We start from the raw sequence: 144,179 nt of genomic DNA on the forward strand, positions 1-144,179 counted from the left end.
AAAGAGAAGGGGGTGTAACGATGTGATGCCTCGGCGGGCGATGAGCTGCTGTTACCGGAGGGGACTGATGGAGTGTCCGTGTTTGCGCATTCCTTCTTCACGGCACCGCTGGGGGAAACCGAAGGAGAGGGCATCGAGAGCATATTTAAGGCGAGCTAGGAGAATGAGAAAATCAGTCATGGTTCGTGTATTGAACTTACTATGGCTCAACAGCTGATGCCTCGCGTATTGAACGAGCTTCAGCTGGCCTGGCAAAGATGCGCCGTTTGTGAGGCGGAACTATGCCTAGGTAGACGCCACCGTAGTGACGTGGAGTCTTGCCACAATCGTTATCGCAGTAGGCGGTAGTAGCGAGGAACGAGTGACTGCATTGAAGTGAAATGCCGTCTCCAGGCTACGTTGTTTTAACGTAGCGAGATTATTATTGTATATATTGATTATCGTATTATTTCGATGTTGCTATTATGATCGGATAACTATAATAAAGTTTAATATTGTTTTTCCTTTGCAGAAGATGGAATTATATTTTATTTTATTTGTTTTAAACTGTATATAATTACCTTTAATATATTTGCTTTATTTTTAAATTGTGTTTTACTGAGTCTGTCGTCCTTAAAAGAACTACCCGTTACAAGAAGGGTAAAACAGCTGCTTCGTTCACAGCTTAACAGTAAAAATTTGTTTAAGGCACTAAACACCTACGCTTGTTCCGCGCTTAGCTATTCATTTGGTATTGTTAAGTGGACAAAAACGGATATAGAAAATCTTCAGCGAAAAGTACGAACACACCTCACAAAGGCACATAAACACCACCCTAAAAGTGCAGTAGAACGAACGACATTACCCCGGTATTTAGGAGGAAGAGGACTTATGGATATAGGTGAGCAATTAGATAAACAAATTGCTAATTTAAGAACTTATTTTCAGATGCAGGCTGAGACATCTACTCTACATCGCGCTATCTGCGCAGTAGATGACACAACACCGATCAAACTGAGGGAAGCAGAACTGCGCATAAACCACCTTACTAAGGACGAAAAAGTGCGCGCCTGGATGGGTAAACCTTTGCACGGGCGACATCCCAATGAGGTCAGCCAAGATTATGTCGACAATATAGCGTCGAACTACTGGTTGACATCAGGAAAGATGTTCCCTGAAACGGAGGGTTCATTACTGGCCATTCAGGATCAGGTTATACCAACCAGAAACTACCTGAAATATATCATCAAAGACCCTCAGGTTCAAAACGACAGATGCCGATATGGATGTCAAGCCCAAGAAACCATCCAACATCTTACAGGGGGCTGCCAGGCATTTGCTGCAACTGAATACAAGGAACGGCATGACGCAGTGGGAAAAATCCTTCATCAAGAGATAGCTATCAAGCTGGGACTTCTCCAAACGGACCATCTCCCGTATTATCAATACGTCCCTGAGAGTATGCTTGAGGATGGCAAGTACAAGCTATACTGGGACCGCACTGTGCTCACAGACCAAACAGTGGCACATAATAGACCAGATCTCGTACTAGTTAATAAATTAACAAGACAAACAACACTAATTGATGTGGCGATACCTAACAACAATAATCTACGTAGTAAATTCACTGAAAAGATCGCCAAGTACAGAGATCTAGAAATTCAAATACGAAGGCAATGGAGAATGCAAAGTACCCAGACGATACCTATTGTTATATCTACTACTGGAGTCATTCCGAAGAACCTCCTCGAAAGCATAAAAAGGCTGGGTCTAAATGAACATCTTTACAAGACCATGCAGAAAGCTGTACTACTCGCAACGGCCAGATGTGTACGAAAATTTTTGGGAGACACACCTGCATACCAAGTCACCTAGGGCTCGATAACACGGAAAGAGTCCCACCAGAGCTCAATCCTTTTGATACCGTAGGTATCTGGGATGAGTCAAATTTCCCCTTAGAGGGAGTGTGAGCCGTATGGCTAAATCTGGATAATAATAATAATTCCAGAAGGCGATGGACATTGAATGAACAGTTTAGCAACAATTGAATTGTTAATTAAAAATTTACGGTCGCTCTAATAACGACAATAATTATGATGCATAAAAATAACTATGATTTTTTCATAAAATAACACTATACCTATCTAATGTACTTTACAGAATTGAAATTGGACTATTTAAGCGGCCTCAGGAATATTTTAAAATTATAAACAATTTTTTGGCTTATAAACAAATAGAATAACTCGGGAAATGTTAAACTAAATTAAATTATAAAAACGGTATTTGAAAAATAGTGGCAGGACGCTTCTTCAAAAAGAAAAAACGTTTAATTATGATGAGTAGTTCCTGAGATACAACCGGTCAAAGTTGATCGAAATTTACGGCAAAGATATAAATAATAGGATCATAATTTTCAAACCATCACCTTTTTATTTTTGTCTTCTTTCTCCACACCAATTTTCATATTCTTATAATACTCATAACATATATTATTATAATAAAAACTATCGATAATACGTGTGAAAATTGCCAAAAATAGCAAAATTCCTATCAAAAATTAGGTTGGAGAAAATGTAACCCTCAAAGTTCAAAATCGGTATACGTTAAAAAAATGCATTTTCTCGGCTTCTCATGGAGCAATTTCCTTCATTCTTTTTTTGTTCCCAAGTAATTCGAGTAGAGCCATCGAACTAACGCATTATTAAATGTCAAACTTGCTTTTTTTTGTTATAATAAATTAATTTATTTATTATAACACAAAATTTTAACTTGTTTAAATAAAAATTGTTTAAATAATTATACAGCTTTCAAATGGAAATATTTATGTTTTAACTTTAAAAGGTACACTTGTAGTAAGTTTATCTAAAAAAAAGCCTACAACTGGAAAAAATATGTAGTTTTCTGTTCTTATAAATAAATTAATCTATTATAACAAAACAAATACAAGTTTGACATTTAATAATGCGTTAGTTCGATGGCTCTACTCGAGTTATTAGGGAACAAAAAAAAAAGAATGAAGGAAATTGCTGCATGGGAAGCCGAGAAAATGCATTTTTTTAACGTATACCGATTTTGAACTTTGAGGGTTACATTTGCTCCAACCTAATTTTTGATTGGAATTTTGCTATTTTTGGCAATTTTCACACGTATTATCGATAGTTTTTATTATAATAATATATGTTATGAGTATTTTAAACATATGAAAATTGGTGTGGAGAAAGAGGACAAAAATAGAAAGGTGATGGTTTGAAAATTATGATCCTATTGTTTATATCTTTGCCGTCAATTCCGGTCAACTTTGATTGGTTATATCTCAGGAACCACTCGTTATAATTAAACTTTTTTTCTTTTAAAAGAAGCGTCGTGCCGCTTTCTTTCGAATACCGTTTTACACGTTTTTCACAATTTAATTTAGTTTAATATTTCCCGAGATATTCTATTTGTTTATAAGCCAAAAAATTGTTTATAATTTTAAAATATTCCTGAGGCCGCTTAAATAGTCCAATTTCAATTATGTAAAGTACATTAGATAGGTATAGTGTCTTTTTATGAAAAAATCATAGTTATTCTTATGCATCGTAATTATTGTCGTTATTATAGCGACCGTAAATTTTTAATTAACAATTCAATTGTTGCTAAACTGTTTATTCAATTTCCATCGGCTTCTGGAACTATAATCTATACGAAAAGATCTTTTACATTACCAAGTTATTTAAATATTGATTGACAATTACTTATCTAAAATTTTAGTTGAAAATTAAAGAGTTTGTTGGAAAACCCCGCTTTTTCCGGGGAAAGTTTTCATCGAACTGAATCGGGAAAAACACGTCTCTATGTAGAATTTAATTGCGGTCAATTTTTATTTGAGTGTTTTTGGTGTAAAGTTAAAATCTTTGGAGTTATAGAGCAAAAATTGAAAAAAACACGATTTTCGGGCGCCTTTTTGTTTATAAAAAAAGTAGCACACTATCTGCGGACTTTGCATACCTATATTATTAATACATACAATAATAAGATTCGATTCCAGCAATAAAATTGCTGGTAAATAACTTTTCCTTGTATTGTGTAGCCCAGAGTAAGATTGTACATAAATTAAAGACTACAATATTAATATTAGGTTTCGTCGGGTTTCGAGGCTTTGTATCGATTCTTTGAGCCTTATTTTCTTTTACAATGGGTAGGATGCTAACCTGGCCCATCAATCCTCCTCTTTTATCTGAGATTGGGACTGGCCGTGAGCCGAGCTACTTAATCCACCCAGTCTTCGAGCTCATAACCCACAGCCATTGTTCGAAAATACTCCGATGAATATCAGGGAAAAGTCTGCTGGATAGGGAGAGAAGCGAAAACATTAGAAGAGCATGCAATCTAGAAGACATAAATGGATGGGTGACAAAACGAAAACAGAAGTGGAACTAACACATTAGTAGAGTGGCAGAGGATAGGATAGTACGAATAGCACGAGATAAGTCACCAAATGGACGAAAAAGGCTAATATTGAAAAAAAGAGGTTTTAAAGCTTACATACAAGAAGGAAGAAAAACAGTGCAAACAAGTTGGCTAACAACTTTATTGATTTATGGAAGTGGGACAAATTCCTGTCGAATGGAGAAACGATGCATTAACTATTTTCAAAAACAAAGGTGATGTTCAACAATGTACAAACTACAAGACGATAAAACTATTCAGTTACACCATTACAACATGTAAGAGAGGAATTGATAGGGGAATATTTTTGAAGATACTGGTATATCCGCAAATCAGCTTGGATGCAATTTTCATTAAAAGACATATGATAAAAAAAGGAAGAAATAAAAAAATCGTTAATATTGTAATACACCACAAAGTGTGACGTAGAAATTATTATATAACTTTGGAATATAAGATAAGCAATTTCCCCAAAAAGTCTGACAAGGTCGAAAAAGGTAGATAATGTAATCTTATTCATAAAATAAATTTGCCAAAATTTTAGAAATGCTTTTTAAATTAAATTTTTTTGGAATATATATCATATTTGTGACATCATTATCATATTAGGGTCATCCATCTGGTCGTGAAAACGTAATCGATGATACAGGATGGCCAAAAAAATATGTTTTTAATTGCATTAATTGACACAAAAAAGTGTGTATGTAATTTATTTTTTCTACGAGCGTGCAAAAATGTCTACTTTCGCGCACGCATTTTAGTTTAGCAAGTTTCACGTTTCCGCACGCGTGTTACTTTTCCGCACGCGTGTTACTTTTCCGCACGCGGTTTTTACTTTTCCGCACGCGTGTTAATTTAGATATGTTAATACGGCCTTAAAGTAATTATAATACATGCAATAAACTAATATTTAGATATTATTTACTAATTTATTTCAAATATATCTCATTGTGTTCCTGTTTTAATGAAATTAACGCGACAATTCGATGAAATAATAGTTATTTTCCTAACAAGTGCAGAAAGTCATACTTTTCCGCACGCGATTACAGTTTGCCGAACGAAGCGAAGCGGAGTTCGGCAAGCAGTCGAGTGAAGAAAAGAGACTTTCTGCAAGAGTTAGGAACAATATTTTTTCTACGAGCATTTAAAAATGACCAAATTAATTGAATTAATATAAAAATACATACACATATTAAATATTTGACAAGGTTGTCAAAACCAAACTTTCTATATAATTGGTTAGCATGACGACGATCTAATAACACCGAATTAAATTCAATGCGGTGCCTAAATACCTGTTATGTACAGGTTTTAATATTTTAAAGGCATAGCAACGATGTCAAACAAAGCAATTATTGTCAAGAAGCACGTCACACACTTTAAAATTTATCTTTACTTACGAATTAAAAAATAATTCAGTGATTTAGATGGCATCAAGTGACGAAGAACTACCTCCATCTATCCTCGACGTTGTCAATTATCTTAATTTGTTACCGGAAAAATCAGCAAACAGGTACAAGAAAGAATACAATATTTTTATGAGTTGGTGTAAAGAAAAAAGTGTAAATAGCTTAAAAGAAGAAGTGTTTTTGGCTTATTTTATTAGTCTATCCAAAATCTACAAACCAAATACTTTGTGGTCCCGCTATTCCATGCTCAAGTCAGTATTAAAAATTGAAAAAAATGTCAATATAGGCGATTATTTTAAGTTAACAGCATATTTGAAGAAAAAAGCCTAGGATTCAGTTGTACGTTCAATATAAACATTGTAAATAATAAATAGATATTATTAAAATTACATATTTTGTATTTGATAATAATAAAATTGTTAAAAAGTTGATTTAATTCTTTGACAATGTTGTCAAAACCAAACTTTCAATATAGTTAGTTAGCATGACGACGATCTTGGTTTCCATGACGTGCGGAAAAGTAAAAACCGCGTGCGGAAAAGTAAACCGCGTGCGGAAAAGTAACACGCGTGCGGAAAAGTAAAACTTTCTAAACTAAAATGCGTGCGCGAAAGTAGACATTTTTGCACGCTCGTAGAAAAAATTATTTTGACATAATATTCGAAAGTCCAATCGGTAGACAATAACAGTCGTTTTGAATCATCGTCATGGAAACCAAGATCGTCGTCATGCTAACTAATTATATTGAAAATTTGGTTTTGACAACCTTGTCAAAGAATTAATTTGTGTATGTATTTTCATATTAATTAAATTAATTGATTAAGATTTGGTAATTTTTTAAAGACTCTTAGAAAAAATATTGTTCCTAACTCTTGCAGAAAGTCTCTTTTCCGCACTCGACTGCTTGCCGAACTCCCGCTTCGCGTCGTTCGGCAAACTGCAGTCGCGTGCGGAAAAGAATGACTTTCTGCACTTGTTAGGAAAATAACTATAATTCAAAATGCATTTTACTGCTGTCAGGTAACAGAAAAACATTTGACAACTAAACATTGCTTTTCGCTTAAATTAAATGTTTATACTGCTAAGAGGCAGACGGGTGGGAGTAAAACATTTGATTTAAGCGAAAATCAGTATTTATTTGTCAAATAAGCATTTTTTCTGATTTCTGGCAGCAGTAAAATTTATTTTGAGTTAAATAAATTACATACATAGGTACCTACTTCTTTTTGTTTCAATTAATGTAATTCAAACATAATTTTTTTGTCAGCTTGTAAAATTAATTACGTTAATTTTTGTATTACTGAATAGAAAATTGAATAACCTTTCAAATGAACTAGCACACGGCCCCTGTTTTCATTTTAAAAAATTACCGATTACCTACGTCATCACGCCAAGATGGATGACGCCACTAATAAAAACCGACCTGTTTAGGGATTTGTGTCTAAAATCGCCCGTTGCCTAAAAAATGATGAATTTATTCCATAATTTTGCCCCCACTATATAATATATTATCTATTTGGAGTTTTATGAATACACATTTATTTAAAAGAGATCATTTTCAACAGTTAAAACACTTTTCACACTGAAGACTGAAAAATATACCAACAGAAAAACCAGATGTCCTTAAAGTTTAAGTGTAACACTGTTGAATGCACTATTTTTTATCTTGTGATGGTTGTTTCGTATCCACCCAAATTAAAAAAACTGGAATCGTAAAAAAATAAACATACATAAATTTAAATAATTTTCGTCTTTTCTCATGGTTACTTTCAGACACAAAATTATTCTTCACAAAATGCTTTGGAGGTCGCCAATGTTATTAAAAATGGATTACGAAACGTCCGAAAATTAAGGTCGTCAATAATGTCCTAAAGAAGTACACTAATAATTATTAAAATATGTCGTTGTCATTCATTTAGCGTACGTACTAATGGGCTACAGACTAATGAAATAATTTCTTGCAAACCATTACAGGGTGTAGATATGTATTTTAGTTTAAAAGAGTTAAAATAACATATCCGCATAGATTGTGTAAAAAAGGACAAACGTTTGTCTTTAATTATTAAATTAAAAATTAAAATCAAGAAATTTAAAAAAATCTTGTCTTGACGTTTTCTTGACATGTTATATCTTGTCTTGACTCAAGAAATTTCAAGAACTTGAAATTTCTTGATTACCTGGTCCGGTGATTCCCCGGCGACCTGTTTATTGCGATTCGTGCTGACACGGCCTAATAAATCCCAGAATGACCTACAGAATCTGATACCACAGTCAAAAAATACTTAAATGAGCCTAGGTCAGAAGATGCTGAGAATCTACTTGCTTGGTAGAGAAGACACGAGAATGTCTACCCGTTATAATCGAAAATGGCCAAGGATTTTCTCAGAACGCCAGCAACATCTGTACCTGCGTAAAGGCTATTTTCAATAGCAGCTTTAACAATAACAAAGTCAAGAAATCGGCTAGACGTTAACTCCATAATGCTGGGACCACAGTAACGTCTGATACCGTTACTGTGGCCCCAGCATAAGAAGTATTATCTGCCTTAATTCATGGCTTATCAATTCCGATTTAAAAAATTATGTTACATTTACATGATTTACATTTTGTAAATCGTTTAAGCAAAAAAAGTGTTCAATACATTAAAATACGTTATTCTATGTTAAAATGTGTTATCTTTTTCACAAATTAATACCTAGTCAAGATATTTCAAGATTTCTTGATTTCTTGACAAGAAATCTTGGTATTGACAAAAATTTCTTGTCTTGTCTTGAAATCTAAAATTACTTCTTGTCTTGATCTTGTTTTGAAATCAAGTCAAGATCAAGACAAGATCTTGAAATTTTCAAGAACTTGGCGACCCCTATTTCTCTCATAGATCCTTCCAAACACCCACCGGTATTCCATCACATGCTACTGCCTTATCATTTTTCATCGTGTTTATAGTCTCGACAACCTCATCTCTCTTTTTGCTACCTTGTATGTATCTTTATTTTCCTCTCTTTTTGACCTCTCGTACCTCTTTCTAACCTCTTTCTTCTCCCTATCCTTCTGCAGCACTTCATCGTTCCATCAAGTTTCTTTGTCCCTAGGAGGCCCTTTATCGGTTCTTTTTCCTAACACTTCCTCTCCCACTCTTATCACAACTTTGCTGTTGGCTTCCCACCATTAATTTATTGTATTTGTTTCTCAAACTCTACCAGCACTCCACTCTTGATGAATTTTGTCAAATCGTTATCTTTTAGCTTCAATCACTTTACCCTTTGATGTCGTACTTGCTTTCCTTTTCACCTTTTTCTTTTCGCCTCACCTTTGTTTCCGTATCTACTAACACCTATCGGTGTTGACCTCTCGACCTTTACCATTTTACAGTTGGTAACCTCTTTTAGCTGGCGTCTTCTACACAACATAAAATCTATCCTTTTCCCTGCTACTACAAGTAACATACTGGTCTTCAGCATTCAATCACATTAAAATCTCATGCCACTGCAAAGTCAATCACACTACTTTCTTCATTATTTCTTATTATATCCCCCAATGTCGGTGAACTCTTTCTAATCCCACTATTTCTCGACCAATATATCCTTTCAAATCACCTTCGATAAAACATTTTTCTTCTACAGAAATCTCAACTATCTCGTAACAAGGGCACAAAATTCTGTCGTTTCCGGTACGGTATGTTGGTATTGCCTGCATTCATTTGGACGTTCATTATCCTATCAATTCTTCTGGTTACACTTACAAGATGTTTCTTCCTCTCGTTATTAAAAATAATACTTATTCCATTTCTGTTATTACTGTTCGCACTACTGTATATTAACTTACATCCATCTCCAAGATTTCTCGATTTATTATCTATCCAACGAGTTTCTTGTACACCAAATACACCAATTCGTCTACTTTGCTTTCATAGGAATTTTTTTCAAAATTTCATACTTAATAGCCCAGTCGGGATAGCATTTGACCTTGCATTAGGAGCTGCCCCAAATTTTATTTTTCTAGTCGTTAGGGAGGGTCAATAATAGTATAAATTTAAAATCTCGACTGAATTCCACCGTTGCGTTAGCCGCCATCTTGATTTTAAACGAGACCCGTTTTTGCTCAATATCTCCGCCATTTTCAATTTTTTGACAAAAAGTGTATAAACTGAAATTGTTGAAAATACGATTTTCTATAATTTCATTTATTAAGGGGGGGAAATGGGAAAATTCCCCCAAGAGGGTCCAAAATTTAAAAAAAAATTGTTGAAACATCACGATATATTAGCTGACATAAAACTTAAAATATCGACCGACAAATTCAACCAATAAAACCCGCTAGTTAATTAAATTAAGTGAACTTAATGCATATAATGTCTTTTTATGTAAAAATACCAAGTTTATTGTAAAAGGTATATATTAAAATACCCTAAATAAGGGTCACAATACAAAACGTTTTCGGATTAAGGAATCCATCATCAGTGTTTAAAAGCCCTAAAATTAAGTATAACCTAATTAAATGAGATAAAAGTTAAAATTGACAGAGGTTTTCAAGAACAAGAGGCCATACTTACAAAATTTGCATGCCTGAGCCACCAAAATGTATTGGGTAAAAACCCTTTAAAGGGTTAAAGGGTTTTTACCCAATACATTTTGGTGGCTCAGGCATGCAAATTTTGTAAGTATGGCCTCTTGTTCTTGAAAACCCCTGTCAATTTTAACTTTTATCTCATTTAATTAGGTTATACTTAATTTTAGGGCTTTTAAACACTGATGATGGATTCCTTAATCCGAAAACATTTTGTATTGTGACCCTTATTCAGGGTATTTTAATATATACCTTTTACAAGTAACTTGGTGTTTTTGTGATTTATGGTATACAGCCAGCTACAGGAAGTTTATTTTCCTCGTGGATTTTGTCTTTTTATGTCTTTTATATACTTAGTTTGCTTGACGTTTCATTGGAAGTTTTAAAAATTGTATAAAATATAATTCTCTTTATTTTTGTTTATGTACAATTATGTCGTAAAGTTAATAATAAATGAGACAATTCAATAATTATGCTTCCCCTCCACTTCCATTATTTTCCCCCTTAACTCGGAGAATACTGATCGTATAAAAAAAATTGTGCCAAATAAATTGTAGGAAATTGCATTTCCAATTTTTTTCTTTCCCACCATTTATGTCGAAAAGTTGAAAATGGCGGAGATATTAAGCAACAACAGTTCTCATTTAAAATCAATATGGCGTCTAATGCAACCGCGGAATTCAGTCGAGATTTTAAATTTACACTACTATTAATCTCTCCTAAAGGATATAATTATAAAATTTGGGGCAGCTCGGAAACAAAATTCAATTCAATAATTATGCTCCCCCCACAACTTTTTACTATTTTCCCATGTAACTCGGAAAATATCAACCGCATGAAAAAAAATGTTAAAATGAAATTGTAGGAAATTATATTTTGAATAATTTTAGTTGAAAATGGCGTAGATATTGAACAAAAACAATTGCTATAAAATCAATCCGGTCTTACGCTCGCGCCATTACCGCATACGTACTACCTTAAATATTAATTTTAGCAAAAAAATTAAAGAAATCAAAATTGTGTAGAATTTAATTCTCTTCATTTTTATATAGGTACATATTTGTTGTAAAACTAATAATAAACGAGATAATTCAATAATTCAATAATTATGCTCCAACTGTCACTATTTTCCCCTCATAACTCGGAAAATATCGACCGCACAAAAAAATTATAATAAATGAAATTATAGAAAATCGCCTTTTCAACAATTTCAGTTTCTACACTTTTTGTCAAATGGCGGAGATATTGAGCAAAAACCGTTCTCGTTTAAAATCAAGATGGCGGCTAACGCAACGGTGGAATTCAGTCGAGATTTTAAATTTATACTAATATTAACCCTCCCTAAAGATTAGAAAAATAAAATTTGGGGCAGCTCCTAATGCAAGGTTAGGCCTGTTATTCGTCTAACCCGACTGGACTATAATGATTATTGAAAGGAAAATAATAACCTTATGGTTGAAGTGCAGCATACAAAGAAGATTGTTAATTCCATGTCCACAAACAGTAAACGGATCAAAACGAAAAATTTGAAACGCTCAAGAAATAGAAAAGTTATCTTACCACAAAGATGAAAAGCTACATTAATTTAATTAGAGCTCTTTAAAATAATAAGTAAAGATAGCCAGCCAATATTTAGAATAAAAAAATTATCTTATTTGTTTTTTTTATTCCGTTTCCAAGGAGAATTCAGCAAAATACGCGATTGAAAATGCGAGAATTCAATTAAACTACAAGAATTTTGATCAATTCATTAATAAAAAATAATCTATGTTAATAGATGTAAATTGTATCGAATAAATATCAAATAAAATCAACAGTTAAACGTCTGTAGAATGTTGCGACTTTTTATGATAACATAAAAACAAAAGAATGTATTTTGAGTTAAACCCATTATAAAATATTACCAGAAAAATTTAAAACATATTAATTAAACATCAAAAAGAGAAATCTATATTCTAAACCAGAACATTCCACACCTAATTAACAAAACTGCTTTGACAAATAATATGTCGAGCCCAATCCTCTTAACCCGTTCGATTTGTCTTCTGTCTGAACTCCGAAAGTCGGAAAGGCATAAAGACTCAACACCAGAACAGTAATTGTTACTCCCTCATACATATCTCTCACAATCTTTACATACACCGGGGACTCCTTTCTTATTGAGTTCCCACCATATAATTTCTCGAGGAACTTTATCATATGCTTTCTCAAGATCAATAAATACCAACTGCTTATATTTAAAATTGCATCTGTTGATAATCTTCTTCTTCTTCTTCTTCGCACTAGGATTACTCCTGTTTGTCTGCCTCTTATTCTGTTTCAGTTGTTGTTGACTGTACATTGTCTTTACATCTTTTCGGCGGCCTTTCAACGGGTCTTCTACTATACGGCTTGTTGTTTTTACAGATGTTCGCTAATCTATCTGGTTCCATTCGGTTTACATGTTCGTTCCAGTTTTTCTTTTTCGGGTCTCCCTTTTTGAGTATCGGTAGCAGGAGACTTTCCTTCCATTCCGCTGGTACTACTCCGATATTTGTTATATCGATAAATAATTTTAGGAGCCATTTGAGTAGTGTTCCTCCTCCATATTTTAGCAGTTCATTATTTATCTTATCAGGACCAGGTGCTTTTCTATTTTTTAGTTTTTTTATTCGTTCTTGTAGCTCTTCTTCTGATATTAGTACTCTATCGTGGGTTTTATTAATGTTTATTTCTTTGTTCTCATCTTCTCCTTCTCCATATAATTTCGTGAAATGCTCAGTCTATTGTGTCTCCGTAATGCTATCTATTCGTACAAATTCATTCATTTCTGTTTTTTGTCTCCTTATCATCTTCCACACCTTCTTCTGGGATCCATAGAGGGCGTATTCCATATCTTTGGTAAATTTCCCCCAGTGTTCTTTTTTTATGTTATCTATTTCTTGGTTTACTCTATTCCTGATTGTCACGTAGTCGTCTCGTGCCTCCGGTGTCTTCACTCTTTTGTATGTTAGGAAAGCGTGTTTCTTTTGATTTGCTAGTGCTTTCACCCTTTCGTCGTACCATGGAGTTTTGTATTTCCGTTTATTTCTGTTGACTTTTCTTTTACCTAAAGCTTCTTCTGCTGCTTGTAGGATACTTTTTCTAATAATTTTTCAAGTTTCTTCTATATCCTTTTTAGTCTCTAGGTTATGGCTGTTTAGCTTTTCTGTTAGTCTGTTTCTATACAAGTTTTGTGTCCCTTCATCTTCTAAGCTTTCTATGTTTAACTTTTCTTCGACTTTTGTATTTCGCTTGCGTTGTGTGTTGATTTCTATGTTTATTTTCCCTGGTACCAGGCCATGGTCGGATCCCACATTGGCGGACGATAGAGTGCGCACATCTATTATATCCCTGGGTTGTATTTGTCTGTTTGTTATAATGTAGTCAATCATAGAGTTACGTCCTCTTGTATCTGACCAGGTGATCTTATGCTGTATTGCATGGTCAAAGTATGTGTTGTTAATTCGGAGGTTATTCAATAAACGAAGTTCTAGGAGTCTTTCTCCGTTGTCGTTGAGCGTTTCTTCGTTAAATCTTTGTGTAACTCCAGCCACAGGTATGTAGCCGAGTCTGGCGTTTAAGTCGCCGAGATAATCTACACTGCTTAAAGCCAAATTGATTATCGGATATTTTGGTTTCTTTCCTTATCCGTCATCAATTACTCGCTCCAATATTTTCATGGTGTTCCTAAGTAATTTAATGTCCCTCTAGTTTATACATTTTTGTTTATCTTCCTTGTTTTTGTAAACAGGTACTAATATACTGCTTCTTCATGCATCTGGCATTTGTTTAACTTCCATAATTCTATTAAATAAACTTGTTCCTGTCTCTCCTAATACTGTCCACATTTCTCCCTGATCCACTTCGTCGTTTGGTATTTTGGTGTCTCTCTGGTTGTCTGTCAAATTCTTCATTTAATAAACTGTCAAAGGACTTTTTCCTTTTTCCATCTCTTCTTTACATCCTGTTCGTGAATAATTGTTTTATTATTTTTCTCTCATATACATCTAATCTGATTACAATCGTCTACTTTCTTTGCTCTCGGTTTGGCTATTTAATATTATCTTTCTTTTGCCTTTCCTGGTATCAAGTTGATTTGTATACGTTTCTGCTTTAGCTTTTGCTACTATTACTTTCGCTTTCTATTTGGCGACCGTATAGCTTTGAAGGTCTGTCTCCGACCTATTGTCTTCCAAATTTTTAATGTAATTCTCTCTTCTCTTTTATTTTTTCTTATACCTACTTCATTTGGCAACCACCAAGTCCCTTTAAGTCTCGAAGAATGCTGAGAATATCATGGACAGCAAGGATCACGAACAAGGAAGTTCCAGGAAGAATGAAGAAGGAACCGGAGATTGTTTTTACCATCAAACGCATAAAATTGCAGTATCTGGGACACGCTATGAGAAATCAGCACCGTTTCTCCCTGCTGCAGTCCATATTGCAAGGTGAAGTCAAAGGTAAGCGGGGACCCGTTAGAAGGAGAATATCATGGCTGAGGAATTTGATAACATGGTTTAAGAAAACCTCAACGGAACTGTTTCGAGCCGCAGCAAGCAAGGTTATGATTGCCAATATGCTTTCCAACATCCGAAATGGATAGGAACCAGAAGAAGAAGAAGTCTCTTTTTTCTCAAACTTTCCTAACGTTTTTCCAAGTATTCCAATAGCAGTCTCTCTGATGATACTGGCCATATTTCTCCAAATTATATTAGGGCTTCCTTTCATGCTCCAACACATTTCTTCTACTATTCTTGCCCTGAATAGAGCTTCTTTCTCATTTTTTAACATTAAACCAGTTGATGGCATTTGAAATGTGTACATTTAGAAGAGTGTTAGAGTCACGAATATAGAAGTGTTAAGGGGAATAGGCAGAGAGAGAGAGAGGGAAATTGAAAACACAATAAAAGAAAGGAAATGACAATATCTCGGACATGTGATGAGAGGCAAAAGATATAACATCTTGAGACTCATCTTCTTCTTCTTAAGGTGCCTATTCGTTCCTGATGTTGGCCATCAGCATGGCTATCCTAACTTTGCTTGCTGCTATTCTGAATAGTCTGGTTGTCGATGTATTAAACCACTTTCTCAGGTTTTGAAGCCAAGATATTCTTCTTCTCCCTGGTCCTCTCTTTCCAAATACCTTGCCTTGAAGAATGAGTTGCAACAAGCCATATCTCTGTTCATTCCTCATAACATGGCCAAGATATTCTAGTTTGCGCTCTTTGATTGTGTTAATTTTCTCGCACTCCTTGCCTATTCTACGTAGAACCTCAACATTAGTCACACGATCCACCCACGAAATTCTCAAAATTCGCCTGTAACACCACATCTCGAATGCCTCGAGTTTTCTCAAAGAAGCCCCGGAAAGTGTCCAGGCCTCTACTCCGTATAATAAAGTAGAAAATACATAGCATATGATGATAGAGATTTTGGTAGCCAGAGGTAAATCTTGGCTTCTGAAAAGAGACTTTATCATTATGAACGCTGATCTCGCTTTTCCTATGCGTTGTTTTATTTCACTTGAGTGGTCCCAGTGGCTGCTCATGTTGGTACCAAGGTATGTGTAGCTGTCGACCCTGTCAATTAGTTGTTGGTTAACCAAAAGCTGCATATTTAATATTTCGCGCTTACTGACCACCATGTACTTTGTTTTTTTCGTATTGAGATCAAGTCCGTATTCTCTATTTATATCTGACATGCGCGACATTATTCTTTGCAAACCATCTAGACTGTTTGCAAAAACTACAGCGTCGTCGGCATATAATGTTGTTCAGACGCACTCCATTGACTAATACGCCTTCCTGTAGTTCTCCCAGCGCTTGCTCGAAGATACATTCAGAGTATATATTAAACAGCACCGGGGACAGGATATATCCTTGCCTCACTCCTTGAGACTCATAATTCAAGAAAAAATAGAGGGTAGGAAAAGCGTAGGAAAGAGACGCGTTTCCTGGTTGAAGAACCTGAGAGAATGGTTTGATTGCAGCTCAAGGCAACTGTTCAGAACAGCTGCCTCGAAGGCCAAATAGCCATGATGATTGCCAACGTTCGTCGCGGAGATGGTAGGTACTTAAAGAATAAATTGATGGCAACCAAATATTTAAAATAATCATTGAATTTGTTTGTTTTTTCTATTTTCCTAACGAGTTTTCGGCAAAACACCTGATTGAAAATGTGAGAATTCGATCAAAGTATAAGACTTTTTATCAATTCATTAATAAACAATCTATTTTAATAAATGTAAGTTGTATCGAATAAATATCAAATTATAATTTAAAGTTGAACGGTTTTTTATAACATAAAATCAGAAGAATGTACTGAGTTAAATCTATTAAAACCGTTAAATTATCAGAAAACTTTAAAACATATTAACTAAACATCAAAAAGAGAAATTTATATTCTAAATCAAAACATTCCACACCTAATAATTAGGTGTGTTAATTATTAACAAAACTGCTTTGACGAATAATCGGTCAAGCCGAATCCTCTTAACGCGTTCGATTCCTCTACTGACTGAACGCCGAAAGTCGGGAAGGCATCGAGACGCAACACCAGAAACCCATCTTAAGTTAATGTTTCCCATAGGCAGAGGGTACTTAAACTAATTTGGACTTGTCAGTGTGTAAGTTTCTGTAGTTTATGTTGGGACAGTTTTAGAAATAGTGCGTCGGAGTGAGTAGTAAATGCGCGCGAGATGAAGACCGGGGTGATTGTTGTTTTTGTGATTTTCTGTTCTTGTAACGCAGGTACGTTTATTTTTTTTATTCGGTGATATGTTAAATTAAGTGCATGTAGAATAATATTTATATCATACCATGTTTTCGTGTTCTATCTGTATGTTTGGCACATTATTTAAATTTCCTTTAACTCTTCACTCCAGTTAATCTTATTCCAATACATATTGTTCCTATGTAACACCCACTTATTATATTTCATTGAAGATTTAGTCCGTTCGCTGACGGTAAAATATTGCAAAACCTATCAATTTTAAAGAACCTTTTAGATTGACTTGAAATTTGGCATACACATAGTAGGTAACATGTCAAAGAAGAAAAGTGATATTGTGCCGATGTGCTTTTTCCATGGGGGCATGGGGGTGACTTTCACTCCTTCTAGGGGGTGAAAAAATATACGTTCAAAATAAGTCCGGAAATGGATAAACTGACTAATTCTAAGCAACTTCTGTTCTGTAGAATTTTTTCACCAAGTTAATTGCGATTCAACAAAAAAAAAACACGTTTTTAGACGGTTTTTGTAAATAACTCAAAAAGTAACTACTTTATTGAAAAAACATTCTTAGCAAAAATATATTACATACATAAAAAGCGAAAAAAATGAGTAAAAAAAGGGCTGTAACTAATGAAAAATAGGTCACCAAATTCTCGCCAAATTCCAAATAGAATATTTCAACGTAAAATATCAAAAAATAAATTACTTTTTGAGGAAAACTCATTACAACTTTTTTAAAGTGTTTAAAAAAGGTTTACCTTTGTTTTTTTAGTTTCTAGAATTAAACGTAAGGAAGTTACGCTCAAAATGAAATTGGCCCCTTTTTTGTAAACAAATCGTGAAAATCAACCCTTAATTTATCATCCCAAATGAAATTAACCGTTACAATTTCACAAGTTGCTCTACTCGTGTATACTGTCTCGTGCATTGTTTATTATTATGATCTGTAAGTTTTATGTGTTAAAAGTGCTTATAGTCCTTGGGCCCACATATAAAATTATTATTTATGACCACACCGTTGAAACTTTTTGTACTTGTTATTTGGGTGAAGTCGGACAAATTTGGAGCTTGGCGCATTATGGTAGTGGGGCGTTTGTCTGTCAAGCTGTCACGAAGTTTTCAATTTTACACAAGAAAAAAATTTATAACCACATTGGTCATTTTATTTCTATCAATGGTTTTTATCATATAAACATCGAAAACAATTTTGTCGGACAAAAATATTGGGCCATATGACGTGTCGGACACGCTAAATATGTCAAATTTATGAAAATAATAAATTTATTACCACATGGCTAATTTTAACAAAATCTACCATAAAACCTTTTTATAATAATGTGGTAACCTTGTCGGACAATTTTCACGGAGCATATGCGCAGTCGGATGCGCCGAAGATGTCAATTTCCTGGAATTTTTTTATTTAGTACCACAGATGTCATTTTTATTTTGTACTGATTTTTTACATGTGCAATGCATATTGAATCACTTGTCAGACAAAAAATAATGGGTCCCAAAATTTTAAAAAAGTTTTCCGAAATTTTCCCTCTTGTCGGAATTTTTTTTTTGAAAATTCGAGAAAGAAAACTACAGAACGATGTTTGTCATTGTTCAAGGAGTATGTACACAAACTTTCAGATAAAAATTTTTCCAAAATTTTCCCTCTTGTCGGAAAATTTCTTGGAAAATTTCACACCTGTAATTTTGAACCAATCAAAATACGTTATTTTGACAGATCACCATGGCAACGGAGGTATTTTATCGGAAATTTTTTGCTCGTGGGGTACCCAACAGCGAATTATAGTGGAAATTTTTTGACGTTTACAATAACAGAACATTTTTGACAGACTGGTTTTTATTTGTTTACATAATTTAGTTTTAATTCATTTTCTATCACTTGTAGTTACTCAAAACTTATGTAAAATTGAAGAATATACTATTTTCTATCTTGAAATGGTATTCCCATGCAAGTACAATGAGTAGAAATTACGAATTTGAAAGCCTAAATAATTGCTGACAAAGCTATGGCGCGCTATTAATCTGTTCATGCAGCTTTGGATTTTCAAATGCAAATTTGGTGTGGAATTTTCTTACCGAATACCACGCGAAGTCAAATTAATATCCGGAAATTTTTTTTTGATCATGAATATTTTTAGAAAATTTCCCTCGTCTGCGACTCGGGAAATTTTCAAAATATTCATGATCTCAAAAAAATTTCCGGAAATAATTTGACCTCTAGTGGTATTACTAGTGAAAATTTCGTGTACAAACCTACGTCACGCCCTTTTAAATGTTGTACTTAGTGTGTGTACCAATTTTCAGCTAAATCGATTCAAAAGTAACCGAGAAAAACTATTTTAAAAATTTTTTGGCAATGCCTCCTTTCAAGGACGTTGATAACCTAAAAGAATTAAGTTTTCTGTTCGTTTGCCCCAACATTTTTGTCAGACAATTACATTTTTTGTTTAGGAATATATGGTTGTGAAGAAAAATGGTTGTGAAGATAAGGGATGCACGAACCCAGCATAGTTTAAAAGTATAGTTTACTAATAAAAATTAAATGTTTTGTCCGACTGTCGATTTGCCCCAATATTTTTGTCGGGCACTTTGATTTTTTGATTTAGAATATAATTACTTTTAGCCTCCTATTTGTGTCGGAAGAATGGTTGTAAATAAAAACATTCCAGGAAATTGACATCTTCGGCGCATCCGACTGCGCATAAGCCCCGTGAAAATTGTCCGACAAGGTTATCACATTATTGTAAAAATGTTTTATTGTAAATAGATTCTGTTAAAATTAGCCATGTGGTAATAAATTTATTATTTTCATAAATTTGACATATTTAGTGTGTCCGACGCGTCATATGGCCCAATAGTTTTGTCTGACAAAATTGTTTTCGCTGTTTATATGATAAAAACCGTGGATTAAAATAAAATGACCAATGTGGTTATATATTTTTTTCTTGCATAAAATTGACAACTTCGTTAAAGCTTGACAGACAAGCGCCCCACTACCATAATGCGCCAAGCTCCAAATTTGTCCGACTCCACCCAAATAACAAGTACAAACAGTTTCGAGGGTGTGGTAATAAATAATAATTTTATATGTGAGCCCAAGGACTATTATTTTTGTTGAAAGGGCTTGAACTAGTCAATAATCACGAGTGTATACAAATTTTGAATAGCCATATCTTAACAAATTTTGGCCTTACAGAAAAACAAAAAGTTCAAAATATTCAGAAAAGTAAAACCTACATTTTTTACTGTTTGTGATTTTTGGTATCGCTAATAAATTTTAAGTTATTTAAAAAAAAAAGCATTTTTTTTCAAAATTCAAAATTAAATAAAAAGATATGAAAAAAAAATTTAAGAAACGCTTTTCTTTAGTTACGAGTGCCGAAATTTAAAATATTATAAAAAATCAACTAAAAAGCAAAAAATAAAAAAAATTGAAAAAATCTAACACATTCGTTAAAGAAAAGCGTGGCGCGTCTTCATAGAATAAACTGTGTTCGCCCCACGCTTTTCTTTAACGAATGTGTTAGATTTTTTAAATTTTTTTTTATTTTTTGCTTTTTAGTTGATTTTTTATAATATTTTTAAATTTAGGCATTCGTAACTAAAGAAAAGCGTTTCTTAAAAATTTTTCTTTTATATTTCTTTATTTTTTACTTTTTAGTCTTACACTTTTCAAACATTAAAATATATCGTCATGTTTATTAAAATATGTATAAAACATATGATGTAGGTACAAACATTAAAAACACTGGTCAACATGGAAAAATGAACAGACACTCTGATGGGTGTTCTTAACTAATTTTGGGTCGCTGAACTCGAATATGACCTCCGTTTTTTTCCATCACCCTCCATTTTTCCGCTCCCCCCTATTCTTGCCAAAATAGTGGTGAAATAGGTAAATTTCGTTTAATTTGCTCATTTCGCCGCGATAAATAGATTAAAATTACAGTAAAATAATGATTAAGATTATGCCCAACGATAAACATAATTGGGGATCCGAGGGGGCAAAAAAAGGGGAAGAAAGGGGTATTTTTCTGAAAAAACCGTAAAAAATCAGCATTTTTCAGTATTTTTTTTGGAAAAAAAGCGACATTACAGGCCTTTTGCCATTTTTTACACCTTCCCACTACCCCTTTGCACCTTTCTATCTCTCTTTTTCACCCCCCCCCCTTCTCTCTTTTACACTACTTGAATTCGCAAGCAAGCACCTGTCAGTTGCAGTGAGCGTGTTGTTCGAGACAGACTGTCTCGAAGTTTTTAAAAGTGAGGTGTTTGAGTTTAGCACACGTGTTTTTTTTCTGTGCTTCACGTACATTTCTTTGTAAAGTTTTTGGAGTTGCAATGCCGCGTTTTTGTAAGAATGATGTGAATTCTTTCTGTTATATTTGTGGAGAAGTAACTTTTAAGAATCAAAGGAGACCTTTAAATAAGATGGTTCGAAAAGCTTATGAGCATTATTTCGGTTGCAAAGTCGGGGATCAAGACAAGCCATGGGCCCCAAAATTATGTTGCAATAGTTGTTACACTAATTTAAGTTCGTGGTTACGTGGGAAATCACGTCCGATATCCTTCGCTGTACCAATGGTCTGGCGTGAGCCCACTTCTCATGCCGAGGACTGTTATTTTTGTATGACGAAAATATCTGGATTTTCGCGAAAATCGAAACGTACCATCACTTATCCGAATATCCCTTCGGCAATTAGACCCGTGGAACATAGTAATATGCTGCCTGTTCCCATACCACCCGTAAACTACACCCTAGATGATGAAGAATCAGCAACTGAACAGAATGCGTCACCACTGGAAGAGGAGACCTCACATGGGAGCCAAGATGGAGACTACATGCCTAACGGTTCGAACGAACCACAACTTTTTACTCAGGAGGAATTGAACGACTTAGTTCGCGATTTAGACCTGCCTAAAATAAAAGCTGAGCTTCTTGGTTCACGACTTCAGCAGAAAAATCTCCTACAGAAAGATGTCAATATTACGTTTTTCAGAAAAGGAAATTCCGCCTTCATTTCTTTTTTCTCGCGATGATGATGATAAAGATTTAATTAGCTGTAACAACATTGCAGGACTAATGACTGAGCTAAAAATACCATACGTATCTGAAAACTGGAGACTTTTCATTGATTCCTCAAAAACTAGTTTAAAAGCGGTTTTACTTAATAATGGAAATGATCTACCATCGGTCCCTGTTGCCTATGCAACCAGTATGAAGGAAACATATGACAATCTAAGAAAAATTTTGGAAAAAATTAGTTACGATCATCATCAATGGAATATTTGTGCTGACCTCAAAGTAGTGGCAATATTAACTGGATTGCAAGCTGGATACACTAAATTTTGTTGCTTTCTTTGTGAATGGGACAGCCGTGCTAAAGATCAACATTATGTGCGAAAAGACTGGCCCTTGCGCGTGAATGATATTCCCGGTTGTAAAAACATCGCTTTTGGTGCCTTAGTAGGCAAAAAAAAATCATTATACCTCCACTTCACATTAAGCTGGGCCTTTTTAAACAATTCGTTAAGGCTCTAAATAGGGATGGTAAAGGATTCTTATACCTGAAGCAAAAATTTCCGCATATAAGTGATGCCAAAATCAAAGAAGGCGTATTTGTGGGACCCCAGATTAAACAGTTATTTGATGACGATGCTTTCTCCAACAGTTTGTCAAGAAAAGAGAAAAGAGCCTGGGAATCTTTTGTTTTTGTTTGTCGCAATTTTCTTGGAAACAAAAGGTCAGATGACTATCAACAACGAATTGATGAGCTACTTAAATCTTACAAGGCTTTAGGTTGCAATATGTCATTGAAAGTCCATTTTCTCCACTCCCACCTGAGTTTTTTCCCGGAAAATTGTGGAGCCGTTTCGGACGAGCATGGTGAAAGATTTCATCAGCAGATTGCCCAAATGGAGAAGAGATACGCTGGAAAATGGAACCCTAGTATGTTGGCTGACTACTGTTGGACTCAAATTCGAGAAACACCGGAGGACGCTTACAAAAGGAGAAAAATTTCCAAGTAGATGCAGGTATGTTTTTTTTCAGACTTTTTGATTGCTTAGCCTTATGATTAATTTCAATACTTTTTCTCCCCCTCCACCTTGTCTAATCATATTTTTGTCATAATTCTCAGATACAATCAAAACCATATAAGAGTTTGTTTCAAATAAATAGGTAACTTCTTTTTTTTTGTACATCCATATTTATGTTTTTTTTTTCTTGTTGAAGAACGAGGGGGCTTTAAGGGGGGAGGGTGAAAAAGAGAGATATGATGATGCAAGGCGGTTCAAGGGGGGTATTGGGAAGGTGTAAAAAATGGCAAAAGGCCTGTAATGTCGCTTTTTTTCCAAAAAAAATACTGAAAAATGCTGATTTTTTACGTTTTTTTCAGAAAAATACCCCTTTCTTCCCCTTTTTTCGCCCCCTCGGATCCCCAATTATGTTTATCGTTGGGCATAATCTTAATCATTATTTTACTGTAATTTTAATCTATAAGTTGGCATTTATCGCGGCGAAATGAGCAAATTAAACGAAATTTACCTATTTCACCACTATTTTGGCAAGCATAGGGGGGAGCGGAAAAATGGAGGGTGATGAAAAAAAAACGGAGGTCATATTCGAGTTCAGCGACCCAAAATTAGTAAAGAACACCCATCAGAGTGTCTGTTCATTTTTTTTCAATTTTTTTTGTTGACCAGTGAAATTAGTCGGAATCGGCAAAAAATTTGAAACTTTATTGCATAACGTAAACAATTAACGAAGGAAGTGAAATTATGTATAGTTCATATAACTAGCTACAATCTGTAAAAGTTTCAAGTTTCTTCATTGTAAAAAACAAGAGATTTTAATAATTTTCTGTTAAAATCGTTTTTTTATTTAGACAATTAATAAACATAAACTATTTTTTTTTATTATTCGTGTATTGTTTCCGCGAATGCATATGTCTGCAAATTTTGAGTCATTTGCATTGAGCAAAAAGTAGTCAAATTAACGTCCAAAGATTTGACCCAAACGATTGAAATAAAGAAAAGTGTTTAATTAATACGCCAAAACGAATGCGTTAATGTTAATTGTAGCACAAAACCTCTCTACCGGTGGTTTTTCTAAGACTACGATAAAAACAGGAATTTTTTTAATTCGAGGTTTGGTTTAACGATGGCTTAGTGTGAAAACCTCGTATCTCATTGTACAGAAAATTTTACATGAGTGACTTTAAACTGAATTTCTGCATACTCTAACCCAAAATATATATGAAAAATGTATGTGTAATGATCTAAACATACTCAGAATCAAAAATATGTAAACATAGTTTTTTTGTTTTAAGTTATAGTACATATGCAGAAATTAAGTTTAAAGTTTTTTTTTTTTTTTTTTTAATGAATTTGATGGCCTTGGCCGAGCCAATTAGCCAGACATTTTGTTATTTTAAAAACAAACAAATTTGATTTTTCAATCAGAGGAATTTTTCTGTATTTCTAACTCTAAATACATAACAAACTAACATTATTATCTACAATTATTATCTACATAATACTCTGTTTTGGTTGTTCATTTTTTTTTGTAAATTTTTATTTTTTTTTTGTATTTTTTTTGCATTTTTTTTATATTTTTAATTTGTTTTTTTTTTATTAATTTTTTTTATTGTTATTTTTTATAAATTGTTTTTTTTTACTACGCTAAGACGTAAACCCGATTCATCCTCGCGGAGGTTTACATCTTCTTAGTTTTTTTTTGCTTTTTTTTATTTTTTCTGTTTTTTTTTTCTTTTTTTTTCTTTTTTTTTTTCTTTTCTTTTTCTCTTTTTTTTTGTTCTTTTTCTTTTTTCAATTATAATATACAATAATTACTTAAATCTACAGGATTTAAAACAAAATAACAACAAAACAAACATGTTTGTTTTGTTTTAACAAACATGCAGTGGCGGCTCGTGATTTTTACAATAGGGGAGGCTATACCTAACTGTAAAATATCTAGACAAATTTGCACTAGCAAAAAGATGCGCCAAAAAATGTAATTTAAGGCCCCATCTTTTGACCATTTTTTACTTACATTTCATAATATCATCCTAATTCATAATTTCATGATATCATCATTTTAAAAATAGTTAGTCTAATAGTAAAAGTTTAATATCAAAGTTTGTGTCGTTTATTTGTTAACAATTCCATCTATTTGTAAATAGATACCTATGCATATCAAAATAAATACAGATTTAAAGTTTTGCAGTCCATACATAATGAAGCTTCAAATTTTTTAAGATACTCAACTGAATTTTTTTAATTCTAAACGCGGCCTACTGCGAATTCAAAAACACGATAAATTACCGATATTTTGCTTTGAGTTAGAGATATCGGAAAAAGTTATTTGAGCAAGTTGTTCCAAATATTATTATAAACCCACATACCAAATTTCATAACAAAATTCGCACTTTTAGATTTTTCATTATTTTTAGTCAGGACCCTAAAATTCGTTGTCCCGAGACGCACCCAACCACCCAACGGAGCTGAGAAGCTACACTGCCTCCCTTGGTATATCTCCGGGCAGCGTGTGATGGCGCCGTAGATGCCACTGTTAGGAGACCGGGTCTCCTTAAACGCCTGCTGCGCTGCACGGAGCATTAGCAACGGAGAAACTGGGCTTCTCGACTCCGTTCGTGCATCTCGGGATAACCCAGGGTCCTGCCTACAATAATATGTAATAAAACTGAGACGCGATCATGCGTTCTAATGCTAATGCTCCGTACGTATGGATAATAATTAGTGAGAATATGGAATTTATACGTTGTATAATAGTGAGAGTAATTGTTGTTTTCGCGATTCATGATAAACAAAACAGTATAGAGTGTGTAAAAAATTTATGGGGAGGCTGAGCCTCCCTTGCCTCCTCTGACGAGCCGCCACTGCAAACATGCCTGCTTTGTTTTAACAAAATTTCTTAAATACAGGGTAAATTTTATTGCTACAATCTATATTTACAATTTTTGATATGTTCGTAAATTGTTCTTAATATATTAATATCTTCAGAAAATATCAAATTGTTCAGGTAGACGGGAAGTGGAATTTTTAATATATTAAGATTATCATAAAATTTGTTTATATTTACTGATTGATGTGAACATTCGAGGAGAATATGTAGTAGATTACCTTCTTTTCCACACTCACAGTTTAAAGTTTCTCCTGTAAAATTTTCTGTGAAATGAGATACGAGGTTTTCACACTAATCATATTGAAATTTGACACGAATAATAGGGGAGCAAAGTATGCTAAATTTGCAGTCACTCGAGCGTTAAGGGGAACTATTGGGTTGTGATTATTAGGTCCTAAAACCAAAAAAAGTTAGGTAAAATTTTCCATTTTAGTAGGAACTTTCCACTTTTTAATTTAATTTTTCATTTCCAACAATCGTTTTATCCAATTTATAGCGCCATCTATCCATAGCTTGAAAAAATGTCTCGAATAAAAGTTGCCTATTTTTACGTAAAGAATCCAAATCTGCAATAAAAATTTGGGGCTTCCATTTAAGATTTTAAAGTAACCTCCAACCCCACCTTCGTGGGAGATCAGGTTTGATACAATTCGATAGATTTTTCAAAAACATAATGAAATTGTGTTTTGCAGTTTTTCGATGTGATGTTTATTTTGCGAAATATCGCGGGTTTGAATTTAAAATTTTAAGACGAAGGACGAAGTAGTTTTCAATTCTAATAGTAAATTATTAATATTGAAAATATTAAAAATATTGCTAAAAGATTTTTAAATTGAAAACTTATTGGTATAAATGGTATATATGGCCTTCGCATTGCAACTGAATAAAAATGGTATACATTTTTATTTTATAGTCGTATTACTCCGTAGAGTAACTAGGTGCATTTTTCCGTTGGAACTTTACCAGCTGCAGACGGGGGATGTGAGTTGCATAGTGTAGAATTCCTTCCCTCTCGTCTTCACTGCAGCATCCATTTGACTTGCAAATTGTAGAAGTCTTGGAGGTGTCACCAGGAAAGTGTACCAATAAGTTTTCAATTTAAAAATCTTTTAGTAATATTTTTAATATTTTCAATATTAATAATTTACTATTAGGATTGAAAACTACTTCGTCTTTCAATGCCAGATGGCGCTAGCCACCTACTATCATCATTTCAGTTGCAATGGGTGGGAAAACCTCTCGATGCGAATCAGTTAAAATATGGAGAACAGTGCCTACGTTCTTTCCGATGAAGGCTCCAATAAGAGCCGAAAATCGCGATTCAAGGGACTGGACTGCACTCCGTATTCTAATTGAAAAGTTAGATTGTTTTGCCTTCGCATTGCAACTGAATAAAAATGGTATACATTTTTATTCTAAAATTTTAAATTTACCCCCCATGTTTGGTACCATTCAATCGATTTTTGAAAAATATTGAAGACGTATTTTTTAGTTTTTCGATCTGACGTTCGCGAAATATTCGCTTTTTTTGTGAAACTTTTTGATTCACGCATTTCCTTACGTCCCGCTCAAATCGTCACATTTTTGAAATATACCTACACTCTTTTGCATGTACTTAACTTACCTTATCTTAATCTGACAATTTCGAGTATTTTTAAGGATAGATTTTTTTTCGGGCCCCCCATAACGAACTTCCCTATGTTAAGAGCCAATATATGGCAGAGGTACATCTGCAGGGTACCAGGTTTTCCCCATATGATAATCTGACGCGCTCAATTAACTGCAAAAATCCCCGCTTGGGCTCCCCTACCAAAAGCGCCGATTTTTATATTAACAAATATGAGCGTTCAAAATTTGAAACTTCATTGTTTATCTATGAAGCATACCGTAAACAATTAACGTAAAAAGTGGAAATTATGTATAGTTCATATCATTAGCTACAAAAGGTAAAAGTTTCAAGTTTCTACATTGTAAAAAACAAGAGAATTTAAGCATTTTCCATTAAAATCGTTTTTTTTTGTTTAAACAATTAATAAACATAAATTTTTTTTTATTGTCTATTCGTGTATTATTCCCGCGAATACATATGTCTGCAAATTTTCATTCATTTGCATTGAAGAAAAGGCAGTCAAATTAACGTCTAAAGATTTGATGCAAACTATTGAACTAAATAAAAGCGTTTAATAAAAGCGTTTAAAAAATTGTATTAAAGCCAATAAAAATTGGCTTTAATAGACTTTTTTGGGAAAGTCCTTTGGACCGATGAAACTTACAGTTCATATAAATAATACATAAGTAGAGTAACTTGTGAAGCGGTAACGATTAATTTGATTTAACATGCTAATTAGGGTGTAATTTAACCCGAGTTTTTTTGACCAAAAAAGGGACCAACTTTATTGTTTTCATGTTTGAATACTCTTGTCTTAATAATTTTGCATGTATTTGAAGTATTTGAAGACGCCATTGAGTGAAATTTGTAGCTGACATTGTGTAGTTTCGAAAAATATACTTGCGGATACGAAAAGAAGTAGTTTCAAACGTCTCAGATGGTTTGTAATGTGTAAGTTTAAATTCGGCGTTTTTTAGGGATAATTCAAATGCCTCATATTTGTTACCCAAACTAAAAATCGAAAATTCATGTTCTAAGTTTTAAAGATTAGTGATGAATGAAAGTGATGAATTTGTACATAATGAAAGCTGCACTCTTTACATTTAACACATTTTCGTTTTTGTCGGTAGGACACTCTGATTTAAAAGATATGGAAGTTTTACCGTCAAGTTAATAAAAATTGGGCGGTTTAAATTTAATTTCGCGAAAATAAATTTAAAAAATTGATTTCGCCCACGTAATTCACATTCAAAATCGACAGTAGCTTCAAGCATTATTTCTGAGAGAATGGTTCATTTTACACAAAAAGTGCTAAAAATTTTTGTTCAAAATTAATCTTAGCTACATTTCTTGTTTAAAATTTTTTTTGACATACAGATTATTGGTAAATCGATGTTTTACGATTTCCTTACGAGGGTGGTTTTAGGGGGAAGCCTGGGGTATTAGTTGCAAACTTTTTTTACATAGTTTTTGGAGTCTGAAAACCGACATTTTCAGCGAAATTCAGCTCGTTCGTATGATTTTTAGAAGTTTAGTGACATATTGGTTTCTGACCACTGGAGTATCACATTGTTTTTCTACATATTTAGTTTGTGACAGGTTCAATACCTATTGGCTGTCATAATACTATAGTGTGAAATTCATGTTTTACTAAATTATTTCGAGATATTGCTATTCATTAACATAAATGGAGATATAGTATGTACATTATCAAAATATTACAATTAAGTCATTATCTCTGATTTTTACCGAATAAGTTGATGCAAATTTCTTAAAATAGAATAGATTGTAAATTTAATTCATTCTTTTTTCTGATCCATGACCTCATTAGTTTGTCTGTTTATTCCAGATAGTATGCCAATTGTTCGTTAATGACAATTATCATCAAATCTGTGCATTTTATTGGATTGTTTGTATAAATATCATTGTATATATCTACAAATAAAACCGCAAACTTGCCTTGCTTTTGAAAATAATTCTGTAATCTAAAATTTTGTGTATACGCCAACAAATGTCATCAAACCACACTGATAATATAGTTTTTGCTAACAGTGGATAATAATATGTATCTATAAATATATCACCAAATCAGCTATATATCACTATATCACTAAATCAGCACACGTAAACATCCAATTAACTATTGAAGATACTGTGGTTGAGAGTGTGGATAACTACAAATACTTAGGAACATGGATAACATCAAATGTAGACCAAACCAAAGAAATTAAGACACGTATTGAAATAGCACGTGCATCATTCATTAAACTTAAAAAGTTTCTTTGTTGTTGGGATATAATATATAAGGTTAGAACTACGCCTAAGGATGCTTCGATGTTGCGTGTTCTCTACTCTTCTTTATGGCTTGGAAGCGTGGACGTTAAAACAAGTCCATTTGAATAAGTTGGCCGCCTTTGAATTTTGGTGTTACAGAAGAATCTTACGAATATCATGGATTCAAAGAATGTCGAACGTGGAAGTAACTAGAAGGATAGGAAATCAACCGGAAATAATACTAACTATCAAAAGACGAAAACTTGAGTACTTGGGACATGTGATGAGAGGGCAAAAATACTCATTATTACAACTTATTATGCAAGGCAAAATCCGAGGAAAGCGAAATCTGGGAAGACAAAGGACATCCTGGCTTAAGAACTTACGGGAATGGTTCGAATGCAGTAGTGCAGAGCTATTTAGAGCGGCAGTCAACAGGGTCCACATTGCCAAGATGATTTCCAACCTTCGATAGAAGATGGAACTTAAAGAAGAAGAATAAATATATCTATTAATAGATAAAAAACAAGAAAAACTATAATAATTGTAAACTATGTATAATTCAGAACTACTGTAAAGTTGTAGTACTACTATTGTATTTACACTAATATTGAGCATAAATACAATATTTACACACAATGTACGCAGAATCCTGATCTTACAGTGCTCCGAAGTTGACGAAGTTGACCGTGTTATTGAATAATCTTAAGAATAAGAATGCGATAAAAACGAACCATTAGGCTTAGTTTTTTTGAAAAGTTGGAAGTTGGACAAATGCCAGACGAATGGAGAAGCAGTATATTAGTACCTGTCTACAAAAACAAGGGAGACATACAACAATGTACAAACTACAGGGCTATAAAAGTATAAAACTACTTAGTCACACCATGAAAATATGGGAGAGAGTAATTGATAGACGGATACGTGAAGAAACCGAAATATCCGAGAATCAATTTGGCTTTATGCAGCGCAGATCAACAACAGATGCAATTTTCATTGTAAGGCAACTGATGGAAAAATACAGGAATAAAGAGACCAACGCTCATATGGTATTCATTGATCTTGAGAAAGCATATGATAGAGTTCCTCGAGAGATTCTGTGGTGGGCACTCAATAAGAAAGGAGTCCCTGGCGAATATGTAAAGATTGTGAGAGATATGTATGAGGGAGTAACGACTAGTGTTAGGACAGGTGTGGGAGAGATTGATAAATTTCAGGTGAAAGTAGGATTGTACCAAGGCTCGGTGCTTAGTCCTTATTTATTCTCATTAGTTTTGGACCAGATAATAGCGAAACTACAGGAAAGCATTCCATGGTGCCTAATGTATGCTGATGATTTAGTGTTAATAGGAAATAGTGAAAGAGACTTAGAACAAAAACTGGAACAGTGGAGACAAGCTCTGGAGGAAAAAGGTTTAAAACTTAGTAGGACAAAAACAGAGCATTTGGAATGTTCATTAAAAGATGGAGTCACTACAAATAAAATGCTATCTTTGGATGGTGAAATGATTGTGAAAAGCAATAGTTTTAAGTACCTAGGATCGGTATTACAGAGTAATGGAGAAATAGATGGAGATGCATGCAGTAGAATTAGGGCTGGATGGATGAAGTGGAAAGAAGCGAGTGGTGTGTTGTGTGACAGAAAAATTCCAATGAAGTTGAAGGAAAAATTCTATAAAACAGCCATCAGACCGACTATGATGTACGGAACTGAATGTTGGGCAGTGAAAAAGAAAGAGGAACAACGAATGCATGTGGCGGAAATGAGAATGCTTAGATGGATGAGTGGAGTGACAAAGAAGGATAAAATTAGAAATGAGTATATTAGGGGAAGTCCAGGTGTGGCACCAATTGATGCTAAAATGAGAGAGCATAGGTTAAGATGGTTTGGTCATGTTCAACGTCGAGACGTTAATCGCCCAATACGAAGAATAGCTGAAGTGCAGATTCCTGGAAGGAGTAGGAGAGGAAGACCAAAGAAGACCTGGGGGGAGACGATAAGGCAGGACATGTTGGTAAAGGGGATTAACATTGATATGACCCAAGATAGAATTTTGTGGAGAAATGCAATTAGGGAAGCCGACCCCGCATAGGGATAAGGCAGAGAATGATGATGATAATATTCAAGTTTCTCAAGGCGACGCGACGTCATTGGAGAGCATTTGCTGTTTCCCCGTACTTTTATGCAGCATAACATTAGTAGCTTTCAAGATATGCAAATTTAAATTCAGCAAAATTTTACAGAAACATCAAGAGTTAGCTATCGGACCAGCCCTAATTCTCAGATAGAAAGTCGAGCCATATTTGCTTATTATCGTTCGAACCATTTTTCGTCTCTTTATATGGTGGAAATAAAAATTAATATTCTGAGCTAACATCATGGAAGACGAATTACCCACAATGACGCCAATTCTAACTCTCGTTTTTTCCACTATTTACCTCCGATACTGAATTAGAACCTGGACTGCAGCCTAGGGACCGTTCAAGTATTACGTAACGCAGGTGGGGGGGGGGGGGGGTCAAAAATCTTCAAATATTGCGTTACGCAATAGTTAAACGCCCATTACAGTGCATTACGTAGAGGGGGGGAGGGGGGGGGTCAAAAATCTTCAAAAATCTCGTTACGTAATACTTTAACGCTCCCCTAGACCATCAAATGAAATGAAAAAATAGAAGAAAAACAGCTTTTTAAATATCATATAATTATCCTTAATATTATCTTGCTTGGAAATTGTCTGTGGATTAGGTCTAATGGGGATACCATGTAAAAAAACGCGCCTCCAGACTCTATCTCATAGGTGGTCGGGAAAAGGGTCAAGAATAAATTAAGAATAACATAGGAATGTTAACAAAATGCTAAATTACCTATACGAATAAAAAAATAAATAATCGAAAACTAAGCCTAATGGTTCGTCTTTATCGTATTCTTACTAGTATTGAAGAACCCTTTTTTTTTTGAGGAGGTGGTAAATATTCTAAATACCGTACCTAGCCGTGTCCACTTAAGGATGGCTAAGCGTGTGTTGGATTCAGAGAGGAAGAGTTTACCCCCATGCATTTCCCCCTAAGAAGTCCTGCCTACGGGCACCCTCTGGCTAACTGCCTACCAACTAAAGTCCACCCCCTTCTCCCCCGGTGCACACGGTACAAATTCCTTGGCGGATGTAACTTCGAGTGCAGCGGGGCAGTCTGTCAAGCCTAATACGGCTCAGATAACTTTCCAAAAAGATAAAAGAAAAAAGAAAAGAAAATAATGTATACAACAGGCAAATAATTATCTATATGATGTCATGCTTAAAATATACACATATTTACACATACAGACATTCAAACATACATAGTACACACAAACACATATATACTTCGTCCGTAGTTTAGTCCCATCAATCCAGTACAAGTCTATCCACCTTGATCCTCTCTCGCTCTCTCAAGCGTCTCCTTTTTCTTCATCTTCTTCTTCTTCTTCCTTCTTGTATTTAGGCTTTAAAGCCTGTTTCTTCTTCAATATTATCCTCCTAAATTGTTTAGGTTATCGCACCACCTTTTTCTTGGTCTGCCAATACTTCTTCGTCCATTTGGTGACTTATCTCGTGCTATTCGTACTATCCTATCCTCTGCCATTCTACTAATGTGTTCGTTCCACTCCTGTTTCCGTTTTGTCACCCATCCATTTATGTCTTCTATATTGCATGATCTTCTTATGTTTTCGCTCCTCTCCCTATCCAACAGACTTTTCCCTGATATTCGTCGGAGTATTTTCATCTCTGTTGTTTCTAGTAGTCGTCTCGTTTTAGATGTGTCAGGCCTTGTCTCCGCCGTGTATGTTAATATAGGTCTAATTGCTGCTTTATAGATTCTTGCTTTTGTGTCTTGTCTTAAGTGTTTGTTCTTCCAGATTGTGTCATTAAGGGATCCCGCCGCTTTACTTGCTTTTAAGCTTTGTTGTCGTACTTCCTCTTCAACATCTCCGTAACTGGTTATATCAATTCCCAGATATCTAAACCTTGATGGGCCAGGTTAGCATCCTACCCATTATAAAAGAAAACAAGGCTCAAAGAACCGATATAAAGCCTCGGAACTCGACGGAACCTAAGATGACGAACCACGCTTTTTCTTCATAATTCCGGTTATCAGATCGACCACCAAATTAAAGTTATCTTTGCTTTGCAAAGATTTTTCCATAACGTTATCAATGGAGATTTCTCCTAACCTTGTTTCTACAATCAATCTCTCTCTTTCAAAGAGCCTGCAGACAAATATGCAGTGTTGAGCGTCGTCTCTGATGTTGCATTCTGAACATTGGTCATCTACTGTCTTCTTGATAACATACGTATACGATCTAAAGGAACCATGGCCGGTGAGGAACTGTGTAAAATAATAATTTAATCTTATATACTTACATGCAGACCAGGCCACCACATCTGGAATGAGCCTTTTGGTCCATTGAGCCTTTTCGATTTGTGCCTCCCATTCACCTTGCCATTCTTGGTACATCTGTCTTCTTACCTCAGACTTTATGTGGGGCAAGTGGCCGTAATCATTTGCATATAATAGCATTCTTTCTTTGGCTAGGAGGTGAATGGGGAGTATTGAAGAACCCGGCCAACTTTGGAGGGCTAGAAAACCCAGAAAAATTAATTAAATTAAACAGTAAAAATTATTCGTTATTATTCGAATATTATTTTTGAATCATCTGAATCTTTGAAGAATATTCTTTGGAATATGAAATTTGATATATTTTAATACCATGCTCAATTTAAATAAGATGGGCTTCTTCTTTTTGGATCCTTGATACATTTTATCTTTACTTCGGTTATTACAACTGTCATAATGTATATTATATTTTTGGTTCCGCATAGCTTTTCAAAAATAGAAATAGTACTTAATAAATACTAGCAAATAAGTTCTTCTCTTACTATAATTCACTCTCATAAAATGTGTGACACTTTTGTTAATGGACCATAAAATCAATGCACATGCGAAAGCCGGTAGATTTGACCGTTTCGGTAGAGATGTTTTGTTGTCAAAAATACGTTGTGTAGGCGTGTCGAGGAAACCTAGTTTTGAGAAAGATTTGTATATTTTTAGAAGACAAACGTTTATTTTACTGATACTTTTTGTTACATTCACAGACAGCAATAACACTTTAGAGTAACTATTAAATCTCTTATTAAATATTCTACTATTCTAACAATTTGAAAATAAATCTCTGACATATTTGTAATTTAGTATTTTTGGTGGGAAGAAGCCACAATTTTACTATAAATTATTTGATATTTTGATTTCCACTTCGGAAATCACATACCACAAGGTATTTTATAAATACAATTCTTTGTTCTTTCTTGTTCATTGTTCGTTTTAGTTTTAGATACAATTATACAATAGATCTCAATGTGTTTGTTGTTTTGAATGTTGTTGAAATTAATTTCCTATCGTTTTAAGTTTTCCGATAATCCTTTTATATATAGTACCTATAGTATATGGCTTAACACCCCATGTGGGGTTTCGTCGAATTCGCTTTCTGAATCTATTTTACGGGGTGGATCAATCCCCATAACTATTGTATTGGTTCACTATTCACCACTTCTTCCGGTCTATTGTCTTCTCTTTCTATTTTGTAATTCCTGTCCTGCTTAGGTCCTCCTCTAATTCAGTTAACCACTTCGATCTGGATCGACCACGTCTCCTTTTTCCTCCTGGTTGCCATAACATCATAGCTTGTGATACTGATTCTGGCCCTTGTCTCCATATATGGCCCCAGCCATTTGATTTTTTGTACTTTTATTTTCTTTACTCTACCTTCTCCATTTAATTCTTCTGAAATGCTTTCTCCTTCATTCGTTCTTCTTCTATAGGTTGAACAAGAGAGGGCTCAGGAAATCTTCCTGTCATCCCATTGCCAGATTCAATTTGGTCAGTTAATTCTTCTACTTTTACTTTTATTGTGTTGTTCTGATAGATACTTTGGATCGTTTTAATTATTCCTTTTTTTAATACTTTGCTCAGAGTATGTTGCTTTCGGAATACCTTCTGGCTGAGTATTTGGGACAGATACAGAATCCGCGACTGGAGTTGCCTCTCTGGCCGTTCCCATTGTCCTAGTGTTTTATGTCTCGCTATTCATATATTCCCACGAGTTGGGTCGAATAACTATCATGCACGGCAGTATGCCCTTAATGGACCAAGAGCTAGCAACGTCGGAAAAAAAATCATTTTAAGACGGCTGATTCTTTCATATATTGTTCCCTATGCTTCCTCGAACACCGTACCAGCCATATGGCTACTGATACAGGTTGCGTTCATTACTGCGCAACATACTTGTACAGGTAAACATATCAAATTTAAAATTATTGTAAGACGAAAAATTTTTTTGTCATTACTTTTTAAACATTATTAGAAATATGAACTGTAATTGTCAGACATTTCTGTGGTTTAAAAAGTTATGACAAAAAAATTTTTCGTCTTAAAATAATTTAAATTCATTATACAGGGTGATTGATGAGTGTGATAAAGCTCAGTAGATCCGCTATAGTAATAGATAGCAATAAAATTAATAATAAAAATTGTGGCCAACTTTCAGCTTCACATTACGAAATTAGTTAGATTGTTACATGGTGTTCGATAACATAGTGGCAGACCAAACTTATGTTTTTTTTAATGGAACACCCTATATTTTATTTTATATTCGAAATCGTCTTAACTTCCCCATCACAAAAATATAAAGGTTTGTTATGTTATATAGGGCTTTTACAAAGTTATAACCAATTTTTTATGAAAATCGTAACAAGTTCAGCTCACTGTATAAATAAAAAAAGAAATTCCCTGTAAAATTTTTAAGAATTGTTGATATTGCTAATTTTCCTTATCTCGAATACAGGGTGAGTCAAAACGCAAGTACATTCTTTTCTCAGAAATTTTTAATAGAACACCCTGTATTTTATATTACTATCGAAAAATATCATTACCGTACTTTAATTTTTCAGAGCAAGTTATTAATTAGGGTGTTCTATTTAAAATTACTGTGAAAATAATGTACTTGCGTTTTGACTCACCCTGTATTCGATATAAAGAAAATTAGCAATATCAACCAGTTTTATAAATTTTGACAATCAACAAAAAAATATGGCACCAATAAACCGTTGCTGTTGTGCTTATTTTTATTTATACAGGGAGCTGAACTTATTACGATTTTCATAGAACATTGGTTATAACTTTGTAAACACCCTGTATAACATAACAAACCTTTATATTTTTGTGATGGGGAAGTTAGAAGATTTCATGGGGATTTTGTGATGGGGAAGATTTCGAATATAAAATAAAATATGGGGTGTTCCATTTAAAAAAACAAAAGTTTGGTCTGCCACTATGTTATCGAACACCCTGTAACATTCTAACTAATTTTGTAATGTGAAGCCGCAAAGTTAGCTACAATTTTTGATATTACCTTTTATTGATATCTATTACTATAGCGGATCTACTAAGCTTTTTCACACTAATCAATCACCCTGATTTTGTGTTTACCTGTACAGGCGTGCTGCGCAGTAATGAACGCAACCTGTATCAGCAGCCAGATGGCCGGTACGGTGTTCAAGGAAGCATAGGGAACAATATATGAAAGAATCAGCCGTCTTAAAATGATTTCTCGAAAACATTGCTAGCTCTTAGACCACAACGTGCTATAATCCCGCAGAGTTAACCAGCTCTCTGGTAGAGATGTTGAAATAGTATGTATTCGTTACAAAGTACTGGTTACTTACAAATACCGAAAGTAACGATTACTATACAGAGAGGCAAATCGTTACTTTGATTACTTTGATTACTATGATTACTTCGTACTAATCGTATCAGAGCGAGTAACGACTATTTATCTACAACCAGCACACTTGATTACTTTCTACCAATCGTATCCCAGCCAGTAACGGACGGGACCGGTATTTTAGAGTGTTATCGAATATCGTTATCGGTATGAAGCGTTTTAAGGGTGTGAGGGTGAGAACTGAGAAATACGAGTCTCGACATGATTACCGGTAATCAAATACAAAAGTAACGAAAGTAATCATAGTAATCAAATCATTTTTATCCCTTTTAAACAGATCGGTGAAGGTCGTTGTTATATCGGAATACCTCTATACAAAATACCTACCTACTGAGAAATACGATTCTCGATATGATTACCGGTACTGAAATACAAAAGTAACAAAAGTAAATATAGTAATCAAAGTAACGAATACTGTAAATGATTACTTTATACAACAGTAACGATTTGTAACGAATACTCGAAAGTAACTACAGTCGAACCCGCTTATTAGAATACCTCTTAAAGGAATATCCCGGTTTAAGGAATAGAAATTTGAGGTACCGAAACATTTATAGTAGCAACCAATGATCGGCTATTAGAATATCCCGGTTATAGGAATGCTTTTACTTGGCAAAAAGCTATTCCAATAAGCGGGTTTGACTGTATAATCAACATCACTACTCTCTGGGGCATCGCTAGAGACCTACTTTTCCCCTTGGACCATGCATTTTACACCTTGAGGTTGGAGTGGCGGTATATTAGAATGATGCGTAACCGCCTGCCCCATGCATATCGATTTGTTCTCAGTAGTAGGTCTGGATCCCGCGTATGAAAAAAAAGTTGATTAATAGCAAGCTGAAAATTTGTTAATAGCTTAAGGGTGTCTAGTCGAATAAACTTTGATATGTGTGAACACTGGAACAGGGGTAGTTTTAATTGTGGAACAGGTTAAAAATTTGGAACGGTCACAGCACGAAAACGGCACATTTATTTTGTCCGACAGAACAGACTTAAACTCTTCGAACAGAGATTAAACTCTCATGCAAAAATCAGACTGCTATTTATCACCAAATGGGCGTTTTAATGAGTGGAACATGTAGGATATGTCAAATGACAGGAATTATGACAGGTAATAAATAGCAGTCTGATTTTTTCATGAGAGTTTAATCTCTGTTCGGAGAGTTTAAGTCTGTTCTGTCGGACAAAATAAATGTGCCGTTTTCGTGCTGTAACCGTTCCAAATTTTTAACCTGTTCCACAATTAAAACTACCCCTGTTTCAGTGTTCCCATATATCAAAGTTTATTCGACTAGACACCCTTAAGCTATTAACAAATTTTCAGCTTGCTATTAATCAACTTTTTTTTCATACGCGGGATCCAGACCTATAGTTTCTTCCACTGGTTTTTATATTCTCTGGAGGTTTTCTTCTTGGGCATAGGTTTGAGTGTCAGGACGTGTATGATGCGTAGGTGTGGGTGTCATATCACATATGATAGCTAGGAACTCTCACACAGGAACAGGTTAGGAACTTGAATGATAGCCGTCTTCTTTCAAATTATAATAATTATATTAGGACAGCCTTTTATGTTCCAACACATTTTCTACTATTTTTGTCCTAATAGACCTTCTTTCTCATCTTTTAATATCCACCTTTTGATATTTTGGTTTATTTTCTCTTTTTTGCTTCGATGCCCAGCACAAGCACTATGTTGTGTTATTGTTATGCTGTATTTGTGATTACTCTCACTGTAGCTAATCCCATATAAACACAATATTTAGAAATATTATGTATTTTCTACGTATAAATAATCAGAAATAATTAAATTTTGACAAAATGGCAATTTAGAAAATTCACTTCAAAATTAATTTATGCCTAATGATCTATTTAAATAAACAAAATATCGTCACCTAACAAGAATCTATTTTAAAATATCCAAATATAACATTCTCTATTTTCACTTAATAGGCTTTTAATGTGGTTTGAGCAGTTTATTTTACTGTCTTTATAATCTCATTTTAATTTCTCACGTTTACTAGGTTCTATTATTAGAAGGGCCGTCGAGCTTTCTTTTCTTTGATAGTGTTTTCCCAAAATAAGTGCACTGATTTAGTACCAATGATTTCATTTGCATTTCGTAACAAATGGCCACACGCAAGTTTAAACTTTATGGGTGTAAGATAAATAGCTGATTGAAGTTACATCATTTCGAATAAGTCGTAAAGAAGAGGAAAAAATCTAGATATCGATTTCATTGAAAGATGACTTTGTAAATATTCTAAAAACTTACATAAAAACAAGCAGGATAACATGCTATTAATTTGTTACGTACAAAAAATTGTAAGTACGTTATTTATGTTTAAAAAAGAAGAAATTATTGAATATACAAGGGATTACATAAGGATAAAGGCCTTTGATGAAGACGATATATTTATATTAATTGATTTTTCTATAACTGCTGTTGTCATAGCCTTATTAACTTAGGCGTGATCTACCTGCTTTCCTTCATTCTGCAGGTATCCATTCCAATATCTTCTGGGACCATCTGTCTTTTGATAGTCTCTTATCATCGCCAATCCAAGTTAATTGTCTTCTAATCTCTTGTATATTTCTGTCTATAATCATTTAATTTCTTATATGCTCATTTAGAATTCTCTCATATTTTTGATCCTCAAAAAACTCCACCTTATATAATCTGCCTCGGTTGCTAAGTGCTTGTTCTGTTAGCCATCTTCTTTAAGTTCGATCTTCTATTGAAGGTTGGAAATCATCATGGCTATGCAGACCCTGTTCTAAAATTCTTAAAGAATCTGTTACTGTATCTCTGGTTCTTGGTTATGGATTTCGACGTTTCTTTTTTTAATTTTTATGTACTTTTTGCGTACGTTACGAATATGCATTATTTAAATAAATTGTTAAATAAACCATCTAATTTGTTTAAATTTTTTTTTCAATTTTTAATTTTTTTAGTAATATTTGAGATGATTAATATACCTACACTTATCCAATAAACTTCGTAAATAATTTATTTATAATAGATTTTATGGAAAAAACACATTATCCTATTCAATTATGTGTAAAAATTGTATTGGTTTATGTATTGCTTTGGAATGACCTCAAATATTACTAAAAAATTAAACATTAAAAAAAGGTTTAAACAAGTTAGTTGATTTATCTAACAAATTATTTAAATAATGAATATTCGTAACGTACGCAAAAAGTACATACAAATTAAAAAAAGAAACGTCGAAATACATAAACAACAACCAGAGATACAGGATGCAGTTAAAAGCTCCTTCCACCTCCATGACCTCCGCGAATTTCAAAGCTGGCCGATTCTGATGATCACATGTTGAAGCTTTGTGGACAATTCCGTTGAAAGGCAATCTTTTTCTAATTTGGCACATTAAAATTTTGAAACAATTTTTTTCAAATGGCGCTAATTCGACCTCTTAATTGTTATAAACTTCGTTCCAAACTGTCCTAAGACAACTTTTTTTTAATTTGTGAAAAAAGGCAAGCTTTCCAAATGTGGAATAGTTATTTTCCTAACTAGTGCGGAAAGTGATACTTTCACGCACGAGACTGCCGTTGACCCGAACGACGCGATAGCGGAGTTCGGGCAAGCAGTCGAGTGCGGGGAAGACACTTTCCGCATGAGTTAGGAACAATATTTTTTCTAGGGCCGTACTTTTGGAAAAAAAAGCCACAAAAAATAGAGTTTTATCAATTTTTATTTAGAAGTGAAAATACACAAATTAATTCTTTGACAAGGTTGTCAAAACCAAACTTTCAATATAATGGGTTACCACGACGACGATATTGGTTTCCACGACGACGATTCAAAACCATTGTAATTGTCTACTGATCTGACTTTTAAATATTATGTCAAAATAATTTTATTTCATCGAATTATCAGTAGTAATTGCACAAGAGCTTTAAAATTCTATATTAATTTTAGAGATCCAGTGCAATTTGTTGCGATTATTTCATGAATAAAACTGTTAAAAACCAAAATTTTATTGTAATTTATTTATGTAAGTAAAAATTAGTACAATTAAACACACAGTTGTTATATAGTTATTTTCCTAACAAGTGCAGAAAGTCATTCTTTTCCGCACGCGACTGCAGTTTGCCGAACGATGCGAAGCGGGAGTGCGGAAAAGAGACTTTCTGCAAGAGTTAGGAACAATATTTTTTCTAAGAGTCTTTAAAAAATTACCAAATCTTAATCAATTAATTTAATTAATATGAAAATACATACACAAATTAATTCTTTGACAAGGTTGTCAAAACCAAACTTTCAATATACATAATTAGTTAGCATGACGACGATCTTGGTTTCCATGACGATGATTCAAAACGACTGTTATTGTCTACCGATTTGCCTTTCGAATATTATGTCAAAATAATTTTATTTCATCGAATTGTCGCGTTAATTTCATTAAAACAATAACACAATAAGATATATTTGAAATAAATTAGTAAATAATATCTAAATATTAGTTTATTGCATGTATTATAATTACTTTAAGGCCATATTAACATATCTAAATTAACACGCGTGCGGAAAAGTAAAAACCGCGTGCGGAAAAGTAAAAACCGCGTGCGGAAAAGTAACACGCGTGCGGAAAAGTAACACGCGTGCGGAAAAGTGAAACTTTCTAAACTAAAATGCGTGCGCGAAAGTAGACATTTTTGCACGCTCGTAGAAAAAATATTTTACGGTTGAAAGTCATCACTTTTATAATTTTTAAAACATTAATTGTCATTAATGTCACTGAATGTATTTTTTCATAGCAACGAAGGGCATCTGACGTAATATACTTGACGACGGGAAATTATCAAAAATTATCGGGTATAATATCACAAGAGAGTGAGAATAAATTGACAATAATGCGACAGTTTTTCTAAAATTTGTTGTCTGGCAATATACACAAGAGCCCGCAGGGCTCGAGTGGCTATTGCCCAATGACAACAAATTTGAGTAAAAATGAAGCATTATTTCCTTCAAAAATGAATAACCATTTTCAATTTCGTTGCAAAAGGAAAGCATAGCCGAACAATATTCTAGTCCAATCAGAGAGTGCATCAAGCACCTCTACCGGTTTCGAAACTTATTAGTCTCTCATCAGGAGGCACATATGCTGCACTCCCTGATCCAACCAAAACAAACCCCAGCGCACAGTCCCGGATTGCAACGAACGAAATGGCATAGATGCCCTAGCGGCAACTGCTAGCAAAAAGACTAAGTTTTCACTCTAGTGGCATATAAAACAACATAATGCTATTCTACATCCCACCAGAATGAAAACAATGGGAACCTTCTCTGGTTACACCTCCGAGGCTTCTACAATTTGCAAGCCATACGGATGCTGAGACTAAGGAAGATGAGGGAATTCTACAATTTACAATTCACGTCCCATCTGCTCAGCGCGGTAAAGTTCCAACGAGAATGGTTCCCTTTGTACTCTAATCAGAGTAAATGTAAATCAAAAATGATTAACCATTTTCAATTTCGTTGCAAAAGGAAAGCACAGCCGAACAATATTCTAGTCCAATCAGAGAGTGCATCAAGCACCTCTACTGGTTTCGAAACTTATTAGTCTCTCATCAGGAGGCACATATGCTGCTCTCCCTGATCCAACCAAAACAAACCCCAGCGCGCAGTCCCGGATTGCAACGAACGAAATGGCATAGATGCCCTAGCGGCAACTGCTAGCAAAAAGACTAAGTTTTCACTCTAGTGGCATATAAAACAACATAATGCTATTCTACATCCCACCAGAATGAAAACAATGGGAACCTTCTCTGGCTACATTTCCGAGGTTTCTACAAATTGTACTCTCCTACTTTCCATAGTTATTCTTTCCATATCTAAAATTAGATCTTCTATTTCACTGTTTCCGACATCCAGGCATTTACGCTTACACATTCTTATGCTAACGCCTGCGGCTTTGTATTCTTCTTTTGATTTTCTTATCATATAATTGATATCGTCTTGGTCTTCAACATTTGGGATTTGGTCATCTGTCCCATGTTTCTGTATAGATATATATATTAAAGAGAGTAGGGCAAAGACAACACACCTGTCTCAATCCTTTGGTTGTATTTAATGGGGCGGTGACCCAATTTCCTATTTTAATTCTAGACCAGTTATCTCTATAATAGATCTGCGTAGACCTTATCAAACAGTATTCATTTCTATCTTTTTCATTTCGACTCATAATACAAGCAATGGCATGTCTTCATAAACCCCTTCAAAATTCTAGAATAAATTCTTGTTAAATTTGGTACCTATTACCGCTATTAGACAGTCAAATACATCCATCAAGTTAGCAGAACAAAGTCAGCAGAACACAGTTATTCTTATACCATAATTAAGTGTAAATTAAATGCAAATTTAATGTTCCAAGAAAAAAGTTATTGCCCTTTTCTTTTAAAAGTTATCGCATATTCTGCTAACTTGATAATCAAGCTAGCAGAACAGTAGTTCAGAAATTTGATAAATCATTTATAATTGTTAGGAACATTAAATTTGCATTTAATTCAGATAATACTTTGGCATTCATTTATAAATAATTTATCAATTTTTGAAATACTGTTCTGATAGCTTGATTATCAAGTTAGCATAACATGCGATAACTTTTAAAGAAGAAGAGCAATAAATTTTTTGTTGAAACATTAAATTTGCATTTAATTCACAGAATACTTTGGCATTCATTTATAATTGATTTATCAATTTTTGAACTACTGTTCTGCTAGCTTGATTATCAAGTTAGCAGAATATGCGACAACTTTTAAAGAAGAAGAGCAATAAATTTTTTCTTGGAACATTAAATTTGCATTTAATTCAGAGAATTCTCTGGCATTCAATTATAAATGATTTATCAAATTTTTGAACTACTGTTCTGTTAGCTTGATTATCAAGTTAGCAGAACATGCGATAACTTTTAAAGAAGAAGAGCAATAGATTTTTTGTTGGAACATTAAATTTGCATTTATTTCAGATAATACTTTGGCATTCAATTATAAATGATTTATCAATTTTTGAATTACTGTTCTGCTAGCTTGATTATCAAGTGGCAATTTTATAGAATTTTCCCCTCAGCTTCATTGGAATTTTTCTGTCACACAACACACCACTCGCTTCTTTCCACTTCATCCATCCAGCCCTAATTCTACTGCATGTATCTCCATCTATTTCTCCATTACTCTGTAATACCGATCCCAGGTACTTAAAACTATTACTTTTTACAATCAGTTCACCATCCAAAGATACCATTTTATTTGTAGTAACTCCATCTTTAAATGAACATTCCAAATACTCTGTTTTTGTCCTACTAAGTTTTAAACCTTTTTCCTCCAGAGCTTGCTTCCACTGTTCCAGTTTTTGTTCTAAGTCTCTTTCACTATTTCCTACTAACACGACATCATCAGCATACATTAAGCACCATGGAATGTTACCCTGTAGTTTCGCTGTTATCTGGTCCAAAAGTAATGAGAATAAATACGGACTAAGCACAGAGCCTTGGTGCAATCCTACTTTCACATGCAATTTATCAGTCTCTCCCACACCTGTCCTAACATTAGTCGTTACTCCCTCATACATATCCCTCACAATCTTTACATATTCACTAGGGACTCCTTTCTTATTGAGTGCCCACCACAGAATCTCTCGAGGAACTCTATCATATGCTTTCTCAAGATCAATGAATACCATTGTTTGTTTCTTTACTCTTGTATTTTTCCATCAACTGCCTAATAATGAAAATTGCATCTGTTGTTGATCTGCCCTGCATAGAGCCAAATTGATTCTCGGATATTTCGGTTTCTTCACGTATCCGTATATCAATTACTCTTTCCCATATTTTCATGGTGTAGCTAAGCAGTTTTATAGCCCTATAGTTTGTACATTGTTGTATATCTCCCTTGTTTTTGTAAACAGGTACCAGTATACTCCTTCTCCATTCGTCTGGCATTTGTCGAACTTCCATAATTCTATTAAATAGACCTGCTAGCCACCTTGTTCCTGTCTCTCCCAATGCTCTCCATACTTCCCCAGGAATATCATCTGGTCCTACCGTTTTTCCTTTCTTTATTTTTTGAAGCGCTTGAGCCACTTCCTCGTTTGTTATTTTGGTGACCATTGCTGCTACTCTCTCCGTTGACTCTACAGGCTGTCTGTCAAATTCTTCATTTAATAAGCTGTCAAAGTACTTTCTCCATCTCTTTTTGACATCCCTTTCGTGAACTAGTATTTTATTATTTTCATCTCGGATACATCTAATCTGATTAAAATCTTTTGCTTCCTTTGCTCTCTGTTTGGCTATTTTATATATCTTCGTTTCGCCTTCCCTGGTATCAAGTTGATCGTATAGGTTTGAATACGCTTCTGCCTTGGCTTTTGCTACTGCTACTTTCGCTTCCGATAAAATAATCGATAAAAATAATCTATGGAGATGTAAACTCAAAAAGGGTAATTAATGTCATCTCCTATTTTGAACGCATTACAACGTACACATTAACAAACTTTACATATTATTGTTGACTCTCGATGTACGAATATTTCCTACAATGGACAAATTTAATGTGCTCCAAAAGCGTTATTTATCTCATTAGGTATCTCAAAACAGATGTTGAAATTCTCTTCTTTTTCGTTAAGCATGCCGGATGAAAAAATTATGTTTTACCAGATGCTGAAAAATTTTAAGAGCAAGACCATGCACGGGCGGGGAAAATAAAAGATACGCTCACAAGCGGCGAAATACTTTAGGTACGTTTTCTTAATGATTTATTCTTTTGACATTTTACAAAATAAATATATTTGTTGTCTTTAAATTTATAAAATATTTTTAGTGTAATTTACTATTTTTACTGAGAATAAGCCACATTTTATTTTAAAACTTTAAATGTTTATTTTGACGTTTTAAGTTTTTCAAAACAGTTTTCAAAGTGGAAATCGAAACCACAAAATAAACGTATTTTAAACTAAATTTGTAGCTTATTCCCACTAAAAAGAGTAAATTGTATTAAGAGGCCACCAGAAAATAACTTCAGAACAATATTTTTAGTGTATCAAAGATTTCGTCAAAAACATGTACATTTTATTTTCATGGAAGCCGTCTGTTATAAACCGGTTATACAGCAGCCAATTGGCTTTTTATACATCATCCGTTCACTTATGATACCCATTCAAGGATTCTGGAACCCTGTACCAGCTTATAAAATACAGGTCTAGTGTACCATTAATTTTTGGAGTCACTTGGTTGTCTCAAAAAAGTGTTTGGCACCTGCGATCTAATACCTCGCAGTCATGAAAGATATGGCACATTGTTTTAGGTTTACTGCTATAGAGCCTGCTGCTTAAGTCTCCATGAAACAGTCCCTTTGACTGACTTGGCGCATGTTCAGTAAGGAAGCCTGTTAGGAGTCTGAGATGGTTTCTGCTTGTTTTCTGTATTAATGTTTATTAGCACATTATGTTCGTTCAATATATCTTTTCCCATAATATGTTTGACCAAGTTTATTATCCCATTAAGAGTTATGTCGACTTCGGATCTAGGCTTTTTTCCGCTCTAGCTGTATTATAGCCGCCTTCTGGCAAGTGAATCAGCTATTTTATTGCCGTATATTCTCCGATGATTTGGAATCCATACGAGTGTGATAGATTTATGTTCCGCCAGTCTGTCGTTTTCCTCTCGACATTCCCGCACACTAGCCTATAGGCCACGTTAGAGCTTATGAGATAGCCAAGCAGTCCTATGGCTTCTTCCTATACAAGGTGTCCCAGACTAATTTAGCCAGGCTATATCTCTTAAACGAATAGAGATTTTCAAATGGGACACAAACTGATCTATTCCATTTGTAATAAACTGTAATATGGCGTAGAAAAAATCATCCCTTAAATATTCATCCCTTAGTTACAACCCCTAACTTTAATTTTTTTAATAGCACCCTGTATATTCTTTTATAGTTTTGGATGTGGTCTTCGATCGTCTATTCAACACATTTTTCAAAAATAATATAGGTCAGTAAATAATCAAGAAAATATCAGTTGATTTTTGTTAATTATGTGTCCCAGACTAATTTATCCAGGCTATAATTCTTAAACGAATAAAGATTTTCGAATGGGACAAAAACTGATCTATTCCATTTGTAATACACTTTAATATGGTGTAGAAAAAAAAATCATCCCCTACATATTCATCCCTTAGTTACAGGGTGCTATTAAAAAAAATAAAGTTAGGGGTTGTAACTAAGGGATGAATATTTAGGGATGATTTTTTTCTACGCAGTATTAAAGTGTATTACAAATGGAATAGATTAGTTTCTGTCCCATTCGAAAATCTTTATTCGTTTAAGAAATATAGCCTGGATAAATTAGTCTGGGACACATAATTATCAAAAATAAACTGATATTTTTCTTGATTACTTACTAACCGATTTTATTTTTAAAAAATGTGTTGAATAGACGATCGAAGACCACATTAAAAACTATAAAAAAATGTACAGGGTGCTATTAAAAAAATTAAAGTTAGGGGTTGTAACTAAGGGATGAATATTTAGGGGATCATTTTTTCTACGCCATATTATAGTGTATTACAAATGGATTAGATTATTTTTTGTCCCATTCGAAAATCTCTATTCGTTTAAGAGATATAGCCTGGCTAAATTAGTCTGGGACACCCTGTATATTGATCCGCGAGATTACAAAAATGTCTACCAGAATTACAGAGGTTTGTTCACCTAGTGAAATAGAGATTTCTACCACTACCGAATATTCCTGCGCCTAACCATTCTGCAGTTTTAAAGCATTCTGTGTATCAGATATAAACCAGCAGTCTTGTTTGAGTGTTTCCTCTGTCCCATACTTCTCGTGGGCCGATGTCTACTTGGAAATGTACTTTAGGCATATGTCTGGGTACCATATAGTGAGAAATCATCATCGAGAAATCCACCCAACATCACATCTTGGTTTTCCTGAACGTACTCCACCCTCTGTACGAGATTGTGCATTTTTAACCCTAGTCCTAGGCTAGGCTGCTAACATAATTTTTTGTACAGAAGTTTTTCTACATTTCCCTTTTGTAAAAGTATTGGATAAATCCCTCCGAACCCGGTGATTTATATGGCTAAAATGAGTTTATTGTCCATTTGATTTTGTCCTGATTCATCATTTGTTTCGCCATAAGCCAGTTTTCTCTAGAACCATAAGCTATGGTATCCAGTCCAGTTTGCTCCCATGTACTTAGTAGTATGTATTATTTGATACTCATGAAAGTGCAACCCCAAAAGAGTCTATTGATTTGACTCCTTTACCTTTTGGAGCGAGCGAATACTTATCTGAGAGTCTTTGAGACAACGTTCTGGATTGACATTAGCGATTTTTTAACTTATTCAAATAAATTTATAGTAGATATTTTGATAAAATGTATACGTCAATCACCGATTATAACCTTTTATTTGTCAAATATATTTTTAGTATACGAGTATACTAATGGATACCAATCTCCACTCTAATCCATGCATACAAGTAAAATAAAATATCAAGGTTAAATTTCTATTTTTTTGACGTTGTTTTGTTGTTCCGAGATAAACAATTTAAATAATTTTTCTATTTTCTCTTGTAGTGCCTATCCGTTTCAGATGTTGGCGACCATCATGGCATTCTGTACTTTGCACACTGCTGCTCTGAAAATATTTGTTGTTGTGTTGAACCACGTACGTAGAGTTTTCAGCCACTCGGTTCTTCGCCTTCCTGGTAGGCGTTTTCCTTCTACTTATCCCTGTAAAATTAGTTGCAGCAATCCATTCGCTGTTCCTGTGTGACCAAGTCTTAGCCTGCGAACCATTAATTTTCCTCTCCTACTTAAGTTAGGTAGTTGAAAAGTTTCTATGGTAGTTTGTATCTTGTATAGTTTCGAGGTTGATCTCTTGCATTGATTTTTAATTTGGGACCTGAAAAGTGGTTTTAGATCTAGTTGAACGGGTTTGATGTTTCGTTTGGTTGTATGTAATTGCTTGCTTTGTAGCAATATCAGCAGTCTCATTACCTAAAATGCCAACGTTTGAAGAAGTCCAAATTAATGTTACATTTGTTCCAGTGTTGCCAGAGACATTTTTGTAAATGCACTGGAATGACTGGAATAGTGACACAAAATGTACTATTTTGTACAAAAACTTAAAAAAACGTCGTTTAATGTTATTTGAAACAAATTTCTTATATCACAAAATTTTAGGTTTTTTACTTTAGGATACTTTAGTATCCAATTGGTACAATTGGTACAAATTGTATCAGACCTTTAGAATACAAATTGGTACAATTGTACCAACTCTGGCAACGCTGATTTGTTCCAGAAAAAAATGAGACGATTCGTTCCTTCGTATGGCGTGAACTAATGTATTTTCGGAATATATATTTTTAGTCGATCCGATGGAGGACATCGAATCGGTACATATTGCAGTGTTCTTGGCTTTAGTTTGGTTAGATATGCATTCTAGCGCTTGGAGGATGGCTTATATGTTTTCTGTATGGATGGAAGTAGATGGTAGAAGACAGAACTTCTGAAAAAAATTTTAAGGCACTTGGGGGAGTACCGACAGAAGTGAAAACTTCTTGCGATGCAAGTACCTTCGGGTACATACTCTATCCCTCCTCCAACCATTATAACTTCGGTCGAACCTATACGCAATTCAACCTATAGTATATAAATTACTAATATCTCGCCGTAGCGATAACGGTCGCGAGTTTAATACTTTTTCCCCATCCAAAAAGTAGTGTTACACCTATATTATATACGTGTTGCGTGCGTCCTATACTACGACGGTCGCGAATTAAATGCATTTTCCCCATCTAAAAAGTGCTTAACGTCGCTAAAAAGTTTTCACTTCAATAATACTATTTGCAGTTCTCTTCTTCTTCTTCTTCTTCTTCTTCTTCTTCTTTTTATATAGACATTACTCTGTCTGTTTTTCAATGTGCCTCCAGTAAGTTGTCATTCCATCGTTTTCGTGGTCTTCCCACTGATCGTCTTCCTATTGGGGAACCGTCTCTCGCCGTCCTTACTACTCTATTTGTGGTCATTCGGCTTATGTGGTCGTTCCATTCTACTCTTCTGCTTCTCACCCAGTTATTACAGTTATTAATGTTGTCCACCTTGCATCTCCTTCGTATATCTGCACTGCTACTATATAACTGCACTATTTGCAGTTGTTATAAAATATCCGACTCCTGTCTCAGTTTAAAATGTATATCTGTAGAGTGTATAGACTCTCGTTATATTAGTTTGTGTTGACGAGCACTAGGAAAAACTGCCCCAAAATTTGGCCGTTGGTTTCAAAAATTTCGTGCCAAAAATTTCAAAAAGGTTAATTTTTGGAATCATGGGAGGGGTGGATGACAGTATATGAGAATTTTTTCATTATATTTCTTGTCAAACGGCGGAAATTAACTTCCAGTTTTCTGATTGAATAAATTTTCGTTATTTCGTTTATTACGAGATAGCAAAACTCATGGTACAGCTATAAATAGAATTTAGATATTTAACATGGTTTAGTTTATTATTATATAAAATGTTTATTAATTGACCGGTTCATCTGGTTCTGATTTGTAAAATTATTTACATATTAATCCAAAATGTACAAATTATATCTAAAATCTAGCGACCTTGCTTTTGGCAGAGATGCCATTAATTAAATTTATATTCACTATAGGAGTTCTAGTAGTACGAGTTTCTTTATGAATGAATAAAGAGGCAAATTAATGACCATTAATACAAAGTTTCGTTCAATATGTAAAGCATAATGAACACTAATGTTATCCCTAATTTCAAAAAGATTTACCGAGCCAACATCAACAAAGACCTTGTCATAGGCGGAGGCTTGAAGAAATTAATATGAAAAAATTTACAAAGCAGTAAAAACTTCGCGTGTCTATATGTTTTATTAAGTAACTTTTTAAAAACGATTCAAATGGGGTAAAAATTCGAGAATGTTTTCGGTCTTATTAGAGCATCATCAGTGAAACTAGAAGTATTTCCACGTTAAAATGAATAAAAAGAGTATAATTTTTTACTATTAACAAAAAGCATGTGGTAAATACTTACATTCTACAAATGTTGAATGGGTTCTTACTTACATTCTATTTTGTAGTTGAAACTAGCCCACTTTCTTATTTATAAAACAGTCAAAATACTCAAAAATTTGTGACGGATAGCCCTGCTAGACAACATACTCAGTAAAACACAAGTTTATATAAAAAATATATTCTTGTAACCCAACAAAATAAAATAAAAATAGCAAATTAATATTCAATCCAAGACTTTTCGTCAAAAGAAACTGCTTTCTGGTTACATCCTGAATCTCCTGGTGAAATTACTGCATCGCGGTGATTTCCCTTAAAAGGCAAGTTTGTTGATTTTTGATTCAGAGTTGTGCCTGCATAGCTCCACCGATGAAGCATGAAATGCAGAAATATGGAGATGCTGGAGATGGTGGTACAACTCTGAGTCAAATAGAAACAAAAACTGCCTTTCCCCCTTGTTCTTCTTTACTCAGATTTTTGAGTACTCGAAACTGTCTTTCGGCATATTTCCTAGACGAAAAGAGAGTAGATACGTGACCGTTGTCCTTTCTGCTTTCTTCTATATTCGTCGTCTCCCTGCTTATACATTGTTAAAGCCAGAGATTCAGGATGTAACCAGAAAACAGTTTCTTTTGACGAAAAGTCTTAAATTTAAAATATTGTTTATTATTTTATTTCAATTATTTCTAATTGTTCTATTACAGTAAACCTTGTATCTGGGTCTTTTTGTCTTCCTCGTTTTACTAGAGATGCCGCTGTTTTGCGTCTCAAAGGTGGAATTACTGCATCGCGGTGATTTTCCTTAAATGGCAGGCTGGTTGATTTTTGATTCAGAGTTGTGCCTGCATAGCTCCACCGATGAAGCATGAGATGCAGAAATAGCTATCTGGAGATGGTGGTCCAACTCTGAGTCAAATAGAAACAAAAACTGCCTTTCCCCCTTAATATTTAATCCCCTATATGTTAGTACCCTATATGTTAGTGATTCGGTCGCTGACCAGCGAATAGAACACACGTGTTTAGCTCGTATCTTAACTCGATTCTCGGGCAGATATAGCAATAAAACAATTGTGTTATACAAAAGTGCAGTGTAACTATAAACCAATATATGTAGGTACATAAATAAACAACCTAATTAGTTAACTAATTATACAGTGAAAAAATCGGAAAAAAGTAATTCCAACGATAAGGAATTAAATTCTTGTGTAAAGTGATAAAAACTTGTGTGATATCGAATATAAACAAAGCAGGTTTTGCAGTAGGTGGAAACAAAACAATATTGTGAATGGTGTATTTCTACAGGAAAATAAAGCATATTAATAAACAGAATCAGCTGTAAGTAGAAAACTTTATTATAATATAATTAATTTTATTATAAACAGATAACCAGGGCCGGATTTTGATTTTGATTTTACCTAGGAATAAAAGTGCTGGAAAATTAGTAACGGCTAGCGCGGGTGCGGGTGGGAATTTGAACTGTGAGTAGAGTTCTCCACGAAACTTCACCCGTGACGCATTGACTAATAACTCTAGCACGAAAAATAACTAGGAATTAAGAACAATGAGTTCAGATAGCGAATTAGATGATGAAATGAAAAGGAGAAGGGAAGAGGAGGAACATCCCAGCAAAAAATCAAAAATAACAGCTAGAACATCACAAAAAACAGATGAAGATAACATAAGTGGAATGGAACAAATGATGAAAATGATGAGGGAATTAGCAATGGATATAAAAGACATAAAAAAAGAACAATATAGATCTGGAGACGAAATCACACAACTAAAGAATGAAATTAAAGAACTGAAAGATCAACAAAGCGGCTACAAAGATGAAATAAAAAAGCTGCGAGAAACAAACGAAAAAGCTATAAATCAAATAGGTCAATTAGAAAAAGAAATTAGTATAGCAAATGAAAAAATAGAGAAATTGGAAAGAGAAAGAAAGAGAAAAAATGTAATAATACAAGGAATAAAAATTGATACAAATGATCAGAAAGTTTTACGAGGGGCTATGGAGAATTTTATGGAAAAAGAGCTACAAGTTTCAGTAGATGTAAATGGAGCAAGGAAAATAGGAGAAAATACTGTCATAGTGGAACTCAACAGCGTGAAAAACAAAATAGAAGTAATGAAAAATAAAAGTAAATTAAAAACCAAAAAGGACGAAAGAATCTATATTAATGATGATATGTCAAAAGAAGAAAGAATTATTCAGAAAGAAATTAGAAGCAAGGCTATGGTAGAGAGGCATAATGGAAAAAATGTAAAAATAGGATACCAGAAGCTAATCATTAATGGTGAAATATGGACATGGAATAACAGCCAACAACAACTCATAAAAGAGAAAAATATACAACCAAAAAACTAGCAATACAACGAAAGCAGACTGAAATAACGGAGACGACATGGCAAAGTACAGGTACACGAAATAGACAAAATGTACAGATTATTAATGAAAAGCAGCCCATAAAAGAACATATATTAGTAGGAACATGGAATGTAAGAGGAACATACGAAGAAGGAAAACTGAAACACCTAGTAGATGAATGTAAAAAATATAAATTCGAAATAGTAGCACTACAAGAAACGAAACAACTAGGCCAAAACTCAATGGAAATAAATGACTATTTATTTTTCAATAGCGGAGGCGAAAATAGAATGTTAGGCACAGGATTTGTAGTAAACAAAAAGCTGAAAGATCTAATCGTTGACTTTAAACCAATTTCAGAGAGAATATGCATACTAAGAATAAGAGGAAAATACCAAAAAATAACATTTATAAACATACATGCACCGACTGAAGAGAAAAACATAGAGATAAAGGAAGACTTCTACAGTCAAATAGATACAGTATTCGAAAATATTCCCAAATACGATATAAAAATAGTACTAGGTGATGCTAATGCCAAAATAGGAAAAGAAGAAATATACACACCCACCATAGGAAAATATAGTCTGCATGAAACAACGAATGAAAATGGTCACCTCTTAATAGATTTTGCAAAAGAAAAAAACATGATCGTTATGAGCACGTACTTTCAACACAAAAGAATATATGAAGGAACATGGAGATCACCAGATGGAAAAACCATAAATCAAATAGATCATGTGCTCATCGAAAAAGACATGGAAAAATGTATAAAGAACATAAGAACATATAGAGGACCGGATGCAGACACAGATCACTTTATAGTCGGAATACAACTTAAACAGGTTATACCAGTTCTTAGAAATCAACAGAAAAAAAGGTACAAAGTAACTAAACCTACTAGACTACTGTCAGAAGAAGAACAAAGTAAATATGAAAGACTAGTCACTAGAGAACTGGAAAATATTGCAAAAAATGAAAACATCGAACAAAAATGGACGCAAATAAAAGTATGTATGACCAAAGCAGCGCAAGTCAGTAATAGAAATATAAAAGATGGATTCAAAGAATGGTTTGATGAAGAATGTAAAATAGAACTGGATGAAAGAAATAAGTTAAGACTCAAAATGATGCAAGTGAAAACACCAGAGATGGAGATACAATACAACGAACAAAGAAAACGAACTAAAAGAATCATAAGAGCAAAGAAAAGAAAGTACAACGAAGATAAATTGAAATGCATAGAAGAAAACTATAAAAATGGAGAAGTCAGGAACTTATATCAAGGAGTAAAAAATGAGAAAAAGGGGTTCCAAAGAAAACCTGTACACTACAAAAGCAAAAATGGAAGGAATTTAGTAAGCGACGAAGAAATACTGAGCAGATGGAGAGAATACTTCGAAGAGCTTCTAAATGAAATTCCCACAACAGAATATGCAGAAGAAGAAGAAGAAGGACCGAATGAAAATATTGATCAAGAAGAAATACAGGAAAGACCGCCTAATGAAAAAGAAATAAAAGAAATAATAGAAAAACTAAAGAAAAACAAGAGCCCAGGTAAGGATGAAATAACAGCTGAAATGTTTAAATATGGAGGACCAGTACTAATTAAGCATTTGGAAAAGCTGATAAAAGAAATTTGGGAACAAGAACACATACCAAAAGAATGGACTGAAGCCACACTGTGTCCAATTCACAAAAAAGGCGACAAAAGTTTATGCCATAATTACAGGGGAGTAGCCCTACTAAACGTTGCATATAAAATACTTGCAGTACATATAAAAGACAAGATAACACAAAAGATAGATAATGACATAGGAGAATATCAATGTGGATTCAGAAGAGGACGCAGCACGGTGGATCAAATTTTCCTGCTGCGTGAGATACAAGCGGAAAGCTACGAATACGGAAAATCTACAATGGCCCTATTCATTGACTTTAAACAAGCTTTTGACAGAGTTAAACGAAAAGAAATATACAAAGCACTATGTGAAATTGGAATTAGTAAAAAATTAATAAAGATGGTAAAAGTTACACTCAGAGAAACAGAGAACAGGGTTAAAATAAATGGAAAGGAAACAGATAAGTTTAGGGTCGGTGAAGGGGTACGACAAGGAGACCCACTGTCATCACTGTTGTTTAGTATCCTTCTTGAAATAGTCATCAGAGAAGCCGAAATTAACAGGACAGGACTTGTATACCAACGAAAACACCAATGCTTGGCATTCGCTGATGACATAGTAATGATAGCCAGAAGCAAACAAGAATTAAAAGAAATACTAAAAAGACTAGAGGCGATAGGAAGAAAGAAAGGGATATACATAAACGAAGAAAAGACTAAATATATGGAATGGACAGAACGAGAATACACACAAGGACAATACCTGACAATAAACACAGAGGCAAAAATATATAAATTCGAGGAAGTAGAGAGATTCCAATATCTAGGAGCGACATTCACTAGGAGACCAAATATAAAAGAAGAAATCCAAGCGAGAATTATGGCTGGCAATCGTTGTATCTTTGCTCTAAACAACTTATTGAGAAATAAGAACATATCTAGAGGGGCTAAGATAAGAATATACAAGACAGTGATAAGACCTATAGTCTTGTATGCCAGTGAAACATGGACGATGAACAAATCCGAGCAAGTCATGCTTAAAGTATGGGAAAGAAAAGTCCTAAGAAAAATATTTGGCGGAAAGATATGGAATGGAATGTGGATAAGAAGACCAAATGTGGAATTGGAGAGGATGTATGGTGAACCAAACATAGTAGGGATCGTAAAATCACAAAGACTGAGATGGTTGGGACATATCCAAAGGATGCCAAACACGAGACTTCCCAAAAAAATACTAACGGGAGGAATAGGAGGAAAGAAGAAGAAAGGTAGACCGAAAACCAGATGGAAGAAAGATGTTGAAAAAGACATAGAAGAACTGAAAATCACAAATTGGAAAAATAAAGCAGCAAATAGGAGAGATTGGAAAGGAATAGTAAACCAAGCCATGGGCCTTCTAGGCCTGGAGAGCTAAACTATATATATATATATATATATATATATGTTAGTACATCCGCACAAATCGACAAAGGACAGGGACAGGCATGTGGTATCAGGATGAAGATGTAGGCAACCGTTTAATTCACGATTCGGATAGTTACGAGTCGACAGCGATTCATCAATGCTGAATCGCTACATGATTTGGCTTTAATGCTTTAACTCAATACGTTAAAACACAAAAGTTGGCTTGTTTCAACTACAAAATAGAATGTATTTGCCACATGCTTTTGATAACAGTCAAAAGTTTTACCCTTTTTTATTCATTTTAACGTGGAAATACCTACTTCTAGGTTTTACTGATGATGGTTTTATAAAACCGAAAACGTTCTGGCATTTTTATTATCCATTTGGATGGTCTTTTTTATAAGTTTTTTAATAAAACATATACTTTATACACACGAAGTCTTTACTTATTTGTAAGTTTTTTAAAAGCTATAATACTACAGCAACTCCTGGGATTTTCCCCTTTAATTTTTAAATTATTCTGTTTTTGCAGGTACGTTACCGCATAAAAATTGTATTATGGAGTTACTATAGTATTCGTTGAAAAAGAGTACCCTCCATTAAGATAGGCAAAGTGCCCTCATTCCCAGAATTCTTTTTTTTACGTCCTATGTTATTAAAAAATAAGACTCAGCGCAATTTTAACTCGCCACTTTCTCCCCTACTCCAAAAAACGTCATTTATTTGTTTTTATCTTTTTAGGTGGGATGCAATCAGCTTTCTCCTTCTACTCCAAAAAAACGTCATTTATTTGGCTTTATTTTTTTAGGTGGGATACAATCAATTTAAAAATTTCACAAAATTCACACGCATAGTTGAATCTTTTGTAAAACATATTTATTTTTTATAGACCCATAGTTTGAGTGTACATAACCTCTAAATGCATTTTTATTTATTTTTATTTTTTTTCGAAAAAAGCGTATACATTTTTTTGAGATGGCTACCGGTTTATTTTTTTATTTTGTGTATTTTATTTATATTTCTAATTTTTTCATATTTTTCCGTTTGGTGCGCTCTGTTTCTTTAAAAACCCAAAGAACTGGTTTTTAGGGGTTTTGGGGGTTTTCCCCATTTTATAAAATTCAAAATAGATCAAATTAAGTTTTTTTATAGGTTATATAATTTGAAGTAGCTGAGTCCTTCAGTACATTAAAAAAAAACGTGGGATTTTTGTGTTTTTTTTTGAGTTTGAACGTATTTCGCACAATTTTTGAATGTCCTAAAGGACTCGGTTACTTCAAAATATATATAAGTTATAAAAAAAACCTTCATTTGAAATCTCTAAAATGGGGAAAATCGCTCAAAAAAAAGTTATACGTTTTTTTCTTCGAAAAGAAAAAAATTTAATGTTATGTAGGTACATACATTCAACCTACGGGTCTATAAAAAATATAAATCTTTTGTGACATCAACAATCATGAATGTGAATTTTTTAAAATTTTTAGATTGATTGCATCCCACTTAAAAAAAATAAAACGAAAAATGACGTTTTTTGGGTCAGGGGAGAGGTGGACGGATAAGATTTCGCTGTCTAATTTTTCAATCCCATAAAACACGTAAAAACATAAAAACAAAATGTTTTTCATTTTTTAAAAAATTTTATATGTATATTTTTTCCAGATCTAACAGATCAGTCAGTAGACCAGCCAGAAGGCGTCCCTGGACCAACGGTAATTACCCACATCAATACAACAAACCTCGATGGCCACTTATTGCTATCAACGATAAATATTTTGGACCCAAAAGCTGATTCGTCACTCAACAATAATATTTCAAGTCAGACTAGTGTGGCTGCCCAACCTAACGACTCAATAAATCGTCCTATAAAAGGCCCGATTGATAAAGAACTTAATAAAGGCAATAACACATTTAACCCAAGCACTAATGATATTAAAATAAACATCCTGAATAGTGGGTTGGAAACTCAAGAAACAGCAGGGAATCATGGTTCTGAGAAGGCTGTGGCAGAGAAAAACAAATCGGAAGTGCCGAGAGATAGTGTCATTTCTGAAAATAATGCAAAGTTAGGCCATGATTTGAAATTAGTTTCAGCAATAGAGAGCATCAGTTCCAGAACGAATGAAATTGGTCTGGAGAACGGTATGTACAAAATCTTTATTTTAATTTTTAGAATTTACTTTTCTAAAAAAATTATTCGGTAATTTGATTTTCAAATTTAATTGCTTTATGCTCTTAAAACTTCTTATTTTATTTATGTTAAATGTTAAGCAGGGTTTATTAATAAAAACGTTTCGTAAAAAAATGTAATTTTATTTGGAAACTATTTTTATTTTAGTTGTATGAAAAAAATTTGTTTTATAAAAAGTTCTGCATGATCTAAACCCTAATAGGTCTGGATCCCGCGTATGAAAAAAAATTGATTAATAGCAAGCTGAAAATTTGTTAATAGCTTAAGGGTGTCTAGTCGGACAAACTTTGATATATGGGAACACTGGAACAGGGGAAGTTTTAATTGTGGAACAGGTTAAAAATTTGGAACGGTCAGACCACGAAAACAGCACATGTATTTTATCCGACAGAACAGACTTAAACTCTCCGAACAGAGATTAAACTCTCATGCAAAAATCAGACTGCTATTTATCACCAAATGGGCGTTTTAATGAGTGGAACATGTAGAATATGTCAAATGACAGGAATTATGACAGGTGATAAATAGCAGTCTGATTTTTGCATGAGAGTTTAATCTCTGTTGGGAGAGTTTAAGTCTGTTCTGTCGGACAAAATAAATGTGCCGTTTTCGTGGTCTGACCGTTCCAAATTTTTAACCTGTTCCACAATTAAAACTGCCCCTGTTCCAGTGTTTCCCATATATAAAAGTTTATCCAACTAGACACCCTTAAGCTATTAACAAATTTTCAGCTTGCTATTAATCAACTTTTTTTTCATACGCGGTATCCAGACCTATAAAATAATATCATCAAATATTAAATTTTTTCAGTCATATACTAGCTTTGTTAAAAAATATGAACATAAAATTAATATCTTTTGACAATCCTCTCATATGACTAAAAAAAATTTAATATCTGATCATTGCATTTGCATTCTAGGTTTTAGATCATTTTGAAGTTTTTATAAAGAAAAACTTTTTTTCATAAAATTAAACAAAAAAGTTTTGTTTTGTGACTGCATCATTTTATTTTTAGTTTTAATTAAAAAAGTTATTCCTTATAAAAAATTTTGAATGATGCAAAACCTAGGATACAATCACCAAATATTAATATTTTCAGTTACAAGAAAAAAGAATTATGGATATTATTTTTACATAAAATTCATATTTTTTAGTAACAGCATACATGCCTAAAAAATTTAATACCTGATGGTTGTATTCTATGTTTTAGATCATTCAGAACTTTTTATAAAGAATAACTTATTTCATAAAACTAAAACTAAGAAATTTGGTGCAGACTTAATTGGACACTATAGGGAACTTTTTTTATTTTAAGTTTTATGAAAACAAGCTATTCTTTAAAAAAAGGATCTGAATTTACTGAATTATGTATTAGACCAGGGTTGATCTGTGAAAAAACACCTATTTTTGGATGTGAGACGTGGCATTCGGATTTTTTCAGATAAAGTTAGGTGACAACTACAATAATAATAATTGACTTATGCTCCTTCTCAAATATGCCCGGAACACTAATAAAAAAATTAAAATATTTAAAAATTTCGAAAAACATCGATTTTTTCTACTTTCTTTGCTTATAACTTTAAAACGAATAGTTTTCGAACAAAGTCGTAGAGAAATAAAATAAAGACAATTAAATTTTGTACGATACACAACTGGTTAAAAATGTCGTAAAGTATTACCCTTTCTGCAAAATAGCAATAAATACAAAGCAAGGGGACAAAATAAGCCTATTGTTACTCAATGTTTTTTAACCACTTTGGTGGCACTTAGAACCTTAGTAATTCGGTTAAAAAAATGCTTGTAACACACTTAAACCGTCTACCAAATTTTGTTAAAATCGACCTAATAAATAGATTTTGCAATCTAAATTTTTTTTAAAAAGTTAAAATTTTTTAAAAACTTTCTGAACAAAAAGTAGATCATTTAGAAGTTAACTAATTTTTTTACATAAAGAGGCGCTCTACCTATCTAATATACTTTACAGAATTAATTTCGGATTATTTAAGCGGCCTCAGCAATGTTTTAAAATTATAAACAATTTTATGGCTTATAAACAAATAGCTTTGTTGTTTAACAATAAAAAATTAATTTTTAGCAATGCAAATAATTAAAACCGATATGATTTGACTTAGACTTTCAAATGCTGTAAGCAGAATTGCTATTTTATTTTTTAATCAAAAGTTATTCGGGTTCAAAAATTGCAATTTTTCGAATTTTTGAAAGTTCAACCGCGTTTATCTCGAAAATTATGCATCCCATGAAAAAATTTGTAAAAACATTTTTTGCTTAAAATTACCCAAGAAATACAAAAAAACGGTTTATTTTGCGAAAAATCAATCGACATCCGGATCAACTGTTACCCAAAAAATTCGTGTTCTACGGGTCAAAATACATAAAAAACTTTGGGGTAAGTCCATATAAATAAAGGAGGCCGTTGTACACCCCCCTGGCGACAGCACATTGTTTAAAAGCCAAAAAATTGTTTACAACTTTAAAACATTGCTTAAATAATCTGATTTTAATTATGTAATGTGTATTAGATAGGTAGAGCGCCTGTTTATATATAAAAAAATCGGCGAATTTTTAAATGGTCTACTTTTTGCTCAGAAAGTTTTTAAAAAATTTGAACTTTTTAAAAAAAATTTATATTGCAAAATTTTTATGCAATATCTATTAGGTCAATTTTAATGAAATTTGGTGGACGGTTTAAGTAGGTATATTATAAGAATTTTGTATGCGAATTACGAAGGTTCTAAGTACAAACAAAGTGGTAGAAAAACATTGAACAAAAACAGGCTTATTTAGCCCCCTTATTTTGTATTTATTGCTATTTTGCAGAAAGGGTAATAATTTAAGACATTTTTACCCAGCCGTGTATCATACAAAATTTAATTATCTTAATTTTATTTCCCTACGACTTTGTTCCAAAATGAATCGTTTTAAAGTTATAAGCAAAGAAAGTAGAAAAATTTGGATGTTTTTCGGAATTTTTAAATATTTTAATTTTTTTATTAATGTTCCAGGCATATTTGAGAAGGAGCATAAGTCAATTACATATAATTATTGAAGTTGTCACCTAACTCTATCTGCAAAAATTCGAATGCCACCTCTCACATCTACCTCAAAACAGATCCGTCCTAGTCTATATCTAAAACCCATAAATGCAATCATCAAATATTACATTTTTTAGTCATATACGCGGTTTGTCAAATATATAAATATTATGTTCATATTTTTGACAAACCTAAAAAATCTTCAGTTAAACAACGTCAAACAAAGTTAAACAACCAATTTTAAAATTTTTACATTTATCATATTTACTATATTATTTGGGAATAAAGCCACAATATAAGTTTAAAATCAATTGATTAAACGTTTCGACTTCCACTTCGAAAATCGTTATCAAAATACAAAACATTTTAAGTAAATTACATTAGATGACACAAAAAAAAGCTTCAGAACAATAATTTATCATATTAATGTAAGTCTCTTACTTACGATATTTTTTTTTCAGCATCCAGAACTAAATTCTCGATAGCAACTTCAAGAGAGCCCACTACATTAGTTACTACGAATATTGGTACAGATTCGACAATACCGCCAAGTACCACTCATTTTACAACACCAGATAACACGTATGTAACTCCTTCGACTTATACAGAAAGAGAAACTATTTATTCACCCTACGGCACTCATGAACCAACTACAATAATACCTCATTCCATTAAGCTCGATGATAGGTTTGGAAGTAATACATCTTCCCATGATGCCGTTACAACCTCAACACACCATCATAGAAATGGAACTCATAAGTCTAGTACACATCGATACCACAGACCTACAGCCGTTAGTGGAGTGTCTACTGGACATACCTACCATAAGTTCAACAAATACACTATGCATCATTACGGAACCAGAGTCACTCATGCAACACCTTCTAGTACTTCTAATGGGCACCACAGATTTAGGCCTACACATAGACGCACCCATGTATATAATCGATTTTCAGATACCACTGAAACAGCAGATACTAGTCCAAATAGTACGAATATCTATAATAACAATGCAACGACAGTTACTTCAACTACTAGTAGATATCACAGATATAAACCAGTTCACAAAAATCAGCATAGTTATCATCGGTACTCCAAAACTACAACCACTGCTCCAGAAACACATACTACGCATAGGTATCAAAGATACAAACCAGTTCGTACAAATCATTACACTCACCGTCACTATTCACATTTCAAACCAAAGAGAGTTGCACATAATGAAACAAAAACAAATAGTACAGACACCGAAGATAATAATATTGAAACAACAACTATTTCTACTCATAGATACCATAGATACAAACCAATACATAAAACCGCTCACAATTACCACAGTTCTTATCACAGAAGAACTACACAAACTATATTGAATGGTAGTACTACAGAAGCTAGTAACAACGGCGATAATAACACTGAAACAACTACTATGTCTGTAATATCTTCTACTACACACAGGTATCATAGATTCCATCCAAAGACAAATATTTATAATCGTTATAATATACAGCGTTCACATAATCGACCTTCAGGTAGTTATTTTTATACTACCAGGCACCATTCACATAAGGAACAAGGAAACAATGGAAACTATTCTACAACGGAAATGTCAATAAACAAAAATATATATCAGAATTATAGATATCGCAACCACTTTTCCAATCGTTTTTTAAATCATCCAAGTTCCACAGAAAATTCCAACTCGACTTCTTCTAACACGACCACCCCCAATGCTACAAAGACTGAAGAACCTAATATAAATCCTGAAGCAGATAGTGAAACAGATGCTACAACAACTGAAATATCTAGCACGAACATGTACGACAGGTATAAGAGAATGCGCCATAGAATGAACACCATGCCTCATTCACCCATTTCCAAACATATACAACCCACTGAATCTGATACGTCTGAGAGTATCGGAAATGAAACAACGATAAGACCTACTTCAAGTACCAGTATATATCAACGATATCGCAATGTTCATAGACCCATGCAAATGAAACGTTTAATGCAAATTAATCATAAAGAGGCTATGGTAACTGCTGATAAAGACGAAAATAGTGAACATACGACACAGCCTGGAATAACAGCTGAAACCACTAGTGTGTATGACAGATATAGAAAATTCCATCAGAGGATTAACATCAGGCCTCATGTGGAGACTTCCAATGGTACAACCCAAACTCATTCGAACTCATATGAACCCAGTCAAACTGATAGTATTGCAAATGAAATTACAACCCAAGAACCTACGGCAAGTACCAGCGTATATGAAAGATTCCGTCACGCGTATAGACCTCTACGTATGAGACCATTAGTACAAGCCAAACATGAAGAAACAACTACCCTTGATACAACTGATACTCCTTCAAATTCATTTGAACCCAATCCACATAACAGATTTGGAAATGAAATTTCAACCCGAGAACCTACTGCAAGTACTAGTGTGTATGACAGATACCGTCACGCGCATATACCTATGCGTATGAGACCATTACTGCCAGCCAGGCATGATGAAACAACTACCCTTGATATAACAGATACAACTCAAACTCCTTTTAATTCATTTGAAACCAATCCAACTGACAGATTTGGAAATGAAATTTTAACTCAAGAACCTACTGCAAGTACTAGTGTGTATGAAAGATACCGTCATGCACATAGACCTATGCGTATGAGACCATTAGGGCAAGCCAGGCATGAAGAAACAACTACCCTTGATACAACTGATACAACTGATACTCCTTCAAATTCATTTGAACCCAATCCAACTGATAGATTTGGAAATGAAATTACAACCCAAGAACCTACTGCAAGTACCAGTGTGTATGAAAGACTCCGTCACGCTCATAGACCTATGCATATAAGACCATTAATGCAAGCCAGACATGAAGAAACAACTACCCTTGATACAACTCAACCTCCTTCAAATTCATTTGAACCCAATCCGACTGATAGATTTGGAAATGAAATTACATCCGAAGAACCGACTGCAAGTACAAGTGTGTACGAAAGATTCCGTCACGCTTATAGACCTATGCATATGAGACCATTAGTGCAGGCCAGACATGAAGAAACAACTACCCTTGATACCGCTGATACAACTCAACCTTCTTCAAATTCATTTGAACCCAATCCAACTGACAGATTTGGAAATGAAATTACATCCGAAGAACCGACTGCAAGTACAAGTGTGTACGAAAGATTCCGTCACACTTATAGACCGGTACATATGAGACCATTAATGCAAACCAGACATAAAGAAACACCTATCTCTGATAGTACTGATTCAACTGATAGCACAACAGATGTTACAATAACAACAGATACAACTGATGTAACCAGTATATATGACAGATATAGAAGATTTCGTAATGTTCATAAACCTGTACATATGAGACCGATAATAAGTACAGGGGTACCTAATACTTCTGAAACTAAAATGTATACATACGATCTGCAATATGATGAAGGTTCAACTGCAACAGATGCTACTACAGACATTCCTGAAACAAATAGGCCACGTATACATATGAGACCGCGTATTTCTGAAGTTAACCATAGAGAAATCAGTTCCCATTCACAGCATCCAACAAGAATGCTATATAATAGACATCTGTATGATAGGCGACCACTTAGCCAGCACAAAACAATTGTTACAGATAACATTAATACAGATACAGAAACTTCATTAGCTCCAGAACTTTCTGGCAATGAAGACACTGATTCAGAGGATTTCACTTTATCTCCAGTCGCTACAAATAGGTTTAATAATGTAAGAAATAGACGCAGATATCCAAACCAAAGAAGTTTTTTTGAAAATGAAGATGACGATTCAGTTACCTCTGTTCCAACACGAGAACTTATTGAAGATCATGAAACTCATTATCATCGACCGATTCGCATAAGACCCCGACATTTGGCAACTCATAGAAGACCTTTTTATGCAGAAGATAATTATGAAGAATCAGATTTAGATCCTGAAGAATCTGAATATAAAGTAAGAAGACGACCACACAATCGACATTTGCGTAGAAAACCACATTATTACACGGAATCAGAACCTACTGAATATTATGGAGCTTACGGTAAAAATATTCCTGAAGAAAGATATAGGAACAATGATGGGAACAATATAGCTCTAAAATTTCAGAATCAAAGAAGTCAAAATTTAGCTACAAAAACTGATACATACGAAGAGGATCCTGAATCATATTATCATGAGGGCCATGTAAAAGTTAAACATTCTATATCAGATAACAAATATTTCAATAGTTTGGAAAGGGGTGGCAGTGTTCGAACAAACCCTGTACGTGCTGATGTTTCTGCTAGTGAATCTATAATAAACAGAAAAGACCGGGACACTTTAGGGATAAAAACTTCAGACATTATTTTGAACGATGAAGAAAATAGCATTTCAAACACGGAGATCAGACAGAATGGATCGTTAAATGAAAACAATAGTGAAAATAAAAGGAATGACAGTGGTAAGCAATTTTTTTAATACTTTACACTGACATATTTTAGACGGTATTGTCATCATCATCCAGCCTTCTGCATCCAAAGTTAAACATAGGCCTCCTATAATTTCTTCCAGTTTTGTCGATCTTGGGCTTCCTGCAACCAATTCCCAGCAATCCTTTTGATGTCGTCAATCCATCGTGAAGGTAGTTTACCTCTACTTCTTCTGTCTGCTCTTGGTCTCCACACTGTAATTTTTTGCGTCCACCTCCCGTTCTTCATTCTGGCTACATGGCCCGCCCAATTCCACTTCAGCCATACTACTTGCTCTATGACATTTGTGATGCCTGTCCTTCTTCTGATTTCTTCGTTTCTGACCCTGTCTAGAGTCAGTCCAAGTAGTGACCGATCCATTCTTCTTTGGGCCACTCTAAGTTTGGTGCTGTGGCCTGGGTTAACGATAATGTTTCGGAGCCGTAAGTCATGACTATGTAGAGTTTAGAAATTAGGGGGAAGATAAAAGCTTGGAAAGTTTAGATACTGCTTCTCAAAAGGTATGAGGTTGAGAATACTTAAATACAAGGGGGTCTGGAGAAAACTAGGGGATATTTCTAAAAACTACTTTGCTACGGCGGCTCGTGTTTTGGTTGGAGAGCTGAGGTTGTGAGTTCGTTTAAGAAGAAGTAAGGGATTAGGAAATATTTACTACTATCACCAATTTAAACAAGGGTACTTACAGATATCCTGGGGTGTTAAATATAAATCCTGGCTATATTTTCTTAGGGCGCCTTACCAGGAGTTTTACTTTCTATGATCCAACATCTTAAAATTTGACTCTAAAAAGCTTTTAAAGTTTGTGGTTAAAATTTTGCCAATAGGTTAGCGGTAAATAAACAGGACAAAATACAATTATGGCATTTATTGAAAAATTATTCCTTTAGACGACAAAACTTTAAAATTACATAAAAGATTCTAATCACCTGTAAAAAAATACATCTACTTTTCTGAACATAGGTTATGGTGCACCAAAAGATAAACAATAAATTTATTGCATTGAGGATTTGATACCTGACTTAATTATGACATATATTATAGCATTTGCATTAAAACAAAAATTTATATTCATTCAGGGAACAATGTTTACATTAAAGAATTACTGACTACTCCTCGTAGTACTTAATTATTCGAAATAACAACTTAACTATGTCACCTGTCAAATATCATTCCATAAATCTTTTATTTTTAACTCTTTCAAAAGGTTTCACAATTATGTCTTTACAATAATATTTTTTAATGATGGAAGCAAAATTATTCTCTGTTCTGTTCAACAATTTACTTTGTCATTTTTGTATTTTAAGTTCCAAAAAGATTTATTTTTTATGTTGATGAAAGAAATTAACGTTAATAGTTTGAGAATTTTATAATTATTAAAAGTCACTATACCTTAAAATTCAAAACATTCACCATTGTGAAACTTGACAGCACGTACGTAGTTCATACGTCACTCGAAGGGGAAAGGATGTCGATGGAAAAGTACAGATTGCACCATACCATTATACCATGAAAATACCATAAAACAAAGGGAATTTGCTTATTTACCTCGGGAAATAGGTTTTCTAATCCAGGAGACAGGAGGCTTGGGTTTAATTCATCACCACGATATTCGTACCATGGTTCATACCATGCCGGCTTTCACAAATACGCAGTACCTTACAAAGCGTATATTTCACTTATACCATCAAAAAAGAACTGCTACACAAACAAACTGATGACTGATGGTACACCTACTTAACAACAACACAAAAGAACTTTGATAGATCCCATTTACTTGGAAATTCGTTTTGCGTCGCAAAAAAGCCGGTTACTGACTTTTCGATGTTTACTGATTCAATACCAAAGTAAGAAATGACGCTCCTTTCTTCGCCTCCTGACAAGATTCCCTGATCTTGTTATACGCAATTTCCGACTTCCGTTCTTCAGGGCCAATTAAGAGCTTCGATCTTTGTACCAAATTCAAACAAACCAATCAAATTGATTTTCAACATTTCTTCTAGAAAGTTCGAATAGAAAATCTACGCATCAGAATTTTGTACTTCTCAGCATTTCTTAAAATTGTTTAACATTATGCAATACTTTGTAACTTGTACACAGGGGTGGTTTTAGGAAATTCCATGTAATTTGAATTTAAGTAAAAAACTGAAAAAAAAAAATTTGGACTTCCTAGACAGGGGTTGTAAAAACTATACAAATCTAAAAGATCATATTTTCACTGGTTTTATAAACGCTACAACTAGAAGGACACGTCGGTCGAACGTCTTCGTACTACAATTAACGGTATTATACTACCATTACAATGGTAATTCCATTTTTGTTATTTTCTTTTTGACATTTCGATTTCCAATTCGGAAATGGTATTCAAAAACATCGTGAAACAATATTGGGATCTGTAATCTATAAATATTGTTTATAATTGATGGTAGGAAAGAATATAATGTTATATAGTGCCTTAACTAGCGTGTGATTCATATTGGCGGCTCGAAGTTCTACCCAAAGTTTCGTCAATGGCACAGTGTCATAGACTTTTGCAGGTCAATAAAAGTTAAGTAATTTTTTGCTATATTCTTTTCGATGATCTGCTTTAAGCAAAACACATTATCCATACAAGATGTGCTAGCTCTAAATCCACTTTATTTCCTCTTGATAACTGCTTTATTCTCTTTTTATAAGGTCTCTTAATATCACTTCATAAAAGCGAGTTATTAAGTGTACTAGTACTAACTATACTAGTTACTGAGATGTTTTTCTTAGAACCTTTTTTTGTGTTTTTAGGAGATATATGCCACTTTCTACAGGTTGGGAACAGGATATCCATTTACATACATATTTTCTTGTAACGAAATATTTTTTTCTGCTCTGTTATTTTTTGAATAAGATTACGGCCTTCTTTAGGGTATTTTTGGTCATGCCAGCTTCTTCTCCTTGTTTGTAGATGTATTCTTCGGGTGCCGCTTTATATTCTTCCCTTTTTCTATAGTAAGTTGTTATAGTGTTACATCCACTGTTTTCCTGTTATTGCCTGTATTGACATTTTCTCTTTTCTGTTTTTTGTGTTGTTGACTTTATGAATGTCCGCGCTTCTGTGTTTGTTCGTTCCCCTAGATAGATATATTCAGTGAAGTAGCTTTTGGCCTATTCCACTGCGACCTTTTCAGATTGATTGTGATCCCCTAGTCTTAGATTACATTCTCTAACCTGCTCCTTTGTTTAAAAGGACTAATAACGTCAATACTGAACTCTTCATGTAGCTCTTTTTCGATGGTTTTTTTCGCATAATGTAAAGAACCCTGCCAGGCTGTTACATTGACATTAAATGTTTTCTGCTGTTTCTTCATTTAGGTGACAGGAGCTGCATAGGTCATCATCTGCCAATCCCATCAGCTTCAAGTGGCTACTCAGCTTACAGTGCCCTGTTAGAAGACCTACTATGGCATTTACTTTTTTTCTGTCTTTGCTTATTAGGTCTGCCGTATATTTTGGCGAATGTTCTGTAATATTTCGCCTCACTTTGTCCCCCCTATGTAGGTATGGATTTCCTGATATTTTCTAGCTCACAATTTATTTTTCTCCGCTATAATCGTTCTTCTGACATCGTTTTTATTTTGGATATACAGGGTGTCCAGAACCAGAAACTCTACCGACAAACAAAGACAGAAGATTCTTCAGATAATTTTAAGACAATTTAACCCAATTCGCTTAGTCGGAAAATGCTTTCTAAGGGAGCTAGAGCTCTTTGAAGATGGCGTCTTGTAATGAGTTTTTCTTAATTACCTTCAGAACGCTTCTATTTAGAAAAACAAAAATCGGTACGCGTATTTATCTTCCAGAGGTAAATCTATTCCATCCATTACGAATTTCTAGTGCCGATCATAGGCGTCCGTTATTTTACCGCATAACTTTTTTGTCTTTAATTTTTAAGCATTTTTGATTTTAAATTATTAAATTGTGAGATATGCTAGTACTAAAAGGTACCCTCGCTTTAAGTCGATAGGATATACCGTTTTCTAGAAAAATCGATTTGAAAATTTTTCGTTTTTTGAATTGCAAAAAAAAAAATAAAAAAAAAACTATTTAGAAAGACGAAAACTGGTACATTTATTTATATTCCAGAGATAAATCGATTTCATTAATTGCGAATTTCTAGTACCGGTCATAGGCGTCCGTTTTGGGTAAGTCAACACTTATTTTATATCATAATTTTTTTGTCTTTAATTTTTAAGCATTTTGGACACTAGATTATTAAATTATAAGGTATTCGATTACTAAAAGTTACTCTTGCTTTAAGTTAGTAAAATACATCGTTTTTTTTTTGAAAATGCCAAAAATGCTTAAAAGTTAAAGACAAAAAAGTTATGCGATAAAATAACCATTGTGCTACCCAAAACGGACGCCTATAACCGGTACTAGAAATTGGCAATGGATGGAATCGATTTATTTCTGGAAAGTAAATATGCATACCAATTTTCGTTTTTCTAGATAAAAGCGTTCTGGAGGTATTTCAGAAAAACTAATTACATGACACCATCTTCAAAGAGCTCTAGCTCCCTTAAGAAGCATTTTCGGACTAGGTGAATTGGGTTAAATTGTCTCAAAATTATCTGAGAAATCCTGGACAACCTGTTTGTATTTCAGTCTGTCTTTATCTGATTTTGAACTATTTCAAATACATACAATGTCTCTTTTCTTCGACTTAGCTATTCTATATCGTCTGTCCATCATTAATTTTTGTTTTTTGCTTATATTTTTTAACTAGTGCTTCTTTCGCGGATTCATAATTATTTTTAATTTTATTACTATAAATTTCCACGAACGATTGATTTGGATCGTGTATCTAGTCTTTTCTTGTAAAGAAAGCGAACAATGTCTTGCATAAGACTATCTAAATTATAGTTTGTGTCTTTTCTTGTCCATCTGGATGAATCTGGTCATCAATAACGATCTAATATCTAATAGGTAACTTATTGTTCCTCTCATCTCTTACAACTGATAGACTAATCCATTCATATATAATTTAACAGTAAAAAAAATTGGAGTTTGATGTTGATGTTAAAAGTAAACTAAATGTTAGATTTAATACTAACTGTATCGGGATAGTATCAAGGGCAGACTTGTAGTAAAATTCTTGAGAATATACCCTCAAAAGTATAAACTACAAGTATAAATCTAAAGATATCTAAAGAATTTTCTGGTATAATCTGTGAATCGTCGAATTTTTCTAAGAATGTGATAAATTTGTGAAACTGCTCATGTTACAATACAAACAAAACATTCAGTTTTGACTCAAAATAGATGAACATATTGTGCTGATGAAAATGACTTTCTTGTTTTCTTTGTGTCGGATTTCAAACATGCCGTAAGGACCGCCAATACTTGAAATTTTTAAAATAACAAAGGGATGATTATCTTTCGATTTCTAAATTTAAAATTTTTCAAAAAACCATATTAATGATAAATATATTCGATAAAATATTTTCAATTTGATTTAGATTTTTCATTGTTGATTTGTTATTAGCAGAGAATATTATCTATTAGCATCATTATTCGTTTGATGTTTATCTACTTTTATTCCACTCATTTTCTCGTTTCCTTATTTTGACAACACACATTCTTTATTCTTCTTTCTGTATAACTGCCAAAAATTCAGTGCCTACATAATACAAAATTTTTCTTTTATTAGAGAGTTATCAAGTAAAATTCTATCCATCCGTTATTTTGACACGTAAACGCTATTTTTTTACGGTAAAAATTTTAACGTATATGTAATTTTAGAGTTATCAAGGGCTTCACGTTAAAAGTTCGTAGCTGTCAGTCAAATGTTGTATTTGACAGCAATATAAATATAATTAAATTTTTTTCTATTTTTGGTTTCTTTCACCCAAGATACATAATAATTTGTAATTTTGCCTGGTTTTGTACAATTTGGGTTTCAAAATTTTTCTAAAGAAATATGGAAGAGATCTTAGAACAGCAATAAGGTACTTGAGGCCATTTGACGAAGATTTAGAAAAAAAATTTGAAAATAAAATGTTTTCCACCAACTTTCCACTAACTCCAAATGTTAGCAGATGGTCAATCAACCAAGAAAACAAGGACAAAACACCTTATTAATGTACAGAAATAAAATTTCATAACAAAGAACAGATGACATAACCACACATAACAGAACTTAAATGTCCGAGTCTTGCCGAATTGGTGCGATTCGCTTCTAACGTTACCGTATTTCAATCCCGCTATTCGACGTACCGTAACGGAGCCCGTAAACGTTAAAATCATTTCCGTTATTCAATCTTCATACTGCGCATGCTCCATTTCTAAAATAACGTTACCGTATTCTCCTAGAAGTACTTGATAACTCTCTATTATCTAATTTATTTAACGGTAATACCATACGGGAAGTCTAGTTTGGTGAAGAAGTTACCAGAAAAAATGACAATAACAATTATTGATAAAAATTTATCTGAAGATGGGAATGGACCAACTCGTTTATATCGTCCATTCTTCTTCGAAATTCATTCAGATAGTGCTCACCAGCCACATCTTCTCCAGATCGACATCCAAACTCGACATCCAAAGGCCAAATAGGCCTTTTACTGGAGTTGGTTGACTTTTAAACAGAAGATCTGTAGGCCATTGCGAAGAACGGAAGATACTGGTTTTAGTCTCGTTGGTGAGTGGACACCATTTTTACCAAATACTTGCCAACTTTCTCTACCATTCCATTCGATTTCGGGTGACAGGCTGTGGTTCTTATTTTCTTCATGCCTAGTTTATCACAGAATGACGTACTTCGGCTATTTTGCTCTTTGGAATCACCAACTGTATTTTCTTCTCGGAACCATTAATAGTTTTCAGTACTCGTTTAAGCAAGCCATCTTCCATTATAAAGAAGTCCCACTGGGTCCAATACCTTATTAACTACTGAGCATTAGTTTAATGTTTTTTGCCAAGACGATCGAAGATTTTTTTTCCGTTTTAGAATTTTCTGTAAAACTGGATCTTCCTCTTGTTCTTTTATAATTTTAGAATGTGTCTCCTTGGCCAACGTTGTTCTTACCACTGCTGCTTTCTCGGTTTCTGTTTTGTTGCAGTGATTCCAGCCTGACGTTCAATCGTATTCTTGGAGTCGTAATCCATCTGGCTATCTGGCCCTCTAGATTCCCAGACTGCTGGTGAATTTCTGGATTTGTGTGGTATCCAGTGTACTTACATGAACTTAGTACGTGTCCCATTTCATCACAAATCCAGCACCTTATGGTCTTAATTTTCTCGTATGCAATGCCTTTCATTAGATTAACAAGCTGGTCGAATGTCTACACCTTCTTCCTCTTTTACAGTCCTAACTTTATTTTATCTGCCAGAGGCCTGCGTAGCTGATTCATATTCCAGGGCGGCAACGTGACGAGTTCGTCGCAGTGTTTTCTGTATTTCATGAATACATGAACAAATGCCGTCAATGCATGTTTAAGCAGCAAAATTCCCATCATGTCTTCAGGAGATGTTGGAGAAGCATATCGCACTAACCTGGCAATATTTACCTTATATTCTTGAAAATCGCCGTCTTGCTTTTGTCTTCGATTTTTAAAATGTGAATGGTAAATATGCATATCGCATATTTCTTTTAACTTCTACTCTACTCACTCTTTGTACCTCCTGGGAGTCCTGCTCCTTATTCGATTACACATTTAATGACCCTCTCAGCTCTGTTATTTTACTTGATAGGCAGATGTTTGTTTACTGTTCCTCCTAATGTAAGATGTAATCATTTCATCTGTCTTCCCCGTTTGCTTCTTTTATCTGAATACGTCCTTGTAATTGTTTCATCACCTATTGCAGAGGTCACCAATTATATTCTCTGAGGGTCCGTTTCGAAAGCATATGACACTTCCAGGGTCCGGATTAATGCTGCCTGTGTCTGATTGTTTTGATTCGGATTCTTTGCGGATTCTTAACAAGAAGACAAATCAGAAGGGTGCCGTGCGAAATTTTTGGGCAGAAATTGTTTAACAATTTTTTTTAAATTCAAAATATCACCTTTTTTGACACCGAAAATTTAGTTTCAGCATTTTTGGTTTAACAAAAAAATCTTCATTTTTCTCAAAGTTTATAGATTTTGAGTTTTAAGCGATTAAAATCTGAAAAATGCAAAAATAAGCAATTTAGAAACTTGAAAATTCATGTGTAAATTATTATTTTTGAGATTCTCAAGTGTGTAAATTGAAGTTTAAATTTCAACATTTAATTTTAATATTCTGATAAGTAACAGGCGCCCATTTCAATTTAGACCATTGTTTTAATTGTTTACTATTGTTACTTGTGCACTATATGGTGCATATCGCACTATATGGTGCGTATCGCACTATATTATTGGCGTATTTAATTAGCACATTGAAAATAATTAATTGAATAAATTAATAAATTATTTAAAAAAATATGTTAATAATATATAAAATTTTAATAAATGTCAAGTACTTGTTGGGAATTTCTCGCATAAGTAGGTATAATATGTATACGCACGATAAAGTGCGACGCGCGACGATTAACCATTAAAAACCAACGATCAATATTGAAATAAACCCCGATTACTCGTTAGAATCTTGAAATTGAATATATAAGCTTCAATTTAGGTACTTGTACACTAATAATATTAATTTACACATGAGTTTTCAAGCCTCGAAAATGCGTATGTGTATGTTCGCATAACTCGAAAATTATCAACTTTTGAGATAAATGACAAAAGACTTTTTGAGAAAAATGACATTTTTGTTCAAAATCATCCAAAAAAAACCTAAAAATACATTTTTCGGGGCAAAAACATCATTTCTAATTTGTTTAAAAAATTGTTTCCTTTGTAAAAAAAATGTACAACCTGTATGAAGTTTGAAATGAGTTTAGTGCAACTGATTTTCATTAGGGAGTTGAGATTTTCGTCTGTTAGCTGAGAGCTGTACCGATTCTTAATAAAGTTTATTCTTGAAAAAACGGCTTCGCACCCATAAGTTGAGCCTAACGTAGTACACAATTTCATGGCCAAATAATTTCAAAATTACAAAGCACTATATTCTGAATGTAATCGTGGTCCGCACAAAACTAGCCCACGGCTCGGATGCGGACCGCGGTCCGCTAATTGGTGACCCCTGCCCTATTGTAATAGTGATTACGTAAAGATATTGTTGATTAGTGTGATGTTTATCTATCTGAACGAAGCTTTAATACTTATTTTCATTTTTTGAGGCACTTTTTACTCATAGGATACACTCATAGAAGTAAACGCTCGGTACAGCTCGAGATTTTGAGTTGTGCTTCGGAGCTTTGCTATTTGTATGTTGACAGCTACTTTGGTAGAAGAATAACAATATAGCAGTTGCAGTGTCAAAAAGACTTGTATCTTCTGACATCAACGTATAATTAGATTGACTGATTTGTACTTATTTCCGTTATGCTGTTTCTGTAATGTTTCTATTTTGTGGTATTCTTTTCCTCCACCATTCGCTTATTGTTAGTTAAATTACAGAAAAATATATTTATTTGTTTACAATAACACACTTTTTTGTTATATTATGTTTTAAGTTAACCAACAGTTCTTTCTTCTTGCAGTATCAGTTGCTTTGGAGGACACATTATTTGCAGACGAAGCATCTGATGATTCACTATTTAACACAGGAGACCACGCAGGAAGCGACCTCTTTGGCGATGCTGTCGATCCGACGATACTCCCTTCCGAAACAGTTACTGTATCTTTACCAAAAAGTTTCTATTCCAGTAGTCTTGATGATGTGTCAGAAGAGGCAAACAATCAAACATCTTTAAAGAAAACAAACAACACAATTAACCAAGTTCCAAACAATTCAGAAAATGATGAAGAACTAATAAAGGAGCGTAATATATCAGGTTTAAGTGAAACTGAACTACACCAGATGCAAAGATATATTGATGAGCGAAAATCTATGACTGAAGATGAAACGGCAGAAGAAACTACTGAGCAGGAATTAGTAACAGTTGATCCAAAACACTGGTATACATTAGCTCCTCAGCAAGATACTTCTGATTCAAACGAAGTTGATAGGGAAATTAATCCAAAATCTGATAAACCAATAATAATTGAAGAATTGTTCCCAAATACAAGGAATGAAACACAAAGTTTTACTACAGAAACTATTATAACTGAGAGTACAATAGAAACAGTTACAGTACCGGAAATAACTGTAACTACTGAAGCTGCAACAACTGAAAATAAAGTAATGTATTTTACTATGCCATACGAAGATAATTCTAATTCTTCTGGATCAAATACAAAAAGCAAAACTACTGAAAACGGCTACTCGATTGAAGAACTTGGAATGGAAAATATTGCCATTAAATCTAGAATTGATGTCTCAACAGAATCATCTGTTATTCCTACCACTGATAATGTGGAACTAAGTACAGATGGTTCATTTTTCTTTACTGATAATAAAGCAGAACAAATGGATTTACTTTCACAAAAAAATAAAACAGCAAAACAAGAAAATATTACAATTGCAGAACTGAATACAACGAACATAGAACCTGTTAATAGTAGCAATAAAAGTCTAGAAAATGATTCAAATTTTGGTAAATCTCTTAAAGAAATGACAGCGCAATTGATTACAGAGTTAAAGATTTTTGAAGATAAGAACAAAACTGAGAAAAGTAAAAATGAAACTATTGTAACTGATATCGCCAAAACTACCAGCAATCATGATAATAACAAAATTGAACTTACATCTAATAGTACAATAAAATATTTCACCGAAGAACCCACGACTAACCGTATTGAAACTGTAACAAGTCTGGAAATGATGGATACCGAACACAAAGTAAATAAAAGTGACATTTTAGTTACACAAAAACAGAATAATTCATCGTCAAATTCATATATTGAAAACAAAAAAATTGAAACTGTAACAATTCTAGATAGGATAGGTAGCGCACACAAAGTAAATGAAAGTGACAGTTTAGTCAAGCAAAAACAAAATGATCCATGGTCAAAGTCATCTATGGAAAACAAAAAAGTTGAAACTGTAAGAATTTTGGAAGAAATGGATACTGAACACAAAATAAATAAAAGTGTCATTCTGGCTAACCAAAAACAAAATGATTCATCGTCAAATTCATCTATCGAAAACCAAAAAGATAGTACATTAATTAATTCATTAACAGAAACTTCTACAGAAGCAAATTTTGATGCAGAAACTACAACAGAAAGTGAAAGAAATAGCACTACATTCTCCTTAACAGAAAGTAGTATTTTAGTTTTACCTACAACCAACCAAACTGTTGTACAAGAAAGTGATCCTGTTATAGTCACCAATATTTTTGGACATAAGTCCAATTTTACTGCTCAATTACAAATGCAGGTAAGAATTTTATTTTATCAGAATTGTCTATCAAATAATCGGTTCAGTTTTGAATATTTTCATTTTTTGGTGATATTGAGAGCAAATTAGGACAAATAGAACAAATAATCCCCGGACAAATAATCTCGGACAAAAAATCCCCACAAATTATCCCTGGACAAAAAATCCCCAGACAAAAAATCCCCGGACAAAAAATTCCCACAAAAATCCCGGACAAATAATCCCCACAAATTTTTTTGGACAAAATATCCCCACAAAAAATCCCGGACAAAATATCCCAAGAAATATTGGCTCATATTTGAATATATCATCGATGCTGTCAGCAAAAAGAACATAAGCAACAAAAAGAAGCAAGAAGAATATCGTCAACGAATCTCAAATAACTAAGAATTTTTCCGTTGAGATTAATTTCCTTTTCACTCAGATTTGCGTTCTTGTCTTAAACATAATATGTTTAAGCATATTATGCTCCAATATTGTTATAAACTGTAAACAACTGTGGTTAAATTGTGTCTCCCTGTAGTACTCCCCGGTTTATTTTAAATGTGTTGGTAATGCACACAGATAATAGGCCATGTTTAGAACCTACTTATTCAAAGCAGAGTCAGCAAAAGATTTAAGCGAATAATTACAACATGATTCCCACAGCCTTAGCTCATTCCCCATATCTTCCATGATTTTTGAAAAAACTAACACTCTTTTGTCTTGTATTGTAAAATTTGAAATTTTCGGCATGGCATTGCAATTCGAAATTTTTAGTAAAATTTCGCGAAAACTTTTAGAGAACTATTCGGCAGCAAATATTTCTTGGGGATTTTTTGTCCGGCATTTTTTGTGGGGATATTTTAAAAAGTTATATTTAGATAGGAACTTTAATCAGGAACAATTTTTATGTAGACGTGTTTGTAACAAAAGTGCATAGAACTCACCCTAATGTAACCTGTGCCCAGGGACTAATTTAGCCATTTCTCAAAAACGCACCCCTTTAAATGGTAGCACTCCGCAGTTTTTTCATATATAGATATTCATTGACCATATGAAATAATAAAACCCCGTTAACGTTGTAGTTCCTTTCTATAGTACATAATCAATAGCCTATTCATATTTTAAAAATTTACTGTATTTAATTACTTTAGAAATTCAAAATAAACTGAATACAAAAAAGGGATTATATAAAAAGTATCAACTCAGATAGCGCAGGTAATGACAACTTGGCTTCGAACGGACCAATCACAGGGAAGCATCCTTGTAGGCCGCGCAGTAAACATCCATGTAAAACAAACTCATTTTATTTTCAAAAGCATCGATGTAAACCTCATGGATGGCATCGCGCTAAACCTCCACCGCGACTTACCTGCTCTGTTCTCTTCCATTCACTACAATGTGAATGTCTTACCCTTAGGGTAGGAACAGAACAAGTGGGTCGCGGTGGAGGTGGAGGTGGAGGTCGCGGTCGATGTCGATATCCATGTAAAACAAACACATTGTAGTGAATGGAAGAGAACAGAGCAGGTAAGTCGCGATGGAGGTTTAGCGCGATGCCATCCAGATGCTTTTGAAAATAAAATGAGTTTGTTTTACATGGATGTCTACTTCGCTTCCTGCAAGGATGCTTCCCTGTGATTGGTCCGTTCGAAGCCAAGTTGTTATTACCTGCGCTATCTGAGTTGATACTTTTTATATAATCCCTTTCTTGTATTCAGTTTATTTTTGAATTTCTAAAGTACTTAAATTCACTTAGGGCCGGTTGTTCGAACGCTAATCAACATTGATCACTATCAAATACTTAATTACTGTCACAACTGTCAATGTCAACTTTGGTTGGGTTGCCGAAAACATAATTATTGATGACAATTATGAAATTAGTGAATCAATTATGTTAATAATTGTTATGTTAATTGACTAACTAATCTCATAATTATAATTAACTATGTTTTCAGCAACCCAACCAAAGTTGACATTGACAGTTGTGACAGTAATTAAATATTTGATAGTGATAATGCGTTCGAACAATCGGCCCTAAATTTTTGAAAAATGAAGGAGGATCTGATTATTTACAGCTGACATTTCATCACTATCATCACTTGACTGCCACAACATCGCAAAAGCACAGTCTTTTTTTCATTCAAATTGCATTAAACTGCTTTACTTTATAGTGGTTCTAGCTCGACTGACAGCGCAGGTGACCTCCATGCTATGTGCTGTCGACATCGACCGCGACTTAACTAGTAGCATCCACCGCGACCTACACCTCCACCTCGACCCACTTGTTCTGTTCTTACCCTTACAGTATTGAATAAACTACCCTACTTGATGATATTAATGAGGAATCAAATTAACCGTTTCTACATCTGTGTTGTTATATTTTACAACTTAAGTAGCGGCCCTCGTAAACACTTAAATTACACCCATTTAAAAACACATATTTCTAATTTTAATTCGAACAACTGGATTAACATTACATACCCTCTGATTTATGTTTATTTTTATAGAATTCTTCCGACTACCTACCGTCAGACGTCAACGTTACAGAAGACGCAATAAATCAGGTGTTGAACTTCACTTGGTCTCCCCACGAAGACGTCGTCAATACCATATCGTTAAATCTAAGAAAAGTTTCCAAGCATTATGTTATAGACGGTCTACAGCTGTATCTCGTAAAGGGTAAGTTTCTATTTCATAAATCGTATTGTCTATAAATAATTAAGCATCCAGTGACAGCGTATTAGTAGGGGAGAAAAGTATGATAAATTTGCAGTCACTCGAGCGTTATGGGGACCTATTAGGTTGTGAAGATTAGGTCCTACAACCAAAAAAAGTTAAGTTAAGTTTTCCATAAAGTGAGGGACTTTCCATTTTTTACATTAATTTTCCATTTCCAACAATCGATTTTTACGATTATAGCGCCATCTATCCATAACTCGAAAAAATATCTCGTATAAAAGTTACTTAATTTTATGTAAGGAATCCAAACCTGCAGTGAAAAATGAAGGCTCCTATTTAAGATTTTAAAGTAACCCCCCACCCCACCTCCGTGGGGGCTCGTGTTTGGTGTCATTCGATAGATTTTTCAAAAATATTGAATACGTGTGTTTTTCAGTTTTTCGATCTGATGTTCATTTCGCGAAATATCGCGGGGTTCGTATTTAAAATTTTAAGTTTACTTCCACCCCTCTCCGTGGGGGTTGTGTTTGGTATCATTCGATAGATTATTGAAAAATATTGAACACGTATTTTTCATTTCGCGAAATATTTGCTTTTTTTGTGAAACTTTGTGACTCGCCCATTTTCTTACGCCCCGCTCAAATCGTCAGAATTTTTAAATATACACTGTTTTGCATGTACTTAACTTACCTTAAATCCGACGATTTCGAGTTTTTCTAAGGATAGATTTTTTTTGGACCCCCTTTAACGAACTAACTCCCCTGTATTAAGAGCCAATATATGATAAGGGTACATGGTTTCTCCCCATGTGATAATCTGACGCGCTCGAGTAACTGCAAAAATCCCCGCTTGGGTGGGCTCCCTTACCATAAATATTTAACATAAATTAGACATTACGGAACAAAAATAATAATGGTAATATTAGGCTATTGATTATGTTACGTCTATTACGCCAGATCATCCATTTCATAAGTCCATATTTGGAATAGTTTCATATTTTTTTGCTAATTTTTTGCTAATTTATTACCACAAAAACAAATTTTTTGCTCCACCCCTAACCGAGAAACAATGGTTGATATAGCGTAATATTACGTCACATCAACGATAGCCATATCTCGCGAACCTAAAGAGCTAGAAAATCGTACTACGCGGCATATTTTTTTGCTAATTTATTGCTGTCGATTTGCATATGCAACATACCCCAAAACCACCCCTGCTTCCCTTACAGCTAAACAACACCCAAAAAACAACGAAAAATCTTGAAAAATGATTTTTGTGATATAGTTGACGGTTGATATTTAATTGCTAATTTTTTGCTGTCATTAGCCGCAAAAAACAATTTTTTTGCTCCACCCCTAACTGAGAAACAATGGTTGATGTAGCTTAATATTACGTCACATCAACGATAGCCATATCTCGCGAACCTAAAGAGCTAGAAAATCGTACTACGCGGCATATTTTTTTGCTAATTTATTGCTGTCGATCTGCATATGCAACATACCCCAAAACCACCCCTGCTTCCCTTACAGCTAAACAACACCCCCAAAAAACAACGAAAAATCTTGAAAAATGATTTTTGTGATATAGTTGACGGTTGATATTTAATTGCTAATTTTTTGCTGTCATTAGCCGTAAAAAACAAATTTTTTGCTCCACCCCTAACTAAGAAACAATGGTTGATGTAGCTTAATATTATGTCACATCATCGATAGCCATATCTCGCGAACCTAAAGAGCTAGAAAATCGTACGACGCGGCATATTTTTTTGCTAATTTATTGCTGTCGATCTGAATATGCAACATACCCCAAAACGTATTTCCCAAATTATTTCCCATTTAGAATAGTTGATTATAATAATTAACTTACGTATAAAAATTATTTTAACAATATTTTGTACGTGTTATGTCAACTGAATACATATATTTATTTTGCTAACCTAAATATATACTTTTATATATACATTGATTTATTACAATTAAGTTTAAAACATCTGAATAGTTCTGCTTCCCTTCCTTTAACAAATATTTTTATATCAAACAAACACTAAACATATCAAAATATCTTGTACCAAAATATACAGTCACTGCGCACGCTAAATAATGACGTCACTGGCTATCTGAATAGTTCTGCTTCCCTTCCTTTAACAAATATTTTTCTATCAAACAAACACTAAACATATCAAAATATCTTGTACCAAAATATACAGTTACTGCGCACGCTAAATAATGACGTCACTGGCTTGATGAAGTTTAATTCGCGTGTATTTTTTTCATACCTAACTTTTTTTATTGGCGTACACGTTAGCGTGTACCTAGACACAGCGAAATATAACCATAATAATAACTAATGTAAAACTATGTGACGTCACGGGTCGTTTGAACTATTTTATACCGAAGAAGACTTTAAATATGTATTTCTAAGTTATTACGAGTTTTTGAAGCGTGAAATTTTGGAAATCTCATTTTTAAACAAAACTGAACATTATTATGTAATAAAAAAAAGTTGTGCAAGTTCCCTATTGTTCGAAAAAATTTTATAACAGATTTCGAAAGCTTGTTGCTTGGAAACAGACCGACGCTGTAGGCGGAGGTCTGTTGCCTGTAAGCAACAAACTTGAGAAAGTTGTTAAAAAATTTTTGAGCATTTATCAATGTTCGAGGGTTATTCGGATAGAAAATTTTTTGCTGGTTATGAAAAAAAAATTAAAATCGACGCCAATTCTTCCACCGTCCGATTTCCATCTAATTCATATTTTCTATCATTGCAAAAGTCCATAAACGCTTTCCATACAAATTTTTTACTGTAAACAGTATTCTTTGGTATATTTTTGATTCGATAATTTCATTAATATTCTCATCAGTATTACAACCAAACCGTGACATTTTGAAATATTGAATATTTGAAATGTCAAAATCGAAATGAAACGAAATGTAGGTATCCATAGCTACATGATTGAGTGAAAACAGCCCATGGGATCTGTTTTCAGTATAATGTTGGTTTTATTGGTTGTATTCAATCAGATGACCACAAATTAATTGATTTCATTGGATTTCTAATTGAGCAAAAAATTTTCGTTTAAACAATATTTTCGTCTCTGTTTTTTTATCTCGAAACCATTTGATCAATCGATATAAATTTTGCAAATCCAATATTATTTTCTATACAAAAATCTTTACGATAAAAAAATCTGGAAAAATTCATGGTAATTTATAGTCAATGGAGGCACCTTCATGAATTTTTTCAGATTTTTTGGTGCACTGCAACGTCCCCTAAAAAATAATCTCGAAAAATCGAAAATTGAAAGTTGTCATAAGAGTGAATAACATATTTTACGGAGTTTCACAGATAGAATCTCATTTTTTCGAGGTAACCTATCGATGTAGGGGTTAGGAAGACCAAATTTTTAAATTTGGGAAATAACGTTCATCCTAATACATATATTTTTAATTAAAGGTTTTAAATAACTATAAAATTTATTTTTTACATTTAACATACATAAGCAATCTTGGAACAATAGAGGTGGTATTTTTGACATTTTTTGATTTTGCTAATAAATCATCAACCATCATCCATCCAGAATTTCCCCGACGATATGCATATAGAATGTAATGTCCACAGCTTTGTAAAGGATCCGAACATTTAGTGCCCGGTAAACCCCGGTACGATATTGCTCCTACCAAATACAATTCTTCTCCCTCGCAATTTTTTAGCTGAAGTTTGCGGTGTAATTGATTAAGTTTAATCAATCTATTGGTTTCGAAATCATTATACATCGCAAAAAGGAATATGTCACCTGAAATAATTTTAATTATTGTAATTAAAAAACTGCTATCAATAAATTGACAATATGCTTCCTCTCGTGAGGTTACATTCGCATTTAATATTTTAATTTATTCGATTTTATTTTAATTCGATTTCTTTGTTCTTTAGGGTATTGCGAACCCGAAAATACTAGTGTACAAGGAAAATTCGAAAAGTTCTTTTTTTAAATCTAAAAATACAATCCGATTTTTTCAATTTCATTTTTCAAATTTGCCGGGCATTTTCGCCAGACCTCAATTTTTCAACCATGCAAAGTTATTTCACGTAATGCAGTACGAAAGTACAAGCGAAAAAGCATAATTTGAGCATATGGATGTCTTTAGGAGCTCCGAAAGCAAAGTTACAACCAATTTAAGAATATACTACGCAAAAATTGCAAAATAAGGTTAATTTGGTATAATTTTTATAATATTTCTGTTACTACTGTTATTTGATAAAAAATGACTCGGTAATAAAATTTTTGCGATAAACATTACGAATCTACATCCCATGACGTACATTTTGCTTTTTTAAGACAGTTTTTTGCTCATTCCAATCAAAAGTTATGATGGTTTTAAAAAAAATACTTTCATACTGCATTGCTTGAAAAAATATTTAATGGTTGAAAAATTGATTTCTGGCGAAAAATGCACGGAAATTTTGAAAAATGGTATTAAATAAAATCGGTTAAAAATTGTATTTTTCTCGATTTAGAAAAATAACTTTTCGAATTTCCCTTGTACACTATTGTTTTCGGGTACGCAATACCCTAAAGAACAAAGAAATCGAAGTTGCAGAAGCGTTCCCCTAATTTGAAAATTTATCGAAAACTGGAGCAAGATAAGGAGATATCTGAGAAGACTGGAGCATATATTATATATAAGGAGATATCAATTTACAAATTATTGGGTTAACAGCTGAAATGGAAGACTCAGTGTACTCTTTTCTACGATTCCAATATTTCGTTAACAGTCGTTAACATCATCAGGGACGCAGTTTGAGATTTTAGTCAACGATGTTATAAATGTGTAAAAAAGCGGCATTAACAAAAAGAATTGCAGTGAATGTTATTAAAAATTAAAAATATAACAAATAAAAAAAAATAAAAATAACTATAACTATATTTAATATAAATAACTATGCTAAAAACCACTAATTATTAAAATCTTTTAAATTCGTCGCACAGAAAGGTATTAGAGACAATTATGTCAATATACTGTCTCTAATATATTATATTGACAGTATATTGACATAATTGTCTCTAATACCTTTCTGTGCGACGAATTTAAAAGATTTTAATAATTAGTGGTTTTTAGCATAGTTATTTATATTATAGTTCCATTTTTATTTTTTTTTATTTGTTATATTTTTAATTTTTAATAACATTCACTGCAATTCTTTTTGTTAATGCCGCTTTTTTACACATTTATAACATCGTTGACTAAAATCTCAAACTGCGTCCCTGATGATGTTAACGACTGTTAACGAAATATTGGAATCGTAGAAAAGAGTACACTGAGTCTTCCATTTCAGCTGTTAACCCAATAATTTGTAAATTGATAATTACTAATCAGCTGTGATCATTTCTAGTTTATAAGGAGATATATATCTCATAATTACCTATTTCAATTATTCTATATTTTAGAGTAAGGTCGATGCCACAAATATCACACCACTCTTCAGGTTTTTTGTAGCATGTCTTGCATATTAAAGAAGCCTCTTTTTGACATTTTAGACAGCGACCATCGTCTATATTACAAATCGTTTCTATGAATGTTGTAGGATTGGCATTTACAAAAGCTGTGTCCTCAACTAGTACACCGACTTGGTTCCTGGTAGTCACACAATTACATTTAGAACATGTACCTTGTATTATTAAAGTGGGCCAGTTTTTAAACAATTCTTTAGCGTGTCCGGAAACTTCTTTACTGCAGTTCATTACATGCATTCCTCCATAGACAGATTCTTCTATTTTGAAATAATTACTCAAAACATTTGCACGTAGAGAATAAGTGTGACTTTTTAGCCCTCGATTGATCATATCTAAAACCATATCTAAAAATGGCGGCAAAGCAGTGGCGGATCCAGGGAGGGGTGATGGGGGCGATCACCCCCCCCTCTCAAACCAAGTGATATTATATTTAAAGATTATAAAAATATTCATCTACATATTTTTTTAGAAATTTAGCCAATTGGCACCCCCTCTTAACGATGCTGGATCCGCCACTGTCGCTAAAGCATAAAAAGTACGCCATTCTTATAAAAATAATAATATATAAGTATTTCTATAAAAATAAATGAATATTTTTATAATCTTTAAATATAATATCACTTGGTTTGAGAGGGGGAGGGGGTGATCCCCCTTATCACCCCCCTGGATCCGCCACTGCTTAGCGACCACTTAAGGGTGAATATTGTGCTATTAAGGTAGCATTAATGCAATAAAATGCGTGTAGGTGGCGAATATATGCAAAAATTGATTTTGGGCCACCACTGTGGCTTTGGGGCGCAAAGAATGTAAAATGTGCATAGGTCATAATTTGTAGGTTAAACTATGTTGTTTTATTTTACATAAGTACTTTATCAATAAAACGAACAGATGACGAAAAAAATAACAAAAACTGGAGCCCGCCAAAGCATATATGGAGTTTACGGCGCCACTGTGCCGTAACGGTTGCTTATACGAAAAAAATGAATAGGACCTAATTTTTAGAGTAAATATTGGTCTTTAACCTTGTATAAGTTTTGTTTAAAAAGAATGCATAGGTAATGAGAAAATCGTAAAAACATGCTCGCCAAGGGATAGGGGTAGTTTCTGCAGTATATTTTCAAGGATAGGGGTGGTTTCCGCAGAGATGTTGCAATAACCATATATATTTCTGAAAAGCACTATTGATGAAGCATATGCCCTTATGGATCAAAAAGCAAAAAACGAAAAAAAATTTTCAACACCCCATTTTATTTATTTTTTTTGTCTACAGGGGTTATACTAGGAAATCTTTTTTGGTATCAATGCATGGGTAATAATAACGTGCACAAAATGATATATGAAGCATATTAATAAAGGGCATTGTGTGTGAAGGATTCCAAGAAAATCACTTTATTTATTAATTCTTCTTTTTTTTTGGGGTGGTTCCGGGGAAAAAATGGGCATGCATTATACAAATTTATAAATAGCACTAGTACATGGGTAATCGCTGAAAGTCTTTTTACTCTAGCATAAACGGTTCAGATGGTATAAAAAGGGGTTTTTTAAAATGTAACACCCTGTAATTAAAAATAAGGCAATTACCCTTAAGTAAAACCTATACCAAAAAATCAGTAACTTATTTGTGAATAATTGTCGCAGGATTTCTTCGTAATATCCGTTACACTTAGGGAAAAATATATTTTTTTTAAAAACATCTTTTTTAAAAACTTGTCAACTTTGGGGCGCCACCCCCGCTAAACGGTGGATGATAGACATATGCTGTCGGAAATAAATCGTAGAAAATGTAGTCCATTTTATATTTCTATAAAAAATTTTTTTTGTAAAAGGTACAGGAAGGGCTACGTCCCGCAAAAACCACAAATTACCCCCTTTAAAGGGGTGAAAAGGGAAGTTCCGGGGCGAAATTTTTTCAGAAAAAGTTAGTCTTATAATAAGCACCCCTTTATATACCAGAAAAAAAAATAAAATCGGACTTGTGTCCATTTTGCAAGGTTCAACCTTTGTTTCCTACACTAATAATTCAAACATCAAAGGAAATTTATGTGATTGATTCAGTAACAGGAATTTTTGCAATTCATAATGTCGTTAAATTAAAGAATGTTGTGTCAATCGATTGCATATGAAATTTTTCCAAACTTTTTTTCAGAGTAAATAATCAATTATGACAGTTACTGTAAGATTTAAATGCGATCACAAAGAAAAATTAGTTTAAATATAAATTCCTGAATTATATCACGTTTTTTCACCCACAGCCTGGGGTATAAATGAAATAATAAATACTATACTTACCAAAAAATTTACCCGACGTTCCATCCATAGAAATGTGATGGGAATGGTAATTTAAGCCGCAATTAAGTTTCTTATTTTCCCATAAAATGTTATTGAAATATGGTTGATATTTACCGGATAATAAACGACAATATTTTCTTTTTTTATCAACACTTTCACGAGTACTGATAGCATATTCAACTACGTGCATCATATTATTGAACTCATCAACAGGAATAGTGCAACTCAAATCTATATGACGATTTTCATATATAGAATCGCACGATGAGTCAATAACATCAGATGCTCCATCAGATGCTCCATCAAAATAATTATTTGATTCCTCTAATACAGGTAATTGCTCATCAACACCGGAATATTTGCGTTTAACGTGGTCTTTAATATTGTGTGCATTAGCCGTCACCATTGTATACAGTGATGTTTTTGATAAAGCACCATCACCAAAACACTTATGGATCATATCCCACACTTCATCATTTTTTGATACAACTTTATTAACATTATTATTAATAAATATTTTATCAATGAAAGGTAAGACTTTTTCTAAAAATGTTTTTTCGGTGACTTTAGCTTAGCAGGTCTTCCTCGACCCATATTTAATATGCGTTCTTTACACTTCAAGTGCTACTAACGTACTGAAAATAATAACTCATTCGAAACATGTAATCATGTAATACATCAAAAGATAAATTGCAAATAAAATATATAAACACACACACACACAAAAATACCATATAAAAATGTATATAAAAAGGTATATAAAATACCATGAAACAATAGGTAGAGTCTTTTATTTTGTCAGTTGAAGCAGCCAAACCAAGTGGTTGGCGGTAAACATTTAAGGAATATATCGTATTACGAGACATGGGCGCATCATTTATTTGGACCCAGTTATGCAACAAGGAACCAACTGACATTAACATAGTTTTGAGAAAATCAAGAAAAACGTTTTATATGTTCGATGAAATTATTTGAATATAAAAATGATAAGAAACGACACAAAAGTAAACACATTTATTATAACTTATGTGTATTAATGCTATAGTCAAATTAACAACTAAAAAATTTACTCCTAAGGTAGAAAAAAATCACGTGGTTCTTTGTTGCTAAATATAAAATTAACAGTCTGCATCTGGTTCGAAATCTGAATTCCCGCTAAATCCGTCTATATGTTGCTAAATATAACATTAACAGTCTGCATCTGGTTCGAAATCTGGGTTTCCGCTACATCCGTCTATATCCTCAACTCTAGTACTATCTGCTATAAGATTTGTATAAAAATTGTGGTAACTTAAGGGTATTAAATGCAGATAACTTTGTATATCTTTAAGTTTTGCTTCTGAAAATGGCTTTCCCTTAGGCCACAATGGTTCTAAATATGTGGCAAACTGTGGCTATATGCTATAAGGATTTTCCTTACATAATTTAATTTCTTTGGTTTGTAACCAACTTATTGTTTGGTTGGTTTTATTTTTTTCTGTTGGTGATCCTTTTTTCTAATTTTGCGGTACTCAAAAAATCTTCCTGTGTACTTGGTCCCTGCTTTTCCTCGCTATTAATTGGCTGGACCTATAAAATAATTCTGCAATAAGGAACCAACTTACATATTATAAAAAAATCAAAGTGGGATTTAAAAATTATAAACAAAAAGAACTTTTTTTAAATTGACAACTAACATACTATTAGATAGAAGTAACTAAAAAATACGATATGTATTCTATACAATTTTAAAAATGTTGTTAAGGTTAGAAGTTAAAAAATATATAAAACAATACACATACCTCTCGCACCTTGCAAATAAAAGCTTCAGTGGAAGTTGACGACATCAACGTTACAATTCTCATAATTTTTTGCACTCTTGGCGATGGAAATTTATTTGGTTAGGTAACATTTTTACAAATTATTGATTGCCAATGATAATCCGAACCTACTGAAATTTGACTGAAATAAATCTACTACATGGAACCAACTGTCGCATGTTACAGATACATACCTGCAACAAGGAACCAAAGTGACTTGGTTCGAAATTGAAAGCCTGTATAACCGAATTTATTAATCTGCAATATGGTTCTATCGTCCACCAGATGGTGCTGAGGTGCCCTTATTATACGTTTCCCCCTTGAACATGGTGTATTTAAACTGCAGCTCTGAGAGTTATCCACCCAACCATACTTAACGACGTCATGTGTGTCAAACCAGGTCTCGTCTAGATATATTATTAATCTGTTAGACTGTCGATATTCTTTGATTTTGCGTAAATATTCCTGCCTAAGTTGGACTATTCGCTGCCACTCCATTATTACCATTCTGTCATTTATTTTCTTATATCTAAACCCACAGTCTATCAAAATGTTTCGCAATGTTGCTAAACATTTGTAAGAATAACTAGGATATTCTATTAGTGCATATTGGATCATATGTAATGTAGGCACCTTGTTTTCCTTGTAGAAATTATACACAGTCTTTCGAATATTTTTATCGACATCGTCTATTTTTCTGAATTTTTGATTCGTTCGTATTCGTTTTAAACCGTGATTTATAACGTTTCCTTCCCTTATACGATAAATTGTCGATGCTGATAGTTTGGTAAGTTCACTTATTTTATTTAGAATAGTTCTATCGGAGTTTTGATCATTTTCTTTTTTTAAGCACTCGTATATGTTGAAAACAACGTTGACACTGCACATGTAGGTCTTTGTTTTTAAACTCTAAACTGCTTTCAACACAACTCGATTCTGGGTTAATATTTTTCTCATTTTCAAATGGTCGCCAAGAGGCCATATTGCAGGCCATATTTATATTGTAAAATATGTACTAAACAAATATTGTTGATTGAATATCCGAAGTCAATCTGCGCAAATATTTAGCTGTAACAGCACTGGTATGACTCAAGACTTCTTAAACAGCGTTTCTTATCTCTACATGACATGTAATACACACCCATCGACAAATCGACAGTCCGAGCGATAACAAATTTCCAAGCAGCATGTAACTATTAAATGTAAATTAGCAAATGTAAATTATTGATGATTTTAAATAACATCAATATCCAATAAATATTTGATGGGATGTATGTACTACGTTAATTGTCTGTTTCTTCCATATCTCTTCTACGAAGTACGGGGGTGAAAACTTTAAAACACTTTTAGACTAATTATGGGATTGAATTACACATAAATAAACATTATGTACATTAGTACATGGATATACTTATACATCGTTAAGCATTGTAAACATAAAATAGCGGCGCGCAGTGCCGGTTTAACCTAACTTCGGGCCCTGGGCGCTGGAGGTTTAGGGGCCCCATTCATTTCTATTCGTTGTCAGTTTTTTAACAAGGAAACACATGCATTAACTATAAGGGTTTATTGTAAAACCCATAAAATATTTTTTTAAACAAGCAAGAAGAATAGCCAACGTAAAAAATAATCCCGGGCCGGCGTAGCTCAGGCGGTAGTATGCTTGACTTGGGTGCTGGTAGGCCGGGGTTCAAATCACAGCGTCAGCAAGAACAACTAGACATTTTTAAAATGTCTATAGGCCCCAGGTCGACTCAGCCTGAATAAAATGAGTACCTTGGGTAAAACCAGGGGTAATACCTAATAGGCGGTTGAAGCGTATCACTGGCCCTGTTACCCTCCTTGTAAGGCGCGTCAGCAGTATAAAACGGGAGACTATTATTATAAAAAATATTCCAAAAAATACATTTGAAAACATAAATCACAAACCGAAAGTTTCACAAAACAACACATGACAAACAAAAAACATATTCTAAAAAATACAAAAAGACAAAAGTTAGATCACTTTTTTTCTTGCAAACTGCCATAATATAATTTCTTCAGTTCTTCATTCTCTATATACAATAGTGATAATGCGTCTAGGTTTTCTTGACTCAAATTTGACCTTAAAAAAGACCGCTCGCCTGACGCATTAGAAATTAGTATCGTCAAATAAATTTGCAGTTAAAATATTGGGAAAAGTTGCCTTTACATCCTGGATGACATCAAATTTTTCATAAAATGTATGTTTATTTAAATTTTGGCATAACGTTACAAAATGGGTAATTTCATTATGCAAGTTTTCTTTGATTTCGTCAACATCTTTTTTATATTTCTCGCATAAAGTATTAATTGACGTCTTAACTTCTTCTTTATCTAGCGTAAAAGAACATCTAAAAGCTGATGTTACACCCTTGTAGCATTCAATTCTCTTTAAAAGATCTTGAGTAATATTGCCACATATTATAATATTAAATACTTCAATTCTGAATATCTCTTGCCCCTATAAAATGATTTGACTTTCACCTGCTTCTTCGAAAAATGTTTTTATTTTCTTTATTCTTTGAAGGTCAGTTGTATAGTAGATGTTTGAGATATCCTCGCCTTCGCAAAAGAAAGTTTTCGCTTCTTGTTCAATTTCACTAAACTTATTTCTTACGTCCAACAAAGCTCAAAAGATATGTCATTAATTCTATTACATTGACACTTTTAAGCCCACAGTTCTGAAATAACTAGTTGCTTCCAAGCTGGATTCACATGCAAAATTCACTACAATTCGAAACATCTTTCTGACAACTTTCTGTAGTTTTTGGAAAAGGGCCCCGCCACAAACATTGACACGGGGCCCCTGTGGGGCTAGGCTACGCCACTGTGTATAGGCGTGAAGAGATGTAACAATAGAACATAGGCGTTTGCAGTGTATTGGCGTATCTGCGTATGAGATTATTTTCGGAAAATATGTAGATTATTTAGCGACTTTACTTTTTTATAATTAAAAGGAACGGGCCAATTCGGGCCCCTCCGGGGCCCGGGCCCCTGGGCGCCCGCCCCATGCGCCCAGTGGATAAACCGGCACTGGCGGCGCGGCATTTGATGCAGTTATTAAAGAAACTTCTAAGAATCACTTTCAAGAAAAATAAATAATTATTTGATAGCTGATTCATTTTAGTCCGGGGGACAATGAAAGAGTTTTCATACACTTATAAAAAAAGTATAGCTATCCGATCTTAGAAAAAGCGTCCTTGAACGAAGAAAGGCTGTTTTCTACAGCAAAGAGTAAAATAAACTATAGCCAAGAACTTATTCTTCATAAGAATGTATTGAAAAAAAATTCTTGGTTGTAATTTATTTTACTCTTGGCTCTAGAAAACAGCCTTTCTTCGTTCAACAACGCTTTTTCTAAGATCGGTAACTACTTTTTTTATGAGTGTAGCCGGAGTGGTATCGAAGTGACTTATATTTAATAATAGTCAAAAATCGATCGATAAATCTAGGAGATATGGTTCGATATACATTGATATGGTAAAATGAAAAATTCATATTTTTGCACGTTTAACAAAATAAAAAGAGAAGAGGATCATTAAAATCCATCGAGCAGTTTTCGAGATATAACAGAAAATGTAATAAACAAAAAATGAAACACTTTTTTTTGACATACCGAAAAAATGCGATGGATAACTCAATTTTTATAATACGTGCATGTGCATAAGTATCATTAAAAAACATTTAAAATAAGCTATGGATCGATAGAACTTATCATAGAAAAAAATTTGTAATTGAACATCAACTGTCAACCACATCATGAGAATCATTTTTTAGGATTTTTCGTTGTTTTTTGGGGGTGTTGTTTAGCTGTAAGGGAAGCAGGGGTGGTTTTGGAGTATGTTGCATATGCAGATCAACAGCAAAAAATTAGCAATTAAATATCAACCGTCAACTATATCACAAAAATCATTTTTCAAGATTTTTCGTTGTTTTTTGGGGGTGTTGTTTAGCTGTAAGGGAAGCAGGGGTGGTTTTAGGGTATGTTGCATATGCAGATCGACAGCAATAGATTAGCAAAAAAATATGCCGCGTAGTACGATTTTCTAGCTCTTTAGGTTCGCGAGATATGGCTATCGTTGATGTGACGTAATATTAAGCTACATCAACCATTGTTTTTCAGTTAGGGGTGGAGCAAAAAAATTGTTTTTTGCGGCTAATGACAGCAAAAAATTAGCAATTAAATATCATCCGTCAACTTTATCACAAAAATCATTTTTCAAGATTTTTCGTTGTTTTTTGGGGTGTTGTTCAGCTGTAAGGGAAGCAGGGGTGGTTTTGGGGTATGTTGCATATGCAGATCGACAGCAATAAATTAGCAAAAAAATATGCCGCGTCGTACGATTTTCTAGCTCTTTAGGTTCGCGAGATATGGCTATCGATGGGGTGACATAATATTAAGCTACATCAACCATTGTTTGTCAGTTAGGGGTGGAGCATAAAAATTGTTTTTTACGGCTAATGACAGCAAAAAATTAGCAATTAAATCTCAACCGTCAACTATATCACAAAAATCATTTTTCAAGATTTTTCGTTGTTTTTTGGGGGTGTTGTTTAGCTGTAAGGGAAGCAGGGGTGGTTTTGGTGTATGTTGCATATTCAGATCGACAGCAATAAATTAGCAAAAAAATATGCCGCGTCGTACGATTTTCTAGCTCTTTAGGTTCGCGAGATATGGCTATCGATGATGTGACATAATATTAAGCTACATCAACCATTGTTTGTCAGTTAGGGGTGGAGCATAAAAATTGTTTTTTACGGCTAATGACAGCAAAAAATTAGCAATTAAATCTCAACCGTCAACTATATCACAAAAATCATTTTTCAAGATTTTTCGTTGTTTTTTGGGGGTGTTGTTTAGCTGTAAGGGAAGCAGGGGTGGTTTTGGTGTATGTTGCATATTCAGATCGACAGCAATAAATTAGCAAAAAAATATGCCGCGTCGTACGATTTTCTAGCTCTTTAGGTTCGCGAGATATGGCTATCGATGATGTGACATAATATTAAGCTACATCAACCATTGTTTGTCAGTTAGGGGTGGAGCAAAAAAATTGTTTTTTACGGCTAATGACAGTAAAAAATTAGCAATTAAATCTCAACCGTCAACTATATCACAAAAATCATTTTTCAAGATTTTTCGTTGTTTTTTGGGGGTGTTGTTTAGCTGTAAGGGAAGCAGGGGTGGTTTTGGGGTATGTTGCATATTCAGATAGCAATAAATTAGCAAAAAAATATGCCGTGTCGTACGATTTTCTAGCTATTTAGGTTCGCGAGATATGGCTATCGATGATGTGACATAATATTAAGCTACATCAACCATTGTTTCTCAGTTAGGGGTGGAGCAAAAAAATTGTTTTTTACGGCTAATGACAGCAAAAAATAAGCAATTAAATATCAATCGTCAACTATATCACAAAAATCATTTTTCAAGATTTTTCGTTGTTTTTTGGGGGTGTTGTTTAGCTGTAAGGGAAGCAGGGGTGGTTTTGGTGTATGTTGCATATTCAGATCGACAGCAATAAATTAGCAAAAAAATATGCCGCGTCGTACGATTTTCTAGCTCTTTAGGTTCGCGAGATATGGCTATCGATGATGTGACATAATATTAAGCTACATCAACCATTGTTTCTCAGTTAGGGGTGGAGCAAAAAAATTGTTTTTTACGGCTAATGACAGCAAAAAATAAGCAATTAAATATCAATCGTCAACTATATCACAAAAATCATTTTTCAAGATTTTTCGTTGTTTTTTGGGGGTGTTGTTTAGCTGTAAGGGAAGCAGGGGTGGTTTTGGGGTATGTTGCATATTCAGATAGCAATAAATTAGCAAAAAAATATGCCGTGTCGTACGATTTTCTAGCTATTTAGGTTCGCGAGATATGGCTATCGATGATGTGACATAATATTAAGCTACATCAACCATTGTTTCTCAGTTAGGGGTGGAGCAAAAAAATTGTTTTTTACGGCTAATGACAGCAAAAAATAAGCAATTAAATATCAATCGTTAACTATATCACAAAAATCATTTTTCAAGATTTTTCGTTGTTTTTTGGGGGTGTTGTTTAGCTGTAAGGGAAGCAGGGGTGGTTTTGGGGTATGTTGCATATTCAGATCGACAGCAATAAATTAGCAAAAAAATATGCCGCGTCGTACGATTTTCTAGCTCTTTAGGTTCGCGAGATATGGCTATCGTTGATGTGACGTAATATTACGCTACATCAACCATTGTTTCTCGGTTAGGGGTGGAGCAAAAAAATTGTTTTTTGCGGCTAATGACAGCAAAAAAATAGCAATTAAATATCAACCGTCAACTATATCACAAAAATCATTTTTCAAGATTTTTCGTTGTCTTTTGGGGGTGTTGTTTAGCTGTAAGGGAAGCAGGGGTGGTGTTGGGGTATGTTGCATATGCAGATCGACAGCAATAAATTAGCAAAAAAATATGCCGCGTAGTACGATTTTCTAGCTCTTTAGGTTCGCGAGATATGGCTATCGTTGATGTGACGTAATATTACGCTACATCAACCATTGTTTCTCGGTTAGGGGTGGAGCAAAAAATTTGTTTTTGTGGTAATAAATTAGCAAAAAATTAGCAAAAAAATATGAAACTATTCCAAATATGGACTTATGAAATGGATGATCTGGCGTAATAGACGTGATTATGTTCAAAATAAGAGAACTAAAAGGAACTACAACGTTAACGGGATTTTATTGTCTCGTATTGTCAATGGACCTCTAATTTTGAAAAAACCGCGGAGAGCTACCATTTAAATGGGTGCGTTTTGAGAAAGGGGTGAATTAGTCCCTAGGCACAGGGTGAATTAGGGTGAATTCTATGCACTTTTGGTACAAACACATCTACAGGAAAATTGTTCCAGGTTAAATTTACTATCTAAATAATACATTTTAAAGCAAAAATATTTTTTTTTACAAAAATATTTTTTTTTGTTTTTTGCCCCATAACTTTTTTCACAGGGATGTAGGTATAGGTATTGCTTCAGCGAAAAATAACTTCAATTCTTTCTCTTTAAAATTAAGTTTGGTAAAAATCTCTAGGATTTATAGTTTCCGAAATAGGATTTTTCAAATTTCGCCACTCACAGCATTTTTGGGCCATTTTCCCCAATATTTCGCGAACATTGTACTGTAACTTTTTTCTACGCATTTCTAGGTATATGCAATGGTACATTTAGTAGAAAGAGAAGTCAATTACCTTTAAAATGGTCTGTTTTATAAGACTATACGGCTCTTTTTAAGCAAGTTATGCTTTTTCAAGGTGTTATACTTTTAATGATTTTTGATATTTTTAATGACTATTTTTTAAATTTCTCATTATGACTTTTTTCTTGTACATTTAGGTATATATATTGTGGATTAAAAAAAGCTTATTTGATTTAAAGCTTTAAAATGGTGTATTGCAAAAAATTCTAGGACTATTTTTAAACAAGATATCCGTAGGATATCCAAGGGTATCCGTAATTTGAAAAAAATTATATATTTCTTTTATTTTTTTTTTCAATTAGAAGAATATAATTGCATATTATAACATGATTTTTAATTCCAAATAACTTTTCTTAATAACACATTTCGATATTGTGAAATATAAAGGTACTTTTCAGCTAAATTCATATTTTTTAACATACCTCGTACACTATTGATAAAATTTTATATCTGATGATTGCCTCTTGGGCTTTAGACTATACAGAGCATTTGACAAAGAATAATTTTTTTCATAAAATTAATAATAAAAAAGTTTTCCATATGGAACTTAGTGGGACCTATTGCATGTGTATATGTCTCATTTTGAAAAAGCATATATTGTTTAAAAATAGTCCTAGATTTTTTGCAATACACCAATTTAAAGTAAAGAAAATAAGCTTTCTTTTTTGTTATACAATGTATATATCTAATTATACAATAAAAAAAGTTATAATGAGAAATTTAAAAATAATCGTAAAATATATCAAAAATCATTAAAAGTATAAAATTTTCAAAAACCACATCTTGCTTAAAAATTGTCACACAGTCTTTTGCAATAGACCAGTTTAAAGACAATTGATCTTTTTTCCTATTAAATGTAACATTGCATATACCTAAACCTGCGTAGAAAAAAGTTACAGAACAATGTTTGAGAAGTAACAAGGAAAATGGGCCAAAATCTCTGTGAGTGGCGAACTTTGAAAAATCATATTTTGGAAACTGTAAATCATAGAGACTTCTACCAAACGTCTTTTTAAAGAAAAATGATGGAAGTTTTTTATTTTGTAAAGCAATGCCGATAACTATATCCCAGTGGAAAAAGTTATGGGGATAAAACAAAATTGCTATCTTTCGTGTTTTTTTTCTTGCTATTCTTTTGAATTAATTTTTGTAAAAAAAAATATTTTTGACTTTAAAATGTGATATTTCGATAGTACATTTAATCTGGAACAATTTTTCTGTAGACGTGTTTGAAGGGAGCGTTCAAGTATTACGTAACGCAATTTTTGAAGATTTTTGACCCCCCTCCCCCCATGTAACGCACCGTAACGTTTTTATCTCCCCCCCTCCCCCTACCTAAACGTTACGTAACGTTTACGAAAACTAGGTTGCGAAAAGTACCGGAATTATTATTTTAATCGCATTTGAGGTAATAATAAAACCTTACAATCATCATCCAGCCTCAAAAGTCTACTGCTGAACATAGGCCTCCTCCCCTCATTTCCAACCACGTCTATCCTGCGCCGCTCTCATCCAGTTTTTATATAACTTTCTTACGTCGTCTGTCCATCTTGTAGGCGGTCAACCGGCGCTTCTCTTATCTTCTCTTGGCCTCCATTCCAATAACCTTTTTGTCCATCGCCCATGTGTCATTCTCGCTATGTGTCCTGCCCATCTCCACTTCAAGTTAGCTATCCTTTTGATGGCGTCAGTCACCTTTGTTCTTCTCCTGATTTCTTCGTTTCTGATTTTGTCTCGCAGAGTTATTCCTAACATTGACCGCTCCATTCTTCTCTGCGTTACTCTTAGTTTGGTAGCCGAGGCTTTAGGTAAGGTAAGTGTATCTGATGTCGATCGGATAGCTCAGTGCGACTAGCGGCTGACCCGCACTTCACTTCGCTGTGAGGTACGAGAGTTCAAGCCCAAGCCAGGCCATCGGAAAAACAAAAAGGCTAACGCGTCAGTATAAAATTCTAAATATGAATCTGGCGCTTAGACTGGAATATGCGGGCATCTGATCGACCTATGAGGGAGCAGTACGGCAAGGGATAAGGGCTTGCGGCTCGGTGATACTCCCCCATAGATCCCTACCGAAGGGCGTTGACGCCTAAGAACGGTGTATATACATACAAGTGTATCTGATCCGTACGTCAAGACTGGGAGGACGCACTGATCAAATACCTTTCTCTTTAGGCATATGAGCAACTCACTCTTAAAAGTTTCTCTCAGTTTTCCAAATGCTGCCCACCCAAGAACGATTCTTCTTTTTAGTTCATGTGTCTGGTTATCCCTGCCAATCGTAATTTCATGTCCCATGACATGAAATATGTCCAAAACTTAGAATAATAATCTTTTATTACTAATTTTACATTTACATTTACATTTTCCCTGTTTGGCCCCATCCTTACATACATTTTAGGCTTCACCCTTTATTGTTCTTCTCATGCATTCTTCTACTTGATCTTCTTTAATAAAAACTTAAAATAAAATAACATATTTATTATTTCAATATTTTATTTTGCTTAGTAAAAATTTTTGTATAACAAATATTATACGATGTTGCCAGTAGTTTCGGAAAAATATTGAAAAAAATGTGTAAAACTTTCTGTTCTTCAACGTCCTGTATCGTGAAAACGCATGCCGTTACAAAAATTTTATACTAAGCAAACCCCAATTATTTTTCAGTTTTTCACATATCTTAAAGATCGTGTTACCTTTTTCTGAAACACTCTGTATATATAAGAAGGCACTTATGGAATAAAATTATTTCTGTCCATGTTTTAATCAATTTTAAAAAACGCTGAGACCCGTAGATTTTCATATATAAAAACATAAATTTAAATGTACAGGGTGATTCATGCAAGACTACCGTAGTCCATAAGCTTTATTTTTTAACACCCTGTATATTTTTATATGTTTAAAAGCTGCTTAACAATCTGAATTTATGGTCTTTATGAATAATACAGGGTGATCATTTAAAATTATAATGTATGGAAACCACTTATGGAATAAAATTGTTTTTGTCATGTGTCATTATTTTAGAAAATTATAAAAACGCTAGGATACGTCAACTTTTAAATTCAACTATGGACTATTTAAACATAAATTTGAATATACAGGGTGATTCACTCAAGTCTAGCATAGTCCATTATCTTTAATTTTAATTAAACACCATGTATATTTTTGTTTTTAGAAGCTGCTTAACAACCTCATCTCAAAAATGTGTATTATGTAGGGTCTATTATGAATAATGCAAGGTGAAATTTTGAAATTCACTTGAAATTTTGAAATCACACTTTAAATAAGGGTACTATTTTTTTAAATATCTATCAATTTTCTAAACTAAGTATCAATATAGTGGGTTTTGTATTTAATGCTTTTTATTTAAAGACATTTTTAAATAATTTGAAAATTTGCGTATTTAAAACATTAATGAATACCTACTGCAGAAAACGATTTCAGAAAACATACAAGATTTATGAACATGTAGTTTCCTTCTGCAACCTCTTAAATAACATCTGTATCTTTTAGGGCCGGTACTTTATGTCTCCGTTAACAGCCGGTTAGTTAACCGAGGTTTAATCGGGACAGAAATATATGCAAAACATAGACATAAACGCAATTATACTTATTATTATATTCATAAATAATTATAATAATAATTATAATTGCTTTTATTACAACGCAAGAGGCCCTATGGGGTACTTTTCTGTCCCGATTAAACCCCGGTTAGCTAACCGAGGTTTAACCGGGACATAAAGTACCGGCCCTTAATCTTTTGTTGTGGAGACAGGTCCATCTAATTGTTGGAAACAGATGTTACTGTGCTTCATCTGTGTTAAGGAGAATTCTCACGACGAGGTCGAGACGCGTGTTGAAGCGAGATTCAAGTGGGTCCTAATTTAAACGTTGGCAAAGAGAGATATAATATATATAATAGTGGAAAAGAAAGAGAACGCAGATACCCTACAAGATGGTAAAATTAGTAATATTTACACTTTGTGATAAATTGTCCCGAATATGTCCCGAAGAATACAGGAAACCAAAAAGTTGACCGCTCTCAGTGGTGGAGATAAAAATATTAGTTGATTTTTTTAATTCTCACAATGATAAAAATTAGAACAAAACGTAGTTTGACCATAAAATTACCACGCCACTGATCATACCCTCGGCTGACGAGACATCCACACTATCTGCAGGCTAATAAATTTTAGCATTTGGTGTTATTTTAAGGGTCATAAATACCAAATTTTGACAGAAATTTCTCTATCTCTTCTTACGTTTAATCTTTGTCACGTTGGGTTGAATTCCGTCTTCAGTTTTTATCTTTTTCTGTTACATTTTTTTATTTCACTCATAATGTCGCAACACGCTCTGTCAGTTTTCCTCTTTACAAATTTAAGATTTTTTCACTTGAATAGGTACTATTAATTATTGTCCTGTTGTCGGAACATGACCGGAGCGTGAGGGTGCAACATAATACAATTCAGGGGTCTATGTAAAACATAAAAGAAATTCCGTAGTTTTTTTTCATTTAAGTTAAAAAAGAATCCACAAGGAAAAAGTTTTCCTGTAGTTGGCTGTATGCCATGTAATACAAAAAATAGTAAATCCTTTATAAAAGGTATATATTTACCTTAAAATAGATACCTTTTATAAAGGATTTACTAATTTTTAAAAAAATAATGTTACGTAACGCGCTGTTCGAACCCCCTCCCCCCCATGTAACGCGCCGTAACGTTTTACAAGACCCCCCCTCCCCCCCAAACTGCGTTACGTAATACTTGAACGCTCCCAAACTGCATAGAACTCACCCTAATTCGCCCTGTGCCTAGGGACTAATTCAGCCCTTTCTCAAAAACGCACCCCTTTAAATGGTAGCACTCCGTGGGCTTTTCATATTTGGAGGTCCATTGACTATATGAAACAATAAAACCCCGTTAACGTTGTAGTTCCTTTCTAAAATACATAATCAATAGCCGATATGTATTTTGTATTAATTCTCCTTTTTTGCACTCTTTTAATTTTCTCCAAATAGTTTTGACCGTTGTACTTTTGATATTTTTGTACTGCACTGATTTAGACCCTTCAAAATTAAAATTTGTTGTCTTTTATTTTTAGACGGGAACGTGTCTGTTTGGGCCAAAAATGAAATTCAACCGCAGAAGGATAAAGTATCGAAACAGCTGTGTTTTGAGATTGAAAACGGCATCCGAGTTACGTTTTCCAACCTTGATTTTCTTACAGCAGAAGAAGAGACGGATATCCTAGCAGGTATGTATCAACTGCAAATTTTTGTAATGTTTAAGGTCGCGTCATATTATAATGCACGTCGCGTTTTCGGCACGTAGCGTTTCGTTTGCGAAAAATATAATTTAATGGTTTTTAAATTGAACCATTTATATTGTGCGTATAAAACACGTAACGTAGCGTATAAGACACGTTACGTTTGCGTTCGGTTCATTCGAAATCAATATTTTTCGGATGTTGACAGCTACGGGTCGTTTTCCCCTCGTTGTTTATTTAGGTATTTCTTTGAATTTGATACAAAGTATTTAGACCGGTCAGTATCGTCGCCCTCGCTAGCGAAATTATTCCTATTCGATTTTTTGCACAAATTTACTCAAAGAGAGGTTCTTATAACATATCCACAGGGTGCCAGACAGTGCCGTGGTCGAAAAATTGTTTAAACAATCTTTTTTAAACAAATTCACAAAAATATTTTTTCATTCGAGCAATATTTTTTTTAGATAATTTGGGTAATTCTGAGCAAAAAAGGTTTCTTGTCATTTTTCTCTAAAATTGCGAAAATGGCTATTTTCAAGGCTTAATAACTCGATTAAAAATTATTATTATCAATTTCAATAAGTGACCAAATCAAGTTTCAAACAACTTCTTCAAGGTCCTGAAGAGATTTTTGTCATTATTTTATTACAAAGCTGTTATTTTTAACTATTAACAATTACCGCTATAGTCCAACTGTATCGTCGCCCTCGTTAGCGAAATTAGATTTTTTTGCACAAACTTACTCAAAAAGAGGTCCTTATAACACATCAACAGGGTTCCGGGTGGTGCCGTGGTCTAAAAATTGTTTAAACAATTTTTGTTAAACAAATTCACAAAAATAATTTTTTATTAATAATTTAATTAAACCCAAATTAATAATAATTTGAGTTATTCTGGGCAAAAAAGGTCTCTTGTGATTTTTCTCTAAAATTGATTGTTGTCGAGTTATATGGCCATTTCCGCATTTTTGCAAGATACGTTTTTTGCTAAGAATAACCCAAATTATCTAAAAAAAAAATCGTTCGTAATGAAAAAATTATTTTTGTGAATTTGTTTAATAAGAATTGTTAAAACAATTTTTTGACAAGGGCACCGCCCGGCACCCTGTGGATGTGTTTGTTATAAGGACTCTTTTTGAGTAAGTTTGTGCAAAAAATCTAATCGAGATAGTTTCGCTAACGGGGGCGACGATACAGTTGGACTATAGCGCTAATTGTTAATAACTAAAAATAACAGCTTTGTAGTAAAATAATGACAAAAATCTCTTTGGGACCTTGAAGAAGGGGTTTGAAACTTGATTTGGTCACTTATTGAAATTCATAATAATACTTTTAATCGAGTTATTAAGCCTTGAAGCATGTAACTCGACAACAATCAATTTTAGAGAAAAATGACAAGAGACCTTTTTTGCCCAGAATGACCCAGTTTATCTAAAAAAATATTGCTCGAAATGAAAAAATATTTTTGTGAATTTGTTTAAAAAAAATGTTTAAACAATTTTTCGACCAAGGTACCGCCCGGCACCCTGTGGATATGTTATAAGGACTTCTTTTTGAGTAAGTTTGTTTAAAAATATCGAATCGGAATAATTTCGCTAGCCGGGGCGACGATACTGCCCGGTCTAATTTAAAAAGTAGTTTTCGAGGCAATTTGTCATGTAAGCATGTGTTGTGACAATAAACACATCTGCACCGCACCAAACTGAAACCAACGGAAACGTTCTATGTAAGATAATGTGAATGGGCAGTCCGATTGCCGGTCTGCAAACGCTACGTGCCGAAAACGCGACGTGCATTATAATATGACGCGACCTTTAAACACATTTGGTAACACATGTTGAAAATTTATTTTTTAATTAACTAATGCCGGTTTTACATTTACGAGTACTCGGATCCGAGTTACGAGTAGAACTGCGAACATTTACATTAAATACGAGCGATTCAAGTAGTTTGGACAATTCAAAAATGGCTCCTTCAAGAAGGAAACGAGCTCCTGTCGCGGTAGTGATAAATATTTTAAAGGAGAAAAATAAAGATAAAAAAATTAGAAAAAAAAAGGAGCATCTCGGTGAAGCAACATTTATCAGAGCGTCACATATTTGGCACCGAAGAAGCTTTGCTCACAACATAACTAATGCAAGATGAAACGTATTTTAAAAATTTTACTTTTTATTTACTTGATCTGCATTCATATGCATTATTTTTCTTTTGTTGATATAGCGATACTCCTTGAGTTTAACATTCCACAAACATTGAAATGATCTATTGATGGATTCGACCATTACTTGATGGATATTCATTTTATCTAACAATAAAACACCGAAAACTTTTGTTTTGAACATTTCCACAAAATTTATTCAAAATAATGTCACCACAGCTGTTTCGGCAGAGTGCGTTTCTCAAGTGATGGGTTTTGACAAGGCGTCAACACTTTAAAGTCTCTGACAGAATAGGTTGAGAAGTGGGGAGTGTTTGTCTCAAGTTGTTCATTCAGAATTATATCTGTATGTTTTAATTTATTAATTTCCATAGATTCTATGAAAGATAGATTAAGGCCTTTATTTTGAATAGGGAGAATTTGATACTGTTCATTAAAAGAATGATTATGATCTAGAAAGTGAAGTGCGTACGTAGATTCTGTTTTTCTATTATTGAAAGCCCTTTTGTGTTCTGCTATGCGCTTGTCAAACGTTCTGCCAGTTTGGCCGATGTAAGTTTTTGGACAGCCATCACATATCAGTTTGTATACTTCTTCTTCTACGGGGTTACAGCCCAAATTGAGCGTTGGCCTTCTTTATTTTTTGCCTCCACCCTTGCTTGTCTGTGGCTGCTCTTCTCCATACTAAAATTCTCCATACTCCATACTAAAAATTCTCCATACTCCTAAAAGGGCTTGTGCGTCGCTGTTTACTGTGTCTTCCCAGCGCTTTCTTGGCTTTCCAATCGGTCTCTTTCCCTGTATTCTAGCATTCAGTGCTCTTTTTGGTAGCCTATGCTCTTCCATTCTTATCACATGTCCGGCCCATTGCAATCTTTGTATTCTAATGAAATCTGACAGGGGTGCTTCCTTATAAAGTTGATAAAGTTCGTTGTTGTATCGACTGCTGAAGATTCCGTTTTCCCTCACAGGTCCTAGTATTCTTCTCAGTACTTTCTTTTCGACTGTATCGAGGGTGTTTTTGGATGTTTCTTTCAGGACCCAGGCTTCACTGCCATAGCATGTTATTGGTCGAATTAAAGTTTTATAGATCCTCATCTTTGTATTTCGGTGGACACTTTTCGACCAGAATATATGGGAGAGGGCTCTGTGTGCCTGCGTTATTCTCTTGCGTATTTCTCCATCTTCTGATCCGTCGGCATATATTTCTACTCCCAGGTATGTAAACTTTCCAATCGCTTCAATGTCATCTTCATGTAAAATGTTTTGTGGGACTATATTTCTTCTCGTCTGAGTCATTATTTTTGTTTTTTTCTGTGTTAATTTCCAGACCTAGCATTTTTGTTTGTGTTTTTACCTCTGCGTATGTTTTCTGTGCTCCTGTTGATGTTCTACTCATAATATTAATATCATCAGCATAAGCAGCCAGTTGAACCGTTCAGTTGGTCAGTAGGTTTCCTCGTCCAGTTTACATTTGCCTAACCGCATACTCCAGTGCCAGGTTAAACAATGTTGGGGACAGCCCATCTCCCTGCTTTAGTCCCTGCGAAATTTTGAAAAAGTCTGTCCGGTGGTTTTGTATTCGTACACATGCCTGAGTTTCATTCATTGTGGCTTTAATGAGTCTTATTAGCTTGTGCGGTATTGCCAATTCAGCCAATATATAGTATAGTATGTTCCTTTTGACTGAGTCGTAAGCCTGTTTGAAGTCTACAAACACGTTGTGAACATCCATATCGTGTTCCCATGATTTGTTCACGATATGTTTGACTGTAAATATTTGATCCAGTGTCGATCATCCCCATCGGAAGCCCGTCTGATACTCTCCAATAATATTTTCTGCTAGTGGTTGGAGCCGCTGGTTTATAATATACGTGAGGATTTATAATATGCTGTACATAGTAGAGAGATACCACGGTAGTTTTTGCACTGGAGTTTGTCTCCTTTTTTATAGATCGGACATACTATACTTTTCTTCCAGTCGTGGGGTATTTTCTCTTCTTGCCATATGTCTTTGATGAGCGCGTGGATGTGACTTGCTAAGTGGTCGCCTCCTACCTTATACAGTTCTGCTGGTATTTCGTCAACTCCCGGAGCTTTATTGTTTTTCTGGGCCTTAATAGCTTCGAGAACTTCCTCTATAGTTGGAGCTTCTACTCCATTATTTACTTCAATCTCTTCTACGTAGTTCATACCCATTTCATCTTCCATGTCTACTTGTGTTCCAAGTAGGGTCTGAAAATAATGCTTCCAGGTTTCTGTGACTTTCTGTTGGTCACTGATTATTTGCCCACTTTCATCTTTACATAGACTTGTTTGAGATTTATATCCACTTCTTATCTTTTTTTGGTATTCGTAAGCCCCTCTAATTTCGTTGTTTTTGAAATTTTCTTCCATTTTTTCTATTTGTCTCTTTTCATAGGCTCTATTTTTCTTTCTACATACCTTGTCTGTGTTCTTCTTGTTATGTACATTTTGTGTGCTTCATTTCTTTCCTCTATTGCTTGTCTGCACTCGTTATCAAACCATGCTCCTCTTCTCTCTTTTTTCTTGTTTCCCAAGGTGGACGCTGCTGCTGTCAGTACTGCCGTTTTGATATTACTCCATTTACCCTCTATAGAGTGCAGTTCTAGCGTTCTTAATTCATTTGCGACTTCTTGTTCGAACTTCTCTTTACATTCCTGGATCTTCAGTTTTTCCAGGTCCAGTTTGTTTGTTCTTTGTTGTCATTCGTTTCTTTCCCTGTTAACTCTGCATCTAAATTTGGTTTGTAGTAAAAGATGGTCTGATCCACAGTTTGTATACACCACTCTGCAATTGCTTTCCCTTTTGGCTCTTATTTTTCTTAATGTACTTGCCTAAGTTGTTGTTAGTTCTGAAAGCTGGTGTTATTCCTTTCATTCTTATGTGTTGGGCTATTTTCGTATAATATTTGATATTTTGCCTGTATATGTGATAGAGCAGAATTGAAGGTACTGGGTTTTTTTCTGTAGTAGTGGGAAGACTAATTTCATGACTTTCTTATGCAGTTTATTTTTTTCTTTTTTTCTTGGACGTATATTATTTTTATTTACTTGTTTTACAATAATGAAATTTTTGGACAATTTTTTTTGCAAATCGCTTTCAGGCATTAACAAACTTGCAAAACATCATAATATTAATTTTGACGATTTGTAGCTCGGCTAAACCGCACCATCTGCACATATAATCAATTATTAGGCCCATATGCTAATTTTTTATGTGTCCGTTCCTATCGGTTACATTCATCGAAATTTTGAAACATAAATTACCTTTTCAATGACGCTTCCGCCTACTCTTGTGCCATCAATTATCAATTCAATCGACACGCAAATGCAAACATCCCCCTGATTATTCATCCCTTTTGATGAACTAATTGTTCAAAATTACGACACATAAAATATTTTATGTCTGTTGACAGATGTAATGTGTAGGGGATGAGCACCCATCGTCAATTTTTATAGAAGCATTTGCAACAAAGTAAATGGTAATTGCTTAGCAAAAGATAAATATTTGTATATTCCAACTAATGCTAAGAGAGTTTAATACCGATATTGACAAAATTGAACAAGGTTTGCCTGGACAACATCATTGCCTACATTTTTTCTAAATATTTTTTTGAAGTTGCTTCTTATCGCTCGGTATGGAATTTTGACGGGACTAAAATCGTATTTGACGTCATTCAAAGTCGTGACGCGAGTGATAACCTTGCGGTATACCATAATATACATGTCTATCTTCTTCTTCTTCACGTGCCATATCAGAATTATCCGACGTTGATCACCATTGCGAAGGCTTCTCGATCTTCTGTAATATGGAATAACTGTCCTGCATTTGATATCTGAGTCCATTCACGAATGTTTTTTAATCAAGAAATATGTTTTCTTCTTACACCTCTACGGCCCTCTATTTTAGCTTTAAGGATCAGTTGTAATGTTTTATATCGACTTCCCCTCACTATATGTCCCAGATAAGACATTTTTCGATGTCTAACAGTCTTTAGCAGTTCTCTATCTTTGTTGACCCTCCTTAGTGCTACTTCATTAGTTTTTCTTGCTGTCCAGGGTATTTTCAGCATCTGTCTATGAATCCACATTTCCAATGCTTCAATTCTCTTCATGATCGATACTTTTAGCGCTCACACTTCTGCACTATACAAAAGTACGGACCAAACATAGCACTTAACCATTCTTTGTCTTAGTTCTAAACTGAGATGATTTTTGCAAAGAAATGACTTCATTTTCATAAAAGTAGTTTTAGTCATTGCTATTCTACGTTTTATTTCTATGTCTGGATCTAATTGGTCCGTTATCAGTTATCACAGTTCCCAAATATGTCATTTTGTGAACTTTCTCAACTTTGCCTCCGTTTAATTGTAGCTTTGCATCTGCATCAGGATGTGGATCACGACTAAACACTAAAAATTTGGTTTTATTTGAGTTTATTTTAATGCCCATTTCCTCTGCTACCTCGTGAATACGATCAAGCAGAATTTGGAGACCTTCAATATTATCTGACAGAATTACTGTATCGTCTGCATATCTAATCACATTAAGTAGTTCCCCGTTGATTTTTATTCCATATGGCTGTCTCTCAAGTGCCTTTTTAAATAACTGGTCCGAGTAAACATTGAACAATGTTGGCGACAAAATGCAACCTTGTCTGACTCCTCGTTGTATGGAGACATGTCTATACATTTACATATTTTAACTTTCTTGGTAAACTGAGTACATATCCCGAATTATCTATTGTTTGACTGGTTTCACGGTAATTTCAAATATAAATCCCGAATTTTAAATTATTGGCTGCCTTCGGGATGGCTTCAACCCTATAGGGGTTATTTGTTCAATTTTCTCAAAAATAAATAGTGCGATACATGTTTTTATGGTGAAACTAAGTATATATCCCGAATTTGATATTACTGACTGGGTTCGGGGTGGTTTCAACGGTTTCACGATTTCTCGTAACGCGACAATTCGTAACCCAACCCGACAATTCGTAACCCGACAAATGGTAAAGAATAATTCGTAAAGATGACAGTTCGTAACGGCGATAGTTCGTAACGGCGACACTTCGTAACGATACACATTCGTAACGGTACAATTCGTAACGCCAAAATTTATTTTTTTAGCAAATTTAGTATTACTGACTTTATACAAAAATGCATTTTGCATACATTCCTATGAAAAAGTGATGGTACTTTTTTTGACCACTTCTTTTTAAATATATTTCATATATATTTATGCATATATTCTTGTTAATATGATAGCTAGATAATTTTTTTAAAATTTTTTATCGTGAATTTTCACTTTAAAGTAGTAAAACTAAGCGTTAAAAATAATGAAACAAATAAAAACAGTTTAATAATAATGTATTGATGATGTCAGGTCACGGGTATCAACCCTATAAGGGTTGATTTGTTCAGTTTTTCGAAAAAAAGGGCGGCGCATGTTTTTATACTAAAACTAAATATAGATTCCGAATTTTCAATTCTTGACTGGCTTCGGGGTGGTCTTAACACTGCAGGGATTGATTTGAGATTTGTTCAGTTTTACCGAAAAATATAGTGCTGCACATTTTTCTATGATAAAATATACCTATATACATATTCAGAATTTCATATTATTGACTGGGTTCGGGGTGGTTTCAATCCTATTGGTGTTGACTAAATACAATTAGCTTAAATAAAATTTAATAAAATTAAATAAAATTAAATAAAATTAAATAAAATTAAATAAAATTAAATAAAATTAAATAAAATAAATAAAATTAAATCAAATTCAATCAAATTTAATCAAATTAAATCAAAATAAATCAAATTAAACCAAATTAAATTAAATTAAATTAAATTAAATCAAATTAGATAAAATTAGTTAAATTAATTAAAATTAAATAAAATTAAATCAAATTAAATTAAATAAATTTAAATTAAATTAAATAAAATTAAATAAAATAAAATTAAATTAAATAAATAAAATAAATTGAATCGGATTAAATCGAGTAGAATCGCAATAGATACGAATTGAATCGAATGTAATCGAATCTATAAGAAGTATTCACTTCTGTCGACACTCCGCAAGTGCCATTATCTTTTTTTATATTCTGTACCATAATGGAATTATCGACCAATGTCGCATTAAAAATTCACCCTGTGTATATAAAATTATTAAATTACTACATATAGAGTTAGTTTATAAAGACAAAACTTTAATCTTGTTCCATATTTTTCAGATAAACATCAAGTAGAAGCTGCAGAAAAAAGTGATACGAAAATCATGAGTGTTGAAATTATCGGTGGTGTGGGTGTGCTCCTATGCGCAGTCCTTGTAGCCATGATTGTGTCATATCGAATAATTAAAATGAAGAAACGAGGGAAAGCCACACTGAATAGTAGAGTATAGCACGAGAATGTTGTGTAGAAATAAGAAATTTGTAAATATAATTTTAAGGTTAATGTTAAACTCGTTGTCAGTATTTTTATTGTTTTTATATATAAGGAAGAGTCAAATAATGTTAGTTCTAAAATATAAGATAAAGAGAAGATAAGCATAATGAATGTTCAGTATTATTATAATATGGAACTTGGACATAATAGTCAATATTAACAGAAAAATTAAATAAATAAATAAATAAAAAAAATCGTGATTTACTATGGAATCTCTAACGCGAGAATTTTAGTGCCACCGTTGCATTTGGTTGTCTTTTTAAAGACAGATCACATGCTATGATGTTTTGTGGCGGATATTCTTGAGTTGTATTGATTTCATGTAATCAAATGAACTATCTTTTAGTAAAAGTCTAGTAAAAGTTTTAGTTTAGTAAAGTCGTCCCAGGAACGCAACTCATCAATATTGGCAATATTATTTTAAAGTCTTCTACTTTAAAATGTATAATACATGTCTGAATTGCCGATATAAGTGAGTCGGATTAAATAAATTATTAGAAGAATTTTTTACTAAGCAACAACATTTTTGTTTAATTTAGTATTATTTTGTATTTTGACAACGACAACCGACTTGGGCGTCGAAACGTTAATAAAATCATTTTTTTGGTAAAATTGTGGCTTATTTTTATTGAAAATAGTTGATAACAGAAAAATACCTTATATTTCTTTTAAATGAATATTATTCATTTATTTTTCGTTTCCTCAGCAGGAGCATGATTCAATTCTGTATAAGTGGAATTAGTGGATTTATCACTCTTGCCACTGTAGTGAAATGTAAAAAAAATTTTAGATCTGTCTTTGATTCTTCCTCTTATATTCTTATGTAGTTAATATATTATAAAAACGGGTTTTCATAGCATTACTGCTTATGTTAGTATTTACATAAGCTTTTTATACAATTTAGAATAATTTGATCATTTAATGTTGAATAAAATGTACAGTTTTATTTATTTTATTAACAATTTTCTTTGTCTTCATCCTTAAGGCTGTTTTATCAGTTGAAGCACACTGCAATGTTAAGTGGGCGTATCACTTACTTTCGTAGACTGCTTACGTCAGACACACGTGACTCCCTACTTGAAATTGATTGGAAGTAGAGAGTGCGACCGACAATTCGATCTTTACTCAGTGGCGCCGGCGGACAAGTATTTTAATGACAACAAAATGCATTATTCTCCATTCAAATTAGTTTTGTCGGGAATACCTTGTTAGATTGATTTTATCGTGGATAATATTTTAAAAAGAATTATAACATTTTTGTCACATAGTTTGGCCTAGGTCAAACTAGTTTATCCTGATATAATAAAGATTCACACTTCAGGATAAACTAGTACGGCCTTCTTCTTCTTGTAGTGCCTATCCGTTTCGGATGTTGGCGGCCATCATGGCAATCTCTACTTTTCACACTGCTGCTCTGAAAAGATTTGTAGTGGTTGTGTTGAACCACGTACGTAGATTTTTCAGCCAGGAAATCCTTCGCCTAGTACGGCCTAGCCTACACTAATTTAGCCGAGTCGAAAGTAATTTGACGAACATGTAAGGACTTTTACATGCGGGGAATTCCCAAATTACGTCCTTTATAATCCAAGGATGGTACTAAAAGTGGGAAATTTGACCTAGGCTGTCTGTCCGTCCGACCGCGAATATAACTGCTCCGTCACTATACTAGGTAGAATGACAAATAAGGTGTCAAATGAAAGCTTATAATCCAAGGATGGTACCAAAGGTGAGAAATTTGAGCTAGGCTGTCTGTCCGTCGGTCCGTCCGACCGCGAAAATAACTGCTCCGTCACTATACCAGGTAGAATGAAAAATGAGGTGTCAAATAAATGCTTTTAATCCGAAGATGTTATTAAAGGTGAGAAATCTAAGCGAGGCTGTCTGTCCGTCTTTCCGTCCGATCGCGAATGTAATTCTTCCGTCAATATACCAGATATAATGACAAATGAGGTGTCAAATGAAAGCTTAGAATCCAAGGCTGGTACTAAAGGTGAGAAAGGACCCCGCAGAAACCTTATTGGAAACGGCTCTCTGTCAAATGCTCTGATACTTTGGATTCTGGTAGTCCTTGATATGTAGAACAAAAGACTTCCTGGGCGCGTAGCTCCAAAAAATTATAGTTCTGAGATATAAGCCTCTGAAGTTATAGGTACAGTGAGGACGTTTGAGTTGAAATAAATTCATTTTCTCGAGAATGGGAGACTCAAGAGATAAATTACGAATCAGCTCGATTTTTATTTTTAAATAATATTTTTTTTGCGTATATATCATACTAGTGACGTCATCTATCTGGGCGTGATGACGCAATCGGTGATTTTTTTAAATAGGAATAGGGGTCGCGTGATAGCTCATTTGAAAGGTAATTTAATTCTCTATTCACTAATGTAAACATTAACATAATTATTTATACAGGGTGGCCAAAACTTTTTTTAAATTAAATTAATTGAGACAAAAAGAAGAATGTATATAATTTATTTATTTCGAAATACATTTTACTGCTGTCAGAAAACAGAAAAAAATGTTAATTTGAAAAATAAACATTGCCTTTCGCTTAAATTAAATGTCCAAACTGCCAAGAGGTAGGTGGGTGGCAGCTTTAATATTGAATTTAAGCAAAAAACAATATTTATTTATCAAATAAACATTTTTTTCTGTTTTCTGACAGCAGTAAAATGTATTTCGAATTAAATAAATTATATACATTCTTCTTTTTGTCTCAAATAATTTAATTAAAAAAAAATTGGGCACCCTGTATAAATGATTATGTTGATGTTTATATTAGTGAATAGAGAATTAAATAGCCTTTCAAATGAACTATCACACGACCCCTATTACTATTTAAAAATATCATCGATTGCGTCATCACGCCCAGATGAATGACGTCACTAGTATGATATATATGCCAAAAATTATAATTTAAAAATAAAAATTGACCTGATTCGTAATTTATCTCCAGAGTCGCCCATTCTCGAGAAAATGAATTTATTCCAACTCAAACGTCCTCTCTATACCTATATCTTCAGAGGCTTATATCTTAGAACTATGATTTTTTGGAGCTACGCATCCATGGAGTCTTTTGTTCTACACATCAAGAATTACCACAATCCTAAGTTTCAGAGCATTTGACAGAGCCATTTCCCATAAAGTTTCTGCGGGGTCCTTTGTTCTAGGACTTCCGGTTCTAGACGCTCACTTCAGGCCAAACTAGTTTGGGCTTTAGTAACATTCTTGGATTATAAGCTTTTATTTGACACCTCATTTTTCATTCTACCTGGTATAGTGACAGAGCAGTTATATTCGCGGTCGGACGGACCGACAGACAGACAGCATAGGTCAATTTTGTCACTTTTAGTACCATCCTTGGATTATAAGCTTTCATTTAACACCTTGCTGAAAAATCTACGTACGTGGTTCAACACAACCACTAAAAGTCTTTTCAGAGCAGCAGTGAGAAAAGTAGAGATTGCCATGATGATCGCCAATATCCGAAACGGATAGGCACTAGAAGAAGAATAAGAAGAAGGCCGTACTAGTTTATCCTGAAGTGTGGATCTTTATTATATCAGGATAAAATAGTTTGGCCTAGGCTAAACTAGTTTGGCCTGAAGTGTGTTTATTTATATCAGGATAAACTAGTTTAGCCTACGCGTGATATGATAAACTAGTTTGACCTAGGTCATACTAGTTTATCCTAGGCGGTTAGGACAAAGTAGTTTGGCCTAGGCCAAACTAGTTTGTCCCGAAATCGGGTTTGGCCGGTAACATATACATTATTTTAATATATTTATAGGTTGCAGTTACATAAAAAAAAGTATCCAATTGATGAATAAAACACAAATCGTGGATAGTAGTATAATTTTCTGTCTTATTTTAAAACACCCTGGGACTCATTTCTTATCTTGTCAACTTATATCCCTAAACTAATGTAATACTTAAAAATACGCGTAAACTAAAGAACTTGTAACTTATACCACTAAACTAATAATATATTATGTACTTAAAATACCCGTAAACTAAATAAGTTTAATGTTTTCAAAATAACTAAGAATACTGTAAACTGTAAACACTAAGCAAGTTGATGAAGAAAATACATAGAATGAATAACTGGAAATGGATTCTAATAATTCAAGCGAACTGACCGACTGACCGTACGTTCATGACATTTGTCGTCACGAAGGCGATAACGATGAAACTAAGCGCCAATGCTGCGTAACTCGTTTCATTATTAGATTTCAATATTTTTAGCAAATTTTCTTCAAAGTTGGAACACGCTTTTCTCGATTATTACTGGACACAGAAAGGTGAAAAAAAAATCAACGATTACAGAAAAAAAAACTCTTTCAAGTGATGGGAGTAAAAAGTTTGGTTATAATAGAACGTTAAACATTATAATCTAATTTTTCAACAGAATTTTCAAAAAAATAAAAAAAGTAAAACCATCATTTTAAAGGCAACATAATTTCGAACAACGTGTCCAAATTTCGAGACATTCTGTCGGTAAATAACAGAGAAAACACTGTCCCTAGGTTTTGGTGCACCGATAAAACAGCCTTAAGCGGAGTCTATTTCCCTAATTTACTTTCCCCATAAGTTATTATCTTTCAGTATATATGTTACCGTGAAAACTCGATTTCAGTTAAAATCCGAATTTACTAGGGAAAACTAGTTTTAACTGTGGGCTTTAAACAATTCTAGTTTTAACTAGTGAAAACTAGTACTATCAAATATTTTCAGTTAATTCTAGTTGAGACTAAGTATATTTCAGTCAAAACTAGTTTTTACTAAACTTTTCAGTAATTTCCAGATTCAACGAAAATTCGGTAAATAATTTGCTACCCCGGTTGTTTGCCAATAATTTCTCTAAAACGTAAAATACTCTGGACAAGATCGTAAACGTAAAAACTCAAATCTTTTTGACCACGTTGTTGTGGTATTGTCTTGTATCCAGGCTGCTAACATTTTCTTGATATCTTGGTTAGCTCGCTCGACTGAACCTGAACCTTGACTCTGGCTGTGCCTTGGTTTTCCATCAACTAATTTTTTCTCAGGTCAGTATGACATTACCTTATTTATAACGGCATTACTGAACTCTCGGCCAAATGGATGGTGGGCCAAAAGTCAAGAATATATCCGTTAATAAAATTGATAAGCAACTTCTTCCGCCCTCTTGCGTTGTAATGGTCTCAACAAAACAAATTTTGTTAAATGGTTCTGATAAACTATAATAAACTTGTAGTCGTGATCCTCTTGTGATTGCATATCGATCAAATCTACCTAACAGCGACTATTCATTTCTGAATGCAATATAGATTTCGACACAAGACCCCTCTTCGCTCTACTCTTCTTCCGTTGGCAGGTTTTACACATTAATATAAAATTATTGACCATATCAATTGTTATATTTGCGTATTTTCTGGCGGTTTTAGTCTTCAACCTATCCCAACCTCCATAACCAATAGCAACGTTTAATACCTCCATATCCAATAGCAATAACTTCAATTATGTCAAAAATGTCTTCATCAGGTACATAATGTCTTTCTGAAGCTATTTATTCAGGTACATAATATTGAAATTTGTTCAAGATTTGCGTAGTTAAAACTAATTTTTCCTAGTAAATTCGGGTTTTAACTAAAATCGGGTTTTAACGGTACCATATCTACCGTACCAGTCCGACCTTATTTTTTCACGCTTTTGTCTTCCAATTATTTCAGCTGCTACCTCTCCCAATATGGTTCTACACTGCCTCCAATAATTGCTAACATCTTCAACTATATCACCTGAACAGTTCTCTAGCTTACCTTCCAGACTTTCTCTAAATCTCTTTAACGTCTGGCTTTCTTTGCATTGGAGATCCTAGCTCCTACTTTCTTTTGGACTAGGTAGTGGTCCTAGTATATGTTTGCACTGCGTCTTGCACATACGTCTATTACGTCGCTGAAATATCTCGCGCCGACCACTACATTATAGTCAACTTGATTTACTGTAGGCCCATCAGGATTTAATATTTCCTTATGTATATCTTTGTGTATAAAGCATGTGCTGGACTACCATGTGCATTGAGGCGGCTTAGTGTATACTTACCTTGACTCCAATTTTTGTTTCATAGAGTATGCTATGCTATATTGGTCCCACACAATAGTCACTTTTATAATCACATAATAACACATACAGATTAGCATTAACGTTTCCTATAGATCGTTTATTTAAAACCTATGTACTTATTATACAATAAAATTTTATATAGAATGTAAGCCTTATGCTGCTGAATGTTTTTTTAAATAACAAAAATTAAGTTAAAATCTGTTTTATTACTATTTTTCTGTATAGACTGAAATATATTTTAAGTTATATGTTTTATAAACATTTAGTTATATTAAAGTTCCTAATAAATTTTTGTTTGCACCGAATGTTTGTTTCACTAATTTTTTTTTGTTATCTTTTCATTGTAAGAACGACTTAATAGGATTAAATTGACGACTTAAACAAAATGCGATTCCGCAATAAATTCTCAGTTTGGTTTAAGAACTGGACTGGAAATGTGAGAAGCTCTTCATTTTTTGAATATATTGACACATACTCTCCTGACACCAAACAGCAACAGCAATGTCTGCTACTACAATTCAGGTGGAGGAGAGAGACACTTATACAGAAGTGAACTAAGCTATCTAAAGACTGATGAACAACAAAGCTGTCGGACCAGGCCAGACGCAGGAAAGAGTTCTTAAACTACTTGACACAACAAATAAATCTGTTGACCGCCTCTTGAATCAGGATGCACATATAATAAAATGTGTAAAGAGCTCTGTAATCTCTTTCTAAGAATCCATATTCAAGTAAGGATTCTGACATGCTATGTAATCTCAACTGCGGCAGAAGCTTGCGAGATAGAGAGAGAGATAGAGAGAGATATAGAGAGAGAGAGAGATAGAGAGAGAGAGAGAGAGAGAGAGAGAGAGAGAGAGAGAGAGAGAGCGGCTCATTCTGATATATTTTGAAGAGTGTCGCATCTTTGCTTTAGACGCAAAAAAGGCACACTATCGTATGACTCTTGACTCTATCAGATGTATAGAGACTATATTAGTTGAGGAGTTTATTCTCCAGTGGAAAATAGAAGGTAGACAAGAAGGTAGGCACAAGAATATCGTGGCTGCGGAACACGAACATGGACAGGAATGACCCCAACAGACTTATGCAGAGCAGCATTAGGTAAAGTAATATAATCAATTCATAGAGAATAGACACGTTATGGACAAGAAGAAAAGACAACCAGTTACCCAAATAAAAAACGAATATATTTTGACTGTGCAGCATGTGGAAAACGACGAGAGACACTTGAACGTAATCTACTCATATTTCTGAAAAGAAAAGTATATGGTCAGTGTATTTTACCAGTACTTACTAACTTACGGATCCGAGGAAAAAGAAAACATCCATATTGGATATAACTCATGAGGTAAAATTAAAAACGAGGATATAACAAAAGAATCAAGCTTGCTGACATAATTTAATAAATAACCATTATAAAATAGAGATAAACATGACATATAGCAAGAATGGCTTATGTTCGATGCACAAAAAAGTTGTTGGAATGAAGACGACGTGAGAACAAACAGCTTGATGTATTGAAAAATAAATAAAAACTTGATGATAGCGGCGCATGAATTGAAACAAGGGGATGAGGCCTAAGTTCAGCAGTGGACTTTGAGACTAGATGATCATATCTACTATTTACAAACAAGATGTGAGAAGGAAGTGAATGTAGGTACTAAAACTATTTCTAAAAAATATATATCAGATGTAAATAGGCTTCTCTCTGGAACTATGGATGTATACTGTACGGTCCATCTTAAAACTCTCATCTGTGTAAGAATGCAACTGTTTTTCTGTTTGCTCTTTTTTCTCTGTATTATTTAAATATTACTAGAAGACCCAAATGAGTTTCCAGAATTTCTAGTTCCTATTTGGAAATCAAAACATTTCGACATACTTATTATTTGATACATCATTGTAATAGATTCCCTCTTCTACTAATGTGAATCTAAATATAAATCTATTAAGCTTAATGATTTAAAGGGATATTAGTAGGCAATGTACGTCTATTTCTGTGTGGTACGTGTTACCTAAATTTTTCTATTAAAAAATATAAGTGCTACAGTAGTCAACAAATAAACAAAAGAAAAGTTGCGACTGATGTTAAAATGGCTGTACCGGGGAGTTTAAAGCGTCCTGAATGCGAATCCAAACACTAAAATTTTCCACCACGTATATATTTTGAGTTATCTTCTTATAGTGTCGTGCATTTCTGCGTAGGCGTTTAACGTACATTGTCTTATCAGCTAAAATGTTAGATTTTGAGTTATAGAACGCATCAAATATTGCCGTTAATTATAAATATTCTTATATACTATTATACACACAAGTTCAGAACTAGAAACAAAAACTATAGTAAGTCTTTTGTACACAATTTTGTGCATATCCCAATTTTCCCATAACACTATTTGGATTAACACAAACTTAAATTCCATTTAAAAAAAAACCTTATTGTAAGAACCTAAGACTTAAGTTAAGCATGTCCTTTGGACAAGTAAAGGTCTTGAACTAAATCATATAATTCGGTTTGTTGGATGCAATAAGGTGCTTTTTCGTCACTTTTCGGAAAATAAGAATCATTCTTTTCTGATACATCACCGGGTTCACTTTTATCACCATACATTCCCAAACCTTTCTCCAAATTTGCCGGGGGTTCTGGAACTGGTAAATCTTCTCCATGAAAAACCGATTTTATTGCTGAGGTAATATCTGCATATACAATTTTATGCTTGTGCTCTTCCTTGAAAACCCAGGCACTTTGTTATACAGAAGAAACAGTCATTAAAATGGTTTATAACTATATAAGTTTAATTAGGTAGGCTTACTGATTAAGGATTACCTTTGCTTTATTTTTGTATTTAAATGTTGTGTTATTCGTAGACATTAGATATCCTAGTGTTGCCAAATTATTCACAATTTTTAGGAAAAACGTTAATTTGATAACATTACGCCCCAATATATTATTACAAATGACTATTTTAAAAAAAGTTTAGTAAAATACTCATAGCTCAAAAATCATAGCCCATTTTTTTAAATCATAACTCAAAAATCTTGCGTGTTAGGAACTTTTTACCATCATAATCGTATTCAGTATGTTGCATTCGAGTCGCAAATTTGTTGTAAACTAGTGTTATCAGCTAGCAACGAACACTCCTAAATTTATGGCGAATGCGCTTCTAAGTGAAACCACCAAAATTTGAAAACCAGTCGACTGGAACATGAAATTTACGATTGGAACATGAAATTTACGATTATAATAGAGGCCCTTAGAACAAAAGGGGTCTGAGTGACAATTTTAGAAAGTTGGGTTTTAAATACAAAAATGGACTTAACCAAACACATAGAAAACATGGTGGCTTTCAACTTTCTACATAAACTAACAACAACAAAATGATAAAAAATGACACGTCATTGAAAACATGCTAAGTAGTACCTACCTAGATATTTTAAATTCGTCTAGAACTTTTCACAAAGTTTTCTCAAAACTTGGCATTTAGACCCCTTGTGTTCTTAAGGGCCTAAAAATTAGGAATACCTTTATCATTATTATAATACAATAAAAAATTCGGAATACCTTTATCATTATTATAATGATAGAGGTATTCCTAATTTTTTATTGGTAGTAGGTATGTATTTTGTTCTGTAAGACGGCAATATATCCAAACAAGATAGAAAAAAAAGGAATTACTGGAAAGAAATAGTTGTGTCTCCGAGCCCCTTGGCTTAAACTCATGACATGACTGAAAGGGTTAATGGAGTGGCTTAACAGAAGCAGTGGCGGATCTACGGGGAGTGAAAATGACTTTGATCACTGAACAGAAGATGAATTTTTGAATACCCAGTAACCATATTTATTGACATGAGATATATTATTGATATGGGATATTATGTATGGGAGACGTACCTTCAATAAATAAAAATGCAGAGAAATATCATCGGATCCACAAATTCATAAGGTGAAGACGGTCTGCAAAGACTAGTCCACATATTTAACAGAAGAGCAAAAGAATTTAATATGACAGTTTCATCTCAGAAGACTAAAACAATAGTAATCAGCAAAAGATCAATCAGATGTAAAATATAAATTGAGGTCATGAGAACCAGAGTGGCCTAACTGGCTTTAATATTACTTTGCATAATCAGAGAAAATGATCAGAAGCTAACAATGTCCGATTGTTTTAGTAGTTTTATGGTAACCAATAATCATTATTGGTCAAAATACAATTACTAAAACAACTGAACATTGATACCTTCTGGTCATTTTCTTTGATTATGTAAAGTAATGTTAAAATCAGTTAGGCCACTTTGGCTATCATGGCCTCAATTGATGGTATCAGTATTGAACCACTTATGGAAATAAAATAACTTGGAACTACACTGTCCAGCTATGGAGACCGGAAAAAGTGAGAGATAAAGTATGAAAAGCAAATGGACTGGTCGGATGCCTTAATTACACTATAACGCAAAACCGACACATTAACACAAAGAAAAATTCAAGAATGTATAAAGCCAGTGTAAGACTAGTAATGACACATGCATTAGAAATAAGACCCGGCACAGTCACAGCCCAAATAATACTGGAAGCAGTAGAGATGAGAATACTGAAAAGTGTGTGTACTGTGTTATATTACAACACAAAAAACCCATAGTATGGTGGAGATAACGTAGATGATGATGTGTTCTCAAATTGGCCGTACGGACCAGAGACATGGAACAAATTTCTGATTGACATCAACAATAAAAAAGAATCCATCACATTCACCATGAAACAGGAACACAATAACACACTTTCTTTTCTGGGTTCTCACATTCATTCGATGTCTACTACAATTGTCGCCAACCAACAACAAAACTTAAAAAAAAAGAATGTGTGTGTACTTTGTACGCACGTAAGAAGTTATACTTCTATTATAATATAATTTCAACGAAATAAATATACCTACTTAACAGTTACAATACAAAAAATTAACAATAATTACCAAAAATGAACCAAAACTTAACAATGCCAAATATTAAAAAAAAAAGAGAATGTGTGTGTACTTTGTACGCACGTAAGAAGTTATGCTTCTACTACATATTATGTGATTTTTAAGACAATACCAAAAATTTAAAAAAAATAAAAGAATAAAACGCACACAAACACATTGAAAAATGCCACAAAGAAAAAATGATTTCTGAACGATAATTGTTGGCAAAAATTTTAAATACGCATTTTCTGAAAAAAAAAATTATATAACAAATATACTTACAATCATAAAATGCATAAAAAAATAAAAAAATAAAAACTTGCATCGGGAATCGAACCCGTGAATTTCGAGGCGCTTTGATTCGTAATCGAAGCCTAGACTCACTCGTCCAATTCCACATTATTTGTCATGTGGAAAAATAGGGTAACTGAACGTTTTACTGTTTGACAGTGGTTTTGAATATAATTAAATTATGTAGTTTAAATTTTGTGGAAGAAAATATTAAAATATAACAAAACAGTAAGAAAACAATATATTAGATGAAGATTGGTAGAACTTTTGTTGGTAATCAAATTAAGTTTGTAAATCAAAGCATTACATACCTACTAGATAAATAAATCTACGCCAAAAAATCATAATTTAAAAATAAAAATCGGACCTAATTTGGGATTTCTCTCTAAAATCCCCATTCTTGAGAAAATAAATGTACAGTAGAGCGTCGATTATCCGAACGTCGATCAACCGAACGACCGCTTATTCGAACTATCGACTCCCGCGTCCCGCACTCGAATACCGAGCAAGCGTTAGTAATTGACGCTTAAAATATCTTCAATTTTCTTCAGTATTGTATCCAAAAATAATTATATTGTTGCAAAGACTGCACTTTTTTGTTTAGTTGCTAGTTGTCATTATCAAGATATAAATAAATATGTAGGTATATAAATATGGCTTTTATTCACTTGTGGATAAATATGTATGACTATAAATATGTATCAATATATTGTAGTTCGATTATCCGAACAAATCGGTTTTCCGAACACCTATGTCCCCCAATTAGTTCGGATAATCGACGCTCTACTGTATTTCAACCTAATCCAAATGTATAATTACAATATGATTATAATAAAAATTACTTACCAAATTAGAATGAGTTTTCCTTGTCCAAAATAGTCCAAAAGTCCAAAAATATAGGTATATGAAAAATATTTAAAAAGGCAGTATAACTATTAACTAACTTTTGTTTGTTGTTTCTTTCCACACAAATTTTAAAACGCAACAACCATTAATAATCTAACTACAGCTGTGCCACAGCCGCCATATTGAATAATTTTTGACATGTCATTTGAACATCCAATCAGAACAAAGTTATAATGCGCATGCGCCGGTATAATAAAAATTCACCCTCATATCGCCGGTAAAGAAGTATAACTTCAAAAAAAGAAAAAAGTTTGAATCGTCCGTGATTTGAACCCGCAATCTCGCGATTTTTTTATCTCTGGTCCAATGCTCTACCACCAAGGCCATCAAGCCGCATGCTACTTACCTTTCAGATATACATAATTATACATCAGGGTGACAAGTGAAATATAAAAATAGATGTTTTATTATTTTACGCCCAAGGAAGACAAATCCAAAGACACAAAATTATAATAAAAAACCTTTTAAACCACCTTTTTCAAATTGCGCAAGTTGTATTATTATTATTAATGTTAATAAATGAAATATAAATATTTTGACGTTTCACAATTTGACAATTCACTTTTAACTGCAGTGCCTTAAAAATTTTAAAGCACTAGTGCGTTAAAGTAGCATTTTTAACGCTCCTATGGAGTCCTAAAAATTGCATTTTTAACACGTTTGTAGAAAAATATATTTAAAAACACTAATATATTCTTTCCACACTTTTCTGGACTGATACATACATAAATCAAAACATTTTGAAGTATAACTTCAAAAATATAATATGAAAACTATTTAAAAAGGCAGTATAACTATTAACTAACCTTTGTTTGTTGTTTCTCTTCCCACAAATTTTAAAACGCAACAACCATACATAACCAAACCGTCAACCGTCCAAACCACAGCTGAGCTACAGCTGCCATATTGGATAATTTTTGACATGTCATTTGAACATCCAATCAGAACAAAGTTATTTATTTATTTATTTATTTATTTATTATCCTAACAGACCTGTAAGGTCTAATTACAAGGATAAAATACAATAATTTTTCTAAAATAAATATACAATAACATAAAAAATAAAAATAACAAAAAAAAACAAAATAAGTAGTAAATCTAACATATCAGATAATACAAACGATTCTTATATACTATCCATAAGACTACACTTACTAATCCTATGCCGATAAATTAATAATTTGTCGTAACACTATTCCCCGAAATACATTTTGTGAGACTGCCCAATCTAAATCAGTTAGAGTATTGATGTTATTAGCTAGTCGAAACATGGTCACCAGAGGAGCCCTGGTGGTAGTAGATAATAGTGGAATATTAAACATTACCATATTGCGAGTTAATCTTAATGGTACATTGAACCTGATCAAAGCTAGAATTTCAGGTGAATTAATTTTATTGTTAATTATTTTATGTAAAAATATTAAAGCTGTAAGTTTCCGTCTGTCTTCTAATGATAATATTTTAAACTCATTTCTAAGGCGAGTGGCTCTAACTTCAGTATAATCTGGTCGTATGTGATATTTTTTAAAATAAATATATCTTAAAAATTTATTTTGAATTTTTTCCAGTGTATCTAATGCAGTTTGATACTCACCAAACCAAATATGAGCTCCAAATTCTAATTTTGCCCTTACTAAAGTATAGTATAAAATTTTAAGAGTTGCTATATTTCTAAAATTAAAGGTTTGTCTAATTATAAACCCTAGTAATCGGTTTGCAGACTTCGTGATATTATTTATGTGGCCAGCGAAAGATAATAAATTATTATAGGTGATGCCTAAATCTTTTACCTCTGTACAACGCAGTAAAGTTTCTTCATTAATTTTATATTCAAATATAATAGGATCTTTTAAACGTGTTACGGTAAATATACAGCATTTTTTCACATTAAAGTATAACTTGTTGCAATAGCTCCATTCAAGTAAATTATTTAGATCTTTTTGTAATAATACAGAGTCTCTAACAGTTTGTATGCGTTTGTAGAGTTTTAAATCGTCAGCAAATAGAAGACATTCTGAATGTTTCAAAACTGATGGTAAGTCATTAATAAAAAGTACAAATAAAAGAGGCCCCAGATTAGAACCTTGTGGCACTCCCGAATTAGCTTCAAATTTACCTGAGGTATTTCCATTGTGTTTAACTATAAAAGATCTGTTTTGCAAATAATTTTTTATTAATTCGATAAAATTCTTTGATAAACCAAACTTATTTAATTTTGATAATAACACGTCATGGTCAACCGTATCAAATGCTTTACGAAAGTCTATATACAGTATCTAATTGGGACTTTGATTCTAAAGTTTCATATGCTCGATTCATGTAAATAAATAAGTTTGAACTAATAGATTTACTGGCTACAAAACCATGTTGCTGCGATACTAAAAACTTTTCGACATATTGATATAGACTAGAATAAATAATTTGTTCGAATAGTTTAGCTGGTGCACACATTATCGATATCGGTCTATAATTTTCTACATTCATTTTATTACCTGCTTTGAATATAGGAGTTACAATACCAGTTTTCCATATTACAGGATAGCTATTAGAGGAAACTATTAAATTAAATATATGAAGCAATGGTTTTTCTAACCATTCACCACATGCTTTAAGAATATACGGCGGAATCCCATCAGTCCCAGCTGCTTTCTTAGGTTTTATCTTTTTTACTCCATTGTTGTACTCAGCATAGGTTATGAATTTTATTACAAAGTTGTCACTATGTACAGTATTTTCAGGAAAATTGAGATTATATGAGGCTTTAATTGATGAATACACAGATGAAAAGAAGTCTGCAAATACATCTACAGTCTTTTCCTCTGTTATTTGTTCCCCTTTAAATGTGTAATTGCTGAAACTTGAGATATCTTTTTTCTTACTATTCACATGATTCCAAAAATAATTAATATCTGTAGATAAATTATTTTCAATATTACTTATATACTTACGTTCCTCTAACTTAATCAATTTATTGACCCTACTCCTTAATTCCTTATATTTATCTACATAGTAATTGGAAACAAGCTTTAATTTTTTATATCTATCTTTTTCTTTTAATAAATCTCTAATTTCTTTAGTAAACCAGACCGGATATTTTTTTAAATTTACATATTTACAAAATTTCGGTACACAATCGTCTATTAACTTGTTCCATATATTATAAAATGCATCTAACGCTACATTCACATCTGACTGTTCCCTAATCACATTATCCCAGTTTGCATCTCTAATACTTACACTTAACCTAAGAAAGTCACATTTTTTATAATTGTACTGAATTTCTGTTAAATGCTGATTACTTAGTTTTGGCTTTGATTTAGTTTTAATTACAATATCCAGGGCAGGATAGTATAAATCTTGTTTAACAAATGGGAGACAATCTCTACTGACTGTACAATTATTCCAGTTACTATCCGAGCTAATTACCAAATCTAATGTCCTACCTTGCAAATTTTTAATATTATTATAGAGTTTAAATCCATTGTAATCAAGAAAGTCTTGTAATTTTTCAAAAATGTCATTAGAGATGTTATTGTCAATATGTATACCAGTTACACTGGGTATATTAAAATCCCCAAAAAGGTATATATTTTCTTCATCCATTATATGAGATTGTAAACATTCAAATGTGGTCTCATACACATTACCCCCGCTTCCCGAAGGTATATATATAGAACAAAAGGTGTACTTGCAACTATTGACCTTAAACTTAACTATAACAGCTTCAAATAAAGTGTTATATTTTATTACATTTAAAATTTTATAATTTTTTCTAAGTGCAATAAAAACTCCACCACCTGTGGATTTTCCTGTCAACTGAAGGTTCCGGTCTGATCTTATTAAGTTAAAAATTGAAGTGTCTACTACTTCACCATCCATTACTCTATCCTGTAGCCATGTTTCGACAGCAATAATAACATCATAGTTGTCATTCAAGCAACTACTGAAAAAATCGCTTAATTTAGTGTTCAGTCCTCGGCAGTTTTGATAATATATATCAAGGGTGGATATCGTAAGTGTTTTACATCACGAGCTCTTAATCATAAAGTTTAACTAATGTAATAAATATGAATCATATTTTCTTTAAATAGAAATAAGACGAGATACTAACGACAAGAGTAAGAAAAGGAGTATGAATTTTACAAAGATAGAAAATTACACGGTTATAACCTAAACATAAAAATATATTCACAATCAAAACCAACCCAACAACCCGAATCGAAACACTAATAACCCATAACTAACATTCGGCTTCACCCAAAAATAGATACAATTTTCTATACTATAAACCTAAATAAAATAATAATACTGCTGCATAAAAATTAAGAATAAGTAAATAAAAAAGATTCCTTAATTTCTTCCAAATTAATAATTATGATAATTTTATATCCGACATAAAATCATACATTTTCGAACATATAAATTTCTTATCGCATAATAGACAAGTAGAAATTAAAAATAAATAAATACCTCATTACAGTTTACCAGTTTTTTAACTTAATCGCTTTAGTTCAGATCATGTATATCGTTAATCACCATTACGTTGTTGTCACTTCTAACAAAAATTTTTCCATTCCTAGACCAGACAGATTGGTTACCATATTTACTTTTGGCAGAACGTAGCAGTTGATAAGATTGACTAGTCAAATTTTCGTTTAAATACATACCGGAATTTTTGAGCACTTTTCTTGAATTGAATAATTCATTCCTTTTTAATACTGTCACAAATTCAATTATCACTGTTCTAGGTTTAGGCTGATCTTTATTAAATTTTCCAATCCTGAAAATATTGTTAATTTCCCAATGGGCGCATTTGATCTTCATACCTTCATTAAATATAGTAAGTGCCTTGGCTAACAGATTTTCATTTTCCTCTTCTTTAATTCCGATCATAGTTAACGAGTTCCTTTTGTAATTTTGTTCAATTTTTTCCATTTTACTTTTAATTATATCAACTTCTTTATTATTAGATTGTATCATCGTTTCAACTGCTGAAAGTTTGGTAATGGCACTATTTAATTTTTCTTCTAGGCCGTCCATTTTTTTGGCAAGTTTCTCTGTGTTTTCATTAATTATAGCAGTTAATCTCGGCAATAACTTATTAATCACAGCATCGATTATACTATCCTCAGATATAGACGTGCTTCTAGTTGTTTTACTCATAGTTTGAGATTTTCTAAACTAGCTGGCAACTATGGCTTGAATATATGTGAGTCGTTATCAAATAGGATGTAAGTCAAATTACCTTTTGCAGCTTCTTTAGGGATATCACTTTATATCCTAGACTTTCAACTAATAACAAACACCACGTACAACCAAAAACCAATAAGTTTTATATCGGAAATACCACTTAAAACACCGAAAAAGTAAGAGCTCGTTTAGTCGCTGTTCACTCCGACATGCTTGACTTATATCATTATAATGCGCATGCGCCCGGATCCGCCGGATCGTAGGTTTTAACATATAAAAATTCACCCTCATATCCCGCGTAAAGAAGTATAACTTCAAAAATTTTACAGGTTTTAGTTGTATGAACTGGATTGCATATTTTAACTACCAAAAATAAAAAATTTAATCACTTCTAATTTTACTTCCTGACATACATTATACTACAATCTTGTTGAGCTTGAGGTCGGTGTCAATCTACCTTAGATTCTTTGAATATGCAGTTACCTCTGTAGTGAATGTACACAATCTTAGTCAAAGTCACATCAGTTGTCATTTGTCATTTATTACTTGAACACTTTCGTCAATATGCAACTTCCACTCATTGTTCCCCATATCTGACATCCAAATGCAATACTGGCATTTATAATTTGTTTAGGGCCGGTTTCACTAACGACAAATAGTAGTTTATTCTATGATTAAAGTTATTCGACTATTAAACTGACATTTCTCCATTTTACTAACGTCAAATTAATAAGACTTATTTTATTAATTAATCAAAAAAATACTTACTCTTCGAGTAAATAGGGAACTTGCACATTTTTTTATTACATAATAATGTTCAGTTTTGTATAAAAAGGAGATTTCCAAAATTTCACGCTTTAAAAACCCATAATAACTTAGAAGTACAAATTTAAAGTCCTCTGTATTTTAAAATAGTTCAAACGACCCGTGACGTCACATAGTTTTACTATATGGTTCCGTTTATGGTTATATTTAGGTATATTCTTCTGCTACTTCTTTAGTTTATTGGCCTCCACCTACTTGGGTATTTGGCCAGCTAGTCGTTGCGGAATAAAGGAAAAATATTTATATTCTAATGACCGTATGTCATTGTAATAATATATACCAGTTTGTTGAGATTGGAGTTTGATATAGTTATTGAAGGAAAGGAAATAAGGTTTACTATGGAAAATAAAACCATTTTGTAAAAGTACAAATTTTCTATGAATATTTGAAACGATCAAAAACACTTGTAACGTCACATAACTGCATTTTTTACTGACGTTTATGTCTAATTTAAAATTATATACAATTTTGTTTACTTTGTCGGTTCAGAATGTAAACATGTAGCCCGATGACGTCACGACGCGTTTTGGGCTGGCTGGTATACTTTGAATTTTTAATCGTCTTTAGGGGCCAAACGAAAAACAAACAAAACTTTTTTATCTTTGATACATGTTTTAAATCATGTTCTGTTGTGATTTATAACATTTTTTCGAATTTAAAATTTTATGCAAGTTCAATCCTATTAGCAAGTTAATCTGGCTGTAAATATTTAGAAGAAAGTAAATTCGCTAGTTTAACTTTAAATTATCAAAATTATATTGAAACAAAATATAAACGTAAACGTCTAATAAATTTTATTCGACGAATATTCATTAATTTATTTTTTGTTGGTGAAACCGGACCTGTCTGTTTTGTCCTTTGTCCAGTGTGTGTTAAATATTATTTGTTATATACCTTCCTGATTTTACAAAGTAAGCCTACTTTATTGTATTTTTTATTACACATCAACTTCGATTTTTTGTCAAAGTTTTTCCAACTTTTTTCATTCTTTTTACAATGGAGTTTGTTTGGCTTATTTCAGACGCCTCCGATATCTGCCTTTTATTTCAATAAATTACATATATTCGAGCATTAAACATTCGCCTATCTTAAGCTAAAAGAGTAAACTCCGCATAACTACTAGTCAGTAGTTTCCTTTTCTTTTTGAAAATGATTTCCGGAGTAGAAATCGAAACTTTAAACATAAATTAATTAAAAATGTAGTTGTTATTACACCAATAATTATTGTGGTTCAATCCACAATTTACTAGTAAAAGTAGACTCCAACTAGTTAAAGTACCAGTTCGATTTGTTTGCACAAACTTACTCAAAAATAAGGTCCTTATAACGAATCCACAGGGTGTCAGGTGGTACCGTAATCGAAAAATTGTTTAAACAAATTTTTTTAACCAAATTCACAAAAAAAATTCACTTCGGACATTTTTTTTACATCATTAGTTCATGGGTCATTTAGAGCAAAAGAGGTCTTTTGTGATTTTTCTGTAAAATTTATTGTTCTCGAGTTATACGCGATTTAAAATTTGAAAAATGCGAAAATGACGATTTTCAAGGCTTAATAACTCAGTTAAAAATTATTATTATGAAAGTCAGAGAGTCACCAAATCAAATTTTAACGACCCCATCCCCCCACAAGGTACTGAAGAAATATTTGTCATTATTGTATTACTAAGCTGTTATTTTTAATTATTAACAATGAGCGCTAGGAGCGTGTTGAGGCGGCTGTCAATGTGAGTGCGACTGAGATGCACCATTGGACGGTCGGAATGGAGGATCTTACTCGCACTCACATTGACGGCCGCGCCGCCTCAATACGCTTTTAGCGCTCATTGTTGATAATTAAAAATAACAGCTTAGTAATAAAATAATGACAAAAATTTCTTCAGGATCTTGTAGGGGGGGCTTTAAACTTTGATTAGGTGACTTTCTGACTTTCATAATAATAGTTTTTAATCGAGTTATTACGCCTTAAAAATGGTCATTTCGCATTTTTCAAATTTTAAATCGCGTATAACTCGAAAACTATCAATTTTAGAGAAAAATCACAAGAGACCTTTTTCGCTCCGAATGACGAAAATATTTTAAAAAAATTTATCTGGAGTGAAATACTTAGTTATTTACACAACAGTTCGTGAAGTATACTTTTTGCTCACGCACTCGATGTTAGCACGAGCGGGCCGAGTGCTATACATCGCCTAAGTGCGCAAAAAGTACTTCACGCACAGTTTCATACAATATTTTATCTACCAAAAAACAAATAAAAAAACTGCAACTCTTCGTCACTGGAATACATTCCTATTTTACAATTTTTTAGAACTTTGAGATTTAAAAATCCTGTCAAACCACAAAACTGTCAAAACTTTTTTTGTAATTTATTGCTCACATGTCATCACCATGACAAGGCGAAAGTTAAGGATATTTGATTATATGAAAGTGTGCTAAAAAACAGTGCGAAAAAGTAAATCCCATTTAAAATACATTATTACGTCACTTTAAAACCTTCATGTACTGCTATCTATATTTACAATTTTCACACAATAAAAACTTATATACATAATATTAAACCGGGAGATATTAACAGAAGTTCAACCACGATTTTCTAAGTCCTGCCCTTTGCAATACTGGAAGGTTAGGGAAGGTACTTACAATTTGTGGAAAAATCCACTGGTTTCCTGTGACATTTTCCTGTGAAAATTAGATTTTCCATGAAAAAAAAATTGGGAGTTGCGATGAATTTTTAAGTCCTGCCATATTCATAGAATAACAGGACACTATCTATTTTATGAAGAAAATTTTTTGGGCAGGACGGTTGCAAAAGGACTAAGGGAGTATACAGATATAGAAACATGTAATGAAAATAATGAAATTTTCATAATTTTCTAAGTCCTGCCAACTTAATAAATTAATCATATTTATTTCAAAATGACAAAAAAAATGTTGTCATGACGTCACCTAATGTTTAACTGCACTTGTTTCTTGGAAAATCTGTATAAAATTTTCACTCTGGTTCCGTGATTTTCTAAGTCATAAAATAAATTTTGTTATAAAATAAATAATTTCAGTAGACATTATTCAAAATGGCAGGATGTTTGGTTATACCTTTTTTACTATATATAGTTAAAAAATGTGTAAGAAAATTCGTAGAAAATTACACGATTTTCTAAGTCATGCCATTTCGCACATATCTCAAGAAGGTTAATATAAATCTATTTTCAAAGAGGCAGGATGGTTGTATAGTTATTTCGTATAAAAAAATTAAATTGTGTGTCTGTAAAATTATTTCAGGGGGTTATACAAACATATTCATATCACCACAATTTTCTGAGTCATACCATGTCGAGTATGCTTAAAAAACACTAATCTAAAACCGTTTACAACTTGGCAGGATAACCGCAAAGATGAATAATACAAAAAATTAATTTGTATATCATTAAAACAATCATATCCTATTAAATATTATTTTCCTGAATAATGTCTCGGAATTTTTACACACTTTTCAAATCTAATAGCAAACTGTAACATCTTTATTTTAAGTGATTACATCATATTTTCATCTAAGTAAACGCAATAAAAGTAAATAAACAATTTTTACAATTTATTGGTTATAGTAGGGAATTTACCTACCCATTATATTATACAGGGTGTCCAGAAGCTCTCATAACAAACGCAAACCGGAGATTCCTCAGATACTTTTAAGAAAATTTAACTCAATTCACCTAGTTCAAAAATGCTTCCGTGGAAAGCTAAAGCTCTTTAAAGATGGCGTCTTGTAATTCATCATCGTTCATAATTCAACCCTGATCTATCCAATGCTGGATATAGGTCTCCCTCAGTCTTCTCCACGCATTTCTGTCATGTGCTGTCTGCATCAAGTTTCTGTCGATCTGTTTGATGTCATCAGACCATCTGGTTGGCGGACGACCTCTACTTCGATATGCTTCGTCTAGAAGAAGCATATCGAAGTCCTGTAATTAGATTCTTTAAAATAGCTGCAGAACGCTTTTATTTGGAAAAACGAAAACTGGTACACTTATTTATCTTCCAGAGGTCAATTGTCAAATGTCAATTATTAATTGTCAATTTTTAGTACCGGCCATAGGGGTCCGTTTTGGGTACGGAAACGGATATTTTATCGAATAACTTTTTTGTCTAACTTTTAAGCATTTCTGACACTGGATTATTAAATTCTGGGATAGTTTTGTACTAAAAGGTACATTTGCTTTAACTCAGAAGAATAAGCAGTGTTCTAGAAAAATCGATTTGAAAAATTTTTCGTTTTTTGGATTTTTGAGTTTAAAAGAATTTAGAAAAATTTTATTTAGGAAAACGAAAACTGCTACGTTTATTTCTCTTCCAGAGATGAATCGATTTTATCAATTGTGAATTTCTAGTACTGGTCATAAGCATCCGTCTTGGGTAGATCAACGGATATTTTATCTCATAACTTATTGGTTTTTAAATTTTTAGACATTTTTGAGAGTAGAGTATTAAATTATGAGGTATTCTAGTACTAAAAGTTAATCTTGCTTCAAGTAGGCAAATACACCGTTTTTTTTTATTTTTTTTAATTTTTTTTTCTAATTCAAATAAAAGGTGTACAATATAAAAATGGGTGGAAATTGCACTTTAGTGCATAACATGCATCCAAAAGTGCATAAACCTGTCAAAATCAGTGTATTAAGGGCAAAATTTTGTTATTTGGGAGGTTTATGGAGTTACGAATACGCAAGCAGAACCGACCTCCGAATCACCTAGTGCCCAGAGTTGCTGCTAAGGCACGTCATCTGGAGTTTCGTGGGATATCGGCAATAAATTAAAGAAAACAGATTATTCGAGGGTTTTTGGGATGGCCGAACACGAATATGACATTACAACCGACCCTCGGAGCACCTGGTGCCCAGGGTGACTGATCTCGAATTTAGAGAATTTTTGGAGGTCGATTCTGATGGCGTATTCATGTTCAGCAACCACAAGACTCCTCGAGTAATCTACTTGCATCACTTTAGTGTCTGAAAGCCACGAAATTTAAGAATATGGCGAGTATATTAGTCACCCCGAGCACTAGGTAAAGATCTGTTCTAATGTGACATTTTGTTCAGAAACCCCAAAAACCACCTGAGTAATCTGTCTGTATCAATTTACTGCCGAAATTAATATATAAATATGGTACAGAAAATGCTTAACAAATAAAAAGGTACCATAATAAAATACCATTTTATTATAATACTAAAATACAGGATGTCCCATTTAAGAAAACTCAAAAAAAAACTCATTCCGAGTTTCAACCAACCCCGTATACTAAAATTAAACATTTTGGTATACTATTAATAACTGACAATATTAGACTACATTAAAAATCGTTTAAACATAAATTAATAGAAGTTTGGATATCAAATCACTAACAATATGTATAGGGTGTGAATGTTCCTACAAAATTAACAAAAAAAACGTAATTATATTTTAAACTACCTCGTATAATATTTCAAAACACTATATTTTATTAAAGAGAACATCGAGTAGAATCCAAAAATGTAAAAATATACAGGGTATTCCATTAAAATAAACATAAATTTGTGTCACCCTGTGAAAACGGGTAGCCCTGTATATTAGAAAATACTGTTAAATCATAGTCCTATCTGTGGCCCATGTTTTACCTAAATAACTTTTTTTCGTATATCTTACGACAAACGAGTAATTGGACTTTGTCACACTAATGCCCCACCCTGTATACAAAATAACCATAAAACCATCCTGCCTCTTTGTAAATAGACTTATATTAAGATTCTTGAAACATGTGCAAAATGGCATGACTCAGAAAATCGTTGACTCTTTCACTAATTTTCTTACAAATCTAGGACTCCTGCCGTCTTACAAGAACCGTTTAACCTTCCTGCCTACCGAAAAGGTATTGATTGTATTTGAGTATTATAATTTTTTAAAGGCAGGACTAAGAAAATCACGGAATCAGGTTGAAAATTTTCCGCAGAATTTTCCAAGGGACAAGTATACTTAAACATTAGGAGACGTCATGCCAATATTTTTTTTTTGGTCATTTTGAAATAAATATGTTTAGTTTATTTAGTTGGCAGGACCTAGAAAATCATGAAAATTTCATTATTTTCCTTACATGTTTGTATACATATATACTCCGTTAGCCCGTTTGCAACCCTTCTGTCCAAAAAATTTTCTTCATAAAGTCGATAGTATCCTGTCTATCTACGGATATGGCAGGACTTAGAAATTCATCGCAAAACCCTATTTTGATTTTTTGGGAAAATCTAATTTTTACAGGAAAATGTCACAGGAAATTTGTGGATGTTTCCACAGATTGTAAGTACATCGTCTACACTTCCAGTATTGCAAAAGGAAGGACTTAGAAAATCGTGGCTGAACTTCTGTATAATATCTCCCAGTCTATATGAGGTAGAGTAGATAAGAATTATTTTTGTGAATTTGGTTAACAAAAATTGGTTAAACAATTTTTCGACCGCGGTACCGCCTGACTGTGTATTTGTTATAAGGATGTATTTGTTAGAGTAAGTTTGTGCAATAAAATCGAATCAGAATAATTTACCTAACGGGGGCGACGTTACAGCCTGGACTAATAAGTAGTTGAAACGGTCAAAACAAAGAGACGCACACTCATCAAAAATGCACGTGAGATTATACTCGTATAAATTGTATAATCTACTTTTACTAACAAGAGTTAGGAAGAGTAAACTTCAACTAGTAAAAGTTGATTTAAATTTTTCAAACCAACTTTTACTGCTCGTTTCAGTTGGAGTTGACTCGAACTAGGAAAAGTCAACTCTAACTGAGAATCAACTTGAACTGTAACATATACACCATGTTTTTCACTTTTTTACGTGCTATATTTTTGATAAGAATTTTTTTTTGACCAAATACTTACCTTTTGAGTTATTTGCGAAAAACCGTCTGAAAACGTGGTTATTTTGTAGAAAAATTAACATATTCACGCGCAAATAACTCGAAAAGTATTAACTTGGTGAACAAATTTCATCGAACAAAAGTTGCTTAGAATTAGTTATTTTATCCATTTCCGGACTTATTTCGAACATATATTTTTCACCCTCAAAAGGGAGTGAAACTCACCCTAGAGCAAAAGCACATATCGGCACAATATCACTTTTTTCTTTGACTTGTTAGCTGTGTGCATGCCAAATTTCATGTCAATCCAAGAGGTTCTTTAAAATTTAGAGATTTTGCAATATTTTACCTTTAAAGAACGTACTAATATAGCGTTAACCCGAATGAAAGCTATCAGATTAGACATTTTTCCTTAGAAAGTTGATGTTAATTTACAGTTACTATTAAAATGATCAAAAATTATCTAAACTTGCAGATTCGATAGTTTGCCTTTTGAGATAAATATTTATTTACAGTACGCTGTAAACAAATATAGAGAGGGTCAAAATTTTAGAATAAATTCCTTTTTTAGAGAGCAGACCACTTTAAAGGAAAATCAAGAGTCAGATCATATATATAACACCGGTTTATAGCGTCCTGCGCCTTCCGGTTCCTATTCTCCAGCCGCGTCGATCTGTCCAATCTCCTGGTCGGAGATCTCTCTCAGACATGGCTTTCTGGATTCCACTTATCCAGGTTGTTTTCGGTCTGCCCCTTTTCCTTCTTTCCGGGGGTTGCCATTCCATTATTAGCTTTGGGAGTCGATGTTCCTCCATTCTTTGTACATGGCCATACCAACAAAGTTGTTTTTGTTGGACTTCTTCAATTATGTTTGTTTTTCTATTCATAACATCTCGTACCCGTTCATTCGTTATATGTGAGACTCTGGAGATGCAGGCCGATCTTCGCCAGAAGTCCATTTCCAGTGCAAGCAACTTCTGTTCTGTTCGCTTATTCAGTTGCCAGGTTTCACATCCATACAGTACCACGCTTTTAAAGATGCTATTATAAAGCTGTGTTTTCTTTTCTTTTGATATGGTTTTTGACCAAAGTAGCGAGTTCAAAGCTCCTATTACCTTCTTTCCTTTCATAATTCTTTCCTCTATTTCGAATTCTGTCCTTCCACTTTGTTGGATTCTCGTTCCAAGGTATACATAATCAGAGCTTGGCTCGATAACCATATCATCCTCTAGATGTAACTCACTTTTCTGTCCTCCTATACACATATATTTGGTTTTCTTCATATTAACGTATAGGCCCCATTTTTTGTATTCTCGAAACAGCCGGTTTGTCATAAATATTAGATCATCTTTATCCTGGGCAATCACCGCCTGATCGTCAGCAAAATGCAGTGTGTATAATGTTGAGTCGTCGTTTAGCTGTATCCCCATTCCAGAACACGATTTGCGCCACTTATGCAAGACCTCATTTATATAGATTTTAAACAGTGTTGGCGATAAGCTGCATCCCTGTCGTAGTCCCTTATTCACCATGAAGCTATTGGATAATCTGCTGTTGATTTTTATGTTTGCTTGGATATTGTTATAGAATTGTTGCACTGCTTTTATTAAAGTTATATTAATAGGGGATTTTTCCAGGACTTGCCATAATTTACAAAGTGGTACGGTATCATATGCCTTAGTTAGATCAACGAATAGTAAATGTATTTCTCTGTCTCTGGCTACTTTTTTTTTCATTGAGTTGGTTGAGCGTGAAAATGTGGTCGATACAGGATCTTCCTGCTCGGAATCCTGCTTGTTGTTCGATCTCTATAGGTGCATATTCATTTTCTATTTGAGCTTTTAAAGTTTTCCCATATAATCTGCTAAAGGTGCTGGTTACAGTAATACAGCGATAGTTCTTGCAGTCTTCCTTGTTACCCTTTTTGTGTATTGGGGTTATCCATCCTGTTTTCCAATTTTCTGGTATGTTTTCTCCATTTGTGTAGTTGTTGAAAATTAAGGTTATTAGTTTGATCAATTTTGCAGTTCCATTTTTTATAAGTTCCGCTGGTATTCCTTCTGGACCACATGCTTTTTTATTTTTTAGTGATTTAATCATTCTCTCAACGAATTCGTCATTTAATTCTACGACTTGACCATTTAAATTGTAGTGCTTTGGTGATGTATTTATGTATTCCTGTCTATTTTCTTGAAGTTCTTCTTTGTAGTGGGTTTTCCATTTTTTTAAATCAATCATTTGAAGGTTTGTATTATTTCTGTTTTCATTTCTTAGATTTCGAATGAACCTCCAAGCTTCTGAGGATCTGCTTCCACCTAGATGGCATTCCACTTCCCTACATCTCTGTTCCCAGGTATTGTTCTCATTTTTTGTTAACATTTTTTATATTTGATTAATTCTTGGCGGTATTGGGTTATATCATATGCGTTTTGTGATTTTAACCATTTATGATATTTCTGTTGTTTTATTTGTTTCTGTTGTTCAAGTTCATTGCTCCAGACTATGCTGTTATTTTTCCTGGTATTTGTTATCTCCTCCATGCCTAATGCTTCACTGGCTGCTTCCTTAATCGCAAGTGTTATTTTGTCGTAAATTATATTGGTGCTACATGTCAGGTCAATTTGATCAAATTTTTGATCCAGTCTGTTCTGGTATAGGAACCTGGTGCTGTCGTCATATAGCCCAGTTAGTTTGTATTTGGGTTCTTTGATTATTTCTACTCTTTCTTCTTTCGATGTTTCATTTATTGCATATTTGAAGAGGATTTTGATTCGAGATATTAGTAGGTAATGGTCAGATCCGCATTCTACACCTCTATATACTCTTGTGTCTTGGATTTTCCATTCTGATTTTTGTTTTATTATAATGTAGTCTATAATCGATCGTAGTTGTCTTGTCTCTTGATGCCAAGTGAACTTATGTATGTCCTTGTGGGGATAGAAGCCGTTTAAAATTTTTAGGTTAAATTGTTGGCATAGACTAATGAATCTTTCTCCATTATCATTGGTTACTTCTTCCCCGTAGTTTCCTACAATTAGGTGGTCCTTCTGTCTTCCTGTTCTTGCATTCAGGTCGCCCATCATTAATATCTCCCGTTGATCTCCGATTTTAGAAATCGTGTCTTCAAGCTCTTGTTGGAATGCGTCTTTTTCGTTTATTAATGTATCTTCGGTAGGGGCATATATACCTATTACTGTGGTTCTGTGTCCATGGATGTTTAAGTTGACAGTCAGAATTCTCTCGTTTATTGCTTCCCAATTTGTTATTTTATTTTTATATCTCTTATCAAGAGTCAGATCGATTTTTATTTTTAAATTATGATTTTTTTGACATAGGTACATACTATAATAGTGACGTCATTATTTTGGGCGTGATGACGTAATCGATAATTTTTTAAATAGGAATAGGGGTCGTGTGGTAGCTCATTTGAAAAGTTATTCAATTTTCTATTTAGTAATATAAACATTAACATAATTATTTTATACAGGGCGGCCAAAAAGGTAAGTTTTGAATTAAACTATTTGACGCAAAGATAAGAATGTTTGTAATTTACTTAACCCAAAATACATTTGACTGATGTCAGAAAATATAAAAAAAAAAAGAATGTGTGTGTACTTTGTACGCACGTTAGAAGTTATATTTCTATTATTTACTGCGTTTAAAAAAAGTTTATTTGAAGAAAGTTTTTTTTTTCTTAATGGCGGTATAGAGTAATTTCCACGTACTAACATATTTCTGAAATTGGGCTCTGTACCACCATTCTTTATTATATTACGAATATGTGTGCCAAATATCTCGACAAAATATTCAAAATTAGAGCCGCAATCTTGGAACGCGTTTGTTACTACTTGTAGATCGCTACCATAGCCTCTTAAGGCATTATAATAGCTGCACATGATGAATAGAGGAGAATTCAACATAAGGTTAGTTTTAGCTTGTGTATTTCTGAATGTAATCGAATTTCTTACTGGATAAGACGGATAAGATTATAATAAATATTCAATAAAATGTTTTAATAATACTCATCTTACTCCCGAGGAGGACAAATCCAAAGACACAAAAATTATAATAAATATATTTACTAAAAACACTAATATAATCTTTTCACACCTTTTCTTGCACTGATATATTTATACATAACTAGAAAGATTTAACAACTAAACGCCATACTGTCTGTGTGCGCATGCGCGCAGTATTATGAAATTTTACTCTCAATCGCGCCTAAAGAAGTATAACTTAAAAAATGTTTTTTTCCTATATGAACAATTCTTTTCACTTAAATTAAATGTCAGACAGCCACCCAACTGCCTATTGATAAGTTGAACATTTAAATTACAATTGCATTTAAAAAACAATGTTTATTTATAAAATAAACATTTTTTCTCTCTTCTGATAGGGAACCTTCAAGTATTACGTAACGCGATTTTTGAAAAATTTTGACCCCCCTCCCCCCTACGTAACGCACTGTTCATCATCATCATCATCTTGGTGCTACAGCCCTTAGAGGGCCTCGACCTTCTCAAGCTTTCTACGCCATTCTGTTCTGTCCCTTGCTTGCATTTTCCGGTTGCCGACTCCGATCTTCTCGGCATCCTGTGTTACCCCGTCCATCCACCTCAGCTTTGGTCTACCCCGTCTTCTCATTCCCACGGGTTGCGCTGTTAGAATCTTTTTTATCATGTTCGATTCAGGAGCCCGGGCTACATGTCCTGCCCACTGCAGGCGGTTTCGCTTAATTATAGTGATAATATATTTTCCACCAAACGTATGCTTGTAGATATTCTGCAGTTCAAAGTTATATCTGCGCCTCCATATTCCGTTCTCACAGACCGCTCCGAATATCTTACGTAGCACCTTTCTTTCAAAAATCGACAGAGCGGATTCATCTGTTTTAGTTAGCGTCCATGCCTCTGATCCATATGTGAGAACGGGGACTATCAATGTTCTATACAGCCTTATACGAGTTTTTTTGAGACAGACGTTTGTTAGCTAAGTACTTTGATAGACTATGATAACACCTGTTTGCAATTATTATTCGTCTTTTTATTTCCTCTGATGTGTTATTATTGGGGTTAACCGATGTCCCTAGATATATGAACTCTTTGACCGCTTCGAAGTTTTGGTCATTGATGATTAGATCTGCGTCAATATTTCCAGCTCTTGTGTTTGTGTTAGTCGCCATGAATTTTGTTTTATTTCGATTTATATGTAACCCCATTAGTTCTGCTGCTGCTACTAGCTCGGTTAGGATTTCCGCAGTTCTCGCTCTGTTACGAGCGTTTAACTATTGCGTAACGCAATTTTTGAAGATTTTTGACCCAACCCCATCCTGCGTTACGTAATACTTGAACGCTCCCATAGCAGTAAAATGTATTTTGAGTTAAATAAATTACATACATTCTTCTTTTTGCGGCAACTAAATTAATTTAAAATTGATTTTTTTTGTAATCCTGTATACATAATATTAATATTGTTTATATTCCTAATTAGAGAATTGAACAACCTTTCAAATGAGCTGCCACACGACACCTATTCCTATTTAAAAAAATTATTGATTACATCATCACGCCCAAATGAATGATGTCACTATTATGGCATATGTGTCAAAAATCATAATTTAAGAATAAAAATCGACGTGTCTCGCAATTTTTCTCCAAAGTGGCATATTCTCCAAAAAATGAATTTATTCCATAATTTAGAACCTCTCTGTATATAGACATCTTCCTCACTGTTTTAATATATTTTTTATTTTCGTGAAGTGACCGTTAGGAAATAATTTGTTGTTAATAGCACTAACCGGACACATTAACGAAAACGAAGGTACTGAATTGTGACGTTCTCATCGAATTCAGGAATTAAGGGCGTGATCACCCTAAACGCTCAAATTTATGTGCTCCCACGTTTCAATAACGATTAACTATTTTTAAAAGCATGTATTTATTGATGAGAACTTAAAATTTTTAAGGGTAGAATATGGATTGCATTCTGAGTAATACCACGTAGTACATCGAGCAAAAATAGAATTCTAACAAACAAAAACTCAAACTACAGTTAGAAGAAAAGTAATTCAAAAGAAGACGATAGCTGGATTAAAAAGAATAACTTGGTTAACTTGTCTACTTCAGCGATCTTTGAATCATATTTGAAACGATCATCAAATCATAAAATCTAAGTAAACATATAAACAATTTTTTTAATCAAATGTGAAAGCGAGAATATCCAAGGAAATCGAAATTAATTCATAGTTAGACTTTACTAAATATTCATGATATTTCATGATTTCATAAGTACAAGTAAAAAATTAATGAATTCGTTACAACAATTTTTAATTAATTTGTCATATAATGAGTAGATATTCTGATATGTAATTGATTTTCAGTTTAGTATTCTGTGTAAGCTTCTTATCTTTGAGGAAGTTATATTTCCAGTAAGTATTGTTTCCTGCCAGAATTCTTTCATTGATTACTATGCCTCTATCATTAGTTCCATTAACTGATTCCCCAAGATATTTAAAGTTTTCTACCTTTTCAAACTCATGTTCGTCAATATTTAGTCTTTTCATTTTAACTGTATTTTTTCTTGATTATTTATCTACAGGGTATATGTATATATTGTTGTGATCTTACTTTTGAAATCTACTGATGTTCTCAGATGTAATTTATCTTAATTAATTAATCAATAATTATCTCATTAATCAAACAGATCAAATACCAATATAGTGTCAATCTCAGGGCTAAATTATAATATCAATTACTTACTTTCGTGGCTTCAAAGTATTTCTCAGTGGATTCCTAATCGGGATAGGTAAAAGAGAGTAAAATAATACACACATACGGATTTCAATTTGAAATTATAAAAATCGTTTATTTTATCTAAATGGCAATAACTGCTTAATATTTCTTATATCTTATCTTTCTATCTTTATTTAATACAACAGTTACAAAAAATGGGAATCTTATTTCTTTTTATCTCCAAATTTATTTTATTTATAATGAACTATTATTATTTATCAGTAACAAATTGATTTAGGTTTGATGAAATTTTTTTAATAGTGATTGTGTGGCTCAATTTTCAATGTGGTATTTAATACACAAACCATACATTCATGTCATAACAAAATATACTGACCTTTACTGATGATTTGACAATGTCTTCACACAAAACACGTTTCCTATTGTCTTGGGTTGCGATCGAACGACTCGTCCCAGTCTTCCAGTAATGCCTCTGCTCCTTTAAAAACTACGCCTCGTACAGCCCTC

The 144,179-nt window shown here is 33.4% G+C and overlaps 1 protein-coding gene across 1 annotated transcript; it reads left to right on the plus strand.

Moving 5' to 3' along the window:
• The first annotated feature begins 16,910 nt into the window (after positions 1-16,910).
• Positions 16,911-112,810, plus strand: LOC114325822 (mucin-12-like). Its single transcript, XM_028273953.2, has 7 exons — positions 16,911-17,152; positions 58,899-59,378; positions 62,942-66,970; positions 76,596-78,376; positions 80,869-81,040; positions 102,982-103,134; positions 111,553-112,810. Exons 1-7 carry the CDS (start codon positions 17,101-17,103, stop codon positions 111,720-111,722), a joined length of 6,837 nt encoding a protein of 2,278 aa, XP_028129754.2. The 5' UTR covers positions 16,911-17,100; the 3' UTR covers positions 111,723-112,810.
• The last annotated feature ends 31,369 nt before the right edge of the window (positions 112,811-144,179 follow it).

The sequence above is a fragment of the Diabrotica virgifera genome, chromosome 3 (assembly GCF_917563875.1).
Source record: "Diabrotica virgifera virgifera chromosome 3, PGI_DIABVI_V3a".
In the NCBI taxonomy this organism is placed as follows: Eukaryota; Metazoa; Arthropoda; class Insecta; order Coleoptera; family Chrysomelidae; genus Diabrotica; species Diabrotica virgifera.

Coding starts and splice junctions, on each gene's coding strand:
- LOC114325822 (XM_028273953.2), top strand. CDS start 17,101: ATGAAGACCGGGGTGATTGTTGTTTTTGTGATTTTCTGTTCTTGTAAC. Junction 78,377..80,868: donor CTGCTCAATTACAAATGCAG/GTAAGAATTTTA, acceptor TTATTTTTATAG/AATTCTTCCGACTACCTACC. Junction 103,135..111,552: donor AGAGACGGATATCCTAGCAG/GTATGTATCAAC, acceptor CATATTTTTCAG/ATAAACATCAAGTAGAAGCT.